The sequence below is a fragment of the Centrocercus urophasianus genome, unplaced genomic scaffold (genome assembly GCF_019232065.1).
Source record: "Centrocercus urophasianus isolate 14NV4802_14NV808 unplaced genomic scaffold, USGS_Curo_1.0 seq_21, whole genome shotgun sequence".
NCBI lineage: Eukaryota > Metazoa > Chordata > Aves > Galliformes > Phasianidae > Centrocercus > Centrocercus urophasianus.
In genome coordinates, this window is record NW_024884767.1 from 8,090,864 (window position 1) to 8,235,042 (window position 144,179).

Below are 144,179 nucleotides of genomic sequence, written 5' to 3' on the forward strand. Positions count from 1 at the left end.
ATCATTTCTCAGTAGAAGCAGCTACGTTACACTTCACAACAACAGAATTAGAAGTTGAAGTTCCTCTAATTTTATTTACCGTACACAAGATTTTTGATCACGTTAATGATGCATTTTCCATCCGTTCCTGAAAGTAAATCTCAAATTTAGCTTTTAAGGCCTAGTTGATATCAACTTCCCATGAGCTGCTGTAACTTTTACACCTTCTTGCATAAAGGCAAACATGGAAAAAAAAATCTTACTAACTGGTGTCCTTCTTGAGACAGGAACTTTTCCCAGACAGAACTTAATTCAGCAGTTAAGTACTTCACATTCTGAGAGGATGAATTTTGTGGCATTCATGATGGAGCATAGGAACAATGGCACTGTAATGTCCACTAACCATGTCCTTCAATGCCACACCTACACGGTTCTTGAACATCTCCAGGAAGGTGACTCCCTTGGCAGCCTGGTCCAGTGCATCACCGCTCTCTCTGAAAAAGAAAATTGGCAATTCTGGGGCTCACATGAATAAGCCTAAGTCACTGATCAGTGACTAATGATAGGCTTATTCATGTGAGCCCCAAAATTGCTAATTTTCTAGACTGCTATTAGCATTACAGACCAGACAACATCCCAACTGTTATTTTGTTTGCATCCCAAACTTTGTTTAGGAGCAGAGGCCACTCCTGGAAGACTGTCATCCCTGTCTTAGGGATGACAAGAGACATCAGACAAGCTGAACTGAGAGGGATCTCTGGAGGATATCTGTTAAACCTCCGCTTTTTATATCAGAGACACCCAGAGGAGGTTGCCCAGGAACCACGTCCAAGGAGAAGACTCCATCACCTCTCTGGGCAACCTATGCCAGTGCTTTGCTGTCTGCACAGCAGAAAAGTGCTGCCTAATGTTCATAGGGAACCTCCTGTGTTCTAGTCTGCGCTCACTGCCTCTTGTCCTGGCACTAGGCATGCACCACTCAGCAGAACCTGGCTCTGTCCTCTTTGCATTCTCCCTTCAGACATTCACAAGATCCCTTTAAACCTCCTCTTCTGCAGGCTGGGCAGCCCCAGCTCCCACAGCCTTTCCTCAATGGAAGTGTGCCCCAGCCCTTTGGTCATTTTCATACCCATTCATACAGTTGGGCCTGTTCCAGTGTGTCCCTTTACTGGCCTCCTACTAAGCTTTGCACCGCTTACCACTACCCTCTGGGTCACACAGTCCACCTGGATTTTGACCCTCCTTGCTGTCTGCTCATTCACCCCACACTTCAGCAACTTCTCTATGAGGATCTTATGAGGAGCAGTGTCTACCTGGACTCCAGTAAGGCCTTCACAACAGTCACTGCTCCCCCTTCACCCATCAGGGTGGGCACTTTACAGAAGCTTATCGTGCAGGTCAGGCATGGCTTTCCCTTTGTGAATCCATGCAGACTACTCCTGATGATTTTCTTGTCCTTCATATGCCTGGAATTGTACTCTCAGGATTAGCTGTTTCAACACCTTACCAGAGATTGTGGTGAGGCTGACACAGGAAGAATCTCTTGCAGTTTATATTAAAAGTTATCTTGCCAGTAGAGGCCTGTGCATATTTACACAGTCCATTTCCCACAGAGCTTTTTGTTCAGTTCTGCCAAAAAGGAGCTAAACATCTGCCAGAAGCCTTCCTCTGGCCTTCAAGGAAGGCTGAGTCAGGGTCAGAAAGGGGCCTGTGGTGTAGATTTGGAATGCTCTGACTCAGACTGCAGCAGGCTGCACTGCATACCACACTACAGCAGTGTACCTTGTTTTAATGTTATTTGCTCATGCACTTCCATTGTCTGTTTGGTATTAAATGTATGGACATGCTGTTGCTCCACAATCCACCCTAAGCCTGACACTACAGGATTTCCATCTGGCATGGATTGCTTTACTAATGCAGTTTTCCTAAATACTGTTAGTGCATCTGTATATAGAGAATGAAGCAACTTGCTACCTTAACCATCAGCGCTGTATCAGTAAAGAACACATCACTGTTCTCAACTTGTAAAGATACTGAAACATTTGAGAAGTAGCAGCGTGTTCTATGGAAAGCAGGGGAAGATTGTTCAGTGAAAAAGCCCTACAAGACCTCTCTTAAATTCCTACAAACTCAGCAGACTGTTGAAAGCAGTAAGCAGAATATGAGCAGTATCACCAATAATGGGCCTTACCAAATGCTTTTCTGCTTGATTTCAACACTTCTTTTTCCTTACCCTATACTCTGCAATTCTCCTTTCCTCATCATCCTAGGTCAGATATCAGCATCATTCTATAGTCTCCTCCACTTTACATGTCTGGAACTTACTTCCACCCCATCCATCCTCTTTCAGTCATGTCCTGTACCCTCCAATACCCTCCCTGTTGTCCAGCTTTCTCCTTGAAGAAATCCTATGATAATCCACCTTGACTCTGGCTTTTGTTCGTGTTTTCTTAATATAAACTTTCTCAATGCAACCAAATGATTTCTTCTTAATTATGAAAGACCCCACATTTTCGTCCTGATGATGAGCACTATGGCAGGCTTCTGGGAACCCGCTAGTACTGTGCTAGCCCAGTTCTCCCTTCTCCAGTATTCCTGCCATCCACACTGCTTCACCACATCCCACCTCCCTTCCCGCATGCTGCTCCATTCCTCTCTCTAGCCCGAGCCTTGTTCCTTTGTTCCTGGTCCCCTCCAATTGCTGCTGTGCCTATGCAAGAGCTCCCCTCAGCAGCACTGCATGGGCACCTTGTCACAGCCCAGCTCAGATACAGTCATACCGCAGGAGATGCTGCAGTGACCTCCTCTCTATCAGGAGAGAGAAAACCCTTCTGAAGATGACATTCCTCCTTTGCTAAAGAATGAAACAAGTCAAATCACTTTGTTTGTTTTAATTGATCACTGATTAAGTCATAATACATTTCAAAGCAAAATATTCTGTTCAAGAACGTTGTGCCAAACATCAAATCTATTTTTAAACAATGTTTAATTTGATTATATTGCCTTTATATACACACAGGTATATAGATTTTCATTTTACTAGTAGCAAAAGTACATTGCATTTCCTGAAAGATGGCAAAACAAAAAGGACTTCAGTATCTGTTCTGTCCTTCCACACAACCCAAGCCGGAGAAATCACAGGTATAGAAAGTACAATCACAAGTACACGTAACTACAGCAAGGACCTAAGTCCTCACAGAGAGGTGACAAATGCTTCTAGGAGTCTACATTGCAAAAATACAGTACATTCCACTAAAGAGTTTCAGGAGTTCTCACAATGCCTCTCAATCCTCTTTTGGTAATAAAAGCTTCTGTGTCACAATGTATCCTTCATAAAAATGACTGAAAATTTCTGGAGTGTATGTCTGAAGTTTGATGCAGTCTAAGCTGCAGCTACCAATAATGAGCTCACCCGAATAGAGCAAAAGAACCCTGAGATTCCCCAAGATGAGAATCACACCTCAGCTTAGTCCGTCCTTGCTCCCAGTCAGCACATGCTGGTAGCTGGAACTGCTCTGCACCAGAGACAGACTCAGGTGATGGGAAATCATACATTCCTTCAACAGCTTCTGCAGGTCAACCACCTGCAAGTTCTTGACAGAAAATGCCAGATTCAGAGCACAGGCAACTGTACAGAACTATTCTGAATCTATTTACAAAGCACTCATTGCAACTGTTAAGACAAAGAGCTAAGGAGCAACAAAGTTCCACAATTAGGTATCCCCTGAAAATTTCTTGTGAGCAGCAAAGAGAAGTGATGGCCAATAACCACTGAGGCGTATCGACACTGCTGAGAAACTGCAGGCTGGCCGTGGGAGCTGAGTGCTCCGTGCAGCCCAGCAATCCCAAAGGGCAGCTGAGATTGCAGTTACGCTCAACCTCTGCTTTGGTTCGTGCAAAATGTTAATCCCTTGCATGCAGCTTTGAGATGGCCCGCATTCAGGAAGGAGCTGTTACTTTGTGCTTGGCAAACAGCTTTAGAAGGACTTTCTACAATCAACATGAAAACGGAGGTAAAACAAGGCATTTTTCCATGCACACTAATTACCTTCATGGGTGCAATGCCAAAGACTTTGCCACTGTTTCAAGGAAATGTTCTTAATCAACACATACAGAATGGAGAGGCTACAACAGTGCTGAAGGAAGTGATAACAATGAGCAGAACTTCTCCTCCCAGACTCGATGCCTGGAAATTCATATCCACTCACAACGCTGAGCTCAACTCTGTGATTTTAATAGGAATGTAAATGCTTAACTGCTTGCTTTCATTTCTCTTCCCTGCTGTTAAGTTCAAGGAAATGTGACAGCACTGGAAAGCACAGGACAGGCATGCACAACATTAAATACACCAACATGGACAAAATGTTACTCTTCTCCATTTGGCAGATCCTAACCACATGCACTCTTCATGCCAACTCTCTTCTTTGCAGATTTCTGTTCTAAAAGAGAAGTTATCAGACTCTCCAGACCTAACAACAATGTAATATAAGCAACTTAATTTGGAAATAACTAGTGGAAATCTACCCTACTTCATAGAACCCAAGCACCTGGTTACTGCCACCTGCCCATAACCAGTCAGGAGCACTTCTGAAAGGATTGGAACTGCAGGCAACAGACCTACTGTCCTAGACCTGTCCTTATCAGGGTTCAGTAGGGACAGGTCAGAGAATTAGAGAACATCTGTGATAGAGTATAGTTATAGCCCAGGTATCCTTCTCTATTCTTCCTTTAATTTCTGCTGCATTGAAGACTGCAAAGAATGAACTGTATCAACAGTCTGTCATCATGAAGTAACAACAAACATGGGCCAGAAGGCATCAGGACCTGCTGGAAGAATTCAGGAGATGCTTCACAATACAAGGTTATAACTTCAGCATACCCCACAGTACCAGCATTTACCTCAAACTTTGTAATCAGCAGCAGCAGACAAAAAGCCTGGCTTTCAAGATGCACCCCATACAGCTCTCAATAAACAAGGAGCATGAGGAAGGGAAAAACCCTCATTCCCAGTCTGAGCTTTTTTTTTTTTTTTTTTTTTTAATCTAACCATTTTTTATTACTGCTTTAAGACAAATTAAAAGAAGAACTAGATATCCTCCTTCCAAATTATCTTCTCATTTAAGACTAGTATCAGGAGCCAGTGTAAGCATACATACAATTTAAGTTCCTTCTTCCCACATTCACATAATTCAGAAAATTTAGTTTAGGCTTCAACTACGAGGCTCCTTTTATGGTCTTTCTTCTCCTTTATCTTACACTGAAAACACTATTTCATTTTACTGCATTCATCACTTAAGTCTTGACAATTTAAATATTTTGATTTACTTTTTAACTGTGTCACTTAACTCAGTTGAATATAAGGATGCATAAGAGCCACATTTCAGTAAAATCTTAACTTCAAAAGTTTACTGAACTCTGAGCCTCTCCCACATTCCTCTCCCTAGAAATCAAGCAGAAAGGAGCAGGATAGATAAACCAGACAGCTCCTTCACCAAAGGCCAGAGATGAGTAAGCTGTAATTTAAGCGTTCCTGTATAAATGGCTGTGGATTATTCCAAGAGCCAAACTGCATGAGTTTCCATGATATCTAAAAGGGGGAAATCAATTTGCAGAAATCTTCAGTTCCATATAAAACATTCACACATTTTTCCCTGCTCACTTGAAATCCTAAGGTTCTTCTCTGATGTTCAAGAAAGCTTTTGCAAACAAGAGTGGACAAAGAAAACCAAGAAATGTAGCTACCATACAAAACACACTACCAGGCAAATAGAGGAAGATATTTTCCTCCAAAACTTCAGGTTTTTTTGTTTGCTTGTTTTTTAATAATTGTACACAGTTCAAGAAGAGCACAAAAATGTCTCAGTCTAGTTTCTTGTATGTGTTGAAAGTGATATGGACATTTAAAGTAGACTTCACATTTTTTTTTCTTATGAGAAACCAGCTCTTCAGAAAGATTTTCTCTCAGCTCCACAGTACTCCAGTCATTACATGTCTGTTTTTAAACTTATTACTACAGATAGTTTATCTTAGAACTGTAAAGAACCATGCAGGTCTCTGACATTTATCCTGCCAAAGCCTTTGATTTCTAATGATGCAGATCATTACTGTAGAAAGTTGAAGTGTCCCAAGGGGGAAAAAAAAAATCCTAAATCTCATCAGATTTCTTGCTTTCTGGCTGCTTCAAAACTGCAGCTGAACTACAACTGTTACTCTGAATAACATATAACCTTCCTGATCCATTGCAGGTGTCCAACTTGAAAAACAATTACAGCAGCTGAATAGATATGCAAATACACATACGCTGTTGATGAAAGACTGGGTAAGTAGTTAAATGTGTCAGAGCTTAGAGACTGAATTGTACACTGCACCGTGTAAAAAAATATTGTGTACACTGGCTCGGCAGTGGAAAACTGCATCCAACACACTCTCCAGGTGGCATTAGTGTATTCTTTTTTCCTGTTCAGATGCTGCTCAGCTGATTTTACCTTTGGTTGTTACAGCGTCCCTCTCAGTTAAGCATGAAAACCAGACAAAATGTCAAGATTAATTTTTTTTTTTTACCATTTGAATGCTAAACTACACTGTTTCAAGAGACTGCTAACCAAGCTTTAATACAACAATACTGATTTTTGACATTTTCAAACTTGATTTGAGGATTGCATTTTGTTATGCTATGGAGCATAACAGTCATTGGTCAATTGTATTCATCTACCCCAGATCAAGTGAATAGCTGCTATCTGAATACAGATGAAAAAACATGGCAAGTTCTGTTCTCAAGTTGTACTAGCTCATCTTGTACTAGCTGGTGCATGGAAGGGGGATGAGCAGAAATGCACCACCAATATATCCCTGTTTGCACATACACTGATGTCATGCATATCTCAGAAACACAGAAATTCAGACATGCAGCAAAGTACGAAATACTCTCTACGTGATAACAAGTAATGTAGCTTTCTCATAAGAAACCAAAGCAGAGCAAAATATTTTGTGCTTCCACATCAAGTCTTGAAAAAATATTTCTATCAGAGCATTTTAAGTCCAATGGAAGGCATGCTCCACTGAAATCAGAAGAAAACGATATTTAAAGAATTAGTAAAATAAGCACTGGTAAGAGCAATGCCTTCCAAAGGTTCATAATAAATAACAAAATAGCAAGAACATGCAGACTTTAAAGCCAAGATTTGTTTCTAGATTCATAAAGAATAATTTAAAAAATAATAATAATTAAAAAAAAAGCATCAAGAACAACCCTGGTTGACTTTCCTCAATATTGAGGTCTTTTTGGCTAACCTATTAATTTATTGTAAAGAAGAAGGTATTGTCAGAAAATATTTACAGAATGATTATCAGATTGATTACATACAATACAGATGAAAATATACACCTTCAGATTTGAAACAAGCCAAAGAAATTCACTGTTGATAACTAAAGCACTTCAAATAAGGCGACAGGCACAAAACAACAAAACTGAATCACAAAACTACTGAAAAAATAAATGAAAGTGTGGTAGAGTAAGGTAAAGCAAAGATCAATAGAATTGGAATGATTTAGAATTGATCCGAGTGTACCAGAGACCATGGAAAAAATCCGTTTTGCTGTATATAAAATCTGAAACAAAATGTTTATCCCCAGGCCATGATTTCTTCAAGTACTAAGCAGTTGTTTTCTTAATGCATCTACGTAATGCTTTGTACTTATGTCTTACAAAATACGTCATCACATTTAAGTGTGCACCGCAAACTGTGCTGAAATCATGGAAAAGCACTTCATAAACCATAGGCAAGCAAGTCACATCAATGCTCAGCTCCAGTTTTTGGAAGTAGTTTGAAAAAGATGAACTTTAGAAGAGGGACTTGGATCCCTGGTTTTCAAATTCCGACCACGCATCGCTCAATTCCATGAAGATCATTTTGGCATACTGCTCGTAAGGTTGTCCTGTCGCCTGAAAACAAAGAGAACATTAAAAGCATAAAGGAATTTTGTGGTTTGTGAAGCATCTCAACCTTTCTTTTTGCTATTTACTTGTTTTGTTGTTTACTTGTATAGCAAACATTAGACTACAGTGTGAGTACCATGTTCAGGCACAGAGCACTGCCTTCTTTTACCCAAATTTTGCTACAACTGTTCTTGTTTTCCTAACATTACTTCAAACTCTAGTGTACTCTGTAAGTAATTAAGACTTAAAAATTATTTATGAGAAGAACAGCTTAGAAAACGTTTCAGCTAACAGCTCAAAAAACAAAACCCAGCCATTTTCGAAATAGCTTCCTGACAGCCCTAGTGGTATCATACAGTAATGTTTGAACTTGAAATTGTTTGCAGTCGGTGTCAACTGCACATAACTGCCTGTCTGTTCGTCTCCATGCTTGAAGGAACAGAGACAGCATGCTCCTGATTCCCTGCCTCTGGGCCAGCCCAACCCCATGGTAATTAAAGATGCAGTTCCACATGATGCAGAGCAACGGATTCTTTACAACACTGAAGTAAAGCCTCAAAGGCACCTCTCCATGTCTCTGCCCTTATGCTGCTTGGCTTTTGCCAGCAGTAGCACATTGACTCTTTTGTCTGCTGCTGTAACTCCAGGCGTCTGAAAAGATAAGGCCAAAAAAAGAATGCTTCAGAAAGGTCTTGCAGAAAGCATCGAGAATGGCACTAAGTTGTAGGAAACCATGCAGCCAGGAACAGGAAATAAAAGAGGGAAGGAAAGAAAGATGTCCTGTTTCTTTATTTTGGATGCAACAGACACAGGACTTTGACATCTACTCCCTAAACCATCAGAGGTAATCTTGAAAACTCAAACTAGGTATTATTTAACACTTAACTTTCATACCTAAAGCACAGCCTAGAACAGTAACTCAGAGCAAGAATCTATCTTCTTGTACTGGGATACAGTAAGAGAATGTACTAAATACTTTTAGAAAAGTGAAATGTCATTATGTTTATTGCATTCTTTTTTTTTTCAGTTGCTGAGTAATTTCCAGTAAGGATATTCCATGGGTTTTCCCCACCAGTTTTGCTGTGGCATTTCCTTGGTCTTCATGCACTGGCAAACACCCTAGAAAACCTAAAAACACAGCTGGCAGAAATAAAGCAGAATCTAGTAGTTATCATTAGATCTGCGAGAAGCCAGTCAAGCTCAACTGATTTCAGTGGCTAATGACCTTCTGGGAATATTGTATTTTATAAAATTTAATCTGTTGAATTCTGTGCCATGTCAGGATTACATGATTATCATGCACAACATGGATGCAGCTTCAGAAGACAATGGAATTGAAGCAAAAAGCATCTGGAATCCCAGTCAAGAACTAACACTACAGCATCCATCAGGGACTCGTACAGCACGGTAAAAAGAGTTTCTGTTCCTTCTGCCTACAGAGAAAACACCAGAGGAAAACACTCACCTTATCTGGATGAACTACAAGCACCGCTTTCCTGTAGTATTTCTTCACTTGTTCAGGCGTTACTAGATCTGCCATGCTAACTGGCTTCCATTTATTTTCCCCTTCCCAAAGCACTGTATGAAGAGTAGATATTAATGCTCTGATATTTCTCTCCTTTCCTTCAATCCATTCAAGAATCTGGGAAAAACAGAACGCATAAAAACTGAATGCAACAATGCAAGCATTCTCTGCCTGTTTAGAGAAGTAGCTCTCATGCTGCACAATATTAAGACCCAAGTACAGTAGTGTTGTTGTATTCAGCACCCAAGTCCAGTTGTCTTACTACATTCATTCTTGAATCCAGATCATTAGCAGCCAGAAGTGATACATTTGCTACTAGATTAACTGGCAGTTAACCAGCTTTGTAGAGAAATTATCATTAGAAAATAAACTGAAATAGCTGCATATTTTAGTGCGAGTAGAACCCTGTACAATTAATGACAAGATAATGGAGAGGTAATTGAAAGGAGTAATTAAAAACATCTGTTGATTACATTACCTCCCTGTCAGAGCACAATATTCATTTCCTAATATTCTCACCTGATTTGTACAGAACTTTCAGTTCACATACACTAATAGTTAACGTTTACTTCACACTCTGCACCTCTGCAGATTACTTCTTTCAAATACCCCCACGAGACTCAGAACAACTATTCACTCCACTGACTTCACAACAACACTAAAAATGTATTATATGCAATATTATCAGCAAAAAGTCCGAGCAGGCGATCAGCCCTCATTCTGGAGTGTGTCTCTACCAACAGAAGCAGCACTAGCTAACTGTTGCAAGTGCAGTGGTCACCCTCAAGATAGCTATTCTCATTTGCCTGTTCCTCAAAGTTTTGTGTTACTAGTTAAGTCCATCTTTGCTAAGGGGATGTTTGTGAGACTGAAAATGAACAGTTTTGGTTTCAGAAAGCATACAAGGTATATTCTTAAGTTTTCCAGGCTCAGTTGAAAGAAAGAGGAACTTGTATTACTTACACACAGTTGATGCTCTTGTTCCTACTGTTTCATTACAAGTTGACACTTGTTCATGCTTATCAACTTACACAGTAGTAAAACACAGTTATTTAAATACAAACAAAGCTTCCCCCCTCTGCTTTACCAATTTTTTTGTCTTTCAATGTATCCTTCTACTTTGTTCTCAGTCGTTCAAAGTACAATCTTAGACATACGTTTAAGTTGATCTCTGTTTAACAAACCTTCAGTTTCAAGGGGTCCATATCTTTAGACATTTCTTGTTTCCTCATCTCAGCAATTGTTTTTGGCCCCTTTTTATCAGATTTTGCTGAAAAGCCTTGATTAGATAATAGATCCTCAAAGTCATTGGCTGAAACTTTTGGCTTTTGACCTATGAGAGAAGAAAAATGTTAAATAAAATTACATGAGAAAACACATTAGCTGTGCAAACACACTGCACTCAGATACACCTGCATGACATTTATCACTACCATAAATATTCTTCAGTTGCTTAATAAACTCCACAAGGTATAAAAAAAAAAAAAAAAAAGACAGAAATAGAAAGTCATTGACAAGTTTTCAGTCCAGTAAAACAGGTAATCTCCAATGTATATTTATGACTAAATGCTTGCATGTTCTTTTCTCTCAAAAGCTGAGTAGATCTGGGGGAAAACATTTGTCTATTCATGTGTTTGGAAATTGTTTTGTTTTCCACTATAAATTAACTTCAGATGTGCTGCAGTTTTTCAGATGACTGAATACTTAATGGTTTAGTCAGAAATGTATCATGCATTTAAATACACTGAAACTTTACACAGAATAACAAACCAACCATCAACAAGAACAGTTACAGCACTGTTATAGAACATACATTCTAAAGAACTGCAGGATTGAAGTTGGGTGAGATCTCTGCATATTACCTAGCACAATCCTCATTCAGAACAGGGACAACCAAATGAACTGCTCAGAACTTTATCATGTTGAGGTTCACCTATTTTTGAGGTATTAATCACCTGCTAAAACCATTAATGTTACTCCTGCAGAGCCTTGGGGTCAAGATGGGGCAAGCACCAAGTGCTTCAGGGGCATTTGGTGAGGGCCTGGTGCTAGGCTCATTGGAAGGTGCTGGAACAGGCATGTGGGGCAGCGCATGGGGCACCAATGAGGTCGGAGGGCATGCTGTGGTATACTGGGGGCATGGCAGGATATATCAGGGCATGATGTGGTACAGTGGAGCATTTTGAGGGCTCGTGGCCCTATTCTGAGAACTCATAGCCCAGCTGCCAAGAGTTGAACACAACAATCCCTAGGACTCCCTTCCAACTTAAGATATTCTCTGATTCTACAAGTAATCACCACATTCCAGGGCCTATTACAGCTTACTAATTACACTTTCTGTTCTCTAATTGCATTTTCTGTGTTGCAAATTGTGTCCACCAGTCTCTCACTGTTAGCTCCTCCCAGACAAAGATCGACATCACTTCAGCTAATGGATGTACTTGTTCACCTGTGAGCCAGTGAAAAGACAGCATAATCCCACTATCAGTACATCTGAGATTTATTCTCACTCCTCATAAAGGCTAATACAGAAAGACAACACAACCACTTTAAGAAATGGGCTAAAAGAAATTTATTTGCTCCCCTTCCCATATGCTTGAAACACACAGATTTCCAGTAAGTTTAAGCTTAGTGATGACCTACTATTCTTCAGGTAGGAAAAAGGGGTGCAACCTTTTGTCTACAAGCAATTCTATCAATTATTTCTCCTCACTGCATTCATACAAATTTATACTCTCAATCTACGGTCATGAAGCTATTACCCCTTTGGATAAGAGATTTATTAGTTTATGCCCAGACCTGCAAATATTTGGCCCATTGTCAGCTTGTCTATGATATTTTAGTGTAGCTTTGCACCAGATTTGTCAAACTCTCTACTAACTTACACTAGGTATGACCTAAATGTAAACAAAGAAAAAGACTGAGGTACAAAAGTTTGAAGCTAACAGTGAATCTAACTTTATACAGGTCATTATAAGCAATGCTTTCAGAAAACTTACCAAAGCTTGGGGTTCTGACTCCCCTTTCTTCTCGTCCTCCAATAACACTGAAGTTCACTGTGTAGTTAGGTTTAGTTTGTGCACTAGATTTAGTTTGGGACTGCCAAGAAGTATTTTGTGGTTTTGTGGGTTTCTGCCACTGACCTCCTGACTTCTGAGATGGAACAGTTTTCTGAGCAAACCCACTAGAGGAGAATCCACCTGTGGAGGAACCTAAAGGTAAAAACTAAATTAATTGCTCAGCTTGATATCTGTCGCTTGTTTAAAGAAAGAAAGACACTTTGGCCTTAATATCTAACCATACACTTTACTGTGACACCTCCACATACGAGAAAGCATTAGAACATTTTCTTCTCATTAACAACCAGGACAGCAGGAGCTAGAGCCATTTATTAAAAGTCTTCCAGTCTTACATTAAGTTCCCAAGTGTTAGTTTACACCAGAAGCATTCATTCATCTGAATGTGCACTTGCCAGAAAATAGTTCAGAAGTGACAGCAGTCATGCCCACAAATTTACTGTACTTCAGTATCTGTTAACCGTGGATGCCCCATTCCTTGGAGGCATCCAAGGCCAGGCTGGATGTGGCTCTGGGAAGCCTGGTCTACTGGTTGGTGACCCTGCACATAACAGGGGGGTTGAAATTAGATGATCATTGTGGTCCTTTTCAGCCCAGGCCATTTTATGACCCTCTGATAATAGACAATGAAAACCAATAATATTATCAAGAATATGTAACATATTGAGGATATTTTCAAATGAATGCTTTCAAAGCCTCCTTAGTGGTCTCTTGCACAACTGCTTTAGAAAGATAGTTAATGTTACAGTAGCATTATCAACAAATGTTACAGAGAACAGGAAAAAACACTGAATCTTATACAAGACAAGGTAACGAAACAACTGTAAACTATAGGCCCATGTCTTATTAACCTAATATTGCACTAAGTTTTTAGGATTTTATTTCCGTTCTTTTAGCTGGTATTGAGACAGCTGCTTAGCAGCCTTATCAGCTACACACTTCAGGAAGAACACCCAAGACCTCTTTTCCAGTCTACAATACTCATTACGAACAAATTAAGCTGAGTAAAAAGCTCCAACCTTTAACATAATTAGCTCTTTTGTTTAATTGATGAGAATGAATTCTAGATGCATTCTCAACCAAGCTGCCATTAGACTGCCCTTGACTGACTTTGGGAAGACTTCAAGAAATTCAGTTCCTTTGACAAGGTGCAGCATAAAACTTCCTGGCACACACCCGTCATAGGGAAAAAATAGTGTGACGGCTGAATTTAAACACACCTAAATTTTCCTGTAAGGGAAACATTTCACATTCACACTTATGATACTCCAAAGCAGAAAGCAACTTCTATCTCTGAATAATTTCCTAAAAATAACAAAACAAATTCCAGATCAGTGGTCAAATACATTTACACAAACAGGAAACCAGCCATTCAGCTTGATGTGAATAAAACACTATTACTTCAAAGATGGAAAGCCTTCTTTGATCACTCAGTACTGAATGACAAGCTTATGATCCAGTCTCACTTGCTGAAGAAAGTCAATTTGTATTTCCATCTCTAACTGTCTTTTTAACCAGCTGCTGCTGATTAGAACTTAATTTTCAGCTCAAACCAATTCCAGGCCAGTTTAAATTCACTTGTTCTTGTTTCTCCCTTTTTATTTGCCCTAAAAATAAAAAATAAAAATAAAAAATAAAAAATAAAAAAAATCACCCAAGCTTCTCTGTCTGGACACAGCAATGTAAACTTATCTTCCCAGTGATCTCCCACATCTCTCCTCTCCCCAATAATACACTGCTGTGACTAGCAGCTACAAGAAACAGCTCAAAAAAAAAAACCAATGTCTCCCCAGAGCCAAATAAGAAATACCATCCTATACCTCTGAATAGCTCACCTGGTAAAACCTATTACTGTAACACATCACCTGACGAAATTCCCCCCACAAGAAGCACCTCATTGAAGAACTGCTTTGAGTTACTCTAATCTTCAGTCACTTCACCGTATGAAATTTACAGAAAACAAGCCCCGCAACTATCAAAGCTCATGACCTTGCACTCTAAGAAGAAAACTCATTCTACTGCTCCTTCAAATCATTCTATGTTATTTTAGTCTTCAAGGCCAACCAATTCTTCCTGTACTGCAAGCCAGTGCCTGACTTTCAGCAACAAGTTTTTAAACAGCATATTCCTACTTTCTGATACAAGATCATTACCAGAAATAGAGTGTGTTAAGACCAGTTATCACAGATCACTACTCATACCTTACTATTAGCATAACACTGTAATCATCCTTAGCTACTGTTTTTTCACATAGCGCTCCCAATTAAGGAGTGTTCACTTGCATAACATCTTTCAGACTAATTACTTGGAAGTCCAAAAACTCCTATGAAAAGACAATAGTGAGTTCAAACTGCAGGTATTATGCTTCCTCAAAAATTCATTTCAAGCTTAAGACCAACTAGACCTATTACATCTGGCCATTTTCGTATGTAGTCATTAATCCTATTGAAAACTATCTGCAAGATTAATGAACTAATTCCAGTATCAGCACAGTTTTCTCCACTAGTTTACTGTGCATCATATCTTTAAGTCAAACACAAAAGGAATGTTTTACTCACACTACCGTGATAGCAAGTACATATTTATCTGAAACTGCTGAACCAGAATACTTTTGCAAACTGTTCAATGTAGAGCAGCCTTAAGGATAATGCTTCAACATTAAGAGTTTTGCAAGGCAGCAGAATAGCCAAATACTGCACATTACCTTGTACTTAAATAAGGTAATTTCACCATGGGCATACTGAATGTGCAATACTAACAGCCACAGCAACAAGTCTGCCACCTTCGAGCTAAGGGGAAAAGCACATTTCTGCAACTCAGCAACTACACCCTGCACCAAGCCATTTCTTGGACTCTTGGCAGCTAGTCACATTAAACAGCCACCAATTGGCCATTAGCAATGGCAGTGTGACACTGAAAAATCAAAGACTTCAGCTCTTTTCGTTGCCTTTATTTTTTCTGCTGTTCACGAATATCCCTGGGCTAATTCATGAGTTTATGTGAATACAACATCCTAGGACAAGTATTACTCTGGGGTGCGTTCCATCTTGTACACAACTGCAAATTGGCAAATGTTTATAACGCTGATGGAATTGCGTGTTTATGACAAACACAAATCTGGCCCAAACATGACTGGACTGATTTGAGCAGCAGAGCTATGAAAGCCCACTGAATTCAAACAGAAGTACTGAACTGACTATTCTTCCTTCTTAGTTAGGACCAAAATAAAAGGAATTTGATTAAGCTTTCCATTTTGTATCCTTCACAGCACATTAACCACAGTGTTAGATAAGAAATCCCATGATCAGTTACTGAATCAGGGACACATGGTTTCTGCTACCTTCTCAACTAGATTACACAAGCAAGCTGCATAACGTTTCTAAACCACAGTTGTAGTTATCTTCTGCAATATTTTGTAAGTTTCACACCATCTCTGCAAGGGCTCCCTCTTTTCCTACTGTTTATCTGCTTTCAGTAACTCCATGAAGCTTGTTGTTACCACTGAAAAGGAAACTTTATATAAGCTATCTTTACACAAGCTGCCAATTACACTTACTGGAACAAGGAGCAAATCAGGAACAAGAGAAACATTAAGTTCAGACTTACAAAAGTAAAATCTTACCTGGAAGACTAGATCCAAGATTGGCAAGATCAGCAAAAGGATCAAAGTTCTGAGATTTAGCCTGGCTGAAGGATGAACCTGAAGACACACTGGACTGGCTCCCTGTGGTAAAAACTTGACCTGTATAGTGTGAAAACACATAATATACGTAGGAGTATTTGGAAAGTGAGAAAATGAATAGAAGTACTATTTAATCAACTCCTCATATACACCTCAGCAATCTGATATAACACCTCTTCTCATGAGAGGAATGACCATTGCTACAGGCAGCTGAAGCTATTTGGTTCCTATGCCTTTGAGCTCTGAAAACCTAAAGTGCCTCTACTTTAAAGAGAGGCTTCAAGCACAAGAGCAAAGACTTCTTTAAGAAACAAACCAAAAGGTGCGCAGACACGTTCAGCAGTTTCAGCTCGCTAAAGTGATGAAGTTTGGAGTGTTTCTTATGCCCTCTAGTGGAAGAATTTAATTCATTCTACCTTCAAAAAGAGACTTCAACTGTGGTGTTGATACATTGCTGGCTGCTGAAGAATCTGCCCAAGAATCCCATCCACCTAAGAGATCTGGATGGCTTGTAGAAGATGATATTTTAGGTGGCTCTGGTGTCAAATTTCCTGTAGAAGAAAATTTCCATTTTTATTCTTTTAAGAAAACTGCCACAAAAAAAAAAAAAGAATATTTTTGCCAACACCAATAAAGCTTACAAGGTTTTCAGCTGGCCAATTACAAAGCTAGCTTAAATCTCCATAACAAATTATGTGTTCTTAAACAGGAGTAAGGAGTGCTTTGCAACTGAATTACTTTAACTGAATTCCAAACATCCCAACAACTTCATAGAGAGCTTCATTCCAGACAATGATATGAGTTCAACAGCATAGGTGTGCGGAATGCTTCAGAGCACACTCCTGTTTCTGCCAACACAGAGGGTAACCAAAAAGCATCAATGTCTTATGAAACAATGTTCTGTTCTCTGAACAGCCCAGGTGTTACACAGGTGGAGCAGGGCCACTGCAACATGTGGATTTGCTACACCAGGTCTTGCAAGACAAAGCAAGCTCATAAAAAAAAACCAAAAAAACAACACTAAGAGCCCTCTTAGGGTCAGTATCTTCATGAATGCACTGATCATGAGAATACTGCTAGAATGGCCTCTTCCATAGAAAGATTAGGAGAATCATTAGTTTAGTGAATAAAATGCACTTTTCTATGTGCAAAGCCAGACCACCACATCAGCTGAAAACAGACCACCTGTGTTGCATGCAGTGGTGCTATCATTAATTTGTGAAGTTACCCCTTCAACACAGGTTTGTAACTGCCACCATGGCCCTTGCAAGTGATCACTCCCCTTCTCACAGACAATATCTAAAGTGAACCATATGGAGGTATTTGAAACTGAGCACCTTTTTTTGAAGCACACCTTGTAGATACCCCTAAGGCAGCTTAGATACTGACTGAACCTTTTCTTTTACTTCTATGTCAACAGTCAATGCTACAGCAAGAGGTGGTACTTCTGTAAAACATTTCAAATACCAATTTAGAACATTAACCCAGACTTTCTTACCTGAATAGGGACATCTTGATACTTTGGAATGTTTTATCTATTTTATGGCTTTTCTACTTCTCTCAGCCTCTCAACATTACATTCTAAATATTGATACCAAATCACACAAGCTAGTTGACCTTGTTCAAGGAAATAATTGGAAGCTTCTTAAATAGCACTTTCACCACTACAATTCACTGTCTAATTCAATTAGAAAGTAACACTTCGACCTTCCAGTTGCATAAAGAACACACCAGATGCTCTATAAAAATACCTGCTGACAGCCTCTATTACACAAGTTCGCAGCTGCATGTAAAAGACATTGGAACAAAAGATATTGCACAGCTGTTAAAGTCTGCTGAATGGACAGCAAAATTTTTTGCCCTCTTCAGACTTAAAAGTCATCTGCCTCCAATACCAGAGAAATAATGTATTTGACTCTGAGTACTCAGAATGCCAGCTACTTGCTATACAGCAACATAATGGGCTAAACAAGTTCAAGTATATAATTCATCAGTTCAGACATTTTATGTACTACATGCCATTCCCAGACACTAAATGGGTCTGAAATTAATAATTACCCTTGATTTTTAAGATAGAGACAGTTTGGGCTTATGACCTCTATATTTAGATGTTTTTCACATGGAGATGAAAAAGCTTTCAGCCACTTGATGATGTTGTCCTGTGATAAAACTATCCTGAAGGGGTATGACCAGACTACACTGAATTCCTTATTTTTGTAGCCTAACACACCAGAATTTGCACAGATCCATCGATACAAAGGATCAGCACAAAGAAAGAGTGAAATATGTTGTGCAGTTAAACACAACAAAAGCTTACGCACTTCGGAAAAGAGCAAGCAGGTCTACAGCAGCTTGGTCCCTTAAGTTTTTCTCTAAGAGGTGTCTTTGTCATACAGCAGTCACCACTGGAGGTCAGAGCATGGTTCATTACTTACACAGCTCAAACTGTGCTAAGGTACTGCTTGCCTGTAATCAGATCATGCTTTCCAGTTTCCCAAAATAAGATACCTACCTTTTATTATAAACTACTCAACTATACATTAAGTTTTCTTTATTTAACTTGTCATCACAGGAAATCCTTTAATCACTGATGACAACAGGATTTTGTATGAACCAAGAGCCTTGCTTATATGATGCACATTTAAGCTTGCTTAGAGTCTAAGAGCACAGTCACCACAGAAACCAGAGGAGAAAGCCACACTGATCATGCAGGTTTCTTCTGATCACTTTCCACGTCTCATGCCTGTTGTTTGTTTTTTTTTTAAATACCAGGCAAACTCATACTCACAGGAGTCAGATTTCCATTAAAGATTACCTACTTTTGCATCCAAACAAACCAGTTCAGTTCTCAGAAATGCTCACTGAACAATTACCTACTAAGGAAAAATGGACACGCGTCCTTCCATTGAAAATAGTTCGGTATCTTAAGTGTGGCCACTCAAGAACTGATAACCTGCTCTTAAATTTAAGTGAACAGCCATCTCATATCCTAGCTTCTCTGTCAAGTGAAGAAAGATTTACACCAAAAATCCTTTTGCCACACTGATGTTTTTAGTAGCAACTGATCAATATTTTTTTTATGTTCTGTCCTGTAATATCTTAACTGACCATACATTCTTTTCAAAGTATCAGAATGAGTGCAGCCAGCACGAGCAGGGCAGTGATTGTCCCTCTGTACTCAGCCCTGGGGAGGCCGCACCTCGAGAGATGTGCTCAGTTTTGGGCCCCTCAACTACAGGAGAGACACTGATATCCTGGAGTGCATCCAGAGAAGGGCAACAAAGCTGTGAGGGGTCTGGAGCACAGGCCTTATGGAGAGCAGCTGAGGAAGCTGGGATTGCTCAGTTTGGAGAAGGGGAGGCTCAGGGGTGACCTTATCACTCTCTACACCTGTCTGAACGGAGGTTGAGATGAGGTGGGAGTCCACCTTTTCAAGCACATAACTTGCAATAGCATGAGAAGGAATGGCCTCAAGTTGTGCCAGCAGAGATTCAGTTTCGATGTAAGGAAAAACTCCACGAGAGAAGGTTCTGGAACGGGCTGCCCAGGGAGTAGTGGAGTCACTGTTCCTGGAGGCGTTCAAGAAATGCTTAGACGCAGTACTGAGGGACACGGCTTATGGGAAACACTGGTGATAGGGAGACAGTTGGACTGGATCATCTTGGAAGTCTTTTCCAACCTTGGTAACTCTATGATTCTAAGTATCTCCTATAAATTAAGATTACATTTTAAAGCTCTTTAAAATTTTATGCTACACTGAGAAATAAGTCGAAAATTTTAGTCATTTTAATCATCAAAGATCAGCTTTTCTCCTGATCTGAACTATACAAGTGTAGTAATTGTTTACTACCAAGTAAAGCTTATCCATTTATCTATAATTCTAGACAATTACATCTACCCCAAGAGATTCACCCTATCCAACAGTGATGTTACCAATTTATTTTTAATGGGTTTAATACTTTTCTCAATTCACCAACCAGTGTTTGCACCTTCCTCTACTCTCTCCACACAATTTTTCCAGGCCTGTCATTTAAGTGAACACCTTCCTTTGCAGTTTCTTTTTCAATGCTAACTAGCAATTATCTTCTCACTCATTCATATTAAAAGCAGTAACTATTAGTATTCCTCATTTTCACATTAAAATTAATACCTGTGACTGTACCTGTGACTGCGTAGAACATTAAGGGCTCAAATACATACTCAATTTCAGCTTAAAACACAGAAGGGCTGTCATTTAAAAGGTAAACTAAAAGAAAATGAAATGCTACCCAATTTCTCAATTTCCACATGAATTCTGAAAGCCTGCATAGAAACGGTTTCAGTAACTCAAAAATATTTGGAAATGCATAACAGTAAACTGAGGATGAGAGCATTTTTAGCATATTTTGCATATGTTGACAGAAACCTCTACAAACTATATTAAAATACTGGACAGCCTAACACATTTATGAGGGTAAAAGCTATCACTAAAGTCAGAGAAACAAATCACAGAACATCAAGCATAGAAGGTGGGTATCTTAAAATATTTTCTTCCTTCCATACTTGTTCAAATGTTACAGACAACAAAACACACTGGTAGTCTCCTTTGGTCCACAGATAAATATTTAGAGTGCAGAAATTACCATTTGAGTATTTTTTCACCTTACATTTTGTATGAAAGAGGGTTCTGCCAGTTAGGGCTTTGAAGACCTGTCTCCGAAGAATGGCTGAGTGTACTGGCATTACTTAAGTGGAAGAGGGTTAGGGGTGAGAGATTTCAGAAGAAAAAGACAGACTCATGTCAGCACTGCCCAACTGGAATGCCAGGAGGCAAATGGGCACAGACTGAAAAACAGAAAGCTCAATTTCAACACTGTTCTCTTTCCTGTAAAAGCAGTCACAGGCACAAGATGCCCAGACAGGCTGTAGAGTCAGCACTTGGAGATCAAAATATACAAATCAGAAAGGATACAGTTCTGGGCAGCTTGCTCTACTTAACCATGTTTTGAGCTATCAACTAGACAATCACCAGAATAAACTGCTTCTGAAGTGAGATATAGTGAACACTGTTTCACAGATCAGTGTCGAAATTTAGAAATCTTTTAACAGTTAAAAAAATCACTATGTTGAGTAACTATAAGCAACTGTGACCACAATATTGGCCTAAGTGACAACTGACAACTACACAACTAAAACATGCATCTATTACTTTCTCTATAGAAATGAACACTTTGCAAATGAAGCAGTAAGAGGGATCTTCTTGGCAAAACCAATCACAATCAATCAAAAGCAGCATAACTCCTAAACTGATGGTAGAGACAGTATTTACATTGCTAGTCTTTTATCTAAAAGAGCCTTTACTTAAGCCAACCAAGTATTGTGTCTTTTTACCCAATTTCTCTGTAGCTAACACTCAGGACTACATCAGACACAGGCAGAGCCAACTACATCTATTCTACTAGGAAAGGCATCTCAAAACTGCATACAAGCTACATGAAGAAGACACTCTTAGAGTCAGGACTGAGGAATGTGATATCACAGTTCCTAAATACAACTTCATTAAGAAGCAATGCAGTTCTGAAGAACAATATTATCTTGTCCTGTTATTCCTGACAGCACACACTTTATTTAATGTCTGTATTGTGCTTGCGTGGCAAGACTTTGTCACAAGGGCTTGCCTCTGTGAGAAGAGGCTAGAGATTTCCCTGTACTGGACAGACCCACCTCAGGATGCATCCTGACAACATGGTGATGCAAGTTCTCTAGGCCCTGCAGCCTACAGAGGACATGAGAGCAGATCTCCACATGCAGCTCGAGGAGGAGCCTCCAGAGCAGCACTGCATGGGGCCCGGAGGAGGTACAGCCAAGGAGCATCCCCACAGGAGCAGCCCCAGGCCAGAGCTGCAGCCTGTGAACTGGAACCTACAGTGGGGCAGGAGGGCTGTGGGAGCTGCATGCTCATGGAGGACAGTACTGTGTGGAAAGGTCTCATGGTGGAGCAGTTTGTAAAGAACTGCAGTGCATGGGAAGGACGTGCGCTACAGCAAAACATGAAGGACTATATTCTGTAAGAAGAACCATATGCTGCAAGGAGGAGCCCATGCAGGGTAACTGCGTGAGGAAGCAGCAGCAGCAAAGTAGCTCCCATCCCTCTCTGTGTGGAAAAGGAGGCTGAAGTGTCAGGAATGGAAGAGTGAAGTTGAGACCAGAAAGAAGTGAGGCAAGGGGAAGGTCTTTGTTTCTTACTATCCAACTGCATTTTTAATTAATAATAAACTGGTCTTTCCTAAAACAAGCCTGTACCCAGTAACTGGTAAGTGATCTTCCTTTAACTCAGTCACTGAATTTTTTCCACCTTATTTTCTCCCACTTTCCTCTGGGTGAGAGGGAACAAGAGCAAAGCTGTGGGCATCTGGCAGACAGCCAAGGTTAACCCATCACGGTCTCTGCAAAGAGTATCTTCTATAAATGAAGGAAAATTAATCCTAAGCAGCTAAGAAGATATTTTAGAAATCAGTGCCATCTGAGTTAGAGTTATGTGTTTCCAAAGCACAGCAACTGAAAAAATTGTAGAAGACAATTTTTCCATTCTTATTCAAAATACCATCAAATCTTAACCACTTACAGCTCCTTTACATATCCTGCCATCCTTCTGAAAACACCTGTTCTAATCGGTAGCCCTTTATTTTTACTGTGCTCCTATCCTCTTGTTTCTAGGAAGACAAATAGCTTTACAAATTCTATTTTTGTTAATTTGGATAAATGCTGACTAACGGGTCACAGTATAACCATGTAGTTGCTCCTTTTCTTTCAAAAGAAAATGAAAGAAGTAACACCTCTGGCTCTGTGACACCATCATTTTTATAACGGCATATTTCTTTAAATAATGAGCATGCATAGATGCTCTATTTAACAACATTTCAGACATGCATGTGTAGGATGGAAATAGGGAAAGAAGCAACATATTACAAAGCCTTCTGTTTAAGGACAAATAGATTTCAGAATAAGTACATGAATAAAAGGCTTCGTCAAGAATCAGGAATCAAAGGAAGCAAATAAGATTAGAGCATTACATAATGTATCTTGTAAGTATTATCAGGACACATGCAGGTCAAGAAGGTTCCAGATAGCTTCAGCTTGTATTTTAAGATCTAGTTATACTCTAGCTTGCTTGAATCACTCAGTTCTTTTCAAAGACTTTCAGAAAGAGTGAAATCTCAAAACATTCAAAATGCTATGTAGACAACAGAATGCTGTAATTTGTGATTGCTTAAAACCCTTAGTTTTAAGAGCTCTTGGGGGAAAATTCAGCTCCTAACAGGAGGTCAGCAATTCTAGAAATCCCCTTGCATCATAAATATTACAATATATTATACAGGAAGACCTTGCAGCTTGGTACACATGCATCTGTTACAAGAACATGGAGCTAGTGGTCACAATAAGCAAATCTATTGAAACGTTAACCCACCTTGACTACAACAAAAGACAAATGCACAGAGCAGCAGAAACTGCTGCAAAACAGAACACTGGAAGTACACTTACCTAAATTTAGGAAATCTGAACTGGAAGAAGGTGGAAGTGAACTAGAAGGAAACGTATTAGCTGTAGATGTTGTGCTTGGATTAAGGAAGTCCCCGAAAAGGTCTGGGCCAGACAGCGCTGAATTCTCAGAACTAGATGACATTGTAAATGGGTCAAAAGGATCGGCTAAAAAAGAAGCAAAAAATGGAATTACAACAAATTTTAGGAAAAACAATATAGAAGAAGTACTTCTTCAGGCACAAAGACAGGAAGCAGGACTACACCAGCAACTAAAGGAGCCCCAGCTGAGTTTTTCTGTTGAAATCACCATTCTATCTTTGTTACCAGATGCTGACACTTCCTATAGCAACATGAAAGCTGTTTTTACTGTGCATGGCTGAGATACTATGTCCTCAACAAATCCTTAGTAAAGCTGCTATATTCAATCATCTCATTATTTTCCTTCATGCAAGACATACTTCAATACAAGAGATCAGTTGTACATAAACCATTATATTTGTTTAAAAAGTTATATATAATGCAAGTCTCTAAAAAATTTTAACAGAACAGACTATTAAACTACTGGAAAAAAAGTCAATTAAAGCATTCATACTACCATTTTGACTTGAAGGCATTGGTAGCTTTAGGGCAGAAAGTACATCAACGCGAGAACAAAAGCCAACAAGAAGCAACACTTTCAACAGCTCCTTAGCAATCACAGTGAAGAAAAAACTAATGGGAAGGGCATTTATAGTCAGCATGGGATAACACGTGACAGTCAGCTGGAATCACAGCTTAAGATCTTGCTGTTACTGCTGCCCTGTATGGTCAAAATCCTCAGGGGCCCAGGGACTCCTGCCAGATTTGCCAATGAGGAAGAATAATCCTGCCACAGTGTCCTAGCACATCCTGAAGCAATGATCATCATACAGGACTCAGTAACACTTCAAGAAACAAACCCTGACCTCTCATGAGTACAAGCACTCTTACTGAAGCACAGCAACAGATATGCACAAAGTTTCACATAGGAGTTTGATGTACTAGCTGAAACAATGGTCAAATATTCTCACTTCTCTTCTTAACCAATGGCAGAATGAGAAATTATTACTTCTCATGTCTGCTTCATGTTTTCAGAGATATATAAACAAAACTTCTTTCACAGACTTCTGCCTATGTAAAAAAGGTAAACTGATTCCTCTCTGACCACAGTAACACAGTTCAAGAGATTACTACAGAAGAAATATTTGAAATCTCCCAAATGCCCTGAATATATACCTCTGTATAACTAAGGCTTGTAATAGTTACCCTGAATGACTAATACTCCTAGAAGTCTTTCAGCAAATTGAGGCTGAAAGTTACTACTCTCAAAAATTCAATCAAGTGCCAAAGCCATAAGCCAAAGTCTTAATAAAGCTTTAGGTAAGACAAACACTGTTTTAAATACAGGTTAGGTAAGAGTAACATTCTCCTTCCTGATACAAACCTGCTAACAACATCAGGAAAAGCAACAAGAAAGCAGCTTTTAGCAGTAGCATTATGATATTGGTTTGAACAGTAAGCTACAGGATTTCCAGTTGCCTGGCAGTCTTATCTGATTAACATTCAAAAATACCACACAGCCTTTTGACCTATGCAGAACAGCTCTATTACATCTAACGCAACCACTCTACATGGAGAGCAAGAAAGCTGCTGGTTTCTACAATTCTTGTTTTACCAAGAGAAGCTGCTTACATTATGGATCTAGAAAAAGATTTAATATGTAACATTTGCACAGGAAAATTGTTCATCTTTAAGACTGCTGAACCTGCTTTAAACTCAAAAAGTTACACTCTTTTGTTTACATTAAAGCTGATAAGATATTAGAAGCACAGCATACATGGATAATGTACAGTATCTGTCAGCTGCAAGTATTAAAAATGCCAATTTTTGTCAGACTTTTGCTATAGATCAACATGTCTTCACTGTATGTATCAAACATGGTAATTGTTTCCTAAGCACAACAGAGGCAGCAGTTTTTACCAGGTGACCAGCAGAATATTAATGTTAAATTTACATACCTGAAGACACAGCTGCTGCTGATGTCTTCTGAGTAGCAGGTGGATGCTGAGACTGACCGCTGAAAAAGAAATCTGTTCCCTGCCCAAGGAGATCTCCAGTGGGCTCTTCTGAAACTTGTGATGCACTACTCACAAAAAGATTGTTCAACAAGGCTGCATTACTTGATGAGTTTATTTCTGAGATAGGTTGTTTCAGTTCTGTTGAAGTATCAGAATTCAGTCCCAATAAATCTACATTCTCTTCAGTCAGAGATTTTTGTAACAGTGTAGGTGGAGTTTCAAAACCAGCTTCAAAAAGCATCTCTCCTTCTGGGGCAACAGAGTCTCCTTCATCAACAGTTACTGCCCTTTCTTCACCTGGAAATGTAGGGAACTCCTCATCTGAAGGATCACTCTCTTCTCTCTCATCAGACAGTTGAACATGATCATTTTTAGATGAGTTATCATCTACTCCACTTTCTGGACTTTTTCCTTCTTGAATAAAATGAAATAACAGCACCGGATTACTAGAATTCTTCTGTCAAAGGTATGTCAGACTTACATGGCAAGAATACATGAAATCAATCCTTACGTAAACATTCTTACAAAGAGGGATGGAAAAAACTGTCAGGTACCACCTGTTTGCACAGGACAGGGAAAGGAGCACCTTACACTCTTCCAGTTCAGATTATCCAAGTTAACAGATGGGCTTCTCTAGCTACAAAGAATTAGAAAATTGTGATGCATACTTTGAAAAAATGAGAAAAACTACCACGCTTACCACTACGTAAAGTAAGTCAATATTCACACTTTCAGAACAGCACTGACTTGGACAATCGCTGCAGGACATGATACCACTTATGGCTTGGAACATTGCTCAGCAACTGCTGCCCCATTCTCAGACAGCATTCGATGGCAACACAAGCAGTTACTGTTTGCCAGCAGAGGAGAGCCCAGAAAATGGACTTACGTATGCACCACATCGTTACATTTCCTCAGTCTGCACATGCTTATCTGAACACCACCGTCTACTCTTTGTTTCTTGTGCGTCTTAGACAGCCTAAAATGAAGCTGTGGGAATATAAATGTTTCCTTGCAGACCGTTAAGGTTAAAATTCTCACACAGAAAGAAAAACATAGGTCAGCACTTAAGTTATGTATAACAAAAAAAACATACTTAGTGTTTACCCAAAAGAAGTTGACTTTTCATGTGCTAGCATGCACAGTTCACTATTCAAATACCTTTTTCCTCTTTGTCTGACAAAATAGTGAACTTCACTGCAAAAGAGTACCTAAGGAACAACTGCAGTGCTCACTGGAAGGCATACAAGAAAAAAGTGATGGTAACTTCAGAGATCAACATGTACCTTTCCATTCCAGAGAATGAAAGAAGTTATTTGCATCAGTACCACTGCTGTGTGGGGATTCTGTCTCAGTTGGGGCACTTTCTGAGGACAGATCCAGCTGGGATGCTTCTGCTTCATACTGCGCAGTTGAACCTGGCTGCCTTGGTAGCTCCGGTTTCCCTAAAAAATAGATTTTAAACTAGGATCCTAAGAGAAAAACTAAAACTCAATCTTGGTTGTAGCAGCTGATATCTGACTTGTAGGTCCTGATTGCTATGGCAGAACAAAGTCCAAATCTTTCTGGCTTGAATATAGCATTAGTAACCTTATTTCAACTGCAAAAACTAGTAAGTGTTTTGCTGTAAGTTTGATTTATTAATGCTGTAGTTTAAAACAGGGACCTAAATAAATCAGGATATTTTTCTTGAATGTCACAGGCATCCAGATCATACCTGCAGAAACGTATAGGTCCCTATTTTAAAGTAGGGAAAGTAAAGTAGTTTTAAAATAATTAACAGCTTATTCGTACCACCTACTACCCCTTAAAACAAGCAAGAGCTATGAATTCTTGCAATATCATCATCTGCAATAACTTACATGATAACCTCTATCATGCTTTTTATACTGTAAGCACAGATTATTACTGGAGGACAAATTATAATCCTTCATGCATTGGAAGCTTTTTGAAATTGCATTTAAAGGAATGTCAGAAACCAATCAGAATGCAATTCTCAACCACTAAGTTATTAGCAATTTTATCAGCTTCTCTAAATATTTAAGAGATCCATTACCAAATTTTGATAAAATTTCCTGTTGTTCCTCTCGAGTGGAGAAAAGGATCTTGGGATTCAGTCCCTTTATATTCATGTTATCCCATGGCAGCTGCTCACAGCTGGGCCTATCTTTGGGCTCCACCTCCACTTCCAGATTGACTTGAAATAAATCAGGATATTTTTCTTGAATGTCACAGGCATCCAGATCATACCTGCAGAAATGTATACAGGTTAATTCATGAGGCTGATGAACAGATGACAGAACTTCAAAGCTCTCAGTATAGGGCTAAAAAGTATGCTGTACTTGTTTACATATTTCAGTAGATTTCTGTACATCTTAAAGAAGTAGTATTTAGAAGAATCTTGTTGTTTTGTGAAGAAGACCTTCAGCTTCCTTGAGATAAGAAAGCAGAAGAACTCACTGTATTGCAAGAGAAGTAAACTACTCCTCCCCAACCGCATCTGCTGGTTTGGAAGGATAAATCTGAAAGAAAACTTCTTCCAAATTCTCTATAAAAAAAGGTGTCAACTTACTTTGCAAATTTCACTGTGGTGGCATTTCGGGGCACAAAACCTGTGTGGAACTGAATCTGAAACATCTTCATAGAAGCCATCTGTTGGAAACAAAAAATAGGGAAACTACATAAGTTCACAAGCAGAGACACTGTGTTCTGTACTTAACCTGAAGCTAAGGATTTCTGTAAAAGTTATTTCAGCATTCATTTTTCTACGTTGCATACTCTACATGGAGTGACTCTGCACTAACCTCAGATTGTCACAGTTTGTCAAATGTTTCTAGATAGCATCGTAAAGCCTGAAATGCTATGACCTTTATTACACTTTTCAGAATAACATACTCAAAGAAATTCAACATGCAATACACCAACCAAGAAATACAAATCAAAGATACAGCTCTGTTCAGCACAGTTTCAGAAGTAACATGTTTAGAAGGACACTGTAAGAGTGCCCTTTTCCTGTGCATCAGTGAGCACTTATTTGTTGAGCAGGTGCCCAAAGAGGCTGTGCAGTCTCCCCTTGGAGACACTCAGAAGCTCCCTGAACAGCCTGGTCTGGTGCCCGTTTAAGCAGGGGGCAGGACCATTTGACTAGACACAGAGAGCTTCAGGGAAAAAGTTACTGTATGTAACACAAAGAACACACTGAATACTGCTGCATCAAAGCTCCCAGTCAAGCTCATTACAAACACTGTTGATGTGTCATGTGTTATAACAGACAATTCTTGTATTTTCCTATTAGTGAATAAGTCAGAAAAAACAACAAATAGGTGTTAATGTTATTAGCCGTGAAACTGACACTGAAAATGAACAAAAATAAGCTAACCTTGGCTGAATTTTTCACCCACCTTCAATCTCTGCAAATGACAGGATTTTGTACTCCTACATACAAAGTTAAAAGAAAATGTAGAGAAAAACTTCTAGTGCAGTAATAACATGTCTGCCCCATGAGTTTTCCAACTGTAGTACTGTCTGAAAATCCTCTGGATCCATTTCCACAATGCTCCAGATTATCTTAAACTTCCCACTACATCTTTCAATCTTTTACACAGACCCTCAGGTTTAATTTCTGAGAGGGGCATACGATTCATTTTTAGTAATGTGAAGACAGACTTTGTTTTCAAGTTTTTTTTTTGTGATCTTCTAATATATTAGCTTTTTTCTTTTTTTAATTAAAAAAGAAACATGCATTATTTCTGGAAGAGCAAAGACCAGTAAGAAAATGTGCTATAAAACATAAACTGGCTTTAAGAAAAGGGTACAATGCCACACAATTTTTTTTAATTTTTATTTTTTTCGGACCGTTTCACATGAACAGTCCCTGGAATTCCACTTCTGTAGTGAGTGGCATTTTCCTTTGGTTGTGTTGAAGCTTATTTATACAGTATTAAGAAGTTCTGTCCTACTGTGCACCTTTCTGGATGAGATTGAAAAAATTTGAAAAATGGCTAGCGGCTCTCCACACAAATGTAGTAACTACCACTGTAAATCTAATTTGTAGAAATGCTTACTAAAGCATCACAACAGAGAGCACTACAAAGAAAATGGACATATATATCAGGCCTGTTAAACTGAATTCCTAAGTACAAGGCACAAAACACTTATTTGAATAAAAAGAAGAGTAAATAAAGCTGTGTACTTACTGAGATTCCAAATATACCTACAACACAAACTGCACAAAGGAAAAATAAGCCCTTGACATAGGCAGTTAAATGTGTCATTACCTTGGCTTGTAGTCGTCCTCCTAGTGTTGACCTCGCATGATAGATAACAATGAGAACATCTCCTTGTACTGTTATACCCAATGGAATTACAGCTTTCCCGTCTTCAATTTTGAACTCCCTGAGGAAAATGCATATCCTCTGTTAGTCTAGAGAAATTGTGTGTAAGAGCACAGCTAGAGCAAAGGAAAAGGCAAGCCAGATATTATGAATATGACTGTTCGTATAGTGGACAAGGAAAGGTGCAAAGAAACTGCAGCTGTCCTGCTTCATGACACTGCTACTACTAAGGATTCCCACTTAAGAACAATCGTAGGAAAAAAAAAAAGAAAAAAAAAAGGTGAACATACCCCAAACAGTTTCATTCTCACGCTTTACAAGTTGATGACATCTCTTTACTGGGCTTAAAATTATAGGAAAGTTAGAAGGACTTTGGTATTCACCCATCTTTCTTCCATCTGTGACTATTATCTAGAATTGCACAGCATTGTTTGCACTTGCAGTGATGCACTGCAACGGAAGAGCTATACCACAGCTAGTGGCATTAAGCACTTTCCTTAGTGCTCCTATGGTTGATGAATGCTTCCTGTTTTTCATGACTGCACTGTGAAGTTCAGTTTTAGTGATGCTGGTATATCCCCACAACAACTACATGCAAAATGGGAAGACTGATCCCTGGGGTACAATACATGAAGGGTCTTGTTCCATTCTTCCTCCTGAAGCCCACAGTGCAATATGCCACCTCACTGTCACTCACCCATTCTGTGGAGATACCTCCATGCTTCTATTATAACCACGTAACGTATTTTTTAATAAGCACATGATTAACCTTTCACGATCAACTAAAATGGGATTTAGGAGCTTTTCCAGAAGCTTCCTATTCTACTGGCACAACCAAAAATGTATTTCTCTCGTAGAAAAGACAAACTTTCTACAGAAAAATAAAACATACAGTTTTCATAACCTGTACTTACTTCATTTTGTCATACTCCTGGGAGGTAGTGGTTACTCTCTCATCCCCTACATAAACTTCACAAAAAGGCCTGCAGCCATTGCGCTGCTTACTGAAAAGAGGAACTGGAGTCATAATGATGGATCTGACCAGGATTGGCTTGCTGTGAGGAATAATGGGCTCTTCAGCCATCATGTCACACATGTATTCAATGTATCTGTCAAAAACAAAAAGGTACTCATGAAGCCAAAGAAGCAAATCCTAGAATTGGGTACACACGTTACTTCTGTTAATACTCAGCCTCTGAGCAGTAACAAATGACAATAAAACAGTGGGAACATTTAACAGCACTGCTGGGAAACAGTTTTAAAATCTGAGACAGTATCACAAAAGAAGACCTAAATAGAAACATGGATAAGTATTTAGGATCCCTAACTGGTCTTTTCATGTAAGGACAGCAACACAATTTCTGCACAGAAGCACAATGGCTCCCCGACAATGAAAAATAAACAGTATATAAAATACAGTCCTGTGAAATAAATCACCTGTGTTCCACCTTACAGACAACTCTAGTCTCTGCCTTAGGTCTACAGCTAACAATTATCCATCTGTAAAACAAAATAGCCACTCTTCCCAAAAGCCTCATTTACAATACCCCAGTAGGAGAACTATTTTTGTTTTACACAAAACGAATTAAAGTTACAAGAGTTCTGAAGCTAGTTACTCAGAACTTCCTGACAGCACTTAACACACTGGACTAGGTTAAAGCTTGTTTTACATGGTCTAGGCTATAACAACAATGCCCTAGTTGAGTTTCTGATCTTGAGGAATACACTCCCAGCAAAAAGTCGTCAAGACCCTGGATGAGATCTTCTGGGAAGCTGTCTTTACGGACACAGAAACAGAACAGAGATGGCAGCTCTTTAAGGACAAGAGCTCTCCATTCCCTAGCATTTGTCCTGCAAAGACAGGTTGAGGCAGCTGGGCTTGTTTTCAGATGAGAGAAGGAATGGATTCAGGGAGATCTCACTGGGGCCCTCTTGTATTTAATGGAGCTAATAGACATGGCAGGGACCATCTTTTTACATCACCCGATAACAGCCCTGAAGAAAAGGGCTTGGGGGTGTTTGTTGATGAAAGTCCCAACATGAGCTGGCAGTGTGTACTTGCAGCCCAGAAGGCCAACTGTATCCTGGACTGTATCAACAGAAACATGACCAGCAGATCAAGGTTAAGATTCTGCCCCTCTCTCGTGAGAGCCCAAATGGAGTACTGCATCAGTTGTGGGACCTCTAACACAGGAAGGACACAGCTATTGGAGTGGCTGCAGAGGAGAGCCATGATGATGACCAGAAGGCAGAAGCACCTCACCTACAGACACAGGCTAAGAAAGCTGAGGACCTTCTGCCCGGAGAAGGCTCCTGGGAGACCTCACAACAGCCTTCCAGTACCACTTGGGGGCTTACAGGAAAGTTGGAGAGGGGCTTTCTATAAGGGCATGTAGCAACAGAATAAGAGGAAACAGTTTTAAGCTGGAAGCAAGCAAATTTAGACAAGTTATTAGGAAGAAATTTTTTACTGGGACAGTGGTGAGACACCAGAACAGCTTGCTCAGTGAGGTTGTGGACACCCCCTTGTTGGAGGCATTCAAGGTCAGTTTGCATAGGGTCCTGGCAGCTGACCTGGTGGGTGGCTACCCTGTTCAAGACAGGGTGTTGAAACTGAGTGCGCTTTAAGGGCTCTTCCAATCCAAGACATTCTGTGATTCTATGATTCATTAATATAAGTTACTCTGCACAGGACCCCTTAAAATACACTCAGTAAAACTGTACAACATAACAACCTGTCATTTGCTCTTCACAAATCCCTCATACTTCTCACATTTCTAGATCTAATCCTTTTTTGTAGGAAACACCTTTACAACCACTGTTGCTTACTATTGACTTAACAACAACAGAAAAGCATTTTTATCCAAACATGAAAAAGACTCATTACTTTTTCCACCAAACTTGCAGTGTTCTGACACATTAAAATCTACAGCAGTAAGGTAGTAAACATGGAATACGATGCCTTCCACATGAGGAAGAACATTTTATACTTAAGACAGCATACTCTTATTTTTGTTCTTAACACTGCCTCATTACAGGATCATATTCAATTCAGCTGTGCTAAGAACACCGTTGGCGATTAAGGTCTAACCAAGTTCAGAGCCACTTGATTTATGGTACACTGGTTTTTCCAAGTATTTTGCTGCTCACAGACACTACTGAAATAATTTATACTAAAAACCACCCTGTAAGAACAGTAACTTATTAACAGTTGCATAGATACTTGTTTCAGTAGTGCACTACAAGCAGACTGATACCATACCTTTTATGAGAAGGCCATATGCCAGGAGGACAGCGTTTCATACTGAACATATAAACTGCAGCCTCAGCAGTAGTGAAGAGACGACAGAAACACAGAAAAGAACAAACTACAACAGCAGATGCTGCTCTTCCATCCTACAAAAAAAAAAATAAATTGTAATTTTATTATTAAAAATAGTGGAAAAAGCATTACAGAAGATGCTGAAGAACATAATATCTATCTGTAACATGTAAAGAAGCTCAAGTTCTAGTGTGATCACTGGATTTGAAAACTTCATCTGAAGTGTTTTCATTCTATTTCCACATGATACACATGATACAACAGATTACCTACTTACTCAGACATGAATAAATCGTGATTATGTTTAAAGTTTTCGGGTTTTTTTTAGCTTAAAGTTCTCAGTTTGACGTTTAGCATCTTACTATCACTATCATCCATTTCATAGCCTGCTTCCTGGCTGCTGCCTTAAAGTTTTGTTTGTCATTATTGACATCCAGTACTAGAGAGGTCCAAAGAACGGAACCATACTTTATTCTTTAACATTTTGTCTAGAACTGCCTAAGATCAATATTTGCCAGGGCACTCACAGAAGGGAAGCAAAATATCAATCTACCTGCAGGAACTGCTGGGATATACTACATTCCTCCCCAGAAACAAAATGCTGAATATTTGGAAGCTTAGTCAGTGGTCGATAGAAATTAGTGTACACTTTGTTTTGGCCAGCAAGCATGGAACAGATTTTTTGTAGTCATTTAGCATATGTATGTAGAAATGAAGAGGAAAACTTTTCTTCTCAAGTTGTCAAAACGGCCTTTTCCCTCAAATCCAGGCGATTACTAGTCATCCTAACTATCAGTGCTGGTGTAACCTGCATGCCCCAATTAAGGGTATCTTGTGCTAACATGGAAGTCAGCTCAGCTCAGAGCAAAAGACACAGCCCTACGATCTCCAGAAGTCACTTCTAACCAATGTTGGCTTATGATTCTATGGGCTAGACCAGGCCTTTCCGTGAAGTTTCACCGATCAATAGAATCACAGTCCCTACACTGAGAAGCCCATGCTTAGGACAAAACATGAATGAGTACAGGGGAAGAAAAACACCACCAATCAGCATAGCAAACAGTGAGTTATGTACACCAGCATTACAAAATAATTACCAAAAAAAAGTATCACACTGAGAGGAGAAAAACATAGCACAAACAGGCTGACAAACAAATAACAGCTAACTCTTTGCAACCATGTAATGAAGCTAGAGCAAATGAGTAAGATTTTAAAGATTACGTCATAAACAGAATGACAGCACTCAAAATGCATAATATTTTATTCATTGGCAAACAAATCTGATGACAGATCTTCAGAAAGAAACTTGATAATTTGCATAACAAAAACAAAAGGAACTCTTCATGCAGAGATGAGACATTGAGAATTTCAGGTTTTCCTTTCATGTTTTTAAAGGACGTAGGGCTTGGTTACAGAGAAACTACCCTTGGCCTAAGCAATCATAAAGGTAGCAATAAAAAAAAAACTATTATCAGAAAACACTAAAGTTCTAAAAGATAATATTTGTCCCAAATTCTTGACAAAAGGGATCACATTTTTGACCAAAGCATTTTAAAAGTAAATATACTTTAGCTTTTTCCAGCAATTATCTTAACAGGGTTTATTCAAACATGGGTCAAATACAGCTACTCATAAGAACACTTCAGCACCTTTCCAGTCTCTGGAGGCACTCAAGGCCAGCTCAGATGCAGCTCTGTTCTGCCCAGCAGAACAGGGCAGCCTGTTCTAGTGGGTAATAACCCTGCTGGAAACGGGCAGGAGTTGGAACTGGATGATCTTTAAGTGTCTTCCAATCCCAGCAACTACAGAACTCTACATTTAAGAAGCTGCAGCATTTGAGTTTCAGATCTGCTTGCCATTAAGTTCCTTCAAAATGATCTTATTCTAACATACCCCTAAAACTATGAGTTTTCAAGAATGACTAACACTGAATGATATCAGATTATTACGCAGAACAAAATGCTACTGAAGATATATAGGAGCTACTCAAGACCCTGGCATATGTATTTTACATTCAATTTTCATAAGGAAACATGACAGTAACCTCATGTGCTCAAGCTTTGCAAACAAACTATTTTTTAAAACTGCTCTTCTCTCTTGTTTAACATGAGGTAGCTTTTTATGCATAGTTAACTTGCATTTTTGAGGCTACATCAAAGCTAGTGATGCATTGAAGAACATCGGAAGTTACAAGGCAACCTGATGCCAGCAAAATCAAGTACCATTAATGCTCTATAGTCAGTTTCTGCAGTTCTTTACCTATTCTTCTCCAAAGTGCTTCACCAGAACAGTAGAATGAAAAGTAGAACAAACACTAAAATAACTAAATATTCTTTTCTCCCAAAAGTTATTTTGCCTTGCACTGTCCATATATTTTCTACATTACATGCAAGCTAGGGCTACATTATCTTACTGTCTAAACAGAAAAATACATGGAAATAATTTTTCTAAATACCTTGCAGGATGGAATTACCTCCAGGCCCTACAGCGAAGAAAATCACAGGAACTCCCCAAGTAATACTAGCATTCTTAATCACAATCTAAAGTTGGCAAGAACAAAATGCCTGGGTAATATCTAGCTACTTACTAGGCAGTGCACAATGCAAACATTTTTCTGGTCCTGTTTCAGCCATAAATGCATGTTCTTGCATATACTGTAAAGATTCTGAAGATTTGGTGCTCGTCTTGCTGGCCAGCCACATTCAGAAACCTAAAGAGAAACAAAAGAGGTGGGAAACAACATTATAGTTGCACACGTTCACAGAAGAGGATATTTTACAGTTTAATGCCATCTTCAGGTAGAAAATTAAGCAAGATAAAATGTAGTCTTACAAAAATAGGAAGCACTCTCTAGGATCTAAAATAGTAGACCTCTAGTCTGTTGCACTGGAAGTGCCAACAATTCAGATTACTGACTTGTAATCACTTTTAACCATTTTAATCTTTTAGAACTTATCGATAGATTATATACAAGGCAAACCAAGAAAACACAATTTCTTAAGTATTTTAAAAGCTGCTTCACTCTGATCATGTTGAAGGCTATGCAGAACCATCTTCTGAAGCACTAGACAAAAAAACCTAGACTTCTTTAGCTTACTGCATAGCTGTTCTAGCCCAGTACTGAACAACAGAGTTAGTAAGTTAGAAAGCATTGTTCATTGATTGTATGGATTTCAAAGATGGACATCAAAAATTTCCCTACCATAAGGACTTTTCTGAAAAGATATGAGATACTATTTCTTTCCAGATACAACAAAGCAAAGAGCACACAATAAAATTGATGTCACTAAGATAAATGCAGAACACAAAATGTTCAGATTACTGGTAGACTTAGAATCACAGAATCACAAGGTTGGAAACGATCTATAAGATCATCCAGTCCAACCGTCTCCTCATCACCATTGCCACCACAAGCACTAAACCATATCGCGCAGCTCCTCATCCAGGCGCCTCTTGAACACTGCCAGGGATGGCAACTCCACCACCTCCCTGGGCAGCCATTCCAGTGCCTGACCACTCTCTGAGAGAAAAAGCTCTTCCTTATGTCTAATCTAAACCTCCTCTAATACAACTTGCGGCCATTGCCCCGTGTCCTGCTCGTTGCCTGGGACAAGAGGCCAAATCCCTCCTCATCACAGGAAGCTGTAGAGTGCAGTGAGGTCTCCCCTGAGCCTCCTCTTCTCCAGACTAAACAATCCCAGATCCCTCAACCGCTCCTCATAAGACTTGTGCTTAGCTGTGTTTGTGTTATCATTTGCAGTATTATTACATCAGGAATATCAACATAAGTGCATCAGACTTGCATAACCAAGCATAACCAAAAAAGCTATCTCCAGAATAGACAACTTTCTAAACAAAGAACGTATCATTTCAAACGAAGGTTGATAGCTTTGTCAAAATAGGAGATAAAACTGTTCACTTAAACATGTCAGCCTCAGTGAACTTCAGTTCAAAAAAGGATTTCTGAGGCTTTTGCTTTGAGATACCTGACTAAACACAAATAAATGGGAAGCTCCCTACAGAACTGTTACCTTTTAAGTTGAACAGCCTTTGGCTAAACCTCAAGCTCAACAGAACTCAGAAAAACATTGACCTTGAATAGGATCCTCCAACCAAAGAGGCAGTAACTGTTCTTCAGGTTGAGCATACTTTGTCTTGTGTACAGATTTGTGATGATGCAAAAAGGCAAGAGACATGCACTGGATAAAATACATTATCTATTTCCTAGCTTGATGAAGTTTAAGTGAACTCAGATAACTGAAGCAATGCTAAGAATGGCTCTGCAGAATAAGGTCTAGAAGAAGTTTCACATAACAAACAGTGCTTTTACACCATCAGCTGGACAGTCAGTATCAGAGGAGGATCATTACCACTATGGACAGTTTAGACATGGTCTAACATGGTCACTGCTGGAAAACTTAAAACACATTAATAATCTGCACAGTTGAGCTAGTTATAGGACAGTTAAAGTGTATTTCAGAACAGAGAAAGAAGTCCAGTACTTCAAGTATCTTTCAAGCTGGTTTCACTACTGGTCTCAGTATACAGGGGATATGGTCTTCATTGCTGAACAATATTTCACTCAGGAGCAACAACTAAACACCTACACCTCCCAAGAAAAAGCAGCATTCCAGGGCTAGGCCACACAAAAGTCAAACAGTGTGCAGCAAGACAAGGAAGAAGACTCATCAGCAGGTTATTTAAATGAGACTTCAAGGAAGTGCTACATCTGAAAGTAAAAACCTTTGAACAGAGAGGAACTGAAGTGTTATTCAGATTTTTAATTATGTTCAATATTCCCCATATAAATCTGAAACCTAAGGGCACTGGTACACTTCTTCAAAAGATACCACCAGCCTAACAAACAGTCTTTAATCAAAAAGAGTAAAGATTAGCCTTTAATCTTTAAGTTTGAAATGGAAGTAAGGGCAAGCAGAGAAGAGGTTACTCTTTGAGCTTATGTTTATAACCATTCTGTTGTCATCTTTCTGATTAAGCAGCATGCTTTAAAGTATCACATGACAAGAAGCTGAAGGTATAAATCAATACATTGCATTGAAACACCTTTTACAGAAATACACAAAAACAATACACACTCTATTATGGAATCGTGAAGGTCTGTATGTCCTTGGAGAAAGATTATACACAGCATAGTGCCCAGGATGTTTGGAGTCCAGACATAACCGTACATCTTCTATGTTATTTTTGATGGCAGATTCTACACCTTCTGCTGGAAAGGACATCACTGAAAAAAGAAGATCAGCAGGTGAGGTATATACTTTTTTTTTTTTCCATGTATAATGCATGACCAGAAGTTGTTTGTGAGACTTAGCAATCATACCTGCAATTCTTGAAGTGATGTATGATATATCCAAGTCTCCTTTCGCATAACTGGAAAAGAATACATTGGAGTTGATACTGAGAAATAGAACCATTCAAGCCATGAATCTAAAGTCTTATCATAGGTTATTTCCAGAATAGATGGTATACCTGCATTAGTTGCAACAAAACCAGCTTTGGGAATTTTATACAGGTACTCTCAATGTTTAAGTCATTCTACAACTGTTACTGTTACTGATAAATGTTCATTGTAAATGCATAAGCAGCTTCTAAAAGGACCTGAAGCACCCTCATCTCTTACACAGTATCAATTTTAAAGCTCAATGAGGATTCATTAACACTTCGACTGGAGGACATTCTAGTGCTTCGAACAGATTTAAAGATTCCAAAATGCCTGAAGTGAGTAAAGCATTAATCATTCATTACTCACTGGTTTCCTAATTACCCATGCAGTTTTTTTTGTAAAATAGTTTCCCAATGATTTTCGTATTTATATTCATTCCTTCCATCTCTGCCTTACCCCCCAGCTTACACTAACAATTTACTATTTCATGATTGTCATTATTTTGTTTGCAGGGTACTTGCTGTGCAGCAAGGTGAAAATCTGGGAGACTGAGAAGTCCCAGCATATGTCAGATGAGATGGATCCCATAGGTCTACACTTCTCAGAGTCAAAGTCACTTTTTAAAATCATCACAAAGTTTCAAGACACCTAGAATACAGCATTCCTTTCTGAAACACCAAGAGGAACAGGCTCTCCTTGACTCCTTATGGCATACAAGTTAACTTAAAGGAGTCGATTAAAAGATTACTGAATTTACAAGGACTGGGAGGAGAACTTGGGATGAAGCAAGGACGACAGCTTTGAAGGCAATGACGAGTACTTGTATGGACTGGGTTAACAACGATAACAACTCACAGACTCAAGAGAAACTGAAGTCACCATAAGGAAAGTTGAGAATCTCACCAGCCAAAACACTAAAAACTCAACCCTGAAAAACACTGCAAGAAGAGGTACACAAAATGACCTAATACAACGCTATTTCAAAAACATCTTCATTTTTGGAAGGCCATTAACTCCATCAGGTAGCTAAGGTGGTAACATACTGCTGCACACAAACTGATCAAGGCAAAAACTTACATTCAGTAGCAATTATAATTGCTAACAAAAATCAGCACAGTCATTTCTGATTGTGAGGTGTTAAATTATTTGTCACTTACACCCACTAACTTCAAGTAAAAAAAAAAAAAAGCAGATCATTCTAATGATTTGAACTTTTTCAGTTATCAAGATGAAGAAACATCTAATACAATAGCCTGAAAACAAAGAAGTATTACATATTCAATACCATAAGTTAAACAGCAACACAAAATGAATGCATACTGCTACAACAAGCAAAAAACCTGAAGTCTTCACATTTGTTCCTACAGCAATATTTTCAGAAATTGACCCTTTACTAGCAACACCATCCTACACGTTTTCTATTTTTACATTTGTCTAAATTAAAATGCAAAATTATTAGGAGAGTGGATCACACCACACACTAGCAAAGTTCCATGCAGATTAGAACTTGCTGAAAAAAAGTAGTTTGGATTGTTAATAACAGCATGGACAAGGTAAGTTTGCTGCTTTACAGGAAAAAGTCTGCATGCCTGTTACAATCAGAAAAGTTTCAGAATGGTTCTACTGTGTGAATTAGAGTGTAGCTGGTACACAGACTGGAAAACTCAAGACTCTTAAAATGTATGACTATCTTTTGAATTCCTATTCCGTGTTTTCCTTGAATTTTTTCCTGAGTCAGAGCTATTTCAGTATTAAGACTGGAACACTAGGTGCTCTTCTTAGTATAGTGCTTCATGTCAGACTGACAATAAAAATTTCTTTAAATGAAGGCAAAAAACACGTACACAGTTGTGGAGTATACTCTTCACATACAGTGATAGGCATTTCAAGTCAACTCTGCAACAAAATATCAGGTCTGAGGTCCATCTTTGCATGCTGCTAACAGCTATACATGTACTGCAGCACTGCTGGCAGGTGATGAATACAACAACATGCAAGAAGTCAAGATATTGCATGTAGGGTTTCTACCTTGTGACCAACATGGAAAAATTCTGCAAAATTCCATAACAAATGTGCTTCTTTAAGGCTTCAATTAAGGTAGACAGGAAAGCATGTCATCATATCAATATCTAGTCCCTTTCCTGATAATAACAAGATTCCTACACCCTCAAAGTGAAATATCTAGATGGAAATGTAGCAAATAAGACATAAACTCCCACTTTGCAGCATAAGCATCTGAACAAAATCAGAAGTCCTAATTAAACGTTTAAAACTTCTCAATGTAAAGGGTTGGCATTATTGATCTCGTCAGAGAAGAGCTGCACTAATGATGCCACAGTTTGCTGAAAGGTTAAAAATAAAATTAACAAATTCATAAAAGCTAGACAGCATACAGCACAAAGTTCTACAACAGCAGACAGTTACCTTGTGATGCTGACAGCTGAAGATGGGAAAGAAAGAAGACATACTAGTCAATTTAGCTACACCATGAGCAAGCAAAGTATGGCCTTCAGTCAAACAATGCTCTAATGCTAAGCAGTCTTCCTCTAGAGGTGTACACAAAATTAAGACAAAAATCTATTAATTGAGTAATACTGCTCTTGAAGTTTTTGGGCTTTTTTTGTTTTTTTGTTTGTTTGTTTGTTTGTTGTTTTTTAAAGCCATGAAGGAATGCAGCAGTGAAATTCATATCAATCCACTCCCATTTGGTTTTTCTTTGTAAAACTGAATTAATCATTTAACTATGCAGTGGTAACATGAAGCAAAGTAATATTCCCATGAAATGAAGCATTAATGCAGCACCAAGAAACAAAATTACCCTAGAAGCACAGAAAGCTAACAATGAAAGGCACTAAAATCTTAGGTCAGTTTCTTAATTAGAAGATACTGTTTTGGTAAAGCAGGAAGACTGGTCAAAAGTTTTGCAGAAAGGTTTGATGCCAGCAGATGCTCAATGCTTATAAAATCTATAAAACTTCTACATAATATTTACAGATTATCTTCTGAAGTTGTCTTGGTTTTTTTTTTTGTTTTTTTTTGTTTTTTTTTGTTTTTTTTTTTGACAAGGCATCTGTATCTTCCGTGGAAGCAAGCCTCAGTAAGCAAAGAAGCTGAAGGGAAAAGCAGCATCACATCGCAACTGAGGGACGGGAGAGATGGATAGAGAAATTACACCAATGTTGCACAGCTGATCCTGAGTTAGCAAGCATGTATGGGTACGTGTGGAAGAACAAATCTCCTTTCAGTGTAGATGCTGCCCTGCAGTAGTATACATTAGGTTATTCTGCGACAACAAAAGGGCTGAACCTCAACAGCTAAAGAGTGACAGACCAGCAACAAAGAAATTGCTTCTGCCTGACTTGAACCTAACATACAATATATGCTTATTCCAAAATAGCTCCAAATGAGGTGGCATGAGCACAATCAAGATGGTCCTGATTCATTCGTATTCCTAGTAGACCACAACACACTTTAGTGCTCAGACTTTTATCACTTATTGCAACAAACAGGAGACCCAAAATTTGAATAAAGGCAGCTCTGGGAGAAAATTATCTTTTTATTGGAAGTAATGAACATCAACTCTTCAACTGTGGTGTGGATTCAATGAAGAAGAGTCTGCCTGAAGATAAAGGATATAACTCTAAAACTCAGAAAAGCAGCCATGAGCAGGAAGGAGACAGCCCATCTGTGGGCTCAGAGCAGTGATGAAAATGCATGGCAAGGAAGAAACATTTTAGTTTGTCCAGAAAGCCTGCTTCTCATACTCATTGAGTTTTAGAAAGGTAGTTGATGCCATTAGCATAAGGAATTTAAGAATACCTTTTCAACTACGATCAGCTGTAGCCACAAATTTGTGAAGGTAGAGAACAGCCATGGCAGAAAACAAACACCCTACAGCAGACACAAAGAAAGAATAAGCAGTTCAGCTCAGTTAAAGCACGAGTAGTTCATGGATGCACAAAGCCTTGTGGTGGGACTCTCACAAGGACAGTGATATACATGAATGCTGAAGAACCTCAGACTATCTCTGGTCCTGTATAACATTAACTACTGTTCAAGGCTCAAAAAGTCAAGGTTCAAAAAGCATGCACTCTCAGAAAACGAAACTTGTTGTGCTAAGAAGCCACTAACAAACACTGATAAATTACAAGTGGAAAAGGTTCTCTGTGTATTCATTAAACGTTATCTGGAAAACAAGTACTGATGTAACTTGTCCTCACTAGCACATTATATGAATCTGCACTTGGTGCAATCTCATTTTCTTTCAGTTCCCAAACTGCTGACCAAATGTATATGGTTAACAGGAGACCTGGAAGTTGTGCCAAAACAGATGGCCGTCCACAAGACCAAGTTTTGTTTTTGCTATTGCATATTTTAAACAAGTTTGACAACTGTTCTTCACTGCCAACAGAAACAATAGTTTGAAGTGACTGTACACACAGCCCTCCCCAGTTCAACAGCCTTGTCCAAAATGTCTGAGTGGGATTCACCTCCTCATGAGAAAGCCTGGAATTCAACAGTCAGACAATTTACAGTGAAAGCATCAGCTTGTAGAAAGTAACCTGCCATTAAATCATGGCACAACACTGTCTGTCAAACCTCTCCCCATTTGTTATAGCTCTTGGAAGTGCAGCATCCTCCTCTAGACAGGAAACACCAATGGTTAGTTATCTAATTATCGTAACACTTACAGCTATTAAGTCTCAAAAAGCCAAACCATGCTGAGCAACCACACTCTCAAGGTAATCTATTGCCATTAATATTCACATCTATTATTTTACAGTTAACACATAAGATGGAAAAGTGAAGAGCTATTTCCTGGTTAATAATCTTTAACAATTTCCATACTGCACATGTAATAACACACCTCCAAAAGCGCGAAGACCCTGACAGAGGCTCAGATCTATAATCAAGTAAATCAATAAGTAATTCTAACTGAAGTGCTAAATATGAAGTTCAGTCACAGAACAGGAACTGGTTATTAAAAAACGAGAACAGTGACTGAAACAGATGAAAATTTATTCTGGGCAATCTCCATACCTGTATCAAATGACTTTGGATACAAGTATGTGAACTGAACAGCATATTTCAAGACAGCAAGTACCCACTGTCTTATATCTGTCCGTACCTCATGGGAGCTTGTATATTCAGTTAATATTTTACATCTTCCATGCTACCCATGGTATGGAGCCAAATGAAAACATACAAAGCAGAAAGCCCCACAGACATGTTAGGTAAGAGAAGCAAAAATAAAGTGAAGATACAGCACAAGGCATTCCATATACTTGTAGACTGCTCTTATCCCTTGCCACAGGAAAAGAAGAAAACAACGCAAGATTAAATTGTAACAAGTAATCAAACTTCTAGTGGTCAATAAGGAAAAACTGGTTGCAAGAGCAGGAAGAGAAACCTCTTCAAATATAAGCATATGTACAACAGTACAGAACAACTCATGGAAAACTGCACAAGAAATGGAGTGCAGGAGTACTGCAGAAGCAGAAGCAACTGTTAAAATAGTAGAATGGAAGAGTAACATCTATTGCAGGAATAAAAACGTGAATCAGAGCTTACAACTTCAGAGGAAGACAAGAACTCAACTACTGTCTGTCACTAAGAGGAAAAGAAGTAATTTCTCTATTGCAAAACTTGAAATTTAAGCAAAACTGGCAGAATTTAAGACAAAAAATTAAGTACCTTCAGGTTGTAAGAGAGCTGTTGAAGGCAAGAAATCTGCAGAATATATCCAGGTATTATCACACAGAAAATTTTCTTTAAAAAGATACCACAAAAGGAACAGAAATTACACTGAATAGAAGGGCTGAGAAAGATGACTTCCACAGAAGGTAGCAAAGAGGTAAAGAACAGAGGTATGTATCTCAGCGTATGCCAAAGAGATAGAAAAGTTGCTTAAAATTAAAGCACTGCTCATCACAATGCTTTGTACACAAAATTTCTACAGTTCTGTTGGGTTCCTAAGAATTCACTGCTTTCCATCATGCAACAGTTCACTCCCCCAATTTACTTCCCTTTCTCTTCACTTGAGCCTGTGTGGTTCCATCACAGCAGAAAGTCTGATGCTGTCACAATTGATTTTATCTGCAGAAAGCTGCTAAGGACAGACCAAAGCTGCATAGTTACTGTGACCTTTAAGAAACTGAAGATCTGGCCTTTTTGAGCGCTACATGGAAAGTTCAAAGCAGCACATTAAACACTGCGCTCCATGACAGAAAAGCATGTTGCAAATAGAAGATTTCACAGTACTTCCAATTACAAGGTCAAAAAATTTACAACAAAGGAATACAGTAACTTACCCAAAAGGAGGTTCTATCTCTATTACTACTCTGACTTACATTCTCACCCAAAAAATTAAGAAAAAGCTTTTTATACTGCATAACACTCCACAAAAAACTGAAAAAGACAAATCCATATTCTGATCATCATACAGAGCCAACGGAAAACATTTGCTGTGAGTTTGGAATACTCATTAAAATACATTAAGAACCCAAGAAAACATACATCAAATCAGGACAGTATTCTTTCATGTAATTCAGTGCTAATGAGAAAGGCAGTGTGAAACTTCTCATTTTGCCACAAGTCTCTGCCTTTCATCACCTATACCACACACAGGATTCCATTTGAAAGCTACACTGGACAGAAGAGCTCATGCGCCATTTCCCTGTAGTTTTTCCTCTCTTTCATTGTCTTAAACTTTCACCACTCCGTCTTATTCTTTCATTATTCACTCAAACCCTATGTTGTAGCTGAATTTGTTTATTTTGATCCATGATAGTCCCACTCTCATACTCCTCCTCCTAGTTCCAGTCCCCACCAACTCACATCTCTCAGGTTTTCAGTATGTGCAAAATACAGCAGACAACATCAAGGAAGGCAGTACTTACAGACAGGTTTTCCCCTCCCAGCAATTTCTTTTCTATGCTATTGCTTCTTCAGTTTTTGTATTAGAATCGCTCAAAGTCTCTGCAGTAATTATCAGTTGCTAAAACTCATATGTAGAAAATGATTGGGTTGAGTTGGACTATTTCCGGAATAAACTCCTCACTTCTGTAATGTAATTCTTACCAACATTTTTTATATTTTTTTTTTTACTCACTTGGCCACAGACTGGATAACTTTAGAAGATGTATCCTTAATATTAGTGAAAAATCGCTCTGTTCCACCCCTCAGAATATCGAAGAACCCTCCATAAGTCTGGTCACATTCCGCAACGGTCAAGCCTAGAGTAGTTGAATAAAAATAATTGTACTTTAAGTCACATCCAAACTGAAGAAAATTGCCCACAAAGCTGTAAAGTGAAAGCGTACACAGGCCAAGCTTTGCTGTAAGGCTCACAGTATTAAAGACCTCCTTAACCACAAACTACACAAAAAAAATGACACCTGTGTGGTAAAGAGCTACTAGTAAATCACTTAACAAATTGTTTAATTGACTGTATTTAGGAGAAAGCAGAACAAGATTTGTACTGGTGAAGCATTTCTTTCATATTGTTTCTGCAAGAAAACACTATATTTTGTTTACTATCAGTCTCAACATGCAATATTTCATCAGCAAGTCAACTTAAGCATCTCCAGTAAAATGACATTTTGAAGCAGGGCTTCAAAAGCAAGGTGACATAAGTTACATTTTAAGCATGCAGTCCCAGCTAGCAACATTCCACCATTAACAGAAAACAGCACTGCATCCTGCACAAAACAGACAGCCAGACAAGATTTTGATTAGAATCACATAATCAGAGGGATTTAAAAGGACCTCTAAAGATCATCAAGTCCAACCCCCTGCTGAAGCAGGTTCCCTAAAGTAGGTTATACTGGTTTCGAATATCTCCGAAGAACGACAACTTCACAGCCTCCCTGGGCAGCCTGTTTCAATGTTTTGTCACCTTCACAGTGAAGACAACTTCCCCTATGCTCGTATGGAACTTCCTGTGTTCCAGTTTGTGCCCACTGCACCTTGTTCTGTCACCGGGCTCAGCTGAAAAGAGCGTTCCTACTAGGAAGGCATATTTTCCACAGCAATTTATATGCAGATGAAATTGTTGCAATAAATATTACCCAACTTTCCTCTTGAGCTTTAATGCCTTCTTACTGTCAATTCAGTATAAGTAATAAAAACAAGAAGAAGTGAATACAATATGAAATATTCCATGGCTGTGTTTTACCTTAATCATAATGTTAAGCTCCAAATTCACATGAAATATATGAAAAGGTGGTTGCTGAGACTGCTTTTTATTACAAAATCAAATGCAAGCAAGCCAATCCAGCTTTCATTTTCTTTACTACACTAAACGCAAGTATTTACAACAAAATGAACCCTATAATACTTACATTTCTAGAAAGAACATGCCAGCTTTTAAATCATCTTGGAAGCATGTTTTGGTTGAGTCAAGTACATACTGTTAGTTTAACTACTGTTTTTCTTCAGATGATGCCACAGCTTCTTCTCACCACTGAATTTTTTTGGCTCAACCCAGCACAATTGTTTCTTAGTTAGCTGGGCTCAAGCCAGCACCAGCAATGGCTGTCTCTGAATATAATGACTGTAGTGTCAGTAAACTGCTCAGCGACTTCCACCACATGTACTAAAGTTTTCACTACAGCACTTCTCAAAGGATTTTCAGCAGTTAAATCTTAAGCTCTCACTTTTCAGTGAACACAAATATCATATGTCTCACTGAATTGGAAAGTTTAGTTTATAGTGAATTCTTTTTACTCTTTTTTTTTTTTTTTTTTTGCTATAATTCTTACAGCTCATTTGATCAGCCACTGTCATAAAAAACTTTAGTTCATCCCAAATTCCTCCCCATCTACAGGTTAATAACACATTTTGGCTTCCATTATTTTACAAAGAAAACTAAATTTTATTTTCCCAGCAACAAACTATTTGTGTTAGCAACATACAACCAAACTCTAAGGATAAAGAAAACAAAAGCTTAGAAAGACCAATAATAGACCAATAAAGACCAATAGTCGGTATTTGTGCAAAATGTTTAAAATACCTAAATTCTTTCCCCAAATGCAAAATATGCAATTGGTGCACTGACACACCTTTTTTTGCACATACCTGCATTGTACATATTGTTGAGCTGTCCTGCAGGCTTGGAGCTCTGTGAAACAGAGGTCACAGATATTCGAGGCTGAGCATTGTTTCCATAGCCTCCATTTTGTTCCAAGAGCTGTGGAGATTAATAACCACTGAAGATTTTCTTCTTCGTTTAGCCAACTCATAAAAATCAACTAACAAAGTGTAACTTGGTGAGAACAACCACGCAACCAATTTCTTAGGCTCAGGAGAAAGCCAGGCAGCTCAACTACGCTACTCATACTCAGTTTCACTGTAGTCTAAATAAAGCATCAAACAAGAGACACTCCAGAGAGCGTCCTTGCAAGAGGGTTTAAGTTAATGAAGACAGAGCCTTCACGTATTGGAGTTTCTTGTGCACGTTAATTATGATTGAATACAGCATGTTGAACAGAACACTTGCCTACTAAAGAATGATTTAGGAACAAGACATTTTCATCAACACGCAGTAAGAATTGCAACTAGTTTATTTTAATGTCATGTAAATTCTGTGTTGTTGGTTTTTTTAAGTGTGTTTTTTAAAGGCTACATTTAAGTCATACAGATCTATTCAGTTTCAAAAGAAGGCAGTGTGAAGTTTTCGAAAGACTGAGAAATGGAGGGCCTGCACTGACATTTATTTCTAAGCTCACATCAGATAAGTAATGAGACCTACTCAATAATACTCTTTCATAAGATTCCGTTACCTCCGTGATGGGGGATTTAGGATTCACATTCCTAGCTGCTGCAATCTCCTGCAGCTGATTCACAAGTTCAGTGATTGACAATCTCTCCTCTGGGTTCACCTTCAAAGTGGAGCCTAAAAAACATGGTTCAGACAATGTAACAGATGTCCTTCTGAGGCCTTCTTCCAGCAGAGGTAACTTCTTCACTGCAGCCTCAAATATACAGAACAGTGTACAGCAAATACTAAACTCATACAAAAGTATCACTGTTTTAAGAAGTAACCTTCAAGAAATACCTTTAGGGTTAAGAATACATCACAGAACATACTTCAGGGGTGCATTCATAAACAACCTCAAAAGTAATGCTGTATTTAATATTGTTGGAGCTGGAATCATATTTCCAGCGCTGCAACTGAAGGTTTTGGTAAACTATTTAAACGCTAAGGGAAAAGGAATTTCTAAAGCAAATTCAAAGAAATGAGTCAAAACACTTGTCATTCCTACAACATGCCTCAAGCCCAAAGCATGATAGGTGACAACTCTCAAGTACAGAAGTTTAATTTGAAGGCTTGCTTTGTCTTTAATTATGGATCAAAATTTTGAATAAAATGAGAAGTTGTAATAGTTATCCTTTTCACTATAGAGTACTTAATTAGAAGTCAGTAAGATTTAATTCCTAGAAATATAATGCAAGCACAAAGTTGCATCAATAAAAACACTAAACTAAATAACGTCATAAACTTACGGATGAGATCATGAAATACAGAGTAGCGGGTGTCGTTCTGTGGAATGGAGTATTTTCCATTGACTATGCGAAGTTTAGCTCCATCTTCAAAGGGATGCTGTCTAAAGCATAGCAGGTACAGGATACAGCCCAAAGCCTAAAAAGAGATAAAGGCAGAAGTATTTAATTTAGGCAGCAATAATTAAAACTGAATTTCAGATTGTGATTAGGCTTCCTAGTACTGCTTGCAAATCACAGGTTTCAATCATCAACCGTTGACTCATGGAACCCTTTACATATTTGCAGTACTTTCAAGATCAGCTTCAGACTCCTTCTGAAATAGTCTTGGTGTTACTCTGAGGAGAGAAACAGTGAAACATTCACTTGACTTGTCCGTTAGAGCACTCCTACTACCAAAGTTGCCTCTAAATAAGATTGTGATTTATTTTTTCCCCTTCAGTACAGTTTTCAGATGTAAGAATTCTCGTATTGATATGCTTTTAAAAATCATACGTCCATTTTACAAATTTTGCCACATATAACAAAGAGAATACTTGAAACATTGAGCATGTTCAAGAATCGTAGAATCATTATGGTTGGAAAAGATCTCCAAGATCATCTAAGTCCAACCCTGCACCTACCACTAATCTTGCCCACAAAACTATGTCTCTAAGTACCATATCTACAAGTTTCTTGAACACCTCCAGGGACGGTGACTCAATCACCTCCATGGGCAGCCTATTGCAATGCCTCTAGTACTCTTTTTGATAAGACTTTTTTTAATTTTCAATCTGAACCTCCCCTGGTACAACTTGAGGGCATTCCCTCTAGTGTGATCACTTATCTGGCAGAAGAAGCCAACCTCCTCCTTTTAGACAGCTGTGGAGTGCAATAGCATCTCCCCTGAGCACCCTCTTCTTCAGACTCAACAATCCCAGTTCCCTCAGCCAATCTCATAGGGCTTCACTGCCCTTTCTTTCACACCTAACAAATTCAAAGTAGTCTGGCAGGCAAAAAAGAAACATAGACTGAGTGGGGGGGAAAAAAAAAAAAAAAAGCCTTGTAATTACCTCACCATAGCAAGTCTTAAATCTCACAACAAAGGCATCCTGACTCACTCGAAAGGAAGAAAGCTCACTGAACCTGGGGACACTGCCATTAATTAATACTGACTCTCAGCAGAAAGAAGTGCCACAAATTGAAAAGAGGAAATAGTAAAAGAAAATGATTTCCTTCAGTGAAGTTGTTTTATTTGGTTGGTTTTGTTTTGTGATGGGTTTTTGTTTGGTTTGGTCATTTTTTGGAGGGGAAACAAATTTTCTGAAACAAATCAAGATACTGTTATTTACTATTTACTATTATTTAATTATCCCTCAGACCGCTTCAGGAAATAAGAGATACTTTAAAATTACTATAAAAATAAAATACTATAAAAATAAAATTATACAACCTTTATTATATAAAGGTTTTATACTATAGTTGCATGAATAAAAGAGTCCAAAACAAATTCTGAAAAAAAAAAAAAAAAAAACAACTTATGAAAACTACAGATATTAAAAAAGCAAGACCTGGAAGATGCCTTACACATCCTAGAAAAGTCTCCTAGCAGAACCAGAGTTTGAAACTTTACTCCTTAGTAAGGAGCCCACTCACATTTCCAAAAGCTTTACTAACGGAAACATACAAAACAGCTTGCAAGCAAAGGATAATTTCAACACAGAAAAATATTTATGACAAGACTCATTTCTGTAGAATCAAGTTTAATTTCAGTTCAAGAAATGACATTAAATAAGTGCAATTAATACCTGCCTCAACTTTTAATTCCTTTCTAGTTAATGTGTTTATTTTCAGAAAATCTCCAGACTTCAGTAGGAAATACACACACACACACACACACACACACACACACAAAAAAAAAAAAAAAAAAAAAAAAAACACCCAAAAAAAAAAACAAAAAAAAAAAAAAAAAAAAAAAACAGACTGAGCCTGAAAACATAACCTACTAAGTACCTAATCACAATCCATGTAGCTGGTAACTAATACTTCTTCCACACTATTGTTTTAAGCACAGCATTTCTTCTGCCTTCATGCTTTTAAGCTCACACTATAAGTAACCATGAATGTTACCATACCTACATGCTTCTTCCTTGGAAAAGCTATCATTCAGCTCGCTAACAACAAACTACAGATCAGTCACACTTTGAGACAGCTATATGATACTGCAAAATTCAGTGCACGTTTTCACTGAAACCAGAATGCAAAGATAAAAAAAAACAACAACACAGAACAAGTTCCAAAGAGATCATGATAAATGCAACAGACCTTCCAAAGACACAGTAGAAGACAACCAGCATGTTAATACCAACAGATTCAGTTAATTTAAACAAAAGAAATGCATCTGCTCTTTTCAGTAAGGCTTTTGTTAATCGATGTTCTTGCTGTGTTTAATTGGATGTAATCTTAGTTGAGATTGTCAGCTTTTAAGGCATGTGAAATGACCAAGTTGTCAGAAAAGCTTTTGTTTGTTTTTTCACCTGGTACATAAAAAAATAAATCACTGATGGATAAGATGTTAAATCTTAAGCTAAGAAACTGAATGAAGTTCTGAAATGCCAGCTGAAATCTGAAGAGCCTGTTACTACAATTTCTCAGTTTGACTTCTGACACATGCCAGATACAGATACAGTTGAAGAACTTGACACTATATCTTTAAAAAGACATCCAATAAACTAAAAGATTCCTAAATGCAAAGTTACTGGGTAGTATCTCTGTACTGCAGCAGTATTGCATAACTAGAATGTAAAAGATTTAAGACTTACAACAGCTTTTTCAGTGAACATTGACAGTTCATGTTCTTTGCTACACAAAACATGAACAATCCAACTTTATTGATATCTTAACTACACAGATGCAAAACCTAGATGTAATCAGTTTTAAAACAATTTTTTAAAATAGGTTGTCCAAGGATTACATGCATAGCATAAAAAGAAAATTCAAATTAAAAGAATCTTAAAGACTTCATACCAGTAAGTTCCCCCAAAGCAATAGTTCTATGGAATATAGAAGAAAGTTAATTATTGCTTTTCACAGTGGAAGACAAGCTAGAACTGTGGGGGAAAAAAAAAACAAAACACATGAATTCAATATCTCACTACTTGAATATTTCAATACATTGTTCACGCTACTTAAATTGGTTCTGACGAACAGTTTAACCCACACTTATTTTGTGTTTTTTACAAAAGTGAAATACAAACTGCAAACCAGTTTAATTATGAGCCCAAGCCACTATGATACAAAAGAATTTCTTACCCAAATGTCCTGCTTTTCACTGATTGGAAAATTAGAATATAAATCTATCATCTCTGGCGTCCTGTACATCGGTGTTGTATTCCTGGTGATCTGCAGAAGATAGAATCTCTTGAAGCAGAAACCTGAACAAACTCTAACGACATTCAGCAAAGGAAACAGAAAGCTATCTATTCTGTGTGGACAGTTCATTTTGAAATTTCAGACTTGTCAACTGTCAACGAAGACACCATTAACTGAGTCATGGACTAGTCACAAGGGCTTTCATAGAACAACGGGTAAAGATTGAAGGACTCAGAATAAAACTAATCTTCAAGAATCTTTCCATAACACAGAAGATTTAAAATGGAGATGAACACAAATCAAGAAAATCAGCAACAAAACAGGAAGTGAATTCATGCTCCAGTACATATGTCTTGTTTCCTCATCACACTTACTGACAGCATATAGACAAAATCAAATATTTACATGTGTTACAAGGATCCACTGAGATAAGACTTTTTTTTTTTTTTTTTTTTTTTTTTTTTTTTTTTTTTTTTTTTTTTGCATACACTATATAAAGCAATGGTACATAATTACCTTTCCTTCTCTGGAAACCAATGGATTACTCTACAAAGGCAAAGGTTTCCAAAACAGTGGAAGGTTAAAAGAGGCATGATATCAGAGGTTGTATTCATGAATTTTAAATGCCAGTGTATTTCATCATACTTAAAGTCTAAGACCAGTTGATGGATTATATTGGATTTACCAGCATTACTCTCGCCTCAAAGCTAAGAACAAGTGCACTTTGGAAAAACCAAACGCATGTTTAACATCATCACTGTAGTTCTGGGAGCAGAGCAATACTGCCTGTTTTTAAGGGACAGACAACGTTCAACACCCTGTTTTGACTGCAATTAGAAGAAACTCTTTTAATCTGGTATTCCCCTATCAGATTACAGAATGGACACTACTCGAGCTGAAGCAGTGGTTACAGGCAGCTAGAGAAAACAAGCAGTGTTAACTGCAAGCCAGTTAAAATGAACTCCAGCAACATAAATAGCCCTACAAGAATCTTCACTTGTCCTAGAAGTTACACAAACTAAGAGCAGATTACTAACAGAAAATGAAGTCTACTGTCAACATCAACAACGATAAGATATTCTTACCTCTTCTTCAACCAGTGCTCTCTTTTGTGCAGACCAGCTGTAGTCAGGATAATAAGCTACTGTTGTAGCACTACCAAAGTCACAAAGTTTAATCGTTCCTTGGTTACTAATAAGCAAGTTCTCCACCTTAAAAAAAGAGGTAGAACAAAATGAAAATACCTCTTTTTGAAGGGTAAAACACGTGATTCAAATATCAAATCATGTGTTTGCATATACACACGCAAAAATATTTCACTACAGTCTATTTCTTTGCTCACAAGTAAATAAAAATTTCAAACAACAATAAGTTCAATGTATGTGGCAGCAATACAGACAATCTTTAGGAGGAATCATGAAACAAGTGATCCAAATAACTAATGGACATCCACGGAACAGGAAATAAACCCAAGGGGAAAAAAAACACATATTAGTGTCAGAGAATAGATTAGCACTTCCAAGAGGCCACTTGTATATGCAGCATCTTGGAATCCAAACGTTTTCATCTATAAAACTGAACACTGTTAATGCTATTGTAGTGGAACAATGGTTAGGACCACTGTAGATTAAAAAAAAAAAAAAGTAATAGAAAAGAAACGGGCTGCAAGGAGATGCCTAGAAAGATGCAGCCATGACTTTTTGAGGAAACAGAAACCAGCTATTTGAGAACTATGTGCTGCCTGAACATTTAACTGGCCCTTTTCTTCTTAGTAATCCAGCTGCTTTAGATGGCTCTGTGAAACTGGGATGAAAATTAGAAGAGAATAGAAGAGTGGGTCCAGAGTAGGTGTATTATAAGGTCACAACAACAAAAGAGCTGGAAAAGAACTTGCATTTCTACATAAAGACAAGAAAGGGAATGCATGCGCCTTTTAATTTTTCCAACATTAAAGTACCAAACTTCAGATAGCCAGATCTGGCTTCCCTTTCCCCACTGACACTACTACATTTCTGGATGTCCTTCCTCAACACCTCAGCTTTCAGAACTATCCTTTCTCAGATGTGCTCCTTCTTCCACCATAAAGTCATTTTTGACTACCCCCAGGATTATGCTGAGCTGGTTGTATCTATCTCAACAAGTAAACTGAATTATTTTCTGTCAAAAAACATCTCCTTGCTTCTCTGCACAATATGAAGGGCAGGCGATGACAAGAGGTAATGGCTTCAAACTAAAAGATGGAGATTTAGATGAAATGTTAAGAAGAAATTCTTTACTCAGGGAATGGTGAAGCACTGGCACAGGCTGCCCAGAGTAGCTGTGGATGCCTCATACTCAGGGGGTGTACAAGGGCAGATTGGATGGTGCTTTGAGCAACGTGATCTACCAAAAGGTATCCCTGCCCAAGACAGTGAGGTCAAAATTAGAAGTTCGTTAAGTTCTCTTCCAATTCAAACCATTCCTTGATTCTGTGATTCAATATCAAACATACCTTAAATAATAGAAGGAGTTATAGTATCACCGAAGGAAAAAAATTAAAAAAACAAATTCAGGCTTTTGTGAGCTTATGTCTTGTTCTGTGCTTTGAAGTTTGCTAGTAATTTAGAATATTTCAGCTGGTTATTATGGTCTCTGCTACACAGACTAGCTGTCAAGTTCAAGTTCTGATAATTGAAATATCAGATAAACACTGACAGCTTATCAATCACACTAGCTTGGAATTTTTCCAAAGCAGAAACTACCTGGATTTTTACAATGCTGTACACACCCATTCTAAGTGCAAAGGTATTCAGACAAAAATGAATGGACAAAGAAGAGAAGAACACCAAGAACACAGAAAGTGACATTTCTATATGAAGTTGAACTTTAAGCTGTACTGCAGAAACTTCACTAATACCCTAATACTTTTGGTCCAAATAATCTAGAAAACCTCCTTGGATTCCAGCTTCTCTCCTAAAAAACACACTGCCATCACAGACCTCATTTGAAAGTAAGGTCAAAACTTTGATCTACAATTTTTTTTTATGCTGCTGACTGCTTTCCAGAAAACACAGCATAGCTAAGTGAACTCTATCTGATACTTGATTATACAGGTCCTTGCCCAACTATCAACTAACTTGGGTCTAATTAAGGTCCCAACATCTATCATTTCCTCTTGCTCTACAGCCTCTAATACAAAGCCAACAGGAAATAAAACTGTTGCCTCTTTCTATTTTATATCTGACAAGATAATCTCTTGATTAAAAAAACTGGTCAAACATAGCACTGGCTCAGCTATAAAACAGTTGAGATAAAAAAAGCATTTCTCACAGAGGTAAAAAAAAATTCATATTTATTAGTAACTACTAATAATACTTTTAGAGAGAAAATAGGTACCTTCTCTGTTCATAGACATAAAAGACTTCAGCAAAGTATACAAAATTTTATTCTACAAAGTATTACCAAAGAAGTTTAATGCAGACTTGGTTAAAATCTCTTACTTAAGATTACCTACAAGACTGCTTGCCAGCACTGAGCAATTTTCCTTAGCAAAACTACAAATCATACTATAACTCTAGTTACTTTTTAATCAAAAAACCACCTCTAGTTCAACTTCATCAGCAAACCATGTTGTGTGACATCTGTCATCTTATTTAGGCTGAGTACAATAAGTACTAACACCACATACACAAGAAAAAATGCTTAAAAAGATAAAAGTATTTTGGTGAAGATCTTCATTATACAGTAATGTCAGCAACACAATCCATCTAAACACTATATGCACACACATGCACATATACATACTTTCAAGATTGCCCACTGTAGTCAATCAACAGCCTAAACACCAGCTTTACAGGCTCTTTCTGCTATTTAAAAACTCTGTATTTAAATACCTTTAAATCTCTATGGATAATAGGTGGCTTCTGTTTATGCATATGCTGCACTGCTCGGCAGGTCTGATAAAAGATCTTCAGAACTGTGTCACAGGAGATTGGCCCTTTGGGTTCCACTTTCTTTAAGAATTCCACCAGTTGTCCTGGAGAAAAATCAAACAAATTCACATAAGCACATGCAAAATACCATACATCCTGAAAGCTTGTCACGTATAGAGAAACTCTCATCAACAAAGAAGACTTAAAGTATTGAGTTGTAGACAGATATTCTGAAAGTGACAAACCCATGAAGGCTGCCAAAGAAAACAACACTCCCAGGAAATACTCTCCTGCTGTCCCTTCCATGACTAGTCTCAAATACTAAGATGTTCACAGTTATTACATATTTATGATAAAATTTAATTCCCTGAAAGAACATAATGGTCCAGTTATGAAGGTGAACACTAGTTTCATCTGATTAACTTTAAGAGGGTTTTCAGAACTTCCATGCTCTGAAGTAACCTGTGAAAAACAGCTTTAAAAAACAACATGCAGTGCTAAGAAAAGAAATAATATTTACCTTTACACAACTCTGTAAGCAGAAGGAACTCTCCTTGTCCTGTGTCTGATTCTTCTTTCCCTATAGATGCAGCAGAGCAGAACTGGACAATGTTGGGGTGACCTGAAAGTTTTTTCTAGAGACAAAGTGTTCAAGGAAGAAAACTGCCAAGATAGTTTTGTATACAGCAGTTCACAGGCAACTCATTTGAAATGTTAGCTCAACCCAGATATCATTATAGCTGGACTTACAGTACTCAGCAGAACAAGTAAATTCATGTCCAACTGCAGAAACTGACTTCAAGGCAAGCCATTAAGGTAACATGCAAGAAGTTAAAATAAAACATTTCAAAAATACCCTTGTGATTAAGGCTGCAAGGAAACTAGACTTTGTAACACATCTAAGTATTTCTCTTTCTTTTCAACAATGACTGTAAGACATCAACGCATGGGTCAGAAACACTGCTGCTCTAGCTAGCTGATCTAGAAATACCTATTGCATCAAACCCTGCCTTTTCACAGAAAGTTGCTCCCAAAGTTATGCCTCCTGTTTATTTCAATGGAAGTGGCAACAAAGAGCACAATATTTCACAGAGCAAATTCTCAGCTACAAAATAATTTTTCAGAAGTCATCACCATTTGTCATCACATGCCAGCAATAAAAACGAGCTTGCATGCCACACTGCAAAAATCTGCACCAGTGGAGATGGCCCCCTGCCAAAACACACCACCACCAAAGCTTCACTGCATGACATCCAATGTTTGGTCTCCATAAACATTCAGCAAGCATTGATGAATGTCAGCAGGTACCCCTTTTTCCTCAAGAAATTCAAAGACACCACTCCACCCACACTCTCTTGTCAGACTGCCCCTCTTGCCAGCTGTCACACAGCAATGACATCTAATGGAACATCAGAGAGAAAGTTCTACTGTCACATTGCTAACAGCCACTTCTGATGCCACGGACCCACAGCACGCAATAGGAAGCATTACTTCCAGAGCAGCCCTCATAACTTCACAATGCTTAATTCAAAGACAGCACAATAAACTTCACTAATAAACAAAAGTAAAAAAAAAAAAAAAAAAAAAAAAAAAAAAAAGAATCTTAATTCAAACTACAGCCTTCATTTTTTCACTAGTTGCTCAAAAATTTAAATTATCAGTTTTTAATGTATGGTAAAGGGAAAAAAAACATATAAGTGAGCTCAAGGGAGGTTTACACACATCATGCCCATATGGGTTGGTCCTGCGTGCACTACATTAGCCAAACACTGAGAACTACACCCATATGACTAACAGTGTTTACAAGCTGCATTCACCACATCTAGAAAAAAGAAAAAAAGATGACCTAAGAGCAACAAACGTGTAAAACAAAGGACAAGATGAATTCACCATTTAGAATGAACACAAATTTTTTTTTTTCTTAATCTTTTTTTTTTTTTTTTTTTTTTTTTTTTTTTTTAAATCATGTTTCTTTTCAGATCTCTCTGCTCAGAGCTGTAGGAAGTACTTTCATTTCAGTTGTATCTCAAAGCGAGCAACTGTTAGCCCTATTAAAATATTTACACAACATGATCAAGTAAGCTGTGAAAAGACATCCAAAGCATTATAAGTTATTCCTGGAAAGATGTAATCAGAGCAGCTAGAAAACACACAGAATTAGGATATTCAGTACTTGAATGTACCGTGTTTAAGGTTTTGATAAATACTGATAACCACACAAAAACATCTGAACAGCTTAAGATCAGTGGTTTTGCTTGCTAATCCTATTGCAATTGAATACTCAGTGGTAGCCAAAAAACAGGAGCATTAATACAGTTATTCAATCACTCTTGAAACAAACAAAGGGTCTTAGAGTAGATGCTGGGGTGTAAGTCCTGACTTTACTTAAAGCCAAACACTGAAAGCGTTATTTTGACATTAAAACACAAGATAACATGACACATTACTAGTTGACATCACAAAGTGAAAACTGTCGAACACACTGACAGTACAGCTTCTGCTTTCTGCTGCATATAACTCTTCCAAAATTCCTTTCCAGATACTTAGTACTATTTTTAAAACCAAGTGTATCGGAGGCAGAAACTATATGTAAAAGCAACATTCTGAGTCATCCCCTCCCCCCCCAAAAAAACCAACCAGTAAATCCAGTGCATATGAGAGAAGTCTCATTAAGATTTGAATATCATTTTAAATAAAGCCCTAATGAGAAATATTATTTTCTGGTAGACAAAGTGCATGACAAAGTCTACAGCGGCTACTAAAACCACCCGCACACATTAAATTTCTGCAGTTTGAGGAACTGAGCTTGCTGGAATGTCACCATCAGGTTCATCCCAGACCGAAACTCTTGTCTTCCTTAAATGTCAGTGCCCCTAAGCAGCGTAAGGCATGGTAGAAATCTGTGGACAGTCTCTTAGAAATGTTTGATAATTAAATCAAAACATTTAAATACGTTCAGAAAAGGATACCATAAAACAAACTTCCTGAATGATAGCTTTGTTCTTTTCTTCCTCATTGGATAACAACCGCTGTCAGAAAACAGAATATTTTGAAAAATGTATGTATTAAAACTTACAGAAAAGTAACACACTGATTTTACATACTTTTTTTAGAACACAAAGTATCAGACAGTCAAAAAGCCTGAAGGAAATGCAACAGGACAGTAGGCAAAATATTACTGCACTGGGACAGACTACTACAAATGTAATGTTCAGTTTTCCAACCATTTGTTCTGTTAATGCCTAGGGACAAGTGAGCAGTGCTAACCTCTGCCACTTAGAAAGGAACTGCTCTGAGTTATCTGTTGTATGAAGCATTCAAGTCTCCTGGTTCCATCATTATGCACTTTACAAATAAAGATATAACTTCTGTATCAAATCTTTTAAAAACAGCCTTTACCCCACTCCATCAAAACTTCTCCAAACATGCAGCCCAGCTTCTAGGTACCTGAGTAATGAGTAACAAAATCCAACATCGCTACTTTTAATATTATTTTGATTTGAAATCAACATTTGAACAGGATCAATCTGAGCATTTGTTAATAGTTCCACAAAGAGAAAGTACAGTTGCCTTCTGTGTGAAGTAGACAGATTGAAAAAGGCTGTCACTGAGAAACAGCTGTGACCAGGTTGAGAACTTGTGAGCTAAAATTAGGAACCCAATCAATAAAAGACATCTAGCAGTCAGGCTCTACTACAGGCTGGTTGATCAAGTGGAGCCTATTGACAAGGCTGTTACTTCAGCTACAAGAAGCACTGAGCTCACAGGCTCTCATCCTGATGGGGGGATTTCAGTCTCTCAGACATGTGCTGAGAAAACAACACTGAGCTACAAACAATCCAGAAGACTCCCAGAATCCAATGGGAATAAATTCCTGGTCCAGGTATTGGACAGATCCACCAGAGGTGAAGCATTACTAGATCTGGTGTTCACCAGTGCAGAGGAAAACATCAAAAGAGGTTAAGGCTGAAGGCAGCCTGGGCTGCAGCTACCATGCCCTGGTCAAGTTCATGATCTTGAGGAATGCAAGCATGGCAAAGAGCAGAGTTAGGACCCTGAACTTCAGAAGAGGAAACTTCAGGCTGTTTGAGGAATTACTGGATGGGGTCTGCAGGGAAATTCTCCTTAGGGAGGATGGATTTAGAAATGGAACAGAGCTGGCAGTTGCTTAAGATTTCTGACAGCACAACAGCTAACCATCTCTCAGAAAAAGAAATCAGGTAGAGGAAGTAGGAAACCAGCAAGACTGAGCAAAGACTACTGGTCAAAATGAGGAAAAAGAGGGAAATATATAGACAGTGGAAGCAGGGTGGCCTGGGAAGAACACAGCAGTGCCATCCACACATGCAGAAATGGGATAATGAAAGCCAAGGTGAGTGTGGAACCGAACTTGGTGAAGGATGTGAAAAATGTCAATAATGGATTCCACAAGTACATCGGTCAGAAGAGAAAGACCAAGGACAGTGTACCCTCTCTGATAAATGACCAGAGAGAACTGGCAACAACAGACACGGAGAACGCTCAGATACTCAACCAGTTCTTTGCCTCAGACTTCACTGAGGACCAAGCTTCCCATGCCTCTCATGTACCTGAACCTCTAAGCATGGACTGGGGGAACACAATCATTGTCACTGTAAAAAAATTTCAGGCTGGCTGATGAGACTGAATGTGCCTATGTCTGTGGGGCCACATGACAATGCATCCCAGGGCTCTGAATGAACAAGAGCACATATTAAGGCATACACAAGGTGAAGAAGTGATCTGTAACAGATGATATGGTTTCACTGCAGACGATTCTGCTTGTCAGCCTTCTACAAGAGAGTAACAGTATCAATGGACAAAAGAAGAACAAATGATGCCATCACTGTGGACTTCCGCAAGACTTTTGACACAGTCCCACATACATACTCATCTCTGAGTTGGAAGAATATAGATTTGAAACTGGACGGAGAAGCAACTGTTGGATGGTCATAGCTTGAGGTTCATAGCCAGAGGTCAATGGCTCCATGGGCAGGTGGAAGCCAGTGACTAGTGATGTCCATCAGGGATCCTGCTGATTCGTGCTGATGCCCTGTAACATCTTTATCAGTGACATAGATGATGGGATTGAGTGCACCCTCAGCAAGTTTGCTAATGACACCCAGCTGAGTGATGCAGTCGCTAAACAGAAGGAAAGGATGCCACCCAGAGGGAACCAAACAGCCTTAAGAAGCAATTCTACGTGAATGCAAGGAATTTTAACTAAGCGAAGTGCAAAGTGCTGCATCTTACTGGGGGCAGCCCCAGACATGAGTACAGACTGCAAGAAGAACAGATTGAGAGCAGCCCTGTGGGGAAGAACCTGGGAATCCGGCAGACAAAAACCTGGACATGAGCCTGTGGCCCAGCCTCAGTCTTTCAGGCCACATCAAAAGAGGACTGGGCAGGGAAAGTGACTACACCCCTCTAGTCTGTCCTCATGAGGACCCACCTGGAGTACTGCGTCAAAGACCAATGCCCCGAAAATAAAAGAGATATAGAGTTATTGGAGCAGGTTCAGAGAAGGGCCACAAAGATGACCAGGGAGCTGGAGCACCACTCTTACACAAGAGAGACTGTGAGAGATGAGCTTGTTTAGCTGGGAGAAACGAAGGCTCTGGGGAGACATCATTACAGCCTTTTGAGACAGTACTTGAAGGCAGCTTATAAGCAGGAGACATATCAACCTTTCATATGGGAACAGTGATAACAATAGAACAAAGAATGGCTTTGCATTAAAAGAGGGGAAGTTTAGATGTTAGGAAAACTTTTTTTCCTAAAAGGGTCCTGAGAAAGTGAAACATGCTGCCCAAATAAGTTGTGAACACCCCAGCCCTGGAGGCATTCAAGGCCAGACTGGATAGCACCACAGGCATCACGATCTAGTAGCTGGCATCCCTGCCTACTGGAAAGTTGGAACTCTATCATCCTTAAGGCCCTTTCCAACCAAAGTCGTTCAATGAATTTCATTATATTTAAATGGGGGACTATTTCTATATGACATTTTGAACACACAAACTGCACATGTACTGCAGTAACAAAATATGTTACTGAAGCCAAATTGCATGCTTATGGTCACAAATTTTGTTATTCTAGGATGTGGTACGAAAATGGAGCAAATTCTTCTTAGTGATGTAATGCCAACTTACTACTCTCACCTCTTATACTATTTTTTTTCCTCTTCTCCCCAAGACATCCTTTTTTTTATTTAGCTAGACCATTCCAGGCCATTTTGTAGTAATCACAAACAACTACTCTGTTTTTAAAAAAATGTATGATAATAAGGTAAACGGCTTTACTTTATTGTTCTCTCCATAATACTTGTTTTTAAGCTATCACATTATTCTAGGCCTTCAGAACTTGAGAATCCAGATGAATCTGAGAAACATTCAGTTGAAAATTCAATGAATAGATCAAAATGCGGAGGTCTAAACCATTTTTAGTATTTTAATACGAAAATATTCTAGTATCTTCCACTAGGCAACTAGGCAAGATCCTTTCTAACTATGCAACCGAATCCTCAAAAGCAGAGCCATGAACATCTAGAATAAATTGAGATAAGCAGCACTACTACTTAATAGATCAATTCTTGTCATTGGTATTTCAGCGTAAAAATGCAAGGTCCTAAGAGCAATGATGTTTCTAAATATGGGTACACTGCAGAGCAAACAGCACTAGGTTTCATCCTGGGTTTATCCAAATGACTTCTTCAACAGACTACGTCAAGAATCAGCAGTCATTATAAAGCATTAAGCAAAGACAGACTTTGCAAACCTGCAGTGAAGCAAATTCACTTTACCTTTAAAGCGTAATCTTTGCCACTTCCAAGATCTTGAGCTTCATAGACAAACGCAAAACCACCTGCAAGACAACAACACCAAGTCATTGATTTTCAGCTCTCGGGTAAGCCAATTTTTTATTTGAACAGACACAACACATGGAAATAGAAGCTCTTTTGAATCTAAGAAATAAACACATTGTTTGGGACCAACAGTATATGTAAACTACATATCAGAGCTGAAATATTCTTGGCAGTACTTGCTTTCTTTTGCACATGTCAAAGCCACACCAACTTGGTTACTGTCCTCTATTTTGTCAGTCTGCATATGTAGATCTTTATTTTTTTTTAAAGCACGCATATATAAAACCAAGATTCAATTCAAATTTAAAAATTTTCACTAAACAACTGTTTGTGGAAGTGTTTTTTGTTTGGTTTCTGTTAGCCTTTCCATAGAAAGGCAACAATGAAAGGAGAAAATTTTACAAGATACTTTTTAAAAGATGTGGGATATAAATTGGTACAGTCATAGTACTGCTCATTACCTTTTCTCTGCCCATGAGATAGACTCATACGAGGCCAGAGTTATTTGTGCAATTCAGTGAGATAAAGGCTTTTAAAGAAGAATCTCAGAAAGTGTCACGTGGGAATCAGTCACTAGGTTCTCTTCTCTTACACAACACCCAGATGTCACCACCCACACATTTCCTGTTACCTTGCCACTAGCATCAACAGCAGGATCTGCATGAATGACAGGCATCTAGATATCGTGTTTTCTTTAGAGAGATTCCATATAGAACCAGCAAAAACAAAACATCCCAATAACAAACAGAAAAAGCAACACACTACAGAAGAGTCAGATCATCAGTGATACCTGAGATGACAGCAGCCCTTGCTAGAGTCAGTCCTGCCATACACCACTCATGTTTGTACTGCGTTTACCATTTCCTTCAATTCATTTTCTAACAGCAGTTTTGCTGCATTCTGTAGTAGTAGTGCCAGCATTCCTAATGCCCCCAGTATGAGTGTTCTGGTTAACAATTACAAACACGCACCTCCATACGGGTGCAGGGGATAAAGCACACCATCTGTATACCACAGATGGAAATACACAACACCACAGAGAGTATTCTTCAGACAGCTATCTGAAACAATATTGCTCCTTTTTGAATAGGAACATTTGCAAGAAAACCACAATTCTGCATGGCACTGATCAGCTATAACTATCAATAACAGACTTCACAGCACTGGCAAAGCAAGCAAGATAACCTGGTCATCCTCGGAATGAAACTCAAGTGTTGAGAAGCCACAACTTTTGATTAGACTTCCTAATCAAATCCCTTCTCATGCTTGAGAGGTATGACCCATGTTCAAAGACCAAAGCTCCAAGTGAGCTGCAAGCACCAGTAACAATCAGTGCACACATGAGCACCAGTCACCATGCCCCAGCAGCATGGCCTCCATGTCCTTGTTCTTTTCACAACACACAGACCTCTTACATGGAAGTACCATTAGCCCTACAGAACTTAGTTTTCACACACATACTTTAGCATTTTTCTGGTTTTATTCTATTAACTCCAGAAATTCAATGCTGAAAAACAGATATTTTAGATTACTAAGTTGGGATACACTTATCTTCAGCATGGTAAGTCAGAGTATTTTAAAAAAAGATACCAAAACACTGATAGAGGACTATTTTGTATATGATTTATCTCACAGAAGAAAAAGACTCTAATTTACTTAAAGATTAATTTTCCCGTACTGTGATCTCTGCTCCAGAAAAATTTCAAGATGAAAAAGAACACTTTGATAATTTATTATTTAACCCATGAAACAAGACAGCAGTTTTCAAGTTAACATTTCACTGCTAATGAAATACTCCTAGGAAGATTTTATTATGCACTGAGACGCAATTGGAATTACTAGTGAATTTGTCAATTGATCTTTAACACACTGTGAGAGCCCTTAGAAGCACTGCCTAATTACTTAACATAAAACTTGCAGAAATTTATCTGTACAAACTTAGGAGACACTGAAAAATATCAGTTTATGTTTAGTGGATCAACTCAAGCTTCTGCTTACTGCTAGAAAGCAACTTGAAGTTCTCTACACTTGATATATTTTTACTTCGTCAACAAAATAGGAAACAATTTATGAACTCTTGTAACTGTTTCTGCTACCCCATCACACTCACCACAAACTGCTTTTACAAAATAAACTCACTAGAAATACTGAAGGAATAAGATTATATTTAAACAGTGCATAATTTTTAAGTACATAAGCAGTTTTGTCAACATCTTACATTAACTCTGAAATTGTCATCCCATCTTTCAGACACAGGCTCTAAAAAGTAAAGGTATTTTATTACGTACTCATTCAGCACAGAGCAAGTGTGCCTCTCCCTCTTCAGTTATAATGAATAATACTAATACAATACTGAAGCCAATTTAATTTACCCTCTCCTTGCAGTAGCATTCCTGGACAGAATAAAGGAATGACACCAAAACAAGTTCCTGTAATTCACTGATGGTCTGACATTGACAGTTTCTCAAATAATATTTTGACAGCCCAGTGAGCAGGTTTTATTATTCCTACAGGACAGGTGGAGACAATAAAATTTCCCTATTCATCACCACTGAATGTCACTATTAACAAGCAAACAAGCACAAGGCTTACTGTAAGTGATTCTTTCTCCTAGACAGGGAAAATGGACAGCCAGCAACACCCAGCATTTAGAAAACAAACTTGCAGTGTTACTACACAAATATGCCAACTTTCAGGACTGAGAATTAAGACACTAATTTCTGAGGACTACCATTTAGCCTGCTCCAATCACCTAATGCCAACCACTCTTACAAGGTCAAATATGCAGGTGTGTCGATAGCTGAACCAGCCACAACAGCCTGAGTTCCTCAGCTATCTCATACAGAATGATACAGGAAGTTGAGCATTCCTGAACAAAGGAGAAGGACACTTAACACAGTAAAACTCAAAGACAACAGAAAGCATCAGAAGACATCTGCCACATGTAATTGGACTACATGCATCCAGACTGCCTGGTAAGAACATATGTTCATGCAGTGACGGAAACAAGTACAAAATACTGAGACTGGTGAGTGATGCGTGGGCATATGAAAGATGTAGCCCACATGAAAGCAAATAAGATACTACCATATTAGTCAAAGTAACCAACCAGTCATGTAATCAATATCTAGTTAAGTAGAATTTCATGGCAGTATGAGACTTAACTGGCAGACCCCAAAGAACCATAACAAGCACTGAAACCAGAACCACGTGAAGGGCAAGAAGAGAGTAAACGTAAAGGCACTGACTCACTTCCTCTAAAATTACTTAGCCACAATTAACTATTGAAATGTTGAAGTAGAAAACATAGAGGCTAACCAGTTCCTTCAAGTTAGTTTACTATTAAAAGCAAATGTCTGATCTGAGAGATGGCATGAAGGAAAACATGGGGGAAGAAGCAGAAGAGAGCAAAGGTGATTCCGAACAAGAGAAGATCGGTAGCTGAAAAGAAATAAAGAGCAACTCAAGTACACAGTGTGGAGCTAGTAACAGCGATGGAAATTTATAAAGATTATTTTTATTTATGAAGATTATTAACTTTAATATAGATTGTGAAATAAATCATCAACCTGCTACTAACCTAAGGATTGAAGAAAGTCTTCTGCTCTGGATCATTTTAACAGGGAGGATGACAAAGATACTGACTGACCTACCTCCCTCAAGGTGAAAATCATGGTGTGGTTGAAGTAAGAGCAAGTGGAGATTCCAAAACTAGTCACAGGAGCAGCCTGAACAATGTCACAGGAGACACTGAGTTTGAGCAGAAAATGGATAGGCTCATAGATGCAAAGCAGAAGCTTCAACTCAACGGCCAGTGTGGCAGTGGCACAGGCTGCCCAGAGAAGCTGTGGCAGCACATACCATGGGCTCAGACCCACTCCTGCTGCAGCATTTCTGCAGAACAGATAGGAAAGCACACTTACGTGAATTGTATAACTAGTGTCTTGGTTTACAGTGTGGGCGCACATACATTTACACCAGTGCAGACAGGTAGCACAATATTGAGCTGGAAAGAGCTGCAAGGTGCAAGAACAGCCAAATTAACCCCTGCCACATCATATTCCATAATGCTAACCCAAAGGCTCCACTCACACCAATGAAAAGCAAAGGAAATTGTACTGCCTTACAGAAAAGGTAATCTCCACACATCTCCTATCCAGATACATTTCACCGCAGATTTGAAATGTAAATTCTGAAAGCCCCACTTGAATTTCCGCTGTGGAATCTGCCATGAAAACTCATTTAAAAGGAAAAGACTTTCAATGTGTTTAGCACTAGAGGGGCTGCTCTTAAGCCACAGATATGCATTTCTGAGAAATCATCAAGCCCAAGGCTCAGGGTGAGTTGAAAAGTTCAATTTCTGCAACAAATCATACTAAATCCAATACACAAACATTCCTGATCTAACTCTAAAAACAGCAGAAGATAATGGAACACTTAGTCCACCACATGTAAGTTTCCTACTGAAAAATCGTTGATTTTTTTTTGTGCATGATGGTTTTTCTTCCTTTGTTTTTATGTTGGTTATTGCTGGTTGTTTGTTTTGAGAAAGTGATTAACAAAGCAAGACTCTTGCAACAAATGACACATACAAATTGTCCCCAGAAGACATCCAGGTGTCAGCACAAGTTCACTATTGCAATCTGCAGTTGCATGAATACTGAATATACCAAAAGATTGTTTTAGCACTGCTGTGTTGGGTAGAAAGTCTTACCTCTTAGCACACACAAGCTGTTAAGAGTGGTTTCAGTCAGTGAAAGGGAAGGTAAAACCTTTAATACCAAGGCAAACAAGGAACACCAGAAACTGGTGACAACGCATGTCATGAGGGTTAGACTCAAAGCACATCTCTATATGCTTGAAATCATCTAACCGGCATCTCTACTCCAACATTTTAGAAGGTGAGCTGCTGCTCAAGTATGAAATACTTGCTTCAGAACCAAGAATTAAATATTTCTCTTGACAGTACCTGCCTGGCCAGCTTTTCCTTTGCTGTTCCTTTGCTCAATCCTAAAAAAACAGCAACATAATGGGCAAAGTTCATGAATTATGTATAAATTATAACAAATTTCCCATTTTTCATCTCAAGACAAGAGATCTCAACATTCTTCTGGTTGAAGACAAAAAAAACTCCTCTGAAAATAAGCATATGATCCTAATTTCTACTAAAATCTAATTAGCGCGCGCACACACACACACACACCAAACACTGTATCCATCTCAGAATAGGCTACCAAGCAGTGTGCTACAATGTCTATCCAAAAATTTTCACTGAAAGTGAAAACTGCCCCCAAAGAAGCCCAGTGCAAGGTAGTTGTGTCTGCAGACTTTCCTGTACTTCTACTCCCTTCTTGTTGGCAAAACCTTGAGACTGTTGATACATCTGCATTCAAGGAAATTCCAAGCCTTCCACTTTTGACTGCAGAAATTCTCTTTCAGAAGTTACATGCTTTCATTTCCTCCCTGACCACAGGGTCCTAAGCGATGTGTCCTGCATTCTGCATAGCAAACATTACCAAAACCTCACATTTCACGCTGCAATAACACAATGGTCTTCGAGGCCAGCTAGCTGGTCCGAAATCACTAATGCAGTTTTACAAGCTTATGGAATCATCAAGGTTGGAAAAGACCTCCAAGATTACTTAGTCCAGCTGTCCACCATCGTTGGCCACCACACCATATCCCTATGGATCATTCAGGGGGAAGCTCTTTACTATGTGAGTAGTGAGGTGCTGGAACAGGCTGCCCAGAGAGGCTGTGGATGCCCCGTCCCCATAAGTGTTCAAAGCCAGATTGGATGGGGCCTCGGGCAGCCTGGTCTGGTGTTACATGCGGAGGTTGGTGGCCCTGCCTGTGTCAGGGTGGTTTGAGATTCCTGATCTTTGAGGTCCCTTCCAACCCGGGCCATTCTGTGATCACAACCGTGTGATTCTTGAACAACTCCACAGATAATGACTCCACCACCCCCACTGGGCAACCACATCACCCCTGCCAGGGTTAGGTCGGGTGGCAGTCAGGGAAAGGATCTGCACCAGAGGGCGGTGGGAACGGGCTGCACAGTGCAGCGGGCACGGCCCCGAGTTGCTGGTGCTCAGGGGGCATTTGGACACCGTTCATAGGGTTGGATTCTGGGGGGGTACAGTGCGGAGTCGACAGTGCTGATCCCCGTGCGTCCTTTCCAGCTCAGCTCCTGCGCTTTCACTCCAGTACCGTGACAAGGCGCTGGCTCCACAAGGCACGAGGAAACGACGGCACCGGCAGCCCCCGCCCCAGCCAGCCGCTGCCGAACACCGCCCGCCCGCGGCTGGCCCCGCAGCTGGGGGCAGCAGCCCGCGGGAAGGCCTCCCGCAGCGCAGCGCAGCGCGGCCCCGCCCGGCCGCCGCCATCGCGTCCCGGGCTTACCCTCCGCGATGATCCGCCTGATGCGCAGCTTCATCTCGCCCATCTCCACCGTCTGCCCTACGAAGTCGTTCTGATCGCGGCTGGCGGCCCCCAGGGTGCCGGGGCCCGCCAGAAAGTCCAGGGCGGACTGGAGAAGCGACATGGCTCCGCCTAGCTTCGGCCCGCGCTTCCCGGGCAGCACCGGGGGAGAAGGAGTAGGGAGGAGAGAGGTGGGTGCGGGGGGCTCCGCCGAGCTACCGACCGCGGCGTGGGACGGCCTCCTCAGCCACCGTACCCTCAGCTCCGGTCTGCTTCCGGGAACGCTACGTCACTTTTGACCTCACGCCGCCACCTCCCTCCTGCCGCCCCTCGGCCCGGCGCGCCGTGCGGTCGGACACGCCCTCTCTCTGGAAGCCGCGCCCCTTCTGTAAAAGCCACGCCCCCCGGGTGAAGATCGCTTTGCCGCCCTTGGCGGCAGTTGGGTTTGGGGTCTGTGCAGTGAGGCTGCTTGCTAGTGGGAGGAGCGCTGGAAGCCACAATGTCTCCTCCGAAAGTCCTGTCCTCACTTCCTGTCTGCTGCCTTCAGTAGCTATCGCTGATGCAGTCACAGTCGTCATCAAGTTCCTTGGGGGCTCAGATAGCTGTGCTGGTTCTGTCCCGTGTTGATGATGAGTAATAAGGTGGTATTTCTCAGTCAGCCTCCACAAACTGACGACTTGCTGTTCTTCACGTAGGAATTATAGAACCATAGAGCAACCCAAGTTGGAAGGAACCTACAGTGACCACTGTTTGCAGCCCCTGGCTCTGCACAGCGCCACCCAAAACTCAAAACATACATCTGAGAGCGGTGCCCAAATGCGCCTTGAATTCACTGAGCTCAGGGCCGCAGCCACTGCCTTGTGCAGCCCGTTCCATGCCCACCACCCGCCGGTGCAGACCCTTTCCCTGACCCCCACCCGACTTTCCCCGATGTAGTTCCATGCCTTTAATTTGCACTTATGGGTAAAGTACAGCTGCATGGCTGTGATGCTGTGCTTCCTTCACTGAGCTGTAATGCCTTAGTAATCAAGAAGTGTGGTCTTAAGCAGTAGCAGATGTGCAGTGAGATTGCAATCTTTTTTATCTTTTACTGAAGAAAAAATAATGTTTATTAAAGTTGGATTATATGGAGAATTTCCTTCTATTTGTAACAGAAGTCAGCTGCTGTTTTTGATTCGACCTCTAGGTAAACAATCTCTTTTACTGTTATAAATCATACCACTATCAGCACTTCGAAAACAGCAGACTCTGTATTGACATCAGGAGCATCCTACCTTCAGTCTGTTTTTGTTTGTGACTTCTTCAGATTTGTTTTTCAGGCAAAGGCTGGAATTATTTGAGACTAGCAGACACTGTTAGGCTTACTACACCATGCCGTTCAACACATTTTGCCCTTGTCCTAACTTAACCTGCACATTCCTCTTTTAAGAATCATTCACATAAGGCCCCCACTGGAAAAGGAACAGGATCTTTGTGAGGAACCAGAGATTCAATTCTTCTGCACATAAAGGTTTGGATTTTGTTAGCATCTTTCTGATTCCCAGAAGAAGAACTGCATCAGAAGGGGAACATGAAACAACTGGAGTTTAGACTTTAGCTTAAATGAAAATTGAGACTTCTTCCTTATCTTCAGTAACAGACTGAATGACCCAGGCTAGAGTGACCTCCTTTCTTTTTTCTTCTTCTGCCAACTCTCTTTAACAGTTCCTGATGGATTCTCAACTAAGTGTCATGTTCACCCCAGCACAAAAGGCACAGCTCAAAAACTTGAAGAAACCACTGACAAAACAGCAGACGTATTTCTTTCAGCAGCAGTACAGGCGCATGCCTGTTTGAAATGCCCTTAGAATCTTGCCTAAGTCTTGGTTCCCTGTCAATATGTATGTGCATCTTTGAAGTATAAAAAATAGCAAATTGATTTTATTTAAACTTTCATTTTGTACTACATCATCTGGAAAAGTAATTTGATGTGGCTATTGAGAAAGGATCTTAGCACAAGAAGTAAACAACTCAAAATTTCAGTGAAAAAATTGCATGCAAATAGGCACCAAGCATGACATCTACATTACATGACAGATTCCATTGGGAATTTGTTATAAGAAAGATTGCAGGAAAGTAACCATTTTGCAAGTAAAAGAGTTATAAGGAGAAAAAAAAAAAAAAAAAAAAGTAGGGTAAGAAGCAAGAATGCTACACTTGGAAAAGTCAGGATAGATTTCACATCCCCAGCTACTACAGATATGCTAGGAGAGGTTTGTCTTAGGTAAGGTTTTCCTAGACAAAAGTTGGAAAGAATGACAGTGTAATATCTCACTTCCCATCTTTCTGTTCAGCTGAGTTGACAAGCAGACTACGAAGTAGGACAGGGTTTGGAGTATGTGCAACTGTTTCAAAAAATCTCTGCAGTAATGAAGTTGTTTTTTTGTTTTTGGGGTTTTTTTTCGGTATAATGTGTAATACTTCAATTTTAACAGTACTTGGCCAAAAAGATTAACATCTCATTTGTTATTTACACATCTTGAGAGTCTTCTGGATGTTTTCATTGAAAGTTGATAAAGGCAGTAAGGCCTGCCTGTTTTTATGTTGGCATCCTGGAAAGCAAAAGAAAACAAGGCTAACTTGCATGCCAGTTCTGACAAACAGAACGGACTGCTACAGGACTGTTGAGATCCTGATGAGAAAGTTATGCTCTTGTCTTCCTATTTTTATTCTCATCCACTCCTCTTCCTTCTACAGCCTCACCCAGAGGAAGCCAAGAGTACTTAGACCAAAAGTCTTGGATGGGGAAGGTAGTAAAGAAGAGATTTCCTTTTTGACCTATCGTAAGGTCAAGGCAGTGGAGAGCTATAAATTGAGGTATTATTAAATGACAAGTTTGTTCTGTTTAATAGCATTTAGTAATGATACGCACTTCTATTTCCATATCAGTAATTGCTTTCAGCTCATTAGGAATTAAATGAATTAAAGAGTAATGAATAAGCATTCCATTTTGCATCTTTCTGTAGCATTTAAAAGAAATACAGCTAGCAAAATGAGATACATAATGTCTGCATGGACCTAGATAAGATTTATTAGGCTGAGCTCAGCTTGTATTTTTTGATGCAGTAGCTCTCATGAAATACTCTGAAAGCATGAGTCATTAAGCTAATTCTGACACAAAGCAAACAGAACAGGTTTTGACCTTTCTTAGTATTAATGTCTGCATTTCGCCTGCAGAAACACTTCATCTCTTCTGAGATGAGAAAGACAGGCACTTTCATAGCTGGGCTGGCACTTCTGTTTTGTTCTGTAGTTGGCTTGTCTAAGTTTGAGTGAAACTATGCCTTTTTGAAAGCTTTAGGCTTAATTCTGCCTCAGGGACTCTCATAAAAGCCATTAGATTTTGGAAGTGGACATCTAAATTCATTATTTGATTTATTTTTTCCCTAGAACAGCAACTAATACCTCTACATGTTATACTGTATGTTATACTCAAATAATTTTACAGTAACATGTTTCTTTCATACATGTAACTTTATTATCAGAATATCCATACAGCGGTTACACTATCATGTGTTTCACTCTGGTGTGTGATTATGGTTTATTTCTTACATAGATTATGAGCCACTGTATTTTGAGAGATTTACATAACATATTGTAGCCATGCATTTCAAAGAAGAGCCTGCTTATTTGACATTAAATTAACGTGTATAATAAAGCAGCACTTGCAACATTTGGAGATACAAATATTTTGATTGATCCCTCTACATAGGCAACATTTTAATTTAGCTAAATTTTCAGCAATCTTGCTGCTCATGTCTGCTCTGGGCATCATTTTTCATTTCTGAAGCCACAGTTTAAGTAATTCATTTCCAGAATGATAATGGGAACATTTGAAAAGATGTTGATTGATTTTGTGGAGAAATTGCTTCATCTCTGGTATTGTATTAAGCACAACAAAGCACACATCTTTTACTGTTCTTGAGGAAAACTTTACACTGGGCAAATTAGCTACCCCGTGATAAATAGCTATTAGAAAATCTGTTAAAACATTTAGATAGAAGCTCTGGAGATTAGATATGTAGTGCTACTTCCTGTATACAAGCCTTCTCATATTTTCCAGTCCTTAAAGAAAAAGTGAATGGCTTTGAATTCTTTCTTCAATTTGTGCTTTCAGCTAGAGAATTCAAAAGAAGGTAATGCCCTCCAATTTTAAGGTTTTTTTTACAAAAATCTTCCACATTTCATTCAGTGGCTCAATGAAACTTAACAAAATCATCCAACTGCGGACATGGAAAACTGCAGTTTTAAGGGAGTAACAATAAATGAGTAGAAGAATTACAACACACAAGCTCATTAGAAAATTACGACAGTCCAAGCAAATGTAACACTAATTCAGATCTAACTTCATCTGGAGTTACAATGCCCATGTTCTGAAACAAGTATTTCTGCTAACTTACTTGGACCAAAGGAAATGGTAGTCGTAGAAATCACTGCCCAAAGCATTAAGACAAATAGATTATTACTGTTTTCCTTTTGCAGAGGGCTATTTGAAGGTACCTCACGTACTTCAACACAAAGTTAACTGGGTAAGCAGCAGCCAGCCTCCCTGGCAGTACTGTACTGACTTCAGTTCCCACAGTCACCTGTGCACTTAAATTCTTATCAGAGCCGAAGACCTAAATTGTTCATGTTACCAAAGACAAAGCTGGAGTATGCTGGATAGAGCTGCATGCGTTTGAAGTTGAAAATTAGAATTTGAATACATACGATTTTTAGTACATCTGTTAGCTACACAGTGTCATTTTAAAACAAGAGTAGGTGCAGTCTTTATGTGAACAGCTTGAAGTTGTACCTGATTGTCAAACCACCTGTCAGTTAACTGAAGCATTCTGAAAAGCTTAATACACAAGCTTTTTGGGTATTTCCCATGTAAATTCTTCTCTCCCAAAGTGCCCATAGCATGCTGTTTTTTGATAGATTGGCCTCTTCAAATCCAGCTCCCTAAATGAAAAGAAAAAAAAAAAAATCCAATTTGTGATTTATATGTATCAGAGGGACAATTAGTATTATCCCTGGAAGAAAAATGAGTTAGGCTTTGTTTCCTTGCACAGCCACACAGATTTATAGCAGCAAAAGTAGTAAGATGAGGGCTTCAATTTAAAGTAATTACAGTCAGCTTTATTCAGATCTATCAAATACGAATTATAAGGCTTTTTAGACTTTGTGATGCAGAAGCACTGCAATTGGAATAAAGCTTAGGTGCAATTGTGCAAGCATTAATGTATTTTGTCTTATTTTAAGTGTACTACAGAATATTTTCTGATGCTACTGTGCTGTAAAGACAATGGTGATCTCAAAAGAAGCAAAGGTGCATGAAATAATTAGAATAGGGCTTAATAGCAATTATGATTAGATAAATAGTAAACATGCAAGTCATGGTCATTGTTTTTCAGTCTGTACTATGTAGTGGACTGCAGCTATGCTAAATGGTTAGTCACAGGTATCCACACAAATGTTTCTCTTTATTATAAGGCCTGATACATTTTCTTCTATCTGTGCTTTCTTATATTTATTATTCTATTTAATTGCATTTGAAAGCATGTTTAATATAGATTGTTCTTACCTTGAAAACTGTCTTGGAAATAGCAGAGTAAGGAAAGAAAAGCAAATACTAGTAGCATAGTTAATCTATTCCAGATGGTAAAGGTATTACATATTCTCACACTTAAGGGATCATTTTGTTGATCTCATGGTATACAGCAGCTAAATCTCAAATATTTTCTGCAATATGATCAAACTCTCCAAGAGCCAGAGCGGTCATTTGTACTTGACCCTAGTAGAAAAGCCATCAAAATATGAGTTCTGACTAGATGAAAAGTGAAACAGCATGAAGTGTTTTGAGGACTGATAATCAGACCATTTAAATAACTTCGAAGGTCAAGGGGTAAAGCTTAACAAGGAAATATTCACTATACAATGTTCTTGGTTTTGCTTGCTTGCTTCTCCTTTTCTAATGTTTTTATCATTTCAGGTTTAGGAAAATGTACAATAAAAATGTGGCATTTTTGAACACATTCAATCAAGGAAGGCGTCTGATAGTTACTGATGGTGATGAACTAACATAATTACAAAGGCACAGAGGAGTTTTAAGCTGTTAACACTTAGAAATGTTACCTGGCAACTTGAGTTGCTAAAATGCTTTGCATTATCTCAAAATATTTGGGATTTAGCTGCTGTATACCCAGAGCCCAACTCTATTGTCAGTATATATGTTCAGGTAAGATCCTAAAAAGAAGTACAAAAGGTTGGCCCAACCAGAAAAATGTGTTGCTAAGGCTTGATTCTGAGAGCTGGCTCTCATTTCAAGGAACAAAAGAACTCCCTATTCATTCATTCAGATGTTGGCATTTTACCCCTCAGAATAAAAGACAGTGAAGATTCCTACAGAATATAGTCTAGAATAGACTAGATAGATAGACTAGAAAGATATATAAATAGACTAGAAAATAGACTAGAATGATAGGAATAGCTCCAGAGGGAAAAGAGAAGTAAATCATTTAGAGCAGTTCACTCAAATAAATGTGTTAACATTAAGCTAGTGTTAAAACTAGCATTGCTGAAAGTGACAAAGTGATTCTGTGATGCATGAAATCATACTCTTGCTGGTACCTATCTCAGTCTTGAGCTCCAGTGCCAAATTTTATGAAGCTTAATAAGGGATGAATTCACAGTGTGGTAGCTTCCTTAATAGGAAAAAAAGAGGTGAGAATCAGCCGGGAGATTCAAAAGTTCTTTAGGACTGAGAAATTGAACCTCTACCATTAGGTCTGTGGAACACAGACTGCAAATTCGCAATAACCTCTACCCCCCAAGGGTTCACCTAAAGAATCATGAGTTTATCAGGAAAAACATTAAGATCAAATAACAGCTACACTGTATGGAGATCAATCACTGCTGATAAGTACAGATGCTAAATCTACTTCCCTCTTCCAGCCCTTCCTCTGAGAGAACAGGATAATTTCCATGCTTTTTTAAGTATAAGGACTAATATCTGTCTAAAACACCTTCTTGCTCAGGCCCAGAAATATTTCAGAAAGATATATGGCGGAGTTGGGTGCAGGGGGTTTCTGTGTCCTCACTGACTATATGGTAGGCTCAATGACTCATGCTTCTGAACACAACTGAATTTTCACTTCAAGACAGTTCATTTCATGGTGGGCATTTCCTTTTTTCTTTTTACTTTTCCCTTTCTTCTCCCCTTCCCCACACCCCCCCCCCCCCCCCTTTTTTTTAAACACAAGATACTTCAATCTCTTATCAAGGTTTATGAAAGTGTTTAAGAAATCTGTATTCCTTTTAAATCAAATTCAGTTGACTTCAAACAGGCTACGTAGGGCTGTATGACAACTAGTGACAGGGTCTCATTGCTCAGATTTTCTGATGCAGAATAAAGGCTTGCAGAAGCTAGTAACTTAAAAATGTTATTTTCTCTTCTGGGCTAATGGCCAATATTCCCAGAAATGCAGTGGCAAACACTAAAACATCCCACTCATTTCAAAGGGACTGCTTGTGAAGTGAGGACACCAGAATCTTGTCATCCTGTGGCGACTGTCTCACAAACTGTTGCTATCTAAAGATTAAGGGCAGGGAGACCCTGTTTAATTTTCTTCAGTAAAGACCAGTCTTTCTGATGCCTTCCAGATAAATCTGGGATTCGGAGGCTTACATACCCCTAAAACAGACTGTTTGAAAAACCTATCTGCATCTGATATTAAATTTTAACTGTACTTTATCAAGTACCAGTATCTGCTACCTGGCTAATAAACTGCAACACAATACACTACCACTGTTACTGAGAGATGAAACATTAAATAATTGACACAAGTCTTCCTTACTCAGTATCTTGTGACCAGATTTGAGAATTGGCCCTTTGTATATCATACTGAGTGTGTGGGAGAGGCAACAGCAGAAATGACAGCAATACTAGACATATGATGAAGGTGGCTTTTGGGAGGTAAGGAGCCAGAAACTTGAATATTAAACTGTTAAAAGAATATTAAGAATATGATTTATTTCGCAAATACTAACAGCACACAAACCTTATGATAGCTCCAAGACGTAGATCAAAGTTTTTCTGTACAATCTCAAGCAGCTCTTCTTCAGATCTGTCTGAGGTTCCATAATGAAACACAGAGATTGCAAGAGGATGACTCAGACCAATAGCGTATGATAGCTGTGGAAGACATGCATGTTACCCAGATGCAGTTAAAACACTCCTTCCTACATTTTGCCTCTGAGAAAGGAAATGGCTATCTCATTTATCAAGGGAAGATCACATATATACTTTCATATATATATATTCCCTATGTATATATAGGGAATATGCTTTTGCTATTTGTCCTTTTAGTTAAGCCTAATGTTAGAACTAAAGTTAGGCCTCTTTTTTATTAACAAATAAGCTAGTAATTTTATGTCATACTAAATAAAACATATCACAGAATCACAGAATCACAGAATCGTAGGGGTTGGAAGGGACCTCCAGAGATCATCGAGTCCAACCCCCTGTGATATTGAACAGCTGGTCAGTCTGTAGTTCCCACCATTGTTTTAGCTTTTCAGTATTACAGGCAGGCTAGGAAACAATGTCCAGCAACAAAGCCAGCTCAATTATCAGGCTAATTGAAGGCCAGCAAGGTCTTAATCCAGCATACAGCTACAACAGCACTGAAAACATGTTTCTAATTCTGTTTGATACGTTTTTGTTTTCATTATCTTTAATCCAGACTCCAATGATTTAACAAAACCTTTGCTTTTCTGCTCTCATTCTCTTCTCTCCTCCTTTCTTAGTTTCACTGTTAATATCTGACATCTCCAAGTTTGCTATTAACAACATTAGTCTTGCCATATCTAAAGCCAGGCTTGGGAATTTAAGGAGGATCTCTCAGAGTTATGAAACAATAACATTCCCACCTGACTGAAGAATTAAGACAATGGTGTATGTGTTCCAAAATACCACTAAAAATGTGTATCCCAGGAAGCCAGATGTCTTCTGTCACCTCAGAGAAGGGAATTAAAAAAAAAAAAAAGAGAGAGAGATTTGCTAACTATCACTATCTGTGCACTCCCTGTTCTGTCTGCCCTTAACTTGTCTTACTGCACATATAAAACACATGCACACCTAAAGCAAGAGATCTTGTTCCTAATTGAGATGTCTGGCATTACATCACTGTGTATGTAAATAACGGGTTCTTAAACTCATTTCTCCAGAAAAATACCAGCAAGATCACTGCTACATTTTAACATCCTGAGTTAAAGCTACTACATAGCAGCTACTTGGAATAAATATGTATATGAACAAGTATTGCAAAATGCCTAGACAAATCTCCATGTTTTAGCATTCAGTTTGGGTTCCAACCAATAGCATAACTGTCTAGGTGCCAATAAAACACCTGCTTCCAGCTGAGACTTAGGAGTCCCAAAAATTCATACCCAAGGAAGGAAATGCTTTTCTTCTGATGATGAATGCTCTTCTTGTTTCAAGCTTTTAAAAAACAAATATTCATATGATTGAATTTTATTTTTAGTCACACTTAGCACCATAGTGGAGTCCACTCACAGTAACTTTAGGGTATTTTCAAATATAGCTTAATGTGCTTTAAGATACAAATAATTTGGCTATTCAGAAGTGCAGATTACATAACCAAGACACTGCTAACATAACTGCGATGTGCAGTAAAGCCCAGTTTGAAGTGCTGGGAATGAATGTGTTGCAGAGCATCAGCTGAGTTGCTGCAGTAAAAGCAGTGATAAACAGGTGCTGGGAGCAGGGATAGCAACACAACTGGAGAAAGAACATTACTGAGAACACTCCTTGTTCCAGGTGCTTTCTGGCCTTAGACTGGACTGTGACTGAGATTGCAAGCATGTGTTCTGAAGGAATGGCCACACAAGGGATAGATTGTCTGTTATGGTCTATTAATTTCACAGTTGCTCTTACCTGTATTAATACTCTTTTACAGAGACCAGCTTTCACCAGAGATTTTGCAACCCATCGAGCTGCATATGCTGCAGAACGATCAACTTTGGATGGGTCTTTCCCAGAGAAAGCTCCTCCACCATGGGCTCCCCAACCTCCATATGTGTCAACAATGATCTTCCTACCAGTCAGACCAGCATCACTCTGCAGAACAAGCAATTGAATACTCATGAAACACAACAGTTTATCCAATTCCATACTAAGTTATTGGGTATCGTTTTGTTTTGCTGTATTTTCCACAAAGAAAACTTAATGTTCAGCACATTTGTTTTTGCTTACAACTGTTTAATGAATGAGCTCTACAGGACTGGATTATTTTTCACTAACTGATGGTACCATCACTGTTGGTAACATCTGTGATGCAATAACTTTTGAAGATAAGAATGTGCCATAACAGTAAACATTACAAAAAGACTGCTCCCTGCAAATTCACAGTGTCAAAGTACTGATCTATTACTTCACTACACGTGACAAAGGTGAAGAATTTAGAAAGACAGAAGTCTTGCTGAAGAACAGATCATATGTAGCCTAAGAGGTCAACTAGATCCATTTACATACACATACTACAGAGAAAGAATTAATTTCATGGGGCTACAGTTCAGAGTTGTGTAGGACAAGAGCACTGAAATACTGTGAGTTCACCAAACAGTTCTCTGGTGGCACAAGAGCAATTTGGTATTTCTCCTTTCTTCTTCCTGTCTGCCTTTGTCCTTAGCAACACTTTTGCATGCTGTTTGGCCTACTTCCCACAACTTGATGAAATGTTTTAACTTATTCAGGCAGCAGAGAATTACTGCCTTTCTGTGAGATTAATAAAGTTGGTGACTGCAAGCTGATAAATGAACTCAGAATGTCAAGAAATTCCATCTTGAAAGAGCACAAACTGTATTAATCCACTAACTTTAAATATTCAAATAAATGATACCAGAGTAACACTGATATTTATTCTTCAGTGAAAGCAGTTTCTCTACTTCACCACAGTACGAGCACACCTTGTAGTTTTGGTCCTTCCTGAAACACCTTTTACAAAACTGAAAAAAAAGTGCAGCAAAACTTTTTACCTTTTCATAGTAATGACCTGCTTATAACTTCCTAGCTCCTGGAAAGTAGAACACAAGTCAAATTCTGATGAGTGCTGAGGGGCTTGGTGCATTAAGGTCTCCACTGAAATTTGTACAGCTTTTCTGAATAATTCAAATATGGAAATATACACATATATAAAAACCCATTTATAGAAGGTGTTGTTAATTCTGAGTCTTTTTGTTTGTTTCTGTGTATGTGTGTGCGTTTGTTTCTTTGTTTTACTGTGAAAGCACAGACAAACCACTTGTCAGATATTTTAACATGTAACTTAAAGGCTGACTCATTTAAAAACACCTTCTGGAACCAATACAGAGATTTTGACATTTGGCTATCCAAGCATGTAAAGCTCAGTTTCAATGCAAGCTGTCCAGTACAAAAATTTCAGTAGCAGTGACTGAAGATTCCTGAAAAATATTTACGCTTTATTCACTGAAGGTAGACCAGTGCAAGAGAACGTTTAGAAACATGTGGCAAAGTTTGTTCAGGCTCTCTGAATCCAAGTCTTTTTATCCTTTCTGCTTTCAAAGTCCATACCTTAGGACCACCTTCTACAAATTTCTCACTTGGAAGGAGATGATAAATTGTGTCTTCATCGAGATACTTCTCTGGAATGACTTCTTTAACAACTTTCTCCATTAGCTCCTTTTGTATGTGTTGTAGAGGTACATCTGGGGCATGATGTACTGAGATCACAACTGTATGCACTCGGATGGGTTCCACTGCTCCATCACTCTCCTTGTATTCCATAGTGACCTGGAAAGAAAAAAAGGTACCGAATCAAGGCCAGGAATACCCTTAGAGCACACTTCTTCATGTAGAACACTAGTCTGAAAATTTAGAAAGAACTTCATAGTTCTTTTCTACAGCGAATAATTAATAATAATAACAATAATAATAATAAGTGCAGGGAAAGGGGGAGAAAAATAACATATTATTGCTGACATTTAGTATCACTGTAGGAAAAGTGCTAAAGCATCATTGCCAAAAGTAAAGGATATTGCCTGTATTTACACATACAATAAAAAAAAAAAAAAAAAAGACAAATCATTTCCATACAGAAGGATTCTGCCTAGGATTGTTCCTGGCAGAAGCTAAACTCATTTAGTTTTGCATGGTAAGATAACTTCAAATAGTAAGCCTCCAAAGTAAACTCAAAATAACATTTGGAGATCTCTGCTGAAATGAGTAAATGTGGTTGATGATATGGTGATCTGTATTCTTCACTACCCTTTGAACAGCTTTTATATGCGTACAAATACATGACACTGCTCCACCTTTAGCGTTCTTGTAGACTAAGATTTCTCTAGTTTTCTACCCTCCAAGCAAGTTTGGATACATACAATGAGAAGAAACCAGTCTATTCACACTGCCAACAAAAGGTACAGGTTATCCATGTTGCTGTACTGCTGCTGTAACAGCTGTAGCAGTGTAATTCAGTACAGTTCATTTGCATCAAAGCAATAGAATATAAGAACAGGACAATGTGCTGCCTTGGAAGTGTAATATTTGTGGATTTCCACTCCTCTTCTGCAGATTTGAAAGCCTGGAAGGACAGCCTTTGAGACTGACCAAGTGCACTGTTGTTACAGTGTGCCTCAGTGACTCATCTACTACTCTGTAACACAGCCATCAGTGGCTCTGATCATTAGTCCATGTGTCCAGATCTGGAGCCCCCAGTACAAGAAAGACAGGGAGCTGTTGGAGAGGGTCCAGAGGAGAGCCATGAAGATGATCAGGGGACTGAAGCACCTCCCTATGAAGACAGGCTGAGGGAGCTGGGCTTGTTCAGCGTGGAGAAAAGAAGGCTGCGGGGTGACCTCACTGCAGCCTTTCAATCTAAAGGGAGCCCACAAACAGGAGGGGAATGAACTCTTTGAAAGGGTTGATAACTGCAGGACAAGGGGAAATGGTTTTAAGTTGAGGGAGGGAAGATTGAGGTTGGATGTCAGGGGGAAATTCTTTACTGTGAGAGTGGTGAGGTGCTGGAACAGCTGCCCAGAGAGATTGTGGATGCCCCGTCCCTGGAGGTGTTCAAGGCCAGGTTGGATGGGGCCCTGGGCAGCCTGGTCTGGTATTAAACGTGGAGGTTGGTGGCCCTGCATGTGGCAGGGGAGTTGGAGATCCATGATCCTTGAGGTCCCTTCCAACCCTGGCCATTCTGTGATTCTATGATTCTGTGATTAGTCAAATAAGCATGTATGGAGTTTCACACAGGAACAGATCTGTTTTGTCTGACTGAGAAACTGCTTTTTATCAATCCAAAATTCTGGAATATAGATGTTTATGCAGAAAATAAAAACAAAAACAAACAAACAACACTTGTTAATAATGTGTTAATCTTCCTAATCACCAGAGGAAAAGAAGCAAAATACCAGAGTTAATTTGAAGAAAACTGTAAAGACAATGCAGAACAGATTAAACCTCCCATATGTGTAACACACAAATGCACCTTGTGAAATCCAGCTCACCTTGGAGTATGAAAATAACACTATCATTTTTTAAATATATGTGTATATACATGTATTAAATATTACATATAAATATTCCAGTTTAGTAACAGACAGGGTAAGTGACTTCTGTACTTACTCACCATGAAAGTTTGTAAACTAATATCTATGCTTTTACTTTACAAACCTGTGTTTTTCCATCTGGTCTAACCCAGGGCCATGTTCCATTTCGTTCCAGATCCTTTATCCTTGAAGTAAGCTTATGTGCCAGGAGGACTGTTAAGGGCATACATTCCTCAGTTTCATCAGTGGCATAGCCAAACATCAAACCCTGCATTGAAATACAGGGAATTAAGCCACCGATTTCCATGTTCTCTTTCGGTTTCTGCACGTCTTTGCCACAAAATACTTTAAAATCAGCCAAATCTAGAAACAGCAGTAACTTGCAGAATGACTACACTTGGAGGCATAACCAGCCTGAAATTACACCTATGTGTCTGCATTGCACGAGAATGAGAGTTACAGAAAGGCCTGCTTCCCAAGCGTGATGTAATCATCCGCAAGAATTCACTGCAGAGGCCTAACAGACATAAAGCTCATGAAGTCTGCTCTGCCTTATCCCCATTCGCGACAACTGAAATAATGCAGCCTGAGAAGCAGAACCAGGCTACCACAGGACGTGAAAGACCAGCACTGCCATCTACTGATCAAAAGCTTAATTGTAGCTCTAACCAGTAGCGCCACTGGAAAAGACATTCCCAGAGAAGTTAGTGATGACTATGTCATTTCTTGTACTTGTTTGATTGGTTGGTTTGCTTTGTTTTTGGCAGATTATGGTTTTGGTTGGTTTAATGGCTTGAGTTTTTTTGTTTGTTTGTTTGGTCTGTTTGTTTGGTTTCGCACTTCTGATAGTTAAGAGAATACAAAGTATTTGGCTTTAATTCTTACGCTTAAATTTCTGCAGTGCCCATAAAGGAAAGTGTCTGGTCTAGCTCAAATCTAACTGCTTGTGCACACGCTCCATTTCAGTGTCTAGAATAAAATCCCATTACCTGATCCCCTGCTCCAATGTCATCGTCACTCTTGCCATGGGAGACAGCGTGCTTGATCTCTTGACACTGTTGCTCTAAGGCCACTAGAACTGTGCAAGTCTTATGGTCCAATCCTAGTGAAGGAAATTTTGGGAAGTGAGGTCATATAATTTTGAGAGTTTACCATCCACTAAAAAAGCTTTTGGGGATTATCTACTTACCTTGGCTAAAACTTCAATAAACCTAAGTATACAACTTTCCTATACCATCATGGTTTTGTACTGCTAACAAAAGCAGACAATATGAGCATATTGGTTTTACAGTATTAGGATCCGGGCAAGTTGCAGTTGAAATGAGCTTTTTGAACTGACAGGTCAAGTGTAACCCTAGCTGCCCCACAAAAGCTTGTGACAGTGCTTATATACAGATGCCTAGGGTTCAAACCACATGTGGAAAATGTTACCAGAAATTGTTACTCTTTTGTTGTTGCTATTGCTTCAAGTTCTAGAATTGGAGAAAAACTATGCAAGTAATATATGAAAAGGGAAAACTGAAAGAAAATAGTTGTGTTGGGGATTAAATTGCTGAAATGAAGCTACCATGGGAAAATGTATACATAAAGTACATTAGGAATTCCCTTGGGAATTAAACTCAAGTTTTGTAGGCTTATTCGCCCCAAGGGCAGGGATCATCAAGGCTTAAGCTTTCACTGTATAGACCTGTGATGTAACTACTTTTAGATAACTGAGTAAACACTAGTTTTTCTTTAACAGAGGAGAAAGGAGTAGATAGTCTTTTGAAGAATAAGTGTTTTGTGAATATTCTACCTCCAAGTAGCTTCTTCAGCATCTGCACAAAAATATGTATCAACATCTGTGCATTTTTCTTGCAGGTTAGACGTACATTTTGTTTCATTTTTAAGCAGATTATAGAAACAAGATTTTGGCCACATGCAGAGCAGATCCAACAATGAATGAAAGAAGGATCTCACCTTTAGAAGAGTCATCATACCCTATACTCTTAAGGGTCTCTCTTACTATTTGTTGGTAATCTACTATAGCCCGGGATGTGATCTCTCCACAAAGCAAAATCATTCCAGTTTTTGCCACACATTCTGCAGGAAAAAACAAGAAAGAAAGACAGAAAGAAAAAAGTAAGAATTCTACTGCTGCTATTTTTACAATTGCACAAGATGATGTTGAATAAGGTTTCCTATAAAAATGATTGCTTAATGGGGAAACTCAGAGAAATACCTTAGCTTAAGTATATGTCTGTGTGCCATTACTCTTCTCTTAAACTGATACTAACATAAAAATCATTTCAAGGTGGGTTCATTCAGTGCAATTATCCTATCTCCACAGTAGCAGCAGCAAATAACTGTAAGAACAGGTCCATTATATAGACTTATTATATATTATATATATTATATAGACATTATATTATTATATAGACTCCAAATGCTTTCCTGGTCCATTTTCAGCTCAGGGACCTTCTGAAGATAGAGGGACATAACTTATTAACAGACAGCTTTACTAATCTGTGATGGATTTTTGCTACGCTGATTCACCCAGTTGCCTCTGGCAACCATGAAAACTTCTAGCATCTACAGCAGCCTGACATGGGAAGCTCCACAACTACATTACAATTCTGTGCAGAATCATTTCATATTCCAAGCATCATTGCAGCCCTCAAATTTCATAGAATCACAGAATAGGTTGAGTTGTAAGGGACCCTTAAAAGTCATCTAGTCCAGCACCCCTGCAACGAACAGGGATATATTCTCCATTTGGTGTTAAACATATAGCAATCAATCACAAAATCTTCACCACAGCAATACAATCTACAATTACATGGCTTTATTTCATATTCCATTCAATCATCCCTTTAGGAAAGTAGAAAAGTAGTCTAAACTATTCACTGACAAACATTGTATGGCAGTGTTGTTAGTCTTCCCAGTAATTTTTTCTTCCTATAGGGATAGAGAAATAAACAAACTACACGCATTTTCAAGAGAGGTATCCATGGATTTACTTACTAGCTTAATTAAATTCTCAGTTCCACTATTCCTTAACTTAATAGAAATCTCAAACACTGAGTATTACAACTGAAGACTGACTCTGTTAACAAGACCACACCTCCAAGAGCTTACAATGAACTCCAAACCTAACTTAACTACACTTGTGATTAAGTGTGCTCTTTTTCCCTACCTAAAGGGAAAGCCTTACTGGAAGAACACAGAGTTGTGGATCTTGGGGCTGAGAAATGGCAAAATAAGGCTCCGCTCATCACCAACAGTCCCTACAAACTCTCTTAGGCCCATTGCAGCCCAGCAAAGCTTGGTAATTATGAAAAACTTCACAGCATAAAGATGTTATTTTAGAATCATAATAGGAATGGTTCATCTTGCTACATTTGCTTTTCATTTTGACCAAAATTAATGTAAACAAAAGAAAATATGGCTCAGGAACTGCACTCCACCAGCCACAAATACCTCAGCCCCAGCAAAACTCCTATCTGCTCTATCCAAGAGAAATTTACCATATAAGGTTTAGAGCTCCTCACTAGGAGATTGATTTCTTAAATGTTTAGGCCTCCCCAAAACAACATTTTGAACTTAACTACTGGGCAGAAACTTCCATTTTCTCTTTTGTACTGTCATGGTTTATAATTAGTAAAGTTTCTCTCTTGACTCTGATTTATTGGACACATCGGGAAGGAACTTTTACTCTCAAGAAACTATTTGGCTTCATTTAATCAGAGAGGAAACAGAATACCTATTTTGCTTTAGCTGCATGCTACTGGCACTCCTTATTGCCTTGACTTTACTGTTATATGTTGACAGCACACAAACAGGCCAGCTCCCTCCTGCCACAATGAGGCATTGCCAGATTAATAATTCAGAAATTCATGTGCAGTCAGCTAATCATACAAGTCCAAGCAGCAAATAAAATTCAGAGAACTACAGGCAATCTTCTTCTACTGGTGGGTTGAATTTAGTTTCAACATCTCCGTAAATCTGCATTTCATACTTATGTAAATTGCAGTGTTACACGGACCTAGCACTTACAAAATGCTTTGAGATTTTGGGTGGATTTTTTTGCTGTTGTTGGCTGGTTGGTTTTTGGTTGTTTTTTTTGTTTTGTTTTGTTTTGTTTTTCCCAAGAAGCTTTGAGGTTAATCTTGATCAACTGAACAGAAACACTGGGTTTCACTCAGAAACTGCTTTCTCCCATATCAGCCACTACCTTTTTCTATAATTTAATCAAATGCTGTATATGGCGAGATTTAATACTGTAATACCATATAAAAGTATTCTGATTCCACTTAGAAGTTTTAATATGTTTGTTTGGTTGGGGTTTTTTTCAGTTATTTTCATTTTTGTGAGGTTTTTGTCGCTGATGGTTGTTTGTTTGATTGCTTTTCCCAGCTGATTACAGAAATCAGGCATTTACCTATGTAACCATATCACACTTTAGCTTTTGCTTTGGTAAGACAAACTGATCATGCTTCTCACATTGCTTATAACATGCTGTCAGTCCTTGTCATTATCATAGCATTTGTCTTACCATCTTCCAGCTTTCCAGCATATTTAGAAGCACAACTTCTGCAGCACTGAAATATGTTCTTTATCAAGTCTAATATGTATGCTAAACTCTTCCTCTACATCTCCTCCCTGTTCACATCTACGCAACAAGATCACAGGAGCTGTTTAAACCATAGCATCATATTAGACCAGTGTCTTACTGCTCCAGCTATGGCCTCTATGACTTGTCCCACGAAGGTAGTGACTTTACACTCAGAGCTCTTTAGAGACATTCCCATTCTGTATTCATTCCAATCCTATAGTAAGTCCTTAATCTCTAGAAACAGAGATGTTGCTAGTGACAATATCTAGTGTAGAATACGGGCAGACTTAACAGAAAGTCACCCCAAAAATACGAGCTCGTTTGATCAGAATCACACCAAAACAAACTGTGCATTTACCTTCCTGTGGGCCAAGGGCATCACCCTGGTTCTGTAAAAGCACAGTATGCATCTATTTAGCACTCCTGGATTTTATTAATACATTTTACTCAGTAACCCAGGAAATACATTCTCAGACACACTGTTTCTCAATTCTTTTTTTCCCTAGTTTTCTTAAACTCCTCATAATCATTAGCTCTGTTATCCCCAGTTTTCCCTGACACCAGTGACTTCTCCTGAGAAGTTTTCTACATTTTATCATTTTTAATTTGTAGTGAAATACTCTATATTCTTTTCCCTGTTTATGCCTTCCAGTCTTTTGCTCTCCCTTCTCCTTATAGTTACTATGTCAGTGCTGGCCTTTGGCTAACTGAGGAAGAACTGACTGCCAGCCAATCACTGTAAGAATTTTGGATGACAGGACATTTTTGGCAACATGGATTACTTGTTGTACTTCATTAATCTGTTTTTATGTCTGCATTGTACTTACCACAGGCAACCTTGGCATCTGGATCAATACTGAGATGAGCATCTAAAACAGCATCACTTATCTGATCACACATTTTGTCTAGAAGACAAAAAAAAAAAAAAGAAAAAAAAAAGATGCAACTTTTCTATTTCCTGACAAAAACTGAAGTGATTTCTTAACATTTCATGTCCAGCAGCCAATACATCACTGTTTATGGAGCCAAGAGCCAATTTGAGCAACTTCGAAGTCTGAGTCTCTCCTATCCTGTTTCCACACTTCCGCTCAAGTTAATCCAAACATATCACTATCATCTGCAAGCATAAGCAGCATGCCAGGTGAGGGCACAAAGACAAAGTCTGTGAAGGCATTCTGGAATATTAGTTTTAGAAGGTGTAGTAGGTATCTCCTGAACACATATTTAACATATGCTCTTTCAGTAGTTCTTACCCCCCATATATCATGCTAGTAACAGTCAGAGATTTGCACTTAAGATATCATTTATCCCTTTGCTACCTCCAGTTAGGGTCTCTGAGATCTCATGTGTCTACATTTTTTAAGGGAAGGGGTGTTGTTCTTCCTACAAACAAGTGTGTTAGTTTGAATCCCACTCCTGCAATTATGCACAGCTCATTTGAGTTTAGAAAGCGTTGGTGAAAAATGTTTTTTACCTATTCTTCCTATAGTACCTACTACTTAATGAAGAAGTAAGACCTGAATGTGCCACAATTTTCTTTTCACTAGGACAACTGTGTTGTTTAAATTAAGTGAACAGATTAAGGGACAAATTGAGATTCTTGTCTCCTCAGGGTAACTGAGCCAGATAAAAGCAAATTATGTTGCTTCTGAAGAAGTACGTATTTAAAATATTACATATCTGCAGAATCAGTGTGAGAAATATGCATTAATCTTGACCCACTATCATTAAAAAATACCATCAGAGTGCAGCTACACAGCTGGATCTACAGTGTTATATCAGTGAGTCAGTTACCCTTATTGTCTGCAAGAACCTATATAATTACCTATGCAATTATTAGACTAAAATAACTTTTCAAGTGAGAATACCATTACATGTTCTGGTAAACTAGAGGACCCAAAGAGAAAGTAATGAAGGAGCATAATTGAATGTACTCCTTACATTACTTTTTGCTTTTAATCTACTTTGGAAAAAAGCAAGCATCAGAATGAAATTATAAAATAAGAGGAGAGTTATTCTATACCCCAAAACATCACAGAATCATGGAATCACAGGAGTTGGAAGGGATCTCTGGAGATCACCAAGTCCAACTCCCTGCCAAAGTAAATTCCATAGAGTAGTTACACAGGAAAGTATGAGCAAAAAGCCTGCTGTGATATATTGCTATACTTGGTATAGAAAGCAAGCCAGACATAGAGACCGCCACCAATTGATTTTTCATCCAGAACAAGCAAAAGAAGTGTCTCTAAGTTTCAGGAAGTACAAACAGTTTGTGGAAGATGGATTATTGTGGATAACGTGCAATTTTTATTTTCCCATATATGTCACCATTACAAAGAAAAATCACTGAGTGATGGAAGATGATGAAGACCCGGGATGGTGCCTAAATACATGCAGCAATGGGCAGCGTGGTCATTGACCAAAGGGTTGTGGTATCAGCCAGAGATGACTGTGACCTCACTGACCTTTGTGTATAAATTTTGTCGCCAGTAGAGACCAGCATGAACTTATGCCTGGATCGTAGTTGAGCACAGCTGTGAGTCTTGGAGCAATGGGTTGGGTTGTGCTGTAGGGCTGTCAGCAGCAGAGCAGCAGTTCTTGGTGCTCATCCCACAGCATCTCAAGTTTTTCCCTGGCCCCATCTGACTCAGGGAGCTAGGATGCACCTACAGTAGCAGAGGTGAGCAGTGTGGGGAACACAACCCTCAAGTTGGTCACAGGGAGCTAGGGCTGGGGGGTTACTGCTGCCTGCCCTGGGAACAGCAAGTGACAATGGCCTCCCTCTTTTTCTTTTGCAGTTTGTGACACTTTCTGCAGCTGCAGTGTCAGACAGACAAGGAGCTTCCTAACCTCATCTCTCCCCAGCTCACTGCACAGCCTGGGGACATGGAGGTGCCTATGGGCACAGTTGGGATGATGTGACCTACATGACCCCTGTCTCCAATAGTTTTGCTATGACGGTCTGCTCTGCTGAGTAAAGAAGCAGATCAGATGTGCCATATGCAGGCACAATATAAAGACCACCCAATACTCAGTGAAGTTGGACAACAATTCACAGAATCATAGAATCTACAAGGTTAGAAAAGACCTCCAAGATCATCCTGTCCATCTGTTCACTTATCACCAGTATTTCCCACTTTCCTCAGTACAAAATCGAAATGTTTCTTGAACACCTCCAGGGATAGTGATTCTACCTGGCCTGGGCAGGCCATTCATGTGCCTGACCACTCACTCGGAGAAGAAATATTTCCTAATGTCCAACCTGAATCACACCTGGTGCAACTTAAGCTTATTCCCTCTAGTTATTTATTGTTATTTACATGGGAGAAGAGGCCAACACTTATCTCACTACAACCTCCCTTCAGGTAGTTGTAAGAGCAACAGGCCCTGAGCCTCCTCTTGTCCAGGCTGAACAATTCCAGCTCTCTGAGTTGCTTTCCATAAGGCCTGTGCTCCAGATCCTTCACAGCTTTGTTGCCCTTCTCTGAACCCGTTCCAGGGTCTCAATGCCTTTCTTGTAGTGAGGAGTCCAAAACAATATGGACAGAGTACTCAAGGTGTACTTCCTGGCCACCTGGGCACACTGCTGGCTCATGTTCAGCCGAGCATCCACCAATGCCCTCAGGTCTGTTTTTCACATACAATCTTCCAGCCAATCTGCCCCAAGCCTCTAGCTCTCCCTGGAGTTGTTGTGGTCAAAGTGCAGGACCTGACACTCAGCTTCGTTAAATTTCATCCCACTGGCCTCAGCCCAGCCATTCAGCCTGTCCATATCGCCTTCCTTCCTCCAGGCAGATCGACACTTCCAGCCGACTTAGTGTCATCTGCAAATTTGCCGAGGATGCAGTGAACACCCTCATCCAGATCATCAATAAAGATATTGAATGGGACTTGCCCAGCACCGACCCCTGGGGAACACCACTTGTGACTGGTACCAGCTAGATGCAACTGCATTTACCACCATTCTCTGGCCTGGCCATCCAGCCAATTCTTTACCCAGCAGAGAGTGTATCTCTCCAAGCCAATGGCTGCCAGCTTCTCCAGGAAAATACTGTGGAGACAGTGTCAAAGGCTTTGCTGAAGTCTAGGTAGACTACATTAACAGCCTTTCCCTTGTCAACCAGGTGGGTCACTTGATCATAGAAAGAGATAGGGTTGGTCAAGCAGGACCTGCCTCTCATGATCCCATGCTGGCTAAGCCTGATCCCTCTTGTCCCACATATGTTGTGTGATCACACTCAAGATGATCTGCTCCATAACGTTACCTGACACTGAGGTCAGGCTGACAGGTCTGTAGCTCCCCAGATCCTTCTTACAACCCTTCTTGTAGATGGGAGTCACAGTGGCAAGCCTCCAATCCTCTAGGATCTCACCGGTTGACTATGCACACTGGTAGGTGATGGAAAGCAGCCAGGCTCTCGCTTCCACCAGTTCCCTCAGTACCCTTGGGTGGATCCCATCCAGCTCCATGGACTTATGGCAGTCCAACTGGAGTAGTAGGTCTCTGTTTCCACCTGAATCATGAGGGATTTATTCTTCTCCCCATCTGAGATTTCCAGAGTACCCCAAGGATAAATGGTCTGACTTTTAAAGGCAGTTGTAAAGAAGGCATTGAGAACTTCAGCCTTTTTCTTATCCTCAGTGGTCATTTTCCCGCCACATCCAGTAAAGGACGAAGGTTCTCCTTAGCCCTCCTTTTATTGTTAATATATTTGTAAGAAAATTTTTCGTTATCTTTTAGCTCAACATTCAAGTTGAATTCAAGCTGGGCTTTTGCCTTTCTAATTTTTTTTTCCCTGCATATCTTAACAACTTCTCTGTACTCTCCTTGAGTTGCCCTTCCCCTCTTCCACAGGAGGTAGGTTCTTTTCTCCTCTTGGAGACTCAAAAATCTTTTTCATCTATGCGGGTCTTCTTCCCCACCAGCTCATCTTGATGTTCCTGCAATTTTAAGACTTTCTTCTTGAGGAGCAACCAGTCTTCCAGGAACCCTCTATCCTTCAGGACTGAATCCCAAGGTACTCTCCCTACCAGTGTCCTAAAGAGTTCTTAGTCCACCCTCCAGAAGTGCAAGGTAGAAGTTCTGTTGCCCATCCTCCTGACTTTATCAAGAACCGAGAACTCTTCCATTTTACGGTCAGCCTGCCCAAGACAGCTCCCAACCTCCACATCTCTGTCCGTGAACAGCAGACCTAGTGTAGCACCTCACCTGGTAGGTTCTCTTACCAGCTGCATCAGGAAGCTATCTTCCATACACTCTAAAAACCCCCTAGACTGCTTTTTCTGCACTGTATTTCCAACATGTATCAGGGAAGCTGAAGTCTTCCATGAGACTTGAGGGCTGGCAATCATGCAACTTCCACCAGCTGCTCATAGAACATCTCATCTGTTTCTTCATCCTGGTTAGGCAGTCTGTAACAGACCCCCACCAGGATGTCTGCCTTGTTGGTCCTTCTCCTGATCCTTACCCATATCAACCTTAGCATTCCCCGCCTGAAGTTCACCAACATCAAAGCACTCTAACACAGAGAGGTACATCATCACCTCTCCTTCCTTGCCTACCCCTTCTGAAGAGCTTATAGCCATTCATTGCAGCACTCCAGTCATAGAATTGATCCCATCATTTTCCATTATGGCAACTAAGTCATAGTTTGCCTGAACCACAGCCTCCAGGCTCAGGAGTTTGGAAGGCTAACCTCAACCTCTTGGTCTGCCTCTGGGAAAAAAAAACAAATAAACAGAAAGAAAAAGTCTGTAATTCAATGCAAAGTTCAAGGCTCACAATGAAATTAACACAGGAACCATAGAGTAGTACCTTCCAAAAGTGAAATTAACACAGGAACCATGGAGTAGAACCTTCCAACACACTCTAAAAGCAAATAAATATGAAAAATGCCAACCTGTTACTTAGAACATACGAACCTGTGTGCCATCAATACTATTTCACTGAGGTATAAACTAAAAATTGGCTTAGAGTAGACCACAGAGAGAGTTCATGCCTATACTGGGTTCCTTGATGATGTCATCCCAGATACAGAACCTTGAACTTGTCTTTGTAAAATTTCATGCAGCTCTTGTTCGACCACACTTCCAGCCTGTCCCAGTCTCTGTAAGACATCTCTCCCTTCTGGCATGGTCACTTTATCATCATTATTAATTTAATTGTCCAGATCTTTTTTGCAGATATTCTACAGCATAGGGCCAAGTATTGATCCCTGGCAGATTCCACTTTTGCTAGCCTGCATGAAAACAACTGACCCCTCCCCTTTGAGTAACGCCTGTTGGCCCATTTCCATCTCCCAGACCATATATTCCCTCTACATCTAGCCAGTTTGCCTAGGATGAGACAGTGGGAAATAGTGTTGTGCTGGATCTCCCCAGGTGCCCGCTTCATTTGTTTGTAACATTCTCTAAGTGGATTCATTCCATTACTTTCACACGGTTTGAAGTGAGAATAATGGCCTCATAGTTTCTTGTATCCTCTTTTGGACCCCTCACGTAGATGGGTGTGACACATGCCCTCTAGCCTTACTGAAATTGCTTGCCAGTGTGTTTACTTACAGGATCAGAAATACGGTCAGTTACGTAAGTATATTGTACCATACTGATAAAACTGACCGCAGTTTGAAGACCCAAGGGCATGAGATGAAAGACAGAAACATCATGTAGCTATAATTTCAGACCCAGAAATTATTTTTACAATCTAGCGTAGAATCAGTAATGTCAAATTCCAAAGTTTATTAATCAATAGCCCTGTAAGCGTGAAAGGGATTCAAAACACGCGGTCTGATACTCAAGCAAGGAATGCCATATCCTGGAAGAACTGATAAGTTTTATTGCCATCAGTTACTTGCCCTATTACAACATACGGCATAATGTTCAAAAGCAAACAAGTGGTTGCAGTCCTTCTTGATATGATGCTACATGCTGCAGTGGTCTTGCAGTTCTTGGGCTGTTCAGACAGGGCTGAGCAGACATGGGATACTATAATAACTGGTCTCACACCATGCAGTTCCCACATAAGGAATAGGATTCATAAGAACAAACATACACAAGAAAAATCATCTGCAACTATTCAGTGTTTGACATCACCCTTATGTACTCTCTCTTAGGCTTTTTATCATCTATTTTATTATGGCAAAATAAAAAAAGTAGTGTTACTTTTAGTCTTAACATTAAAATCTTCCATTTTAAGGTTAAAATAAAAATGTATAGATGTTGCAGCCTTTACTATAAATTTAAATTACTAGTATATCTGATGGAAGCCTGAACTTTCTCTGCTCCATTAGTTAACAGAGCTTCTAGATACACATTTGTCTAAATAAAACTGTGCGAAAAACACCTGAATTTAAAGAACAGACATTAGAGATCTGGTATTATCTTTCAGCCCAGAAAAAAAAAAAGAGTGGTTTTTGAACCCCCTACAACATATTTAAACTTGCACTGAACAGAGCAATTTGGCCAAACAGCCATGTTTAGTATTTACAGAAGTATCTGGTAGGCAGCTCTAATGAAAACCAATGCTTAGTACTTCAAACATCTCAGAAGTTCAGAGTTAAAGATGTGGAAGACACAATTTTTTTTTCAAATTGCAATTAAAATCAACGTCCACTATATGTAGTAGCTCTAAGTCTACTGTAGAAGACACCTCCTTCTTCCTCTCAAGTAGAAGTTCTAAGTTATCTATACACCAGACTATACTGCATATTAAACAAATAAAACAAATTATTGTCAAGGAAATAAAAACACTAATCAAAACAATTGATTGTTCTTTCTTTTCTTCACTATAGGAGATAGGACTCAACTTTCATAATAAAAGCAAAAATTTGGTCAGTATTTTGACTTACCAGAATGTCCTTCTGCAACAGATTCTGAGGTAAAAAGAAACCGTTTTTCTTTTTTTGAGGCATGGCTTGACATGACTTTATATTTTCAGTGAGCCTGCAAATGAGAAAGACCAAAAGCAACTACAGAACAAGCCCAGACAGAAAACAAGGTGGAAAGGTTAATGTATATATGAAAGCAGCTGATGCAATAGCTTCCACCTTTGTTGCTCAGAAGATTAAGACTGATCTTTGAGAATTTTAAAGCACACCACTACAGAAACTCATAAGACTTAAATGTTTGCATAACCTTTGTCCTGTTAAACTCTGCAGAAGTGTTAAATGCAGAGATAGCTAAGCCAGAGTTGAACACCTTTGTTCATGTCCCAAATCCTTCATTCTTCCCTTCTTCTAAATGCTAAGTAAAAAGCACTTCAAGATGGCAAAAAAGCAATGAGATTTATTTGTAAGGGTAAATAAAGTTTTCTCTTAAACATAGTATCTACACTTAGCTTTTGCAATGAACTGTGCAGAAACATCTCCCTTTTATGTGAGAAGTTTATAACACCTCGGGGTGGTGAGCTGTCCTTCCCTAATAGTATTTTTGACAGTAGTTAAGTGAAGAGCTGTACAGTAATCACTGGAGATTCTTAGAGCCATCAGAGAAGGCAGTGTTCATTATAAACTACCTTAAATTCTGAGACTAAAATCTATACTCCTGCCCCAAACAGTGAATTTGTCAACAGTCAGGCTTTCTCACCTACTTTTACAGAACTCTTTTCTCCTACTGTTTTCCTTAGAGAGATGCACTGCAAACCAGAAGGATTCAAAGTATCTAAACAAAGTGAAGAGCTTTGCTCCCCCGAAAGCTCTGTGTTACATTAGCATATTTTAGGATGCATTGCAGTAGCATAATGGAGCACCCAAGTAAAACGCAGCATCAGAAATCATTTAGGAAACAGCAGGTGCATCTGGCCATGAAAATCCTCTTACCAATGAGCAGTTTTATGCTGCTGCAATTCATTATGTTGATCTCCGGTCACCAAACCTATTGCCACTTACAAAAATGGCGTTCCATGATGTAGGCATAATATACAGCAAAGAAAAAGGCACTGAGATACAGGTGGAGCAATACAACTGCAAGCCATACTGGCTGTCGTGAACAAAAAATATTACTCACCAGACCACTAGCAAATGTCTCACAAGTGGAAGGCAGGTATGGTAGCAAAAGCAGTAATAAATACAAACCACTTAGACAAATGAGCCAAAATCAATCTTCTTACACAGCATGGGGTTTTATACTGTGGCACGCTTGTTTCTTTTGCAACTGTATATTTTGTGTGGTAATATACGTATCTTCCAAAATCTGCGTATCAAATTTCCAGAAACAGTAACTGTAGAGTTTTTTTACAGTGAGCATGAGGCCTAAGAGAAGCTTTCACTTTGGAGATAATAAAATAGTTAATCTTGAGTTAAGCTCACTCAGACAAAAGTAGGATTAAGCAAAATTGTCTCTCAGTTGCAAGGATGGAAAAAGTGCTGCCTAACTGTGATAACTCAGGTGGTAGCTAGTATGTTACAATGAGCCAGCCCCCAGCAAAAAAAATCACCATTCTGCTGAAGGCAGAGTGATAACAAAAGAGGTAGTGGCAAGAGACTCGTTTTGGTTTTTTGTTTTTTTTTTTTTTAAAGTTCTGTTCTCATTTTAATAAATCTTCTGGGGCAAAAGTTTTCAGAACATAACACAAAGCAGCACCTATTCTCAGGACAATTGCTCATGTGTATGTGGAGAGCAATAAAAAGAAATATTTTAAACCACAGTTAATTATTGTCAGAAACACCATATGAAGACCATTAACTCACTTATTTAATTGTTTCTCTTTAGCTTCAAAGAGTACATTATAATACTATATGAAAATGAACTGATCATACAGAGATTTATGTCCTCGGAAGGATATCACTTCTGTGCCATACTCTTTGAGCTCAATTTGCATGTTATACAAAGCACTTCATGCAAACCAAATAGAAATATTCACATGAACTCTTCTATAATTAATTGATATTATTCTGCATTCTAAAATTCTTATGCATTACTTTGCGGTTTATACAGTTTCCATTCAACATATGCTTCTTGGCATGCTTTACAATGCACAACATTGCATATACTCCAACTTCATCTATGAATACTTATGGTGGGAAAAAAGAAAATATGTACAGAGCATAGTTAATCTTTATTAACCTTTTTAAGGAAAAATCTGAAAGACCACGGGTAAAAGGGAAACAGGGCAAAGGGAGGAGGTGCCAGGACAGGAGATATGCAGGGGCAGGAAGATGATGGAGAAAAAAAAGGAGGCACAAGTTGCCTGAATGAGACTAGAGCAAAGAGACACCCATGCAGCAAGAAGCATAGATGACAGTATAGGAGAAAGTATACCTTCAGAGGGATCACAGACAACGAATGGACCCCATTTCAGAGCGATGGAGTATGAAACACTCAACGTGCTGATGTCAGGAAGCAGTGAGAAGCGTCCACTGTGAATAAAGCATCTTTTCTACGTGTTCTTTTGTCTTCGTTATTTTTTCAATACCATAATCTTTTAAAAATTAAAAACTTGAAAATTAAAAACTAAAAACTCGAGATTTGGCAACAAATCAAGACAAATTTCTTGTAGCAAAGCCGTTCTGTTCCGAGGAAAGTTTTGTTTTACACTGTGGATATCACAGACAACATTTATTACTAGCTAATATGTTCTAGCAACTTCGACAGCTTCTGTAGGAGTCATTTTCATTTGCCTCTTAGACCAAGCATAAAAAACACTACTGATGTCACCAAGTTCAGAAAACTGCAATGAAAAATGGAGAGACCATTTAAAAATGAAATAATTTCAGTAGCTTCACTTTCAATGGTTTGCTCTGCAATCCAGAATCTCAAAAAGAAATTACTACTAGTGCCACAGAACTGTCTATCCCAACTGAAGTACACAATTTAGAGTTCGTTTGTGTTTGACACATTATTTCAGTATTTCAGCCAAAGGCCTGTCCCATTTTGTCTTACAAACTTATTTCTGCTGCAGTTCTGTTTTTTTTTTCACCATCTGTACTTTAGTTGAACTTTACTTCAACATGCTTGTTAAAAGAAATTCACTTTTCTGAGATTTCATGGTTGAATCATCCCATGCTACAGACGACAGGTAGGTTCTTCCAGGGATCTTCAGCAGAATGAAGAACAGCCATAGGGCTGTGGTTACAATTAGAGCTTTATTATTACACAAAAACATTAGTGATCAGCATACCTTATTGTATCTACAATTTCTAGCACTTAGCTTACAGTTAACCTAGAATTCCTACAATCTACCATAGCTATCTAATTACATAGAATACTTAGTTACCTGGACTTCTCAGTCACCTGGACACTCCGCAGATCATGTGTCAAATTCTCAATAATCAATCAACACACTACAATAATTACAGGCTACATTCAGGCTTTACCTAAAAGAACACATGCCACTCAATCCTCAGAAGTAGAAGATGATAGTAGAGATAGTAGAGGTGTCCATGGCCACTGATGGATCACAGGTTTTACTGTCCAGTAGCAGTTTTAACCCCAGTCCTTAGAAATGGTGCTGCTTGATTCTGAAAGTAATATTTCATATGCTTTTATCACATCCCTACTCTGTGACAGCTGTCACCACATGCTGGTGGCCCCAGCACCTAAGTTTTGATAACAATGGTGGACCACGTTGGTCACACCACCAACAGGAAGCTTGCCTGTCAACATCCTGGCACTAGAAATGGGGAGACAGAAAGCTGGCAGGGGCTGATATGTTACCAGCCTGTTTACATATTGTGGTTGCTTGTTAAACTTACTACCGTGGGTCAGAGCCAAGGAGTACCAGTCCCCAGCCACATACCTGCCTCAGGAAACTTCAGCAGAACATATGCTATTCTAACAGGCAACTATACTCATGTCTTTTTCTCTAGACTGTTGCTTGCCAACCCAAAAAAATTCCAGAGGTGATTCCCTAGATTCCTCTTCGCTAAGGCTCATGGCTAGTTCCAGTTCCTGACATGAGTCTCCCATGAGTATGCATTAGAAACCTGCTGCCCATTCCCCACCATTGCAGCTTTCTCCTCTGGCCTGAGTGCAGCCAAGATTGTCATTTTTTTTTTCACATTCTTCTTTCCAGGAAGAATGCATATCACCATCTCAGAGTGATCGGTTGTGCAATATAGGTAGGCTTGAAAGCTAACTTCCACCAGTTATAAAAGCAGAGCCAGCAGAGGCTGGGATGCTGCTGAATATCTCACAGGTTCTTCTATTTATTGCCTAAGACCATACTATCTTACTTCCAGTGTCTACTAACTCACTTGAATGCCAGATTTCAGCACTGTGAGATCTTTTAGCACGGACATACTTTGTGTGCTACTTAGCCTCTCCAGACCGAGTATCCCAGCCCGGGCAGTACTGCCACCAGTCCTTGCTGACCCCTGGAGAGAGCCCATCACTTCGTGCGAGCCTTCAGGCCTATCGCTGCCCACGCATACAGCTGCACTTCCCTGCTCTGGGCTGAGCGCACCAACGGACAGCAGTTGCCCGGCACAATCTTCCTCTCCAGACCTTTCACCATCTTCGTATCCCTTTTGGATGCATATATTTAAGTCCTCCTTATTCTGCGGCATCCAAACTGCACACAGCACGCGAGGCGAGGCAGCACCAGAACGGGGGGCGGGGCGATCCCCATGGAGGATGCAGGGCTCTGCCGGCCGGGGCTGACGCGTGCTGCGGGGCAGGGCCGCAGCCGGAAGCCTTGGCACCCCCGAGCTCCAGGCGGCGTTTTCCTCCTCGCAACCACTGTAGCGGGGCTAGCGGCTCTCGGCCCACTCCGCCGTCGCCCCCGCCCCGCGGCCGCCGTGCCGGGGGAGGTGCTGGCGGGGCGGGGCGCACCGCACCGGGCCCATGTCGGTTCCGCGGGCCGCCACGCCGGGCCCTGGCGGCGGGGCTAGGAAGATGGAGCTGGAGCTGGAGCTGGGGAGCAGCACGCAGACGTCGCACCGGCTGCTGGCCTACAGCGACGCGCTGCTGTCCATCATCGCCACGGTGATGGTGAGCGCCGGCCGTGGGGGCCTGCGCGGGGCCCGGGCCCTCTCCGACGGGCGGAGGCTGGGCGGGGAGGGACGGGTGCAGCACCCCGCTTGCCCCGGAGCCGCTGCCCTGCCTTAAGGACCGAACCCAGCGCCGTGCTCAGCTGCCGAGCTGTGTTTACGTTCCCCTCCCCCGCCCTTCTCCCTGGAGGGATCACCGCCGTCTGTAGGAGCAGCTCCAGGCGTTTGCGAGCAGGTTCCGCGAACAAGTTCGGGGGTAGCATTGCTCTTAATGAGTCGTTATACGAGCCCTGAGTATTTGCACCCTCCTGAAGTTCGTTAGGTTTTATAATGTTCTGACTTGTACTAATACAACTTTGTTATTTCAGATTTTGCCTGTGGCTCACACAAAAATACATCCCGATCAGGTACCTTCTTTGCCGTTTTTTGGTCATCTCTCAAGTCTTTGGAAATGAATTTTGCATCCTAATGCAACACCCTTCTTCCATGCATGACCTGAACTCCCAAACCATTAGTGTTAAGCCTCAAAGAGGAGCTGTATAGCCTGAAGTGAAGAACTTAGATGCTGAAGGCCTGTGTGGTTTACGAAAGCCATGATATAAAGCCTTAGTAAGACGTATGGAATATGCAGGCCATAGATCTTATGCAGTTATTTTGTATGGAAATGAATGACCTACCTCACTGAAGCATCTGTCAGAAAACATGATTGCATCTTGTTTGCAATACATCATCAGTTAGAGAAGCCACTTAGTACAGCATAAAATCAATGTGAGTTTTAAAATCAGGCTAATCATAACTAATCAGAATAAAGGTGGAAGAAAAAAGGACTACAGAAAATAAATCGAAAGAAGCTCGAGTGTTGGGCAGTGTAAGTTAATCATTTGAAAAGACTCACAGTTCCAAATCACAGTATGTGTTTCTGCTCTTAAAAACAGCCAGACTCAACTCTGAACATTTTGTCTAATTTACTTCAGGAGACTCAACTATGGTCCATGGTCATAGCAAATGTGCTGCATGAGTCTACGAGTAACTTCTTTTAATCTTTCATTTCTATCTGGGTGTAACTTCTTATTTTGTTTCAGAAACTAGGTGAAAGTGTTCAGCAACTTCTTCTAACAAAAATTGCGGTGTACTTGATGACCTTCTTAATAGTCACAGTGGCATGGGCAGCACATGTAAGGTAGGATGACAGAAAAATGTTGAACTCCATTGCAAAGTTAAAGAAAAGTTCTTGTTTAAAAAGTTGGGAAGTAACGTTTTTATGTTGCTGTTATGTTTCTGGATTTTCTTAGTATAAAAATTCTTCCTAAAGCCATGAATAAATATATTTCTCTACAATGGAAACTGTGATATGAGAAAAAAACAAGCATTATATGTCTTTAAAATTAGAATTGCTCTTTATTTCACTTAATAGTTTCAGTGGAATTAAAATTATGCTGAAAAATTGACAATTGTGAGGTTGTGAAGTATGGAAATAGAAGAACTCAGTATAGCCAGCTTAAAATTTGACTTTCTCTGTCCTAAGGGGTGCTTCTTGCAAAATCAAATGTGATGTTATAGGTGCAGCATTTTACAGTGCTGTGTGTGCTGCCACTGCACTGTATCTGAGTAGCTAAATGAATATGCAGAGATGAATTAATTTACAAACATTCACTGGAAGTGGGGCAGCAAGCAAGTTTTTTCTTCTATGCCATAGTGTTCTAAGAGTTTTTAAGAGTAAGGTCAGCTGGTCCTTTTTCAAATCCATTAAAAACAATGTGGATTGTGTTCTAGTGAAATCACTAAAAATTACCTCTTTGCTTTCTTTAGAGCTCAGCTATTTGTAGGCAGTTCTGATTTGCCATTTTTCCCCCTAGTATCATTCCCAAACATATATGGTAATTAAGTGGAAAGCAATTATAACCCAATGCAACATATTTTTTTCTTCAAACATATATATATTAATCCTTACTGTATGCCTTGCAGTGTTAACAAGTGAGATGGAATGTTGCCATTGGTCTTTGTTTGCTATAATTCCTTTTGAGTAAAGAGATAAACCTCTACATTCTTAAGGAAAATGAAAAGCATAATTAAGTGCTTTAAGTCAGCTAGAAAGCTGTGAGTGGATAGTATAGTTTTAAAGGACTCATGACCTGAATAAATGTTACTCTCACTATAGTGTTGCTAGGCTCCTCTCAGTCAAGCTAAAAATCAAGGTAACTGCATCTTACTCTCTGCTCAAGTAACTCTGCAGCTTACTGGAATCAGGGCAGTGTTTGTTTGAATTCTTAAAATATATAAATGTTGCTACATTCCTTCCCTTAAGGAAGTGGATTGATTCCATCCTCATAGAGATGCAGCCTGTAATTCAATTCCTGAAACTGGTCACATCAGTGCTTTTGTTACAATGTACTTCTTGCCTGCATAAATAAATGTTGAAGGATGGTTTTTAAGAAATTTGTTGGTTTTTTTTTGTTGTTGTTGTGGAGGGTGGTGGGTGCCATTGATTCTTAGTAATGCTTATGTACATCAGGAGCTTCATTAACAAGATGTGTGGCAGTTTGGAAGAGTTCATTTGCTTTGTGCAACAACTTGTGCTGTATCTTCAGGAGAAGTAGTTTTAAGCCTTGAAGTTCTGCAGATAATCAGGCCCTAACAGCATGAACTTAACTCCGTTCTACAAGTGAGATTCAGAGAAAATGACAAAAATAGCTCTTCACAATGGCATATGAGGCTGAGTTCAGAGACTTTGGATGGTCTCTGAAATCTGCATCTTGCAGACCAGTGCAGTCCTATTGCTTGGATTCTGTCACAACATACTTTAGCACCTGAAAAGTGAAAAGTCAACCTGATGACTGTATATTTGTTTGTGGATCTGAGTATCAAGTGGACTTGATATGGTACTTGTGCATGAATCCCAATATCTTTGATTTTGCTGAAGTGTGACACCCATTTGTAGCCCTATGCCTTATTAGGATTTTGGTATGTGACTAGATGGATCAGTGCTGCCATCTTCATTGCTCTTTGACAACAGAATTGGCTTTAGATAACAGTTAATTTTACTTTGCATCTACCTTTGTACAAGTGAGGTGGAAGGTTAGAACTCAAATATCAGGTGCAGTGGAAGGATAGAACAGACACACACATGCAAAAAAAAACCAAGTTGGTATGTCTTATGCTACATCTCCTTTAAACAGAAGTGAATTGCTCAGCAATTGATCTAGCTTTTCAGATTTTTCTAGCAAGTGACTTCATGCTTGATTGAGTTTTGGTAGCATTTTAATTACTTGCATAAGTTCTAGAGCAGGGGAAGTCAGATTTCTCTATACTGCGTATATAAATTGTATGCTGTGTTGCAGTGCAGATTTTTGGATCTGTCCTGTTCATGATATCTTGTCTTGCCAGGTTATTCCAGGTGATAGAGCTTATAGATGATGTCCTTGCTCTTCTAAATCTGGTGAGTATTACCAGGTATGCTTGGTGATTAACCATCAAATATATGCCACTTTTTCCTTAGTATGCGTCTATGAAACAGAAGGCTTCTAATTAACTCTGCCAAAGTTCCTGCCAAAGGCAGGAGAAAAATAGAATTCCTCCTAGGCAGACTTGTGATAGAAAGCTAACTTGCTTGTATTTTGCATGTGTTTTACTGTAAGCTAAAAGAACCTCTGCACTTCAACTGGAGGAACTAAGAGGCGCCTAGGCAGAAAGATTTTGACCCTTGCGGTCAGCATTGCTCACGTATGTCCTCTATGTAATGCTGTGTCATTTGTAGCAAAAATCAGAGCTGTGAATCCGAGTTTCAGTTGTGATTTCAGCCATTTTTCTGTTGAAATTCATTGTGGAGTGTATTTAAAACAGTATTATATGGTCTTACTGCTGAGATAGCAGTCTCTAAAGCAGTGTTTTGATTTCTCTTTCCTAAATCTCATATGAATTCCTCACTTATCTGAGAGGGTGTCTATATGAGCCATGCTGCAATGCCTTGGTTGCTGATAGATGTAATGGAATGCTACCCTGGGGTACATATTCTTGTTTTAGCTAGAGCTTTGTAAAAAGGTGTAAAATGTTGTTCTATTGACATTGCAATCACAGCTCCTTTAATTTTTATCAAAAAAAAATTCTGAATGTAAGTTCCTTGAGAACAATGCAGGAAATTAGGTAGGAAGAGCTACTTAAAGCATGTAACTCTTCACTAATTTACCCTTTAAAGCAGTGTCTGCTGTAAGCTTTTGTTGTTGTTTTTTAACTTGACTTTACTATGTCTGAGATATTTGTGATCAAAAGTTAATAGCTTTGGCTAGGGAAAACCAGAAGCACCTCTTAAAGATTCTGTATGGTACTTTGGGCAAAGAAATCTAGCAAGAGATCTGCTACAAGCCACAGACAAATCTCTTATCAATAGTACTGGTAAGAAAGCTGTAGTGTTTTCTGAAGTAAACCTGAACACTTTGGGATAGGAGACATGAAAGGTGGGTTTGAAACTAGCCATATGTTATAGTAATAGCTCAGCAACTTCAGAAATGTTTTGTTCATGATGCAGCATTTGAGCTTTTGTGTTGCATACTCTGTTTTGAATTATGTGATTGTTTGCTTGTAGTTTACCTAGATTTTCAGTATGTTTTTTCTTTTTCAAGGCCTGTATGATGATCATAACTTTCTTGCCATACACAGTAAGTACTTTTCCAAAATTCGACATGTATTTAAATTACTGGGTTTTTTTTTTCTATTTGGAATGACTTCACTAAAGTATTCAGAAAACCAGGATAGTATTACTATAGTGTAAACCCAGAATCCATTGTAATAGTTAATTTTGTAATTAATTTGTTAATCCTTAATTTTTGAAAATTCACAATGTTATTATCTGCAACTACAGCAGACCAAGTAGAAGATGGATATTGAAGCAAAAAGTGTAATCATAAAAAGGCATAGTTTGTCATGTTTTCTTTAAAACAAGTGGATGTATTGAGAGATGTCAAAGTTGAGAGAATTTTGCATTTTGTAAGGAAACTAAAGCTGTGTTTCATACTGCTCTGCAATTTTTGGTCAGATAACCTAGGGAGAATAATTGCAACTGAACACCACAATTAGCAAAACAAAACAGTTGTTTAAAATGATTGTTCATTTCTATTGCATGTTTAGAACAGATTAAATGACAGGCTGTTTCTTTGTGGATAAATCTCTGTTATTATTACTCTACAAAGAATAAGGCTGTGGTCAATAGAAGGGCCTCTGTCAGCAAGCGTATATACTTTGTTCTTTGCTTTCTAGCTGAAATAGTTTTTATAAGGTTGGCACTGTTATCTAATACCAATTCCTAATGGTTTGTTTGTTGGTTTCCTTTTTTTTTTTTTTTTTTTCCTTCTTTTGTTTTCATGCAACGGAGCTACAGAAATAAATAAGGCATGCAGCCATGAAGTTAGAGGAATAAAAAGATTCAACAAAGTGTTCTAATATTAAGACGGCTCAGTTACAGACATATACCTACTGAAATGTTGTTAAACTTCTTGCTCAGCTGCAAAGCAGTTTGTAGTTACTGGGAAGACATAGCATCAGTGAGGTTAAGATTTACAGAATCAACCCGAGAGCAAAGCCACCTCTTCAGACACCTTCAGCTGGGATGCTTGCATGTGTTTGTGGCTAGAGACTGCATGTAGTGGAGCTGCACTGGAAAGCAAAGCGTTATTTATGTTTTTAAGTTTCAGTATCAAATGAAGAATATTTCATTCCTAATTGCTACCTAGCAGCATGTTTGATCTGGTTGCTTTATCTTCTAGTTTTCCTTAATGGCCTCGTTTCCAGGGGTGCCTTTTGGAATTTTCCTGTTCAGTGTCTGTGCTGTTGTCATTGGCCTTATACAGGTAAGTCATCTGATTACATTTTCTCTTTTAGAGGCTATATTTTATTGAATGGAACTAAAGTCCAGTTTGTTAGCTACAGATATAAACGGACAAGTACCTTTTTTTGTTTGTACAGCAGTAGTTATTGTGGATAGTTACCTGTCGATGACATGAGTGATTGCATTACTACTGTCCTGTGCAGCTCCCTTATGCAACAGATCTTTTGATCTAAAGTTTGGAATTCTTTCCTCACTCTTCAAAAGTTTTAAAATTGGCCAACTTGGCAGCAATGGCTGAGGGGCCATAGGCTTTCTGCCTCTGTTTTAAGTACTTGACAATGGCTCTGGTTTCTCCTGGGGTAGTCACTAGTTGCCTTCTGTGTCTTATTGTGAAGAATATTGTTGAATGTATTCTGGAATTTGTTGATTTACAGTTTTAAAATTGAAATGCTGTGTATGCTTGTATCAATTATTTTCAGTAACTCGCAATTATGACATTTTTCTTGCAGGCTGTGATAGTAGTGTATGGATTCTATCACCCACACTTATTGAATCAGCAGATACAGGTGTCTGAAAATCAGAACTTCTATAAACGTCACATCCTAAAGATTATCCTAAGAGGACCAGTTTTATGCTTTTTAGCAGCCATCTTTTCTTTTTTCTTTATTCCCTTGGTAAGTTCTTCCACTCATCCGAGTACATTGATGAAGCAGCTTATATTAGCTGTGCTTACGGTTATTGTTAAAACTGTATGTTAAAATAATTATCTGTGTGTTAAATATGCAGATTTTCTCAGTTGCCAATTCTGTGGTGATGTGATTATGGTCTGTATTCTGTGTTGAGCACATTCAGTTCACGGAGACCAATCCCTAGACTGAGTTTGTATAGGTTTTGGAGGAGTTTTTTGCTACAGTGTTTGCTTAACTCAGTCTAGGTGTTCATAATGGTTTCCTTAATTACTTCTCAGAAGCAGATTTTTTAAAATGTAAGTTAGAATCTTTCTTATCATAAGTAAGTTATACGATGTGAAAGGCTACAGTGAAAGGAAGTGAGCTTCATATTGCACAAACTGAAAAGAGGTGAACATAATTGTTGTATTTGCAAGATTTAGGAGCAAATAGAGTAAGCAGACCAACCAGCCTAATCGCATCTCAGAACAAATGCTTTTGGCTGTCTTGCTTTTACATAGCCTTTTTCTCTACCATCTTTATTAAATGCTGGAGTTACTCTTACATATTCATAGCTCTTATTTTTCTCAAAATCTCTGCTTGGAACTGGAATCTAGCTTTTAATATGCTCAGAGTTTCCTTTCCTCTGTCTTGTTCTTTAGGAATAGATGGATTTAAATGAGTTTTTAAATACACCGTCATAGTTCCCAAATTTGGCAAGAGTTGGATCTGTAACTAGTCTTTTTTTGCAGAAGTAACAATCCAAGTGTGAAAATGCCTGACTGTAACTGAAAATACTTCTCTCATCTGGGACTTCACTGTTATTCTCCACTCTTGTTCACAAATACAATTTTTTTTTTTTTTTTAAACATTAACAACAGTAAAATATTAATGAGAACTTGGACTTGTGCAGAATCTGTGAACAACATTTGACTGTCTTCGGACAGAAGTAGCATGCAGACTGATGCAGCTTATGCAAGCTCCCCCAGCAGTCAGTTGGCATGGTGGGTCAGCATAATGGTTACATACTTCAAAAACAAGTTCAGGAGACGGGTACTTAAATCATGCTCTTTGTGGGGGGAACTTGCTGAGATGTATTTAAATTTCAGGGAGGTGTGGGTATTTTTATAATAAAGACATTTCACAGAAATGCTTAACATAGGTACAGCCTTCATCAAAGATATAAAGGAACTGGAAGAGATTTGAGCTTTTTCATGAAATCTTTATAGAGTAGTGGTCAAAATTTGCAAAGCACTCTGCCCTTGGGAGTGTCTCTCACAGCTGTTTCTGTTTCCTAACTTAAGAAACCCTTACACTTCTCTGTCACCACCACCCTTTTTTCAGTGCAGCTTTCTGAGCAGCCTGCTGGAAATATAAAGTGATTTGACAAAAAGCAATTGCAGGCTTGGTTTTATTATTTTTTCTACTTGTAAAGCAGTAGAGATTCCCTGACCTCATTATTACATGGTTATCCGAACACTTTTGCCAGAGATTTAAGAGATTTAATTGGGAAACGTGGTATTGCAATTTAAGTGACAAATGCCAGGTATCACTAGGAACATGTGGTAGTTCTCTAACTTCCTGTTTTAGCTTGGTTTGCTGATTTTATTAAATTTGCTATCAAAAAGTGGTAGCATTCAAGATGTGCATGTTGATATCAGATGAGTTATTTTCACACCATAAAATCACAATTTTCTTTTTCTCCATGAGATTATAACTAAGGATTGTGAATAATGGTTTCATATTAAATTTGGGGAGAAATTTATGTTTTGATTATTAAATTTAAATTCTCTTCATTTTTTTTTCCATAGTCTTACCTACTTCTTGGGCTCGTAATCGTTTTTCCACATCTCAGTCGATTCATAACATGGTGTAAAACCAAGATTGTAGGTGAGTATTTACAGGGAGTGTATTCAAATGTTCAGTTACTAGGTTGTCAAATTGTTATCCAAACAGCATGGAATGATGTAATTTCAATACTTCCAATCTCAGTCTTGGAATATAATGATTTGGGGAACGTGGGAATTTTATTTAGCTGTATTTCCATTTTCTCCTCAGCTGCCTGCTTACCTTCTGTTTCCTACTGGATTTGTATAGCATATATGTTACAGCATCGTTTCTGAAAGTGAAACCTCTCTTGGTTTGTCCTGAATGTTATACACACACAAAAACAGAGTGATGACTGCAGGCTGTCTATCCCTTTTCTTTCCTTAAAGGAGAGTGTGAGGACAGAAAAATACAGCAAGCAAGCTCTGTGCCTGCATGACTTTCTTTTCAGCAGTACTCTATGGTCCCATGTTCTCTGGCATCCAACAGCACATCTGAGATTCTGGAATCATAGAATCACCAGGATTGGAAAAAGCTTCCAAGATCATCCACAATGTCTTTGAGAACCTACTGCTGTTAGGTTATTCTGGGGTATATAGCACAGCATCTGAATAGGGCTTTTTGACTTATTCTCCTTCAGAGGAAAAATTGACTTTTCTGTTCATGAAGCACTTGTCCTGTTCAGGGAGAGTCACAACTGCAGGAAAAATATGGTTCTATGAAAAAAAGTGGAACGACTGACTTGGGTGCGTGAGCAGCCCCCTCCTTTCTATATAAAGATTTTGTCAGGTGTGGTGAAAGACAGTAGGTGGGGAAATCATGGCAGCTTTGTTGTTCTTATGTTGATTCATATATATGTATTTTTTCCTTTAACTATCTCATTTTGTAACTTCTGATTTTTGTCTGTCTTTAGTATAAAAACACCCAGATGTTTTTTCCAGGTCCCAGAGATGAAGAGGAGGCAAGCTATAGCTTAGAAACCTTTAGTTTTTACCTCAGTGAGCCTCTGAGTAAGGAACGGGTAGAAGCATTCAGTGATGGAGTCTATGCTATTGTAGCAACCTTGCTCATTTTGGATATCTGGTAAGGCTCTGTGCTGACTCTCACAACCTGTATTGTGAACTGTAATATCAATTTGTATATGCATGTAATGTTTGAAGAAATAAAGCCGGCTAAATATTGACACTCACTTTTAAAATCTGCAGTAGTGACCGTAAGTGTAATTTTCCAGAAAGAGCACCTCCTACATGTCAGCACTAATGATCATCAGTCTATGTAATGTATGTTGGGGACTCCTGAAGAACAAAGCTTCCTTTATATTTCATTGTGTTTTCAGATAAAAAGACTTTTGTCAGGAAAAGCTGTGTTCCTGTGGCAACTTTATTATATTAATCTGAAGGAATGCCAGCTTACTTTTCAAATTTCCTTTCATATCTAATTTATTTGCAGATCTTTTATTTGAAATGCCCATGCTGAGTTAAAAATTGGAGAACTACAGACAGATATGTATTCTTCTCTATCTTCTCAAAGTAAAACAACATAGAACATTTTTGGTCCAGGTGTGTTTTATGAAAGTAAACTAAGTTTTCTTTCCATAGTGAAGACAACGTTCCTGATCCAAGAGAAGTTGGGGAGAAGTTTCATGGAAGCCTTCTTGAAGCTTTAAGTGAATACGGACCAAACTATCTTGCCTACTTTGGTTCTTTTGTGACAATTGGTCTCTTGTGGTTTGTCCATCACTCGCTTTTCCTGTATGTAACAAAAGCTACACGATTAATGGGACTGCTTAATATACTTTCGTTGGCTTTCATTGGTGGTCTTCCGCTGGCTTACCAGCTGACCAGTGAATTTGCAGAGAAGTCACACAATGAGATAGAAGCTATTCAGGTCAGCTGTGTAATTACTTTCTTTGCCAGCATATTTCAGTTTGCAATATGGACTACAGCTCTCCTCCATGAAAGGGAAACATTGCATCCTTTTGCTAGATATGGTGGCAAGGAGCATGCCTTCATGTTTGCCAAGCTGGCTCTCTACCCTTGTGTGAGCCTTGGGGCCTTCTTTCTAACATGCTTGTTAAGTGAATTTAGCACAGAAATTTTCCATCTTATGCAGATTGTAATCCCATTTGCTTTTCTTGCCTTGCGCATTTTTGTCAGGATTTCTTTAACTGTCATAAAGTCTGTGATGTCTCTTTCCAGACGGAAGGTTGTATTGTTAGAAGAAGAGGAGGCATGTTTGTCTCCTACTGAAACACACTCATAAATTTCCATGCAGTGCATGTGAAGTTAAATCATTAATTTCAGTTCTTCTAACTCATGTTGTCTTGATGTGTGATCTGTATATTGATCTAAATTAAAGCTTGTGTTGACCATAACTGGAGTGTATTTTAATTTTAGCTGGTCATGCCTAAAAGCCTTTCTGTAAAACCAGTAATAAGGGGGTGAGTGAGGAAAGAGTAAGTGGGGAAAACAGAAAGCATGTTCCCCTATCTTGAAAATTACCTTTTGGGAAAAAAAATGCTGCTTGAAGTGTAACTGCAGTGATAGTGATGGTGTACACAGATACCCAGTAAAATGCCTTTCTCTGATGTGCAGTAGTCAGTATGGAAACAAAACACAGGTATAGAAGCTGATTATGCTGCTATAAAATAGGAAGAAAGGCTTGGCAGATGTGATGGACACTTCTGGTTTTCTGGATGGTGTATCATAACAGGACATTTGTGTATACAGATTGCTGGTCTCTGCTCTCACCCCTTTATTCTAAGTCAACGGCAGCGCTTCTCAATAGCCAGTGATCATTTTGAAAAGCTCCTTTTGAACAGTTTTGAACTTCTCTTGAGAGTTGAGAATTGAATTGTGTATGCAGGCCCCCAGGCTACCTAAACAAAAGTTCAGTTACATTCTTTTTAAAAATGATGTATTTAAAATAAGAGGATTCGTGGCTGCACATGCAGGGTTTGAACTAGCTTTGATGTCTCCTAGGGAAGAAATTTGAAGAGCTGTGAGACTAAGTAAATTTGTCTTCAGTTCTCAAGCAAATCTACATCTGAAATGAAAGGTTTGGATTTCTCAGGCTTTCAGCATCTGCTCTCATGCCATAGAAAGGAACCTCTTTTTGTTCATGTGAAAGCATGATGCTATATTCTGATAGAACGTGACTTTCTTGACATGTGTAACAATTCTCCAGTGGAAAAGAGAATTGAGTTGGTCTTTCACAAGAGGCTAGATAAGCAATAGTGAAACTCCTAAGGAACTAACTGGTAGAAGTTCTAGTCTACTGGACATTGGTATTTTTAAAGTTTATGTACTGATGCTCAAACTTTTTCTGTGGATAGCTGTTTAAGAAGGAGCAGCTAAATTTATCCAGGCTCTGGCTATCCTCTGGAAGGCTTTACATTTCTTTTTGGTATAGGCATTAGTTCGTACTTTGAACTTAGTGCCTGATAACCTTAATGCCACGTTTAAAAGCAGTTGGGGGATTTTGGTGTTCCTCTTGAAAAGGAATAACAAAAACAATAGAAAAAAAGCAACACAGTCCTGCAGTAAATAATGCTTGGAATAATTATTAGTGAAAACAAATTTAAATACCTACTTTCAGTTGACATTACTCTAAAAGCATTTTTTGCTTTTGGTTTGAAGCATCAGTGTATTGTATGCTTACTGTAAGATAAACCTTCAGATACGCAAGAGTTTTATACCTGGTTGAGGCTAAATGACTTGCAGTAGGATTCTGTGTTGTGTAATGTATTGCTGTTTTTTTTTCTTATAACTAATAAAAGCACTTTGGTTCTATACAGTTTTGTTTCTATGGTTCAGTTGGCACATAGGCAGTGAATATCTGTACCGGTAATAAATTTCAACCGTTGAAGAAAATAGCAAAACTTCCACCCCTTTACTTCTGCTCTGCAGATGACATTTGAATCAAATCTATTTTCTGCCTGAGTCCAACCTAAGTCTCCTCTCTTTTCGTTCAAAACCATTCCTCCTTATCATATAACTATCGGGCCATGCAGAGTGCCAGTTTCCCTCCTTAAGTTTCTGACAAGTACTGGAAGGTCAGAGTGAGGTCTCCCCGGAGCCTTCTCTTCTTCAGGCTGAACAAGGCTGGCTCCCTCAACCTTTCTTCAGAGGAGCGATGCTCCGGCCCTCTGAGCATCTTCGGGGCCTCCTCTGGATCCGTTCCAGCAGCTCCATATCCTTGTGCTGAGGGCTCCGGCTCCGGACACAGTGCTGTAGATGCAAGGAAGTGCAGAAGGGGTACAATCTTGTAACCCATACAACTGGAGGACGCTTTGCCCCTTCTATTATATCATCTGTGCGTTCTTGTAGTTATTCGTTTCTGAAAAGCTGACTTATCCAAAATTCGGGAACAGATTCATTAAGTTCAACGCGGCGCTGGCGAGCAGGCACGCTTTATTTACTGCGTCACATAATAGGGACGGGCAGGAAGGCGGGTAAAGCGGCGCGCAGGACCGGCTTTCCTTCCGCTCCCTTCCGCCGCAGCCCCGCTTTCTGCTGCCAGTTCCGCCGCCAGGATGATTCCACCGGTGCAGGTCTCGCCCCTCATCAAGGTGAGGCCGCGGCAGCCCCTGCCGCCATCCCGCTCCGCTCCGCAATTCTGCGGGCCGGGCCGGGCCGGGCCGGGCATGGTGGCAGCGGCGGCGGCGGCGGCTGAGCGCGGGGTGCGCCCTTGTCTTTTGCTCCCCGCAGTTCACCCGGTACTCAGCGCTGCTCGTGGGGATGATCTACGGCAAGAAGCGATACGGTGAGTGCGGCGGCCCTTGGCCCCGCGGCCCACTCCTCCCCTCCCTCCCCAAGGGCACCTTGAGGCGGCCGCCATTTCCCTCCCCCCCCCGGGGGAAGGCGTCCCGTGTGCGGCCCTGCCGCCCCTTCCCTCTTGGCTTGGGTTTTCTTTGCGAGCGAGTTTGAGCCTCACTGCTGCCCCGAGCCTCAGCAGCTGTGTTTTTAACCGTGTGTGTTAACGGCAGACTACCTAAAGCCTATTGCTGAGGAGGAGAGAAGGATAGAGGCGGAGGAGAAGAAGAAGCGCGAGGAGCTCGAACGGATCGCAAAGGAACTGGCAGAAGGTGGGCTCTTGGGTGGGATTGTTCGCCCTCATTAGGGTACAGTTCACCCTGAGGCGGCTGATGACTAAAGCCAGAGGTCCTGGGCCACTGCTTCTGTCTGCAGCTCACTTGGCTGTGCCATCACTAGCGTAGGTGTAGAGGTTGACTTCAGTTCTGGTGTCCTTCACATCAGGACTGCTGCTTTTCTCATTCCCACCGTACAGCATTACTGCAGCAGCATGCTTTCTTTTTTCCTTAGGATTATTTCTTTAATCCTCTATGCCTTTCTAATATATACAGAATAGCTGTGAGTTAAATGGACTTACAGAAAGGAAAAACTTGAACAGAACTGACTGGTAACTCTCACTAGTTTTGGTGTAGCTTCACAGTGTTTCTCTGGGAAATACTGACATTTGTGTTGTCTTGAAAAAAGATTAATGTTGAACAAAACCCTGTGAAAAAACAAACTTGAGTGAACTACACATACATACAATCAAATATTCAAGCTGTTGAATGGCTTTCTTAGATAAAGCTATTTAGCATCTTGAATGTGTAGCTTTCATTGAACTTTGTACTTGTATCTTTGGGGTATTTACTTAGCTGAAGAATTTTGCTTTTTTGGGGACAGAAGCTGTCCTGTAAGGACTGGTAGTTCATTTAGAAGTGGAGTTCTGTGATTATTTCTTTAGGATGTTTATTTAAATATTATATAGGCTGGCTGTTAGCTTTCCCAGCAGTGGCATGATACAGTTCTCGGTAAGAAAAGCAGTTCTTAGAACTTGAATCAGTGCAGTGCAGCAGTTGAAGATTGTTCTTCCAAGATGGATAAATGGAAGCATCTGTGCTGATGACTTTCAGGGCTTATCTGAATTGTCATTTCAGAAGGTTGTTACTTAACCAGTGAGCAAGGCAAAAGAACTTGCTTTTACCCTACAGCAATGAAATACACTTCAGTTGAGTTAGCAGAAGCAGAAATTACAAAAACCAGCTAGAAAGAAATGGCATATTTAAAGCTAATCTTTGATCCCACAAGTGTTCTGCATGTTTTAGTAGTTTAGTAGCAATGGAAGTTACGAGTAATCTTAACTATGTTTGTTTTTCTTCCCTTCTAGCATCTGAAGATTCCATTTTGAAATAAAGGATTGGATCTTAATTTTAGATACATGGCTAGGCTCTGAATGGTGTAGTGGTTGATGGTCTCTGCATGTTACTCTACCAATAAAGTACTTAACCACGCTTCAGTTGGTATTTTTGACTAAATTGCACAGAGCAACAACAGAAGTATTTACACAGTGTCAAAGATTGCACTGGTCAGAAGCTGACCATCACAGCTGCTGATGAAACAATTTGTGTATTCCTCTTTCAACAGAGATAGTCTCCACACTAGTTACACTCCGGGAATGTTGTGATCAGGAAATTCATAGATTTTAAAACACACAGGAGTCCATGGAGAAGGCTAGCATTGCACTGGTTGCCTGTACCTTTGTTTTAACTAGCTTAAATAGAGTATTGCTGTGATATTTTTTCAGTCTTTTTAACCACAGTGGAAAATGGTACTGCTTTTGCTTTTGACAGTTACAGACAAATTTGACTTTGATTTGTCAAGCTGTTCTGTAACATGAGGAATTAGTATTGACTTAATAGCTTGTTTTTAACAGTTGTCTTTCACAATTTCACAAATGGTCAAGTGCTCCCTGAAACTAAGAAAAATTGCCATCTGATTGTAGTTTTATCTGTAAAACAGGGCTGGCTATACTTATGTGACTGAAGTTTAAAAGCTATTAGCCTTTAACCACTAATTTAGTAGCATTTCTTCCTTTGGAAAGCTGAGTGGAGGTGGAACTGTTCCTCTCCTGCCTTACTGAAAGGAGAACAGTGTTTCTCAGCTTTAGATGGAGTCAGAACCTTGCCAGCTTGGGAACAACAATGAGCACATCTTCCAGATCCATGTGAAATGGCTGAAAACAGAGCTGTACTCCCTGCTTTCCTAGGACCTTTCTATCTCTGTCCTTCAGCTCCTATCCAAGAAACACCCCCACACATGCCCTACTTCCAGTCTCACAGGGGTATTAATTTCCAGCCTCTGCTTTAAAAGCAACTATGACCTGTCCACATTAGCTCCTGCCATGAGATCCCTATAAACAAGACTCCTTTCCTTGTCTCCCACTGGTGCTGAGAGCTGATTGAAAAGTTGAAAACCTCTCCTGGGCTGCTGAGGGGGAACCATGCCAGGTGTCAGTCTTGTCTAACTGGCCAGTATCTTAAGTGGGAAGCAAAGTATACGTGTAGTTCTTGACAGTGCAACAAGATGTAGAGACATTTGTTAGTGAAGGCTTGCTGATCAGAAGGAACAGCTGTTCCAATGTTCTGGCAAAAAGATGATGCAGTTAAATATAACCATTTTAGAAAAAAAAAAAAAAAAAAAAAAAAAAAGGATTGCATGACCTTGTCTGTGATGCAAGAAAGTCAGTGTTCCTCTCAAACACTTAGCAAATACTGGACACTGGGAGTGAGAGACGTAGGGACAGGCAGGGAGAACCTCCGTCCATAATGGAAGGGTTTCTTCCCTTCAGTTGATCCACTCCGGGCCATTATAGCTAATGGGAGCATCCATAAATTAAGCTGAGTGTGATAGTGTGATGGGGAACACAAAAACACCAGATATCTGCTGGCTTGAGGGCAAGGAGCATCTGTAAGAAGCACAGCTGGGACCTTGAAGTGCAGCTGCGCTCCTGTGAACTTGGCATGGCTGAGATAGCCTTGCTAAGTGCAAAACCACAGAAGTGCAATGACAAACTTACTGTCTAGAATGGTGGAACTCAGTCTGAACATGTGGAAATTGGCATCAGCTATAGACTGCTGAAGCTGGAAATATAGAAAAAGCAGTCTGAAAAAGTCAAAACTATTCTGGGAAAATAGACAACTGCATTGTCTATGGGCTATTCCAGTTGAATCATAGAAGTCAGCAACATCTATTGGCTGCTCAGGTGATGGTGGTGTCCTACACTCACTTATGTCTGCAATGACTTAAAAATGTCTCTTTCTACTCAAAATGTAGCATCTTTCTGAGACCCCCCTCTGTAAACCTCTCTGTGTCAGACCTGCATGAGCCGGAATGGGTAGGAGCCACACTAGGGGTGCCTGGCTGGCTCCAGACTGTGGTATGAATCATCATCAGCACAACTTTGTCCATCATTGATAAGCACCAATTGTAGGAGTAATTTGGTGAGTGCTTTGAGATAGTATAGAAATGTATATGGGCACACATCTAAGTAATTGATCGTAATTATATATTCTTTTTACTTGTAGTGATATGTAATTATTTGTCATATATACTTGCTTTACCAGTAATATTATTACTACATTACTACAATAGTAGTAATGCTATGTACCAACAGTTTGCAAAGAAATTCAATGAACAGAAAAGCCTCTGCTCATGGCTTCCCACAGGAAGATGAGGAGCAGTCAGCTGCAGGCAGCTGAGGAACAAGTCGGACGAAGCCAGTTTGATTGCATTTCTGTTGGCAAGAAAACTGCATGGAGCACAACGGGAGATAGTGAATGGTGCTTGAGAGGGCAAGGCTACAGTGCTCAGGAGGCAGGCAGCCTGAGGAACCAGTGCTGATGTCCAGAAGCAGTCTGACGAGGTGGTTTTGCACGGTAGAGCTGCATGTGCTCTGCATGGGGCACCTCTGCCATCAGTGGAAATGGGAGTGGCAAGTGGGGAGCAGCCCTCTGTCTCCAAAATGCACTCATGCAGGTGGGTGGGCACGGGTGCCCCAGCCCGGATACTGTACAGGCCAGCCCTGCATCTCTGAACTCACACAGTGCCGCCCACAGCAATTTCAGCATCCAGCACACAGGACAAGGAATTAATTATTGGCTTTATTTCCAGGAAAACATCTGAAGTCAAGGAGAGCTTTTCTCAGCGACAGGCATTTAGCTTACAATGACTTGAAGTGATCTTAAGAACCCACTTCTTAGCACACCACAATAAGATCATCTCATGGCGTATTGCCCACTGGAAACAACTTGTTTGGCTTGGTGTCCTGGAAGTGCTGCCATGTGATGCAAGCCTCCTACGTGGTTGCAGATGAAGCTGAGATATACAACACGAACCAATTACTAGCTGCATATTTAGCTTTTGAGCAAGTGGAGAGGTTTCTGTATTCTCTTGAAGGACAACTTGCTGCTCACACAATAGCTGCATAGCGACAGAAGATTACTTCTTAGTGCACTGGGATCTGGCCAAACAGTCACCAGATACTGCTATGGCTATAATTTCCTTCTACTTACAGTACTTCTGTAATGCAAAATAAGTTACTGAGGGATAAAAATACTGAAGGTAGCAGGACTAATAGAAGAAGATCCCCACAAATCAGAACTCTCATTACATGGCTGACGTGCCCGCCATGCTCTGAGTAAAAGAGAGAGAGAGAGAGAGAGAGAGGGCAGGGGAGTAGAGAAGGGTCTTTACGATAAGAGTATTCTAACATGGTTACATTAATAAACAGGAAAACTAATTAACTTAAATAAAGGAGTAGAATTCATCACTCTTTTGAAGTTTGGAGTGGACTGAGAAAATCAGACATCTCAAGCAGGAGGAGAAAAGGAGGAGGGCTGATACCAATCAAAGGAGGATGTGTTAGATAGCACTGGCATTACAAGGTAAAACAGAACAAAGTCAGATGCCACAGTTCAGGTTGTGTGGGTAACTGTATGAGGCGCTGCAGTGGGTAGTGATGACACTGCCTTCTCACAACCGCATGTCACAGCACAAAGCCTGCGATCGTGCACAACGTGGGTCCTGTTTGTGAAGCCAGCATCTACTGGGTCTTGCAGCTGAGGGATCATGCGCACAGCAGCAGCCAACCCAAATTCCCAAAGTGAATGCAGAATTACTACTATGTGCATTCCTTGGACTTACAGAGAAATGTAGCCTTCTAGAACAGCTCAAAAGTTCTCATGCTTCATCCCCACCTACAGATTTCTTTCTGATATCCTCAAAGACAGAGATTTAGATATTATAAATTTAGCTGTTCTTCACTTTTTCTACTCTGCAGGCTATTCCTTGCACACATGGACAATCTGGGAGATTCACTGGCTGGCTATTCCTTGCACACATGGACAATCTGGGAGATTCACTGGCTTTGTTAGCTTTGGGGTCTGCAGTATTTCAGTGCTGGAGCAGTGTTTCTTCTGTGGCCACGCAACCTGATATATTGGGCCAAACATTGCTCTGACTTGCCACGTGCCATCTGACACCATCAGGTATGTTAAATGCAGTGAGAGTCAGGACAGGATGGGTCCCTTAGCATCAAGAAGAGATGCAATTAAGGCAAACGAGATGTAGCCCTTCCTTGGTTGGTCATAACCCTAATTAAAATTGTCCAAGCAGGAATATATATTTTAAGCCAGGACTTTTTGTTGTTGTTGTTTGTTTCTAAACATGGGCATTCTCATTTTGGGTGGATGTATTGCCTTGGAAATAGATCTAAAGTATACTACAGGTTTTTGAACTTGGAGCTGTTCCTCCGTTGCAGGTTATTCCATCTGCCATACAAAAAGAAAAAAAGAATTAGAAGTACAATGTAAGTGCACTAGAATCTCTTCTTATTCACCACAGCAGAGATTTTGGACTTGTAAGATATTGAACGGTCAGTGAAATACCTGCAGATATCTGCTATGCAAAGCTAGAGATATCTGCTATGCAAAGTAACTGTAAGTGCAGTTACTTTGGAATTGTTTTAGAGTTAGCAGAAACCTTCTTCACTTAAATACTGATTACTCAGTCACGAAATAACTCCCCAGAGGTCATATCCAGAGTATTTATTTTCAGTACTTTAAGAATGGAAATGAGATAAGACCTGTAAACTCTGTTATTTGAATAATGTCTAAACTACGGAGCTGTTCAGGGAGTAGCAGTGGAACAAGTAGTGCAACAAGAAGATGCTTCAGTGCAGCCTTCAGAACAGAGGCAGCAAGTTCTGACAGGGTGGTTTTCAGGCACCTGGAAAGGCAGCCAGGAGCCTTCCACTTCCACCTTTCTCAGAGCCAAACAAACCCTCAAGATATGAAGTACGTGTTAATATGAGCTTTCATCCAGTGTTCACTGCAGCTGATGGACTGATTGAGTGCTATCCAGATTAGCCCACAGACAGTGGCAAATAGATTCAACCCAAATAAATTGGCAAGGTGCTAATTTGGGCTAGAAATGGGGTGAACTACTACCCCAGGAATGTGTTAGCTATTTTCAAATCCTCCTGCTTCACAAGCTGTGAGATGGCACATCAGCCAAGCCTGTACAAAGGGATGTGTCCCTGCACTTCTCAAGGGACTACAGACGGTGCACAGAACTTCTTGCTGATCCCAGCTTCATGGGAGCTTGTGCTGCATGTAGCCCATTTGTAAGGCACAAGTAGCCCCCTATGCTTCCGATGCCTTTCTGACAGCCTATCATGGTGCTAGGCCTTGAAGACAAAAATGTATTTTAGAGTCCTATTTTAAACTTTGCTAGTGGAGCAAGGCTGAGGAAACTATTCTTGGCATCTGACATTGTTGGGGCTACAAGTCTTGCTGCAGGTCTCAGAGCGTACTGAGTAAGTGAACAAAATGATCAGTATTGGTTCTGACCTTTCTGTGCAGCCATTTTCTCTTCCTCCTTTTTCTTCTCTTCCTCCAGAGCTTTCATCTTTGCATCATACTCATCAGCACGGGTCTTCCACTCGTTCCTGTTGTTCAGCAGCCCATCGAGCATAGGCTGAATTTCCTCATGGAAACGTGAAAATTCCTGACCAAAATACAGCCATCAATGCCATGCAATGTGGAGGTACTGACTTGCCACCCATCCTTTGCACCCAGAACTGGCCCTGATCCTTGCCTGCTGGGCTGGCTACACGGGGAGGGCACAGATGGCATGGAGAGGGGCCCTGCAGCATCCTAGAGAGTGCAGCTGGTGAGAGGAGGAAGTTCATCCCTCCTGAGCAGAGGGAAGGATGTGTCTCCTTCTCTCCTTCCCTCCCTCTTTCCCTGTGCCAGGAGGAGGACAGTGAGTTCTGTCTGCTGCTCCTGGTCTCATCTGGTATACAGATGATTCCATGCTTTTCTTGGACTTGGATCTCTTTGAAGTCTCCAAATGTTTTTTCTTCAAGAGGTAGCAGAACAGATTCATTGAGAGATAGGAATCCCCTTGTTATCTCCTCTGCCTGCCCTTGTGCTCCTGCGTTCTGTTGCTGCACCAGGACTCTAGACACTAGGACCTGAATTTTGTGTTGAGAGAATGGTGTGCACACCTTATAGAATATAGAATGGTGTGCTTACCTTATAGACAAATGTGCACACAAAGTCGATGAAACCCACTTGAAGCTTTGGGAGTTCAGCAGCTTTCCTTCTGTCCATCATGGGCTGTGGTAGGACACAATCACAGCATGATATATAAGAACACTGCACTGGAAAACACTATTCTTTTTTCTACTCAGTGTTGCCCTGTTGTGTAAGCTGGGCTGTTCAGCTGTGCTGGTCTGTAGAAATTGTAGACAGCTCTTTCTTTGTCTATTGTGAGATCAGGGACAGAATTTTTCCTTTCCCTCTCTCAATCAAATTTCAATTCTATAAAACATTTCTGAACATGGAATTATATTTTAATATGGTCATTTTGCTTACTGAATCATTACTGTATTATTTATGTTGCATCTGTGGAGATATACTATGAAAGTCTGCTTAGTGATTTTTTTAAGTCTACTGGGTCTGTCACGGCTTGGGATATTCCATGATTTAAAAAATAAAAAAAAAACAAAAAACCAAGCTGAGATGGGTGGAGACAATTTCAAGGAATAATTCTTGGTTCTTTCAACGCCAAATTTAAATATTTTCCCTATTTGAATGCCCACTTTTCTGGTGGATTTTGTCAAGCCTGGAGCCACGGAAAAACACATCTCTCTGAGAGCATCCCTGCTTGCAGTGAATCTCTATTTACTGTCTGAACTGCGCCCTCTAGCTCTCACAGGATACTTACAATGGGCTGCTGCTGAAGGACGCTTATTTCTAAGTCCCCTTGCTCCCAGAATTCTGCTGCTACCAGGAGAGCTACCTACATTGCCAAGGAGAGAAAAAGTAAAATTAGCACTGATTTTGATTTCCAGATGGACGTTAGGACAGGGCTGACTCTGAAGCAAATTCACTTCCAAGCCCTGGGTTGCTCCACACCCACATCCAGCCCCCGTCTTTCTGCTGGGAAGGGCAGACAGTAGCCATGGGATTGCACCTGAGTAGTGATGGCCCAGATATCGTTTTTGCACTTGGACTTGTCAGCTCACTGCTCATCTATTAAGAAATGTTTCTAATGTGTCCTGCAAGGATTTGGCTTGTGATCACAGTTTTATGGTTTTCTATTAAGACTTATTCAGCTGTCCTTTTTTCCATACTGAATGGGAAGATGGATTTTATTTATTTTTATCCTCCTTTAAATTTTAGTGTTTCTTACCTAGTAATTGATTAACTTCAGTTCAGGAAGGAACTCCTACCAGAAAAACAAACAACTAACAAAGCAGGAGGTATTGCACTAAAACAACAACAACTACCTGAACAATTTCCTTCTTTTTTTCTTTGCTCCATTTGGTGAATGTAAATGCCCTGCAGATTCCAAAACTATAATTTCAAAGATTGATTTATCCATCAAGAATATTATTATTATGAAGTATTTTCAGTAGTTTTAGTAGGAAACTTCAACACAGTTACTGAGTAGCTTAGAAACATACAATGCTTTCAAGTACAAGCTAGAGAAATCTGGCAGTATGTCAAGCACCTGACCTTACTCTGGACTTCCCAAGGCTTAGTGATTGCTGACAAATCACAGGCAGTCATCATCATGGCCCTAAAAACAAAAAATAAATTAGTTTCTTCTCTGTAGCCCTGAGGCTCAGGATGTGCATGTCCTACCAAGTGTATCAGTTCAGTGCTGAAGTGGTGGATAAAGAAAAGCAGGCTGCTGTAGCCTTGGCTCTGACTGGGACATGGATCGAGAACTGCTTCATGGATCAAATGGGGTGCTAGGAAACTGCTCTCTTCTGACACTAGGAAGTTCATCACTTCAGTCATTACTAGGCTGAACCTTGTGCCTGTAGGCTAACTCATCTGAGTTCCTTGCAGATGTTTAACAGTGAAAACTGCAGCAAGGTTGTAGGTACAACTCATCACAAGCATAGAGTGTTCTGCAGAGCCTCTGCTGGCTGCAACAGCATTGTGCAACTCAGATGGATTTTCGTTAGGAAGAACAACTCATGCATGAGGTTCCCTTTGCTCTGCCTTTGCAGAGCAATACATTTTTACCCTGTGGTTTTGCCTTGCTTCTCCAGAAGATCCAATTTGAGTGGACACTACCACATGCTGGCCTCCTCCTAAGGGCAATGCAAGGATGTACTGACTGCACACAACACCAGTGTGTTTTTTTTTTTCCTCACTCAATTTACATTAGAAATCAAAAACAAAGGAGTGTATCAGCTAGGGACTATTGCTGCTGAAGCAGAACAATGTTTCTTAAAACCAGACCTATTGTGGATGTGTGCATGCTTTGTAGCTCCCACCATCCAGCCCCAGAAGAGGGACACTACCACATCTCTAACCCTCAAAGAGATGATCTACTCACATGACAACTTCTTTCTTTGTCGTCTCCAGAGACAGGTAGTCAGTCCAGGCAGTTGTACTGTCATATGTCTTAGACTCATCAACAATCTTCTGAAACATTGTTCTTTTTCTTTGAGAAAAAGAAAAAAAAAAAAAGTTCCAAAAGAATGAAGTAGGTGTGTTAAAAATAGATGTCTGTGCTCCCAGTAGACATTTTCCTGGCAGTTATGTCTTTAGGGAAGCCCCCAGCAAAACCAGGCATCTTCACTTGTTTCTTTTAAGTAGAGGGAACTATTGTAAATGGCTTAAAGGAATAATAAGCAGAGTAGTGAGACTGGAGCAGGAAGCTTGAAAGCATGTGCTACTTCAAGTAATGCATAATGAGAAGGGCTTCTGGCTTTCCTGACAACACAAGAAGGCTTTTTGCCTGAATGCTGAGCAAACAGCAGAAACTTAGAGCTAGCTTAGGTGTTAGAGCACCTGTAAGACTGCCTGTTGCTCAGTCTGATCTTGTTAATATTAGCTATAAACCTAAATATGGGAAGCAAATTCCAGGGAGGGATTTATATACCACACGCCCACATTTTGAGTGGCATGAAATCTTGAAAAATCTGCTGGTTCAATGCTAGTGACAAAGAAGGACCTTTAGGCCATATACACAATGAAGCTTGACTATGTGCTCTGTCCACATTTTTTCACCTGGAATCTGATCTAAATTAATTCTTCACATACAGATGACAAAGACCAGCTAATTCCTACCTGGTATGGAAGGGAAGTGCAGATATCTGTTCCCATACAATCACCAAACCTCCAAAGTAAGTGAACTGGATTAGGGTTGGGGTTAGGGTTCCTTCCTCGTAATCTTTTTTCTTTTTTCTTTTTCTTTTTTTACTATTTATATTGTGTGTAACCATCCTTCAGTGTAAAACACAGAAGTAATCTCTGGCCCTGTACTTCAAAGCACATTTTGAAAGTTCTTTGCTACTTAAGATGTCAAATATCATAGACTTCCAGCTTATGCCCCAAGAAATTAGTGGATATGACAACATGGTCCTAAGTTTTTGGCTTTGGTGAGTGAAATAGACTATGAACCAAGTATTCACCTATAATGAACCACTTACTATTTGAGTTGTGTTGTTGCTCTCCCAGAGAACTTAATGGAATGCTGGCCAAACCATTGACCATTAGTAAGTATTTTTAGTGCTGAAATGTTATAAAAAAAATCATCTCTTTATTTTGGTTAGGGGATCATATGGGGCCTTATTGTAGACAGGAGGCTGAAAGTCAATACATGATATAATTAATCAAATTCAAAATTCTTTTGAACAATTTGAATTCTTCCTGGAAGCTCTATTACTGACATTAAAAACAGTCCTCCATAGGCAATGTTTGCTACCAGAGGGGCTCTCAGAGCAAAACATCACATTTTGTCTTTGTACAGCTCCAGCTGCATGCAGCTCTTCACCCACAGTGTACGTGACCAACTTACTTGAAGTAGAGTGCCAGATCTGTAGCTATAATGGCAATATCCATCAGATGAATCATGTGCTCGTGCTGTCTCCGGTTGAGGTTCTGGCATATATTCAGTGACTGAAAAAGAAAAGGAAGCTGCAAAATACAAGTCCTGTGCTGCTGTGAGCTACTGGGAATCTTGCTTTCTCAAAATTGCTTTTTTTTTTCTAGAGCTGCAACTTGCTTCCCTAAGATCTGCTGGTGCCTGGTCTCCCTCTGTACTCACGAGCAGGGTCAGTGTCTGCACCTTGATACACCTTGAATTTGCCAATTTGCCTGAAATGGAAAGTTAGCTGGGGGGTGTATTGGCCTTGGTTCCTCGGAACTACAGGAGACAATCTTGTGTTTCGTGTGTTCCTAAAGGGGCTAATGATATGGCTTCTGAAGAATCCAGGTCATGTAAATGTTCTGGTCACTAGGGAGAAGAAAACACTTGAGAGTGGAAGAGAATGAGCTGGCTGTAGAACCTCAGAAACCCAAACCAGAGATATACCCTGTGCTCAAACTGTGGGCCATGGGTCACAGAATTTGACAGCCTGGTGTTTACTGATTAAAAAAAAAGTCACTGCAGTTAAATTATTCAGGCTTTTATATTACAGTTAATAACAAACCTCTTCAGAGAGCAAAAACTTTCCAAAATCCAGGTGATGTCTCTCTAAAATTGAAGATCCATGAAGTTTAGCTAAAGGATTTTGAGATCTGGTAGCATAAGGGAAAAATAAAATATGTTAGTATAGCACTTAAAAAAAAAGTATCCTATCTGATATTTGTCATGAACATTCAATTTATCTAGCAAAAGCTTAGGAGTAATATTGTCAACAGGTGACTCTGCTTATAGTTATTTGTACACTGCATATAGTATTCTTCTGCCTGTGGATTTCACCTAAATTGTTTTTCTTAGTAGAACTTTCGTTATTGGGCATAATGAACTTCTTGTTAAGTTCCTGAAACAGTACGTTTTGGCATCTGTTAATAGGAACTGAAAAACCACTGGTCCTTGAACATCTTCCTAGGCAAAGTGCAAGACGATCTCATATTCAAAGCACTTGTGATGAACTTGCAGCTTCACTTACATTTTTTCAAAGCTCCAGAAAGCAGTGGGATAGCACAGCCAAAAAGCATTGCAGAAGAGCTATGATCTGACACTACCTTGCTGTTTTTTTTCAATCAGCTACTGGAAGCAGAACTCACATCCTCACATATGTGATAGGTTTCTGCAGGCAGCAAAGTCAGTGCTATGCATAGTGCTTTCCAGCAGAAAGCATGCTTCCTATGTCCAGGATGGTCATGGAAGCATCCTGCTTCTCCTGTGATGCTCAGACCACTAAATGCCTGCATTGCACCTGGCCTACCTTGTACCAACAGTGTAGAGCTTTGGTTTAACCAAAGAGCTGAGGGCAGCCTGCTAGGAGGCAGAGCCCAAGTTTACAGTATGCAGAAAAGAGAAGTTAATTGACAAGTAAGACTGTTACCCTGCATATAACAGAGCTGTGCAGGAGTTTAGTGGGATCACAGCCTGAATCCACTCCACGCAAGAGAAGCAGGAAATGGTTGGAAGTGGCAAGAAAGCACTTACTTCATCTGGTAGAGGTTGTTGGTTCCTCTGTGGTCTATATCATGGCACAGAGCAGCAGTTACCATTGCAAAGGCTTCAAGGTCTGTGTAGTAGCGCTTCAGTTTGCCTGTCTGGAGGGTGAAAATGTGCATGCCATCTGTTAGTATGTCTTACAGGAAAAGGTATGGGACTGTGACTTGGACAACCCCCACTGAGACAGCCCAGGAGAACTGGAACAAAGATAGATATTACATACAGCATGTTTAGATCAAAATGGGGAAGCAACTGGAAACAAAAGGTTTCAGACTCAAGTAGACGCCTGTCGTGTGTATATGCTTGATGCCCATCTGCAAGGTTGGTTGCCTGCTGCTACAGCAGCATTATGCCATTGGGGCGCTTGCACCCTGACAGCTACCTGCATGCCTTCAGTGCTGGGCCGTAGGGCTGATCCATCACAAGCCTATGGTGACTAGAGCACTTCTGATGCCTCTGTTCTTTTGTGGGCATCTCTCACCCATGAGAAATGGCACTTTGCTACACTCATACTACAATCAAAGAGTCTTCAAGATTGTAAAAGACCACTAAGATCACCAAGTTTAATTGTCAGCTCCCTCCCACCGTGCCCACCAACCACATCCATCAGTGCCACATCCACAAGGTTCTTGAACACCTCATGGAATGGTAGTCCACCACCTCCCTGGGCAGCCTCTTCCAATGCATTACTACCCTTTCTGAGAATAATTTTTTTCTGGTATCCAACCTGAACCTCCCCTGGCTCAACTTAGGGCCGTGACGTCTCATCCTTCCACAATTCTCCAGGGAGATGAGGCAGACTTAGCAATGGGCTTACATACGTGGCTGTTCTGCCTACAAATGGGAAATGTGTGGTTGTCTTCATCTGAGCTAGTATCACTCATTGCCAGAAACTACTGGAGGAAAGGATGTCCTGCAGTCCTTCACCATACCATGCAGACGGATTAAGCTGGAGGCTCTTCAATACCAGACATGTCTGTGCCTACAGTGCATGCAGTTAATGTAAACTGGGGCCTCATATGGTGGTAGAAGTGACAAACCAATCCTATGTAGGGTTTGAAGGGAGCCCTGCATGTCTCCGAGCCATGACATCTGCCTTACTTGGGGTAAAGCCGTGCCACAGAATGAGTAGGGATGGTGTTACCTTACCATGAGAAGTGTGAACATGGTCTGTGCAACGTTGAAGCCATGGCGCCAGTTGTGGTACGTTATCTTCCGGTAGCCTTTACTGACAGAGTACACAAACCTCACCAGAACCTGAAATTGGGAGGAGGGTGTTTGATGTCAGCTGGCTTGTGGGTGAAGCTGGCTGCTGCTGCTTTTGGAATAAAGACAATGCATAGAAATAATGGATACCAGTCAGACCTTCAAGAGAGATGGCTCTGTAGGTCTCTCTGTAGAGATGGAATGTTTATCCCCTACGTGGTTATAATACAGAGCATTAAATATCCGACTGTTTTTGTCCACCTGTGTTCTGCTTATTTCCCTTTTATCTACAGAGGTTTTTTTCCATTGGAGAGGGAATAAGAGAGTATTCATTATTTTAAATCTTAAAGGGGCAGCAGAGAATGGCTGTTCTTCACATCTGCACCAGGAGCGTCGTTCCAGAGTGGACATTTTGAATGCTTATAACTGACTCGTGCTGTGGATAAGAAGCACGGAGGTAACCCTTGTGCAGAGCCCTTCGTTTCCCTCCTGCACTCCTGCCGGCCACCCGATACGTGCGGGAGGGACGTGCGGCGGGAGGCTCTCTGTGCAGCAATCCGCTGGTCCCACTAGATGGGGATAAAACTCACAGCATGTGCCGAAACATCCCTCGAAGAGAACGGGGAACGAAAACGCGTTTTCCTAATCTGACTGACACGGACTGTTTCAAAAAGCCTTGAATTTGCGAATTGAAGACTTTGGGGTTAAGTAAGGTTCGATAATAAGGTAGGCAGATTTTTGCACGGTGCAGTCTCAGTCTGTAGAGGCCTGGTAGCAAACGCATACTGGTAGCCCACAGAGCTTCCCACCGCTGTACAGAGCAGAAGTGGCCAGCTTCATGCTCCAGACTCATGAACGAGGTGGGGGTCCTGGGTTAGGGTTAGTTACCTCCTGTGGGATCTGGAACTTCTTCACCACGCCAAGCTCATAGTACATCTGAATGCCACACTTCACAAGCTCCAGTTCAGTGCAGTCGAAATCTGAGAACCTGAACTCATAGATTTCAAACTTGCTGGGCCCTGGGAGTTGCTCTTTCTGTGAAAGGCAAAATGGTTTGTTGCTATGGTATTTATGCTGTCTCTAGAAATACCTGGAAGTGGTTTTGCTAAATAAGAAGTTATCAGTCTGATGCTGTTGGAAGACATCTGTTTCAGAATGTGACACAAAAACAGCCCTAACAGGGCTATGTTAGGGTTAGGGTTAGGGTTAGGGTTAGGGTTAGGGCTAGGGTTAGGGTTAGGGTCAGGGTTAGGAGCAATCGCATTACTTCCAAAGGACATACATGCACAAGGATGAACAACTTTTTACATAAGTAAATATTTTCCTTCAAGGATTTAGTACAGATGAGCAAAAATGTTATCCCTCTTCCTCCGTTAAAATAGCCCTGTTAGTGGGGGAGGAGGGAGAACTGTTTTGGTCTGGCACAAGATATTGTTTGCATTCTGTTAAGCACTCTTCTTTTTAATTTGATGTAGTTTGGAGAATCCAAACTTGTCAGGTCTTAGACTCAGGAAAAGTTTTAAAATTCCTCATTCATTCTTGTGAAGAAAATGTATGATAGTTCAAGGCACATGGCATGTTCCCAGTTGGACTTTGGAACCCCTTGTGATAAGGAGGCACTAAGCAGGCACTTCACAGGAAGGCATTCTCTGCTGCTTGGTAATCACACAGAACACAGGAGGGGCAGGTGTGTTTCACCTTTGCCCTTCACCATGTGCCTCGTTGATATCTACCAACTCCAGCAACTCTCCCCTGCCTCCACCCAGGCAGTAGTTGTTTGCTACACTTCCAAGTTCACCTGCACACTGCCCTTACCAGAATACTTGCCAGCTCCTCTTCCTCACACTCGCTTGGCTCCTTCCCCAGCTTTTCTCGTGTTGGCTGCAAAGAGCATGGACAGGTTACACTGACTACTATATCTTACAAGATTGTGTGCTGTAAAGCTTGGGGGTAATCTAGGGTGAACCTACAGGAGGCAGCTCTGATAAATCATATTTTCCTCTCAGACTCTGCTTTTACTTCTGATCCTTCAACGTATTCTTCCTTGAAGGAACATTATCTCTTGCTTTAATTTTGGCTTGTTTTTCCTCCACTTGAAAAATTCCCCTAGAAAATTCCCTGTGTCTCAGCCAGGCTTAGCGACTCCGTATCTTTTGTACCAAGATGGTTTTAGGATATAAATTAGCTCCTCTTTCACACCCTACAGCCTGTCCTGAGCAGCATCTGCATGAGCCCACCTCCAGGCCTGGCTTAGGCACAGCATGCTGGGGCAGAGAGCAGAAAGCCTCAAGTCAAAATAAAGACTTGTTCTGCTATAGTGTGAAGGCTTCCATGGCTGGAAGACTTTATATGGGATGGGAGACCTTGTCCCACAGACACAGCTGCTGTTGAGCACTGAGCAGTATGCTAACAGGAGTACTGTACATTGCAAGTCATTACCAGAATTTCCTGAATTTCATCCTTGTCACACTTCACGTGGTAGAGCACCATATCCTGGGCGATATCTTTCCGGTTCTCCAGTTTGTTCATCTTATCATATGTATCTGTGTTGAGTACTGACCAGCCCAAAAACTGTGTCAGGGACTTGGAGAGGAGGAAAAAGAGAAACAGTGAAGTAACCAAAGTGTCTGTTTCCTATGGCCACAGAAAGATAATGCTGTATAATATATTATTATAGAAACATGAGCTCCAGTCTGGCCCCAAGTTTAGCAATGAGCAATTGCATGTTTGTTCCTCTAACTGTTCTTCACCACAGCAGCTCCCCAGCTGGTGGATCTGCCTAGATCTTAAGACTGTCCATACCATGCAGATTCGAGGACCCTTTGTCCTACTTGCATATGTTATTACAAGTATTCAGTATACTACCCCATGTCTATGGGAAAGGCTGCAGTCACAACCATGATAGCAGGTTAGGAACCCTCATATCAAGGGAAAGCATGATGGTCTTGTCACCTTTCACATCTGTTTAGTCATACTTTGTTTGCTTTTATCTTATTTGCTGCTCAGTGGCCAATTTGAATTGATTTTTTTTTGCTTGGTTGTTTATTTGGTAGTAAAAGTATTTCAGCAAATGCTCTGATTGATAGTGGATGCCAAGATCTATATGTCCATGTTGGATTGAAATGAAAAAGAAGCATTTCTCAGCCACAGTGGCTTCACTTAGCGCTACTGTTTGTAGATTCAGCAGCTGGCCACACCTTGAATCACAGCCACACTGATTACTTCTGTGTAATTGCCAGAGGGAGTTGCCCAGCAGTATCTGAGCACAGGTCAATATAGTCACATTACTACCTCATAGCTGTTGATAGCTAGGTGTCCAATCTAAGAATGCTGAAACAAAATAATCTAAACATAGGTGAATTTACAAATTTCAAAAGCATCCAACTTTCATTGAGTCACCTTCAAAACTTTCCATCTACTGCATAACCTATTAAGAAACTTAGTTGCAGAACACTGGGGGATGTTTGCAGGAGCGCTGTGAGAAAAAAAATAACCTCTCTCAACCATATGAACTTCTTCCAGACACGGTAAGGAATTATACCTCCATCAGGGTCTCATCCTGTTCATCAAATGGCTTCCCATCTTTTCTGTTAAAAAATGTGACAACACCAACAATTTCTTCCTTTTTGTTGACTATTGGCATGGAGAGAACATTTTTGATAGTCCATCCTGATTCGTCTAGAGGACCTTCCTTGAAGAAATAGCAAGCAAAAAGACACTATATGCTTAATTTGTTTTCTAAATACAGCAGCAATCCAATTTCATATCATGACTTCTGATGAAAAAAATACCTATGTGCCTGATATTGACTCTGAATTACATTTCTGTAAGTAAAGTGGAATGCTTCATAGAAGTGGAAGTGTTCACATTACCTGAAAGTTAAACATCTCGTCTGCAGCAGCATTCATAATATTGCAAATCTAGGGGATCACAAAAAGAAATACATATGTATTTTACAAATTGGACACAGAAGTTGATTAAAATGCCAAAACAAACAAAACCTGAAAAGTAGCTTTAATGAAACTTCATTTCAGAAAGCCTTAATGAAGTCCAAGCTATGCACTTACAAACCCACTTTCAGCCACATATGTTGGCAGTCCAGTAACTAGTGCCCAGTGATCTGGCGTAGGATTTCTGATAGAAAGAAAATGGAAAAGGATAATTAAGAGTATGTATTTATTGAAGGACAATGATAACAGAGCTGGCTGCACAATCTACATATGCATTTCACTCTCAGCTATCAAGCAGTTTTGTTACTTTCAGAGGACCTACATGCACAAGCATAATTTTTTACACAAGTAAATATTTTCTTTCAAGGATTCAGTACAGATTAGCTCATAGAATATACTCAGCAAAGCACTTGAGTTAAGAAAAAAGTATTCCTGGTAGTGCAGGTCATGTTTCAGAGCTACAGCATAGAGAAAAAGAAAAGAAAGTCTCCGGTTAAGAGTCAGCCAGATTAACCCTGCTGAATTTCTATCATGGGAGCTTTTCTTGAAGCATGAAGGTGCATAACAGGTGGATATTACTGCGTAGTGGTGTGACCAGCACAGGTAAAACTTCTACTGTGTCCTCAAGGAGACCTTTAGCCACATCCTACAGCAGTTGGACAAGTGGTGAGTGGAAGTGCTGAGGGACGTGAGGAAGTATGCTGGTAGGCATCTGAGGATGTGGAGGGTACACGTGTATCTATATGTGGAAGCAGGATACATGAAGATGAAAGTGGGTGGCTAAGAAGCTTGATGAGAGGGGAGCATCCTGCAAATGCAGCCATTTATGTTTCCCTTCTCATGTTTTGTAGGTGAACATTGAGGAGAGAAACACCATACAGAAGTAGCAGTTTGGAGAGTTAAACCACTAGAGAAGAGGATGGTTGGTGGGGGAAGTCTCCTCAGAGCCCACTGGAATGAAGCCCAAATGTACTCCGCAAAACTCAGTGGCAGGAAGTGAAGGTGATTTTCAGAACGAGAGTCTCAGGGTAGAGTAAAGAGAGGAGGAAAAGTCAGAGACAGCCTTGAGGGGGGTGACCAAAGGAGAAGAGAGCAGAAAAGAAGCTAGAGGACAGGCAGAGGAACAGGAGGGACTGTGTGGGTCGAGAAGATATCCAGATGAATGGTGGGCAGGGCTGCGACTGCAGATGCCTCAGCATCAGGGCAAGCTGGATGGGCTCAGAGGCGAGCACAGGAAAGATATCAAGGAGGAGTGATGCCTTGGGCTAGCACAGACAATGGCAAAGCTGCAGGCAGTCAAAGCAGCTCATTCTCACACAGAAACAATTGCTTGTTGCTGGTTCTTGGAGCCTGACTTAGAAGCTGGAAGAATCCCACTGCCCTGGAAAAAACCTTTGTCCCACATAAATATGAGTTGAAACAGCATCCTACATTCTGGCTTCTTACTCAGTCTTGTATCAGTCCTCTGCATATCTCTTTATGAACATCTTTAAATCAGGGACAACCTTTGTTTCCGCTGCACTCTGTGTCTTTACCAAGCACACACAAACAGTGGCAGCAGTCTGGGCACTTACGGGATGACTTTAATGTCTTCTTTTCCATGTAATATATAATCAATGACTTTGTAAAAGACTATTTCCTGCAAAGAAAAAGAAGAGAAGAGCAGTGTTAAATATAGTGGTGAGATAATTCATCAAGACAATAAGACCGTAAGACTATGTAAGACTATGTAAGACTATAAGAAATATGGCTGTCGCTTACTCTGCCATCCGGAGTGCGAGGTCCTGAGTAAGGGGGAACTTCTCCCAGCAGGACAGGCCATAGATCAAAAAATTCCTGTTTTTCAAAGAAAAGAAGTATATTTAGAGTAGAAAAGTGCATTTTGCCTCAAATTTCAGAGTAACTGCTGCTTTACTATGCTGGTTTTGGTACTCTGTGAACAAGACATGAAACAACATGGCTAGAGCAAGGCTGGGCAGCACAATGGTGTACCTAAGCCAGAAAGAGTCAGGTGCCTTACAAGGTTGCATATGGCCATTTACAGCTTATACACAAGACATCAATCAGTGAACAGTGTGGACTGTATGCACAGAGCAAGCACCTATTTCTGTATTTTCCATGTTCCTCATTTTCCAGAGTGTTTCAATTGGGCTGATTTTCTACCTCACTAAGCCCAAAGAACAGTTTCTACTAGGCTATGTTATAATGCTTTACCAAAATAATGATCTTTTAGTATATCTCCTCACATGACCAAGTGCTGTAAGGGCTCAGGCAATGTGGTGGAAATCAAAGTCAGTGGTAGCCTCAGTTAGCCTGATGCCAAAGTAAAGCAGAGATGCTATGTAAATGTTGCTGTGTAACTCCCATGTAAAGCTTGTCAGTCAGCTTGCAAACAATCAGAACAAATCAGAGCTGTAGAGGTAATTCAGATGCTCTTAGTCTGCATTTCCTTGAAGCCAAATTTCACCTTGAAGCCTTGATAATATGCATGTGGATGAGGTCTTGAAGTGAGTGCCTGTTTTGTTGCTCTACTGGCATCTTATTTTATTTCTGGCAGCCAAAGACTTGCTGAGGCTGTGCTTGCAGTGTGGGCTTTGGTTGGGATTGATGCTTGACAATTAAACACGTTTGCCTCTCCTTTGTCTCCATTCTTGTCCTCTGCCTCTTCAGATAGTCCCATCCCAGTGATAAACTCTTTATTCTCCTCCTCTTTTCTTCATCCTATGTTTTTCATTTGTACAGTGGAATTAAAAATGCAAATCAAAGCAGGAATAATGACTTAAACCTAGCTTGGAGTTTGATTGTCCCAATAAACCTTATCTCCACAAATCAGTCAGCTGTGGATAGTAGCAATCAGAAATATCTGTAGCTCATCAGTGAACACTCACCTTCTGCTTTGTCATGTCCAGGAGGCCTACTGAGTACCTGTCACAATTCAGATATGCTCTCACAGTATAGAAGGCCTTGTGGAATTGCCTCTCAATATCTGTCAATTCCTCAAAGACCTTGTTAGCTGACCACAGCAGCACCTGCAGGATAAAAGCCAATTGTAAGCATAGCTTTCCCTTGAAGCTAGACTTCCCAGTTGTGTTTGCATTAATAAGGTAACTGTGTTTTTTTTTTTTTATACTGCAGTCCCAGTGCAATAGCAAAAGTGCAACTGCAAAGTGTAAATTCATTGCTTATTTACACTGGGAATTACTAAGGAGAGATGCATTCTGAGGACTAGTCATGCCATCAAGAGTACTGTGCTAAGGGCCAGTCTTACAAAGGTAATGGTGCCAAACAGACTGTACACTTACTTTTTATATCCATGAGTAAAATCTTGCAAAGTCTAAAGGCTGGAGTTGGAAATATTTGAATCAACTCTTTCCTTAAAGGCTTTGCACAGATCTTGTGTGCGCATTGTCCTATGACCCTCTACCCCATGCAACACAGTGTGGATATAACCTTAAGAAAGCTTTTCCTACTAGGCTATTTCATCTGTAAAAATGGAGGTTCTGCAGTGAATTAGGCAGATGTTTCTAATAGTAAAAAGTAGGTCTTTGTGGTCATAAGGGGAGCTTTGTTATCTCTGAAATGATAAGGAAGCCATCTATGCAGATGCTGACCTTTGCTATTGCCTGTGTTCCTGATTGGGTGCTTTGCTGTCAGAGCAAAGGAAACAACAGTGCCAGTGCCTAGAAGTGCTGGTAGCCTCTACCTGAAGCTGACTGGACCTATGCTTGGAACACGGAGCACTACTGCTTGGCCACGGTCAGGAAAAGTGTGACTCATTGCTTCTCTGAGGGCTAGCAAACATCATATACAGTTCTGGCCTGCATTGCTCTCTGTTTCTGACCCTTGGGATGTGAAAGCTCTGGCACTGTTGTAAAGACTAAGGTCTTTAGAACAGAAATACTACTAAATACTACTAGCATCCCACAGATAGGACAGTGTTGTTGCCATGCAAATTGTTAATGGAAAATGAGCAGTGGCTCATCGTTGCTCTTTTACTGCATGCAATATGTGAGGCTGAAAGCCACAAATGCAGTGACAAGGATTGAAAGAAACGCATGACGGAAGGGCATTATGTGATCTACTAAGACTCTAACAGATTACAGTCTAACAAGCAGACTGTGTTCTCTTTGCACATGATGTTTTATGTGCAGGTGTTTTTTCAATATAAAAATCTCACACATCTTTGAGAATGCTGTTTGCTCAGACTGTACTGAGGTAGTTCTAAGTCTAAAGCAACAAACAGTGTTAACTGTTGCAGATACCTTTTGATCTAGATGGCCAAACATCTGCTAGTTGAGCTAGTTTAGTTTTTCTTTTCCGCCTTTTGTGGGATCTGCTAATACAGCGGTGACATATGAACATCTGATTCCAGGGTTCAAGCCCAGGTCAGAACACCCTGCAGGATGCACTGGTTCTTCCACATCTTGGGTTTGTGTTTTCCTTTTAGACTCCATGCCCCCCCACGCCTGCTAAGCCCTCAAGAGGAATGAACTTTGGCTAATTCTACCTCAGTTAAATTACTTAGCATTGCTAGATGGCTGTATCACCTGGACACCATTCACTGGTTTGTGGAAAGAACTGTGCAAAGAATAAACCATGGGAAAAACTTGTGACTGAACAGGTTCCATTCAAAATACCTGAAATTCATTGATTTCTACTGAAGGAGAGAAATAGATCAGGCAGATGAGAATCATTCTGCTTTCACTAAGAAGAAATTCTATAGTATTTTTATAAGCATAAAATATAATATTATAGTGTTCTTAATTGTTTTGGGAGATCTTTCAGTGCTGCTGTCTGAAGTAGATAAATGCCTCAAGAGTGTTCCATCACCTGAACTCTGCACAATATCTGTATTTACCAGCAAACAGACACGGTGAAAGACTGAGGAAGAGGGAGTATGTGAAAGCATCCAGGGGCTGCCTTTTCTTTCTGCTCTTTAGACACAAATCTCTGAAGCAGATCATCTATATTTCTGAAACCAGAAAAAGTGCTTTTGATTTTAAGATACAGCCCAATTTGCATCCTTGCTCTTACCTGGCCTCTTCGAGTTTCACAGTTGTGAAGATAACTCAAGTGATAAATTTTCAGGTTTAGGGAAGCAAAATTCAGGTACTTCAGGAAAAGCTGTAAAGAAAAACAATGGAATTGGGTCAAATGCAGTAGCAGTCTCATGTATATTGGATTTCATAACACCACTTCAGCAATGTCATGGTAATTCTCCTGGATAAATGCTTTGCTTTGCACCAGTGTGAGATAAGGCTTATCCCACTGTAACTTCCCTGAAAGATTTCTGAGATAAGTATCTTCATAAGAAGCCTCTTCTGTTACAGGGTGGGTCCCCTGTAAGGAAATTTACACCATGGTGCTTCAGTAAAGCAGACATCCCTAATGTAGAGGGATGTATTACCCATGTTATACATGTTGTACAGCAATGCAACAACTGAACTATTGACCACTTACTGTTTCATCAGAGTTGGTGAAGAATGGGCCGTTCAGCTTATTAATAGCCAAAATGACAGCAACTAGATCTTTGCCATTCAAGATGGGTGTTGCAAGGATGCTTTTTGTAGTGTAGTCGGTGAGCTCATCAACAAATGAACTGAACTGGGGACACTGTTCAAAGGAGAGTTTACAGATTAAGCACTTTAAACAATATTTGTAGCCTTAAAGCCAAACCAAAGCATAGATTCTTGAGGCAAGCTGTCTAGAGAAAAGTTTTGCTTACAACATTGAGGAAGATAAAAAATTAGTAGAAAATTGCATAATGAACAGGTAATAGAACTAGTATCAAAGAACTGGCTATGGCTGCTGATTGGTTGCAATACACGTGCTTTTTACAAAGATCTTGCTAACTATAATCATTTAACATGTTGAACTCTGTGAGAACAAGGAGGGTCTCCACTAATCATCCTCAGACAACTGACTTCCTTCATTATAGCTCCTGTATAATTTTCTCCAGTGTTGTATTAACACTGCAAGGTGCATGTAACCAATTTCTATGCAGTAGTGTGTAGCTACAGTTTATAAACCATGCTTTATATTACAGTCATTAGGAATCTCATTCAATCTCATTTTTCTGCATGGAACAATCTAGACCTTGGCTCTCCTGATAAAAAATTGTTGTCCAGAGGATTCCCTTCTCTATTAGTGTATCTTCAGCCTTAGTCTTACAGTTACAGTTTATCGTTCCTTCTTGAATGAAAGAGCAGCAGCAGGCATGGGAAATCAACCTGCAGCCACTATATGTGCCAAACGTTTTTTTACTGATATTGGGGAACATTAGGAAAGATGTTATGGTGACCTCAGTACAAACCACCGTGATGTTGGACCTTTGTCTTTGGGATAGTGGGCAGGAGAGCTTTGAGGAGGATGCAGCAGGCACCACCTACGTTTTCCTGGCACTCTCCCCCAGCACTTTGAGCAACTCAGCCCCATCTCTCCAAGGAGCTTGTTGGACAGGCTTGCAATATGCAGATAGCAACAGCAGGGTTTGACTGCACAAGGAGTCCTATCCTTGAGAGAACTGCCATCGGGAAAGCACTAGGTCATGCTATAGGAGCAGTATGAAGAGAACTCAGTGTGATGTCAGTGTCATTGTCTCTCAGTGCCAAAAGAAAATGAAACATAGAAAGGGTAATGTGAGGAAGGCAGACAACCCAGTGTCCTGCACAATGACATACTCATACTTTTTCTCCTTCTGATGGGAAATGTGGGAAGGGTCTTACTGAACCATCATCTTCCTGCTCAGCTGAACGAATTGTCAACTACAGCTCCTCTTATCTGAATTATTAAAAGCCCAGAGCTTTGTTGTCTCTGATCGCAATCAAAATGTTGCTCCTGAAAGAACTATCACTCTACCGCACCTTCTCCCTACATATCCTCTACTGCTAGCCTTCCCTGCCAACTAGGGTAGACCAAGCAATTAAATGTTTGTGTTTCCTTCAAAAGAACTGTCATAATAGTGGCAGCACCTGAAAGAGTTACAGTTGGAGTGCAGCTCTTGGCTCCCAGTTCTGAAGTCCTTACTTATTCTTAGAGAAATGTCTGAAGAGAGAACCTTAAAATTTTAAGTTATATTCTGATGCATATTCTGCAAAAGAATGACTGCAAAACTAAGTCAATATCTTAGTGTGTTCTATGGAGATCAAGGAAGATTTCACCAAAGCATTTGGATATGATCATACTAAGCAACAAATGGGCATATGAACAGATGGTCTCTGTATCTAGCAAATAATAGGTGGAGTAATCCCAAATGCCATATTTGGGTCACATGGATTTTAGTTTTATATCTACGATTAGGGCAAGCAGATTGTAATTCCAGCCATTCAGATTTATGTGATTCAACTGAGGAGTATGAGAGGTAGGTATTGTTATGAAGGCCATAGGAATGAAACACTGAAATTCCTTGCACCCCTCTCAATACTGCACTGCACATTGTCTGCTGAAAGAGTGTGCTTTTTGCTGCTTTTGGTGAAAATCACCCATACTCAGGTTACAATTAGTCCACATGCTAGACTATTTGGTGAATAAAGAATTGGTTGGATAGTCTCAGCCAAAGGGCTGTAGTCAACAGTTCTATGTTCAGGTGGAGGCCAGTCACAGCTGGTGTCAGGGCAATCCCAGATAGGTATATAGACTGGAGAAGAACTCACTGAGAGCAGCCTTGTTGAGAAGGACTTGGGAGTTCTGGTGGATGAAAAGCTGGACACGAGTCATCAGTGTGTGCTTGCAGCCTGGAAGGCCAACTGTGTTCTGGGCTGCATCAAAAGTAGGGTGGCACCAGGGAGGAGGAGGGAATTGTCCCCATCTGCTCTGCCCTTTGAGGCCCCATCTGCAGTAATGCATCCAGACCTGGGGCCCCCAGCACAGGAAAGGTGTGGAACTGTTGGAGTCTGCCCACAAAGACAATCAGAGGGCTGGAGCACTTCTCCTATGAAGAAAGGCTAAGGGAGCTGGGCTTGCTCAGCCTAGAGAAGAGAAGGCTGTGGGAGGACCTCATTGAGGCCTTCCAGTATCTAAAGGGATCTTATAAGCAGGAGAGAGACCCACTTTTTACACGAACAGTAAGACAAGGAAGAATGGTTTTAAACTAAAAGAGGGGAAATTAAGATTAGATATCAGAAGGAAATTCTTCACTCAGAGTGTGAGGCAGTGGCACAGGTTGCCCAGAGAATTTGTGAATGCCCTGTTCCTGGAGAAGTTCAAAGCCAGGATGGATGGAGCCCTGGATAGCCTGAGCTGGGGGGTGGCAATCCTGCCCCATAGCAGGGGGTTGTAACTGGATAATCTTTAGGGTCTCTTCCCACCCAAACCTTTCTGATTCTGTGATTCCATGACTATGATTCTATGATGAGTTTAGCTTCACCTCTCTCCATAAATGCAGTTGGAAGCAACTTGCACACAGATTACTGGTGCATTAGTTTTCACTACACACCAGTTCCAGTGCTCCCAGTTGTGGGACCAAGATGCCCTTCTGTGTCTTCACCCCTTTGAACCAGTAAGCATGCAAGCCTTTTGTCTACTGAGTAAATGAATGAACAGCAAACCTACCTGACTGACATCCTGGATGTTCATGGTTTTCTTGGTTTGCGCAACGTAGCCCACAATGCCTAAGTCCAGCGGGTAGACTATCTCGCAGTCAGGGGAAACCAGGCATTCCTCCAGCGTGCTTCCCTCTTGAATGTTGAAAAGCCTTGTTGCAAGTTCAGGTGTGCCGTTTCTTTGCCTGTACATGAAAAGACTACAGCGATCAGCATGAATAAGGGACCTGATTCTTCTCAAAGTCTTGAATACAACTTTCTCCATGTTGATGCTTTCTTGCATGTCTTGTATCAACTCAAAAAGAATTTCACTTTCATTGTCATCGCAGGACTCTGTTTTCAGTTTCTTCTCAAAGTACTGCTTGGCAAAAGCAGGGTTGCCATCAAGAAACTTCTCCACGTCGTCTTCACTAATGCTCATTGTGAATGTCCTGAATCCTGTAGTAGTCCAATGATGTGGTCTATGCAAGAAGAACTCTTATTTCTGATGTAGTTCCTAAATTTTCATAATAGAAGATGTTGCTTCTAGAACAGCCAGAGATGATGTACCACTGCAAAGAGAGATCGTCATCAGGAAGGTATTCCTTTATAGTGCTGGAGGTGAGTCTGTGGGAGGACAGATCTTCTCAACCAAACAGATTAGATGACCTCTACAAAAGCTTTGAGTCAACTTTCTTCTTCTTAATCTAAATGCAAATAAAAAACTGAGTATTCACAATATCTTAAAGCGCTCTCCTTTCTCTTGGCAAGCAGAAAACTTACTGAAATAATTACATTGTAGTAGCAACAAAAGAGAAGAGCTGCATCTTCTAACATTGAAATAAGCTCTTTAAAGTCTAATTAAATATATACTGCTCGGACCTAATCCTCAGCTAACAAGGTGAGCATCTTATTATTTCTGCTCTCCCAGCTTGTCTAAGAAACATCTCTAATAGAATGTTAAATATGTCAATCTTTAAAGCTGGATGGAGTTACTGGTAGACTACGGCAACTATAAATTATGTTTACTAGCTAGCAAATCTCTCTGCTGAAGTAATTAATGAACCTAAAAAGAATGGATGTTTCCATTCAGATTGGGTAGATACACACACACTCCAGGTGTCCATGCAGATTCTAAGTCAGTTCTGTGAGGCCTTTATGATAGCAAATGAATAGAACTTCTGTCTCCTGCTTTACAAAAGAATATTATGGATAATTTTTTTTTTCATCTGCTAAGAAGGGAGAAACTCTTTGCATAGTCTTCCTCTCACTGTTTTGAAAGGAACACTGAAATTTCCCACTATGAATAATTCACTTGTCTTGGACAATATAAAGCACAGTCCTGGTTTAGCATGATTTTGGTGCTGATGTTGACAGGATTCGTTCTACCTAGACCATCTTGTTTGTCTTCCTGATTTACTAATCCTGCCACTGCTGAATGACCTGTGCTACACACACTGCCAAATTATTACCCCCAGCTGTATTTCCCTGCCCTCTCTTGGGGGAAGAAATACAGCAATGCTCCAGGATTATGAGGCATTGTTTCAGATAGAATAGATACATCCCATTCATCTACTTAGCAAGACAGACTGAATGGTATATAATATTTGATATGTGAGGAAATAGGATAGCTGTTTTCTCCTTCAGTGGACAGAGCCAGGGCAAAGAACTTCAGGATGCCTTTGACAAAATATTTGTACCTGCATTTCTACTGGAACTGAGGCTTTGAAGTGAATGATACCATGTACAGACTTTGCAGGTATAATCTACAGACACCCTTGGTCTATGGTAGCAACAGAAGCAGTCCAGGAGCTTTTAGTGTCTGCTAAAAGAATAATGCACAGAATGATGTGGCAATCATCCAACATCAAAATTGAAAATCTATCTAATGACAAAAAGAAGATCTGGCTGGAGTTTGTGCCCTTTGCAATAGTAGAGATCAGCTTGGCTATGTATTTTTTCTTCTCTGACTCTCCATGCAAGTTGCACTTCTTTGTGAGCAAAGTTCATGCTGGCCCTCCTTTTGAGGCTTGAGACCTCCTGCATTCTGAACACAAAGAACCATGTTGCCCCATCAGATAAGAGGGCCATGAGCTGATTTCTCCATTTAGCTGTGCTGAAGGTGCGTTATACCTTCAATAGAGTAGACATAAGGGGATAGATCCCCAAATCCCTCAAATTATGACCTAAAATTATCACCTTCAACAATCGGGCCACTCTAACTCTCACTTATGTGAGAGGCTTTGCTATGCCCACTTGCAGTCAGATGTCCATGTTGAGCTAGGCTACAACCAGACTTAGATCCCCCTGTGCAGATGTTGTTCAGACTGCAGCAAAAGGCCGGGAAAACCTTTACAGCTGCAGGGTGTTGGACCTGTATAACTGGGTTTCATCTACCAGTGGGAACTTCCCCAGTCATGCCAAGACTATATGGAGTGGTGTGAAGTTTATTCTTCACAAAAGAGTACTGTCAGAATAAATAATAGTGAGGTAATGCTGTTCTTTTAGAGCCACTTCTATTGTATTTTATCTGCTGCTGTAAATTACTCTTGGTGCTATCAGGCACTAATCTTGAATGTGTCAGTTTGTGCTTTTGCTGCAAATGCCACAAAGGGCACTACTCTTAGGGAAATCAAACAACATACAAGAGTCTTCATCAGTGGTCATCAGAGGGAATTTCAGTCCAAATCGTCCTTCTTACTGGAAGATAACCAAGGCTCACCTGCTCAAGGAGTAAAGGTCCAGGCTGCCTGCCCCTGTGGATGCTGGCACTACTACCAAGAGTGTACAGAAGCCCAGATGTGACTGTGAGTGCCTAAAGGGATGGTGACAAGAGAGGAACAGGGGCAGCAATATTAGAAATACATACACGTGCAAGTCTCGAGCTCAGGAAGAGGGCAGATGGAAGGACCTTGTCTCCCACCAGCACGGAGGACAGATCAACTAGATGCTGTCTGCCTCTGAAAGAAGAGGTGAGCATCTTCACACAAATTCATGCAAACTGAAGTGTCGGGGGAGATAGATAAAAGACCTTTCAGAAAATACAGATAAAACAGTGGTGTACAGGCAGACACACAGACCTAGAAATTTGTTATTTATAATCTCACTTTCTGTTCTGTCTTTCAGTTCCCTAGAGTTACTGGAGATGGAGTAAGAAATTTGTTGGATCAACTGGTTGAGCATCTTAAATGAATTTATGCTAAAGTGGCAGAGATTTTCTAGTAGATTACACAGCCAGGATATTAAAACAGAACTGTTTCTGAAAAAGACTGCTGTAGAAAGCGGTGTGGGCCAGAGATGCACATATTGCCTTTCATGTTGATATTCTGAAGA

The 144,179-nt window shown here is 39.9% G+C and overlaps 5 protein-coding genes and 1 long non-coding RNA gene across 10 annotated transcripts; 3 read left to right on the plus strand and 3 right to left on the minus strand.

Annotated features, from left to right (window-relative positions):
* Nucleotides 1-2,855: 2,855 nt before the first annotated feature.
* GAK (cyclin G associated kinase) lies at nucleotides 2,856-70,213 on the minus strand. 2 transcript variants are annotated; one of them, XM_042822934.1, is made up of 28 exons: nucleotides 69,924-70,213; nucleotides 63,459-63,520; nucleotides 59,611-59,670; nucleotides 57,162-57,276; nucleotides 56,603-56,745; nucleotides 53,816-53,941; nucleotides 52,671-52,760; nucleotides 49,383-49,518; nucleotides 48,659-48,771; nucleotides 47,955-48,066; nucleotides 45,988-46,111; nucleotides 38,814-38,863; nucleotides 38,569-38,717; nucleotides 36,060-36,182; nucleotides 33,413-33,546; nucleotides 31,065-31,259; nucleotides 30,094-30,211; nucleotides 28,389-28,468; nucleotides 27,873-28,066; nucleotides 27,103-27,261; nucleotides 25,757-26,230; nucleotides 23,721-23,885; nucleotides 16,616-16,750; nucleotides 16,140-16,259; nucleotides 12,440-12,652; nucleotides 10,625-10,773; nucleotides 9,381-9,557; nucleotides 2,856-7,921 (listed from the first exon to the last, which is right to left on the minus strand). In XM_042822934.1, exons 1-28 carry the CDS (start codon nucleotides 70,063-70,065, stop codon nucleotides 7,820-7,822), a joined length of 3,960 nt encoding a protein of 1,319 aa, XP_042678868.1. In that variant the 5' UTR covers nucleotides 70,066-70,213; the 3' UTR covers nucleotides 2,856-7,819. The 2 variants fall into 2 exon arrangements, with proteins under 2 accessions (XP_042678868.1, XP_042678869.1); XM_042822935.1 differs by lacking the exon at nucleotides 16,616-16,750.
* Nucleotides 70,214-73,435: 3,222 nt separating this feature from the next.
* On the minus strand, nucleotides 73,436-98,599 carry LOC122162626 (S-adenosylmethionine synthase-like). Of its 2 annotated transcripts, XM_042823094.1 has the most exons (10): nucleotides 98,404-98,599; nucleotides 95,994-96,087; nucleotides 88,974-89,051; nucleotides 85,512-85,634; nucleotides 84,542-84,654; nucleotides 83,677-83,820; nucleotides 81,577-81,795; nucleotides 79,921-80,103; nucleotides 78,023-78,156; nucleotides 73,436-74,924 (listed from the first exon to the last, which is right to left on the minus strand). In XM_042823094.1, the coding sequence occupies exons 2-10, from the start codon at nucleotides 96,064-96,066 to the stop codon at nucleotides 74,822-74,824; spliced, it is 1,170 nt and encodes a 389-aa protein (XP_042679028.1). In that variant the 5' UTR covers nucleotides 96,067-96,087; nucleotides 98,404-98,599; the 3' UTR covers nucleotides 73,436-74,821. The 2 variants fall into 2 exon arrangements, with proteins under 2 accessions (XP_042679028.1, XP_042679027.1); XM_042823093.1 differs by lacking the exon at nucleotides 98,404-98,599 and having other exon boundaries at nucleotides 95,994-96,182.
* A 2,328-nt stretch (nucleotides 98,600-100,927) lies between these two features.
* TMEM175 (transmembrane protein 175) lies at nucleotides 100,928-111,759 on the plus strand. The gene is made up of 10 exons (XM_042823013.1): nucleotides 100,928-101,073; nucleotides 101,441-101,479; nucleotides 102,155-102,252; nucleotides 104,457-104,508; nucleotides 105,689-105,724; nucleotides 106,829-106,912; nucleotides 107,400-107,564; nucleotides 109,370-109,448; nucleotides 110,327-110,468; nucleotides 110,984-111,759. Exons 1-10 carry the CDS (start codon nucleotides 100,978-100,980, stop codon nucleotides 111,645-111,647), a joined length of 1,455 nt encoding a protein of 484 aa, XP_042678947.1. The 5' UTR covers nucleotides 100,928-100,977; the 3' UTR covers nucleotides 111,648-111,759.
* A 2,054-nt stretch (nucleotides 111,760-113,813) lies between these two features.
* On the plus strand, nucleotides 113,814-115,686 carry ATP5ME (ATP synthase membrane subunit e). Its single transcript, XM_042823009.1, has 4 exons — nucleotides 113,814-113,955; nucleotides 114,095-114,149; nucleotides 114,373-114,471; nucleotides 115,563-115,686. Exons 1-4 carry the CDS (start codon nucleotides 113,920-113,922, stop codon nucleotides 115,586-115,588), a joined length of 216 nt encoding a protein of 71 aa, XP_042678943.1. The 5' UTR covers nucleotides 113,814-113,919; the 3' UTR covers nucleotides 115,589-115,686.
* Nucleotides 115,687-118,338: 2,652 nt separating this feature from the next.
* PDE6B (phosphodiesterase 6B) lies at nucleotides 118,339-141,288 on the minus strand. Its single transcript, XM_042823010.1, has 22 exons — nucleotides 140,878-141,288; nucleotides 137,788-137,940; nucleotides 137,362-137,451; nucleotides 135,216-135,356; nucleotides 134,089-134,163; nucleotides 133,902-133,966; nucleotides 132,445-132,511; nucleotides 132,250-132,297; nucleotides 131,919-132,068; nucleotides 130,817-130,960; nucleotides 130,193-130,258; nucleotides 129,266-129,412; nucleotides 128,321-128,428; nucleotides 127,160-127,269; nucleotides 126,195-126,282; nucleotides 125,561-125,661; nucleotides 124,094-124,201; nucleotides 123,259-123,322; nucleotides 122,465-122,539; nucleotides 121,771-121,854; nucleotides 121,084-121,240; nucleotides 118,339-120,003 (listed from the first exon to the last, which is right to left on the minus strand). The coding sequence occupies exons 1-22, from the start codon at nucleotides 141,286-141,288 to the stop codon at nucleotides 119,945-119,947; spliced, it is 2,511 nt and encodes an 836-aa protein (XP_042678944.1). The 3' UTR covers nucleotides 118,339-119,944.
* LOC122162588 lies at nucleotides 119,370-128,808 on the plus strand. Of its 3 annotated transcripts, none has more exons than XR_006169601.1 (5): nucleotides 119,370-119,721; nucleotides 121,133-121,279; nucleotides 124,806-124,886; nucleotides 125,755-125,816; nucleotides 128,728-128,808. It is a non-coding gene; the product is annotated as an uncharacterized LOC122162588 (long non-coding RNA). The 3 variants fall into 3 exon arrangements; XR_006169602.1 differs by lacking the exon at nucleotides 128,728-128,808 and adding an exon at nucleotides 126,560-127,773; XR_006169600.1 differs by lacking the exon at nucleotides 128,728-128,808 and having other exon boundaries at nucleotides 125,755-127,773.
* Nucleotides 141,289-144,179: the final 2,891 nt, after the last annotated feature.

Bases quoted from the DNA above. Each gene is read 5' to 3' on its own strand.
- GAK (XM_042822934.1), bottom strand. From the start codon at position 70,065: ATGTCGCTTCTCCAGTCCGCCCTGGACTTTCTGGCGGGCCCCGGCACC. The intron at 59,671-63,458 runs GTAAAGTGAATT...GTTTTCTGACAG, and splicing joins GCAAAGATTACGCTTTAAAG to CGGTTGTTATCCAATGAGGA. The intron at 9,558-10,624 runs GTTTGTTAAACA...TGTTTTTCCCAG, and splicing joins TGGACCCCTTGAAACTGAAG to ATTCTTGAATGGATTGAAGG.
- ATP5ME (XM_042823009.1), top strand. From the start codon at position 113,920: ATGATTCCACCGGTGCAGGTCTCGCCCCTCATCAAG. The intron at 113,956-114,094 runs GTGAGGCCGCGG...TGCTCCCCGCAG, and splicing joins AGGTCTCGCCCCTCATCAAG to TTCACCCGGTACTCAGCGCT. The intron at 114,472-115,562 runs GTGGGCTCTTGG...CTTCCCTTCTAG, and splicing joins CGCAAAGGAACTGGCAGAAG to CATCTGAAGATTCCATTTTG.
- LOC122162626 (XM_042823094.1), bottom strand. From the start codon at position 96,066: ATGTCAAGCCATGCCTCAAAAAAAGAAAAACGGTTTCTTTTTACCTCA. The intron at 89,052-95,993 runs GTAAGTCAAAAT...TTTGTCTTCTAG, and splicing joins TGTTGCAGAAGGACATTCTG to ACAAAATGTGTGATCAGATA. The intron at 80,104-81,576 runs GTATGGACTTTG...CTTGTTCTGCAG, and splicing joins TTGTAGAAGGTGGTCCTAAG to AGTGATGCTGGTCTGACTGG.
- PDE6B (XM_042823010.1), bottom strand. From the start codon at position 141,288: ATGAGCATTAGTGAAGACGACGTGGAGAAGTTTCTTGATGGCAACCCT. The intron at 137,452-137,787 runs GTAAGTGGTCAA...TTTTCTTTACAG, and splicing joins TCACCAACTCTGATGAAACA to CTTTTCCTGAAGTACCTGAA. The intron at 134,164-135,215 runs GTGAGTGTTCAC...TTTGAAAAACAG, and splicing joins TGGACATGACAAAGCAGAAG to GAATTTTTTGATCTATGGCC.
- TMEM175 (XM_042823013.1), top strand. From the start codon at position 100,978: ATGGAGCTGGAGCTGGAGCTGGGGAGCAGCACGCAGACGTCGCACCGG. The intron at 102,253-104,456 runs GTAGGATGACAG...TTGTCTTGCCAG, and splicing joins GCATGGGCAGCACATGTAAG to GTTATTCCAGGTGATAGAGC. The intron at 107,565-109,369 runs GTAAGTTCTTCC...TTTTTTCCATAG, and splicing joins CTTTTTTCTTTATTCCCTTG to TCTTACCTACTTCTTGGGCT.